Here is a 144,179-nt window from a genome sequence, read left to right on the forward strand (position 1 = left end):
GTGCCGTAACAGCTAATTTTGCTAAATCATTGGATCCAATTGTTTTGAAAACATAGCCTTCAGTTGTGCCAACCCTCTTCAGTTATGCTTTCTGAATATTTAGTAAAGAAAAATGATGTTACTGCCAATCTCCACTCCACACACTTCTTATGTATGCATTCCATTTCTCCCTTGCTGTTTATCATTTCTCTATAATGCTGACTCATGCCAAAGAATGAGCAGGTAATACTTGAAATAAATGCTGTCAGGATAGTCAAGGTGTCTACAGTTCCATACTGAAAGTGTGGTCTTACTTCTGGAGCGTTATTGGTGAAGGCTCACAGGCCAGTGGCAAAGAACATGCTCTATGTGGTGAAGCCCCAGGTTAAGTTTCTCGTGTCTCCAGTTCAAAGAGAGTGAGGCTGCAAAAGGCCTCTGTCTGAGTCTTTGGGGAGTGCTGCCAATCAGAGTAATCAAAACTAGGTTAGCTACACCAGTAGTATACTCTAAAGCAACTTCATGCAATGAAACTGGTACTTCAAGGGTTTGTTCAAGTAATCTCTTTATTATTAATCAAATGCAGTTATTTATAGATCATGGTTTCTTGATACTTTGAAGTATCTTTTTGAGACCTTCCAAAAAGAAAAAGTTTACAATTTTACAGAGAAACTGACGCTGCTACCTCCCTGAGCTATTAACATGAAACAATGTAGAGACAGCTTGGGCCATTTACAACTATGAATGACATGACACTTTAATGCAACATTCGCTTATGTTGCAGAGGAGGATCATAAGTCTTCTTCCAGTTCCAATACTGCCAATACCAGTGGTTCTTAACTTGTGTGGAAGGAATCCACTCTAACTCTCTTTTAGGGTCTCTTCCAATATATTTCTGAAGGTCTGCCAACATTCTGTTACCAACAGCATCCCTTTCTCTTGCTGAACTCCTCCAGGTGCCAGGCCTGTTCTCTCTGCCTGTCCTCGTGTGCTGTCAGCAGTCTGGAATAAGTACATCAGAAGGGAAGGGGAAGACTAAGATTTTTTAAAAAAACAAAAACATGGTCAAGTTCTGGTAAGTCAGTTAACTGGGGAGGAAAAACATGTTATTCAATTTACACACAACAAAAAGGTGGTATTGTGCTAAGAAGCCGCTTATAGCCATTGTAGTGAAATTCATTTATACAATTCATTTCATTTTAAGTTAAAATATCTTGGGTTAGGCTTTTAAGACTTTTCTTTCTTTTAGGAGACTGGGGCTGGTCAGCACTGTCTATTCTGGCCAGATAAGAGGCCTTGAACCACAGGAGCAAACCTGAAACAGCCTTCAAGGACAAAGCTTGATGGAGGCTGGCACCAGCCACCTGGGTTGCTAGCATGTGGCCTTATGAGCAGGGGCGGCGCCAGGGTTTCTGGCGCCCGAGGCTGGGGGCAGCATCAGGTCTGTTGCTGCCCCTACATGCGTCCAGGATGGGTTGCAGCTCACTGATGATACGTTGGATGGGTTTGAGCTGGGAACCATCCTGGAAAATGATACCTCTCTCTCAGAAGCCCTGGGTGGAAGACCTTTCTTTGCCTACAGACAGCCCCCCAATCTTAAACAACTTCTCACTTACAATCATGAATCAGCTAGCAGAGTCACCAGCACAGGTACCAGGCCCTGAAACAGACCCAGATGCCAGCTCTGCCCCTATATCTACCCAGGGAATACAATTACAGGACCCAATGACATCAACTACACTGTCTCTGGCTCTTACAGCTGCTCATCCTCCAATCTGATATATGCCCTCATGTGCCAACAATGTCCATCTGCTCTGTACATTGGACAAACCAGCCAACCTCTACGCAAAAGAATAAATGGACACAAATCTGACATTAGAAATGGCAACGTCCAGAAACCAGTGGGAGAACACTTCAATCTACCAGGACATTCCATCAAAGACTTAAAGGTCACTGTAGTTCAACAGAAACCTTTCAAAAACAAAATCCAACAGGAAGCTGCTGAATTGGAATTCATATGTAAATTTGACTCTGTCAAGCTGGGACTGAATAGGGACTATGAACGGTTATCTCATTATCACAGGTAACTGATTTCCTTTACAGAAGCAAGATCAAGGGGAGTTCAGTGGCACCTGGCGTGGGCTTTCGAGGATCACAGTTCTCTTCGTCAGAAGCATCTGGCGGGGAGAGCTGTGATTCTCGAAGGCTTGTGCTGCAGTGGAATTGGTTGGTCTTGGAGGTGCTACTGGACTCTTTTTGATTTTGCTACTACAGACTAACACAGCTAACTCCTCTGAACCTTTACAGAAGCAAACTGATCTCCATAGGTATCTAGAAAAGATTTCCAAATATCTAAGTATAAGTCCATGCACAGATGCCTTCTATATGCGATATGTTCAGGGCTTTTTTTCAGCGGGAACGCAGTGGAACGGAGTTCCGGCACTTCTTGAAAATGGTCACATGGCTGGTGGCCTCGCCCCCTGATCTCCAGACAGAGGGAAGTTTAGATTGCCCTTCGCGCCGCCACACCGGCCATGTAACCATTTTCGCCGAGGGTCATTTAAACTTTAAAAAAACTCCCCCCTTGTTCCAGCTGACCCAAAGTGACGTCATTGTGTGGTCCTGAGTTCCACCACTGAGTTCCACCACCTCTTTTCCCAGAAAAAAAGCCCTGCCTATTTGCTAATAGTGTTTTTGTAGCCAGCGCTGTTTTTTTTGTTTGCTTTTTTATGTTTTTCACTAATAATTTTTTTAAAGGGGGGGATCACTCTCACTTATTTTGATCTGTAGGGATCATCACAATGCTCTCATTTCTCGTCATCTGGCATCCAAATGTTAATTACTAGCCTAGATCCATGCTAGATTTTAGCAAGTTTGCTGCAGTTACAAGAGCAAAACAGAAAATAATAACTGTGCTTATATACCATTCTTCTGGACAGATTAGTGCCCCATTCAAAGCAATGAACAAAGTCAGTGTTATTATTATTCCCACAATAAAGCTGGGGAGCTGGGGCTGAGAGGAGTGGCTTACCCAAGACCACCTCATGGCAGTAGTGGGATTCGAACCAGCAGAGTGCCAATTCACAACCCAATCACTTTCCCAGCCCTGGGAGGAGTTTGCACCCACCTGGCCATATGCAGCATAGATTCCAGAATGTTATAGCCAGTCATTGCACTGCACTCATAGAAGACAACCTGGTATTCCTGCCAAGGAGAGCAAAAGGTAACCTCAACCAATATTCCCAATTCACTTCACCCAGCCCTCTATGAGAATAACACATCACCTATAAATGTAAAGCATGCAAGGGATTCTTTTCTTAATTAACCTTCATAAATGCTGAAGATGCTTTGCTTTACCAAATGCTAAATGCACTAATTCCCTATGAGGTGCCAATGAGATCACCCAACAGTGAAGGAAAAATGGCTAAGGAAACTTTACTATTAGGATTACTTCACAGATTATTTTAGGTGCATGCCTAAGGAGTTTAAAGTATGCACTTCTTTTTTTTAAGGTATAAAGGCAGTAAGAAATACACACTGCATGTGTCATACAAGTCAGATCTGCCAGGGAGTCAGTGTTGGTTGCAGCCCCCTTTTGAGCAAACATTCAGTGACAACATGGATTTACCACCCAGAGTATAACATTAATAAAATATTTGGAGGTTGGGAGGCTAGTCAGGGATATTTGCCATACAAAGAAACTGAGTATGTTTGAGTACAAGTGTGCACACAGAAAACATAGTTCAGGAGATGGTATCTGACCCCTCCACATTGTGACCCATGTTATTCACTGGATTTTGGCACATCAAATATTGAATTGGCCCCACTGGGAGAGTAGCTTATACTTAATTAGCCCACACTTCAATTATGTGATTCAAGATTCATTCCTATACAATTATTTTCAGTGAGACCATTTGCAAAGACCAAAGCAGCTCTGCAGCTGAATACAGGGGGGAAACCCCAATCTCCAGCACTTACTGGGACACTAAGCCAATCCACACGCTACCACATAGGTGATTTTTCATGCTGTTCCAGTATGCTCATAGGAAGCAATCATGATGGTTTGTGATTATTTCCCACACATTGCCACCCCAGTCCTACCTACATGTTTATTCTAAAGTACCTTTGATTGCAGCAGCACTGGCTTCCATGGTACTCTTAGACCTGCTGTACAAGAATTAAACTTTCCAAAATAAATCTTACGTCACCAGTTTCAGTGCACTTCAGTGGTTGCAGAAGCGCTTGGAAGCACTTCCATAGACAGAAGAGTTCTCTTGCTGTTACTAAACAGTGGTGCTAGCATGAGAGAGGCTATGAACTTCATGGGGGGGCGGTGGGGGGGGGGAAAGATTTGTGCCAGCAGAGCAGGATGCAGGAACCACACCTTCGCTAGCTTTTCCCCCTCAGACCTGAACACATTTGGTGACTTCTTGTCTGCTGCATCCATTTTGTTTCCAAGCAGAAATACCACTGCACCATCTTCAATCCGATCCTATAGAACAAAAGCAGTAACAAAATATTTTTTTCTAAATGCCATGCTTGTGACTGAGAGGATAACTTCCTAGTGCTGCCCCAAACTCTGTTTATGTAAGATACATCACCAGTTCACAGGAGCTCATCTGCCAGTGAAGGCCTCCGCTGGGAAAAAGGCAATTTCTCCACCGGCCTTTCCTTCTACCCTTTCTCTCCCTACAATCATGACAGAAGCTATCAAGGATTCCTCCTGGGTCTCACTCCAGCAAAGCTAATAGGCTCTTTATAGGGTTCTGTGTGCCCCATCCCCTCATCCCATAACCTTATGAAACTTCCGACTTTTACCAGCACAGGTTTGCTGTCTCATTGCTAGGTAGAAAAAAAAATAACTCTCCTTATGCAATGTACAACTGCTGTAAAAGACTACTGTAATGATTCCAAGTAAATATGTGCATGTGTCTTTAAATGCTTGGTCTGAGCTAGGTGAAGAGTGGGGGTGAGAGAGGGAAGAGTGAGTGATGTGATTGGTTGATGACTGAGAGTGTGGGCGGAGTGAATGCAGTTTAGACTGACAGTGCAGGGAGAAAGGTTTCAGTCAGAAGAAAGCAGGCTAGCTGTGTGCTGCCTGAATATGTTGAAGTATTCATGAGAGAAATAGAACCTGTGTGGAACCTGAACTGAGCATGTTTGTGAAAGGACACTCAGTCAGGGAAAGAGAGGCCAGCTGTGTGCTGCCTGAGCAGGTTTCATATTTCTGTGAATGAGAGTCAGGGAAAGAGAGGCTAGCTGTGTGCTGCCTATATTTGAAGTATTTGTGAGAGAACTATTGAGTCTAGTGAAGGAGGCTAACTGTGTGTGAAGCCTTAGAAGAGATCTGTGTGAATGAGTTTATAGGAAGTAACTTTAAGAACTACTTTTATGAAACCAATACGCTTCTTGAAAAATAAATATTTATTTTGTTTTGTTATATCCCAGTGTAGCTGTCATTGCTATATCCCATTCATATCCTCAGGGCCACATAGAACCACGAAGGAGCCTGACGCTTAAACACGTTACCAAAGGGGAAATTTGAATAAAATATTTTGGAATAATATATTCCTGGTGGCAGCAAACTACCTAGAGGGTGTAAGGGGAAGATTAAAAGAAAAATCTACCCCAAAGAAAATACAGGTCATAACAACTACACTTTCTTCCCCTGGATTTCTGGAGGGCAACCTACTCTCCCGCAAACAGACATTATTTAAAAGTTCCACAATATTAAAGGACAAGCAGGGGACTCATAAGGACTTGTGGGGGGGCCTCTCATTTCCCCCTCCCCACAATTTCCATTTTCCCTTCCCTCAAAGCCCCTATAGCCTCCCCCCTTTTCTTGCTTCCTTCTCTCCTTCCCACCCACCCACCCCTTATCTGCTCCCTCATCTTCGGCTGTGTTTATTATTTACCTCACTTATACTCCACCTTTCTCCCCAATGGGGTCACAAAGCACCTGTCTCCCCAATGGGTGGGTTACAGCATTTTCCTTTCCCCTCAACAATCATGTGAAATAGTAAGAGGAGAATGTGATCCGACTCCAGAGTCACCCAAATTTGCTACCATAGCAGAATAAGGATTTGAACTTGGGTCTCTCAGATCCTAGTTTAAAACATTAACCACTACATCACACTGGCTTCCTTTGGGTAGCTGCTGTTGAACAGTTACAAGCAACAAGGACTGGGTAAGTCATGCAAATCAGGTGGTAGGAAGTCTTCTGGTGGTTGCTGCCAGGCCTGGCCCATGAGTCATGGCCAAAACAGCCCTGGAATGGCGCTGCCCCTCCTCCTGCCTTTTAATGACAGAAATCAAGGTTGGAAGGCTGACAATACTGTGTGGTTGCCTAGAAGCTGACATAAATTGCATTTGTTTCATAAATCTGCAGGCTCTGCTTCTATTATTGGGAGGGGCGGGTTAGATTTCAGATTCTTCTGTAAACCTGGGGTTTTTCTCTGGTTTGTAGAAAAGTTGTCTATCTATGTCTCCAGTCTCTGGAATTAAATATCCACATATAGGGCCAGAGTGAGAATTAGACATTTTGACAGGATGCTTTCCCAAAGACTAGCAAATCTATGTCCAATTTGTTCTAACCTGGACGCACATCATCCAGTTTCGGACTGCCATGAAAGAGCACTCTGCAGTAATGTCATACATAACCAGGATGCCATCCACATTTCGGAAATACTGCTTCGTGATACTTCGGAACCTATTGTGAAACCAAATCCAAGAGTGTTGATTGATTCGTGTATTTACAGTCCTCCTTCTCTAGAGCCTTTGTATTGCTAACAACATATATTTCTTGAAACAGACAACCATCTCCACTCACAGATGTGAAAATTGGAGACAGGAGCTCTGGAAGATTAACATAGCATTTCCTTAGGAGGAGTTTAAGAGAATAACAGATCAGTGCAACAAGCAATTACAGGGCATGCAGATAACTGTTTCTCCAGTAAAGCTATCCTGCACTTTTCTTGCTGCTCAATATGGATTACCTGTAACTGTCACAAGGAACAGCACTGTTTCAGCACACACCTCATTGCTGTAATTGGGAGAAAAAAACCTTAAAGAACCTTTAAAACTGGGGAAAGTGGCAGAGGTACACCTAAGAGAAGGGGCCTCATTCATTTTACAGGAAGATTACTCTGTTTTAGAGAAAATTGGGCATGGGAGATATTTTAAAGAGAAGGTACATTTGAAATCATGTTTATGTATTTGACATTTGGTAGTTCTCATTCATAACATTATTATTCTCCTTGGTTAATACACACCTGGTTCAGAGAACACTTGATGACCCATCAGTGAGATCGGTATTTCTGTAGATAGCATCAAAACATACACCTACTGCATATATATTTTCTAGCAGTCAGTCCCATGCCCCATCCCCTGTTGTTCTACACACAAGCTGGGGTTCCCCATTGTGTTTGTGGTTATATATGTACTACCATCCCCTTTAAATGCTCTGAAACTAGCTGGGATTGTGACAATTCAGAAAATAAGTGGAAGTGGGCTTCATGACTAAGTATGGATTTGAACCCAGATCCTAATCTGACACTTAAACTACTACACTGACTTTTGAATGGTCTCCAGAACAAATACTTCAGGAAGAAATGGAGCATGTCAATAGATTGAATCCCGTGATCTGTCAGCAGGTGTTGACCATCAGAACTTCCTGTCTTAATGTGTTAATGACGACCTGACAGAGAAGTTGGAAATAAGGAAAGGAACCAGACAAGGATGTCCACTATCGCCGCTTTTGTTTGTGATGGTCTTAGAAGTATTACTGAGGAGTATTAGAGAAGATGATAGTATAAAAGGAATAAAAATAAAAGGATCCTCCTATAAATTGAGAGTATTTGCAGACGATGTGATGTTTATAGTGGAAGACCCTCTACAAACCTTGCCAAGACTGCTGGACAAAATAAAGGAGTTTGGAGATTTGGCGGGTTTCTACATAAACAAAAAGAAGTCAAAAATAATAACCAAAAATATGACTAAGAAGAAACAACAAGAATTAAGTGAATTAACAAACTGCGAAGTGGTACACAGAACTAAATATTTGAGGATAGAGCTGACAGCTAAGAATATAGACTTGTTTAAGAATAACTATGAAAAGCTCTGGACTCAAATTGAAAGAGACATGATAAAATGGAATAAATTAAATTTGTCGTGGTTAGGTCGAATTGCCACAATTAAAATGAATGTACTGCCCAGAGTGATGTTTTTAATGCAAACAATTCCAATTGTGAAAGATAAGAAACAATTTGAAAAATGGCAGAGGAAGATATCAGAATTTGTCTGGGCAGGAAAGAAACCAAGAGTCAAGATGAAAGTTCTTTGTGATGCTAAGGAAAGAGGAGGAATTCAGTTACCTGATCTAAGACTTTACCATGAAGCGATATGTTTGGTGTGGCTAAAAGAATGGGTGTCTTTGACCAATCATAAGTTATTAACATTGGAAGGACATAATAAATTATTTGGATGGCACGCATATATGTGGTACGGGAAGCATAATATGGATGCAATGTTTCAGCACCACTACCTGAGAAGGAATCTACTGTCAACCTGGCTTAAGTACAAGAAATGTATAGAGCTAAAGAAACCACTTTGGATTGTTCCAGCTGAAGTAATCAACCCAAATATGGAATATCAGGGAAAGGAATGGCTTACCCTCAAAGAATTAACAGTATTAGAAAACGATGGGTTGAAACTTAAGCGAAATGAGGAGTTGCCATTTAAATATGGTTGGTTACAATATAGACAAATTAAAGATTTATTTGATTCAGAACATAGAAAGAATGGTTTTAGAATTAAAAATTCAGAACTAGAGGAACTATTATTGGGGGATAATAGTAAAGCAATATCTAAAACGTATAAGTTGTTATTGAAGTGGTTTACAGAAGATGAAACAGTCAAGGTGCAAATGGTAAAGTGGGCCATAAATTGCAATAAGGAAATAGCGATGAAAGCATTGGAACAACTATGGAAAAATACTTTAAAAATATCAACTTGTACCAGTATTAAAGAGAACGGTTATAAAATGCTGTATAGATGGTACTTAACACCGAAAAAATTAGCCATAGCTAACAAACAGTTATCAAATAAATGATGGAAATGTAAGGAGCATGAAGGTTCTCTATTTCATATGTGGTGGACTTGCCAAAAGGCTAGAGACTTCTGGTCTAGAATATGTGCTGAAATGTCTTTGATATTACAATACAATGTTGCTAAAAATCCAGAAATGTTATTACTATCTTTACATTTAGAAGATGCTAATAGAAATGATAAGATATTGTTGTATTATATGATAGTAGCAGCAAGAATTTTATATGCTCAATACTGGAAAAAAGAAGAAGTACCGAATATTGAAGAATGGACAAGGAAGCTGCTGTACATGGCCGAAATGGACAAATTAACTAGAAATCTGAAAGAGCAAGATCCAGAATTTTTTCTGGAAGAAGTTTAATAAACATTTGGAAAAGAAATGCGATGTTAACGGACAATTGTGGTCTTTGGAGGGATTTTAAATTTTATTTAGTAAGATTTTAACGAAGGGAATATATATAAGATCTCTACCATGGGTAACATAAAATAATTGTATTATAGTGAAAGAATAATCTCTATGAATAAACAGGGGGTTTGAGTGTTGTTGGAAGTCAATAGAGAAAAGGGGGAGGGGAGGGGTGGGGTTATATATTTAGAAAGGTTAAATTTGGATAAGTTGTATGTATTAACCAACTATTTTATATCACCTCATCCAATAAAATCTATTTTAAAAAAAAGAACTTCCTGTCTTTTTCTTCCATGTAGCAGTCCCTTCTGACTTCAGAAAAATTTGTTTTCAGGGCTGCAGGACCTGAATAACGTGATGGTCATGTACATGGGGACGATGCAGTGAGGGAAGAAAAAGATGGCAAAATTACTCCCTCCTGACTCTTGAATGAGAAAACCTGTGGATGGAACAATTTCATCCTTGTCCTGCTGCAGCCTCCTGACCCATTCCTCCATGTGGTACCCATAAGACAAGGAATAAACTTTCCTAGGTTTGAAGAGGATTGATGGAGGGGGAGCTGGGAAGGTGTGCAGTACTTCTGTGGTCCTCATGATGGCTTCAACCCATGAGAAGACTAAATTTGACAGATTTTATTTTTAAAAAAGTAATGCCACTTTAGCAATGGTAGTATTGTACAAAGAAGAGCGAAATGCATGTGTGTGCTCGTTTGCTTTCCTAGTTATTGCTATGCAATTGCAAACCACCTTCATATCTACCTCTCTCCCGCCCCAACAGACTTATAGGATTCTTCTTCCCAACCAGTGTCTGGAACCTCACAGCAGGAAATGCAACTTGTTAAGGACTTGGAGTTAAGAAGCAATAAGTAGAAAAAGACAAGTAGAAGCTGCGAATCTGAGCCAGAATCATCCTCTTACACGTAGCTTTCCCCTCACTTGCAGGATGTGATCTATTTCCTGAAATGCTATTGCTCTCGAAAGATTGTAGTATGTTCTTTTTAGAACATTTTAATTAGCTCAACTAGAGAGCGTTAAGTTGTTAAAGATCCTGTCATTCTGGCAGCATAGAAGGCCTTGAATGGCCAAGGAGAGTCTGTACTGGGAGACTGCTAGACAGCAAACAAGACTATTGTTACTACTACAATGTGGTGGAACAGAGGATGACAGACACAAACACTCTATGAATATGACTGCCGATTTTTTTCCAAGCAAATTTTGTGCTGTTCATTGCAGCACGATAAGCAAATAAATAAATAAATAATCACGAATTATTTGCAGCCAGACACAGTTCTGGAATGAGTATTCCTATAGGACATATAAATTTGCATACACATGCTTTTCACATTCACACTTTATATGTTTAGGTGTATAGTAGAATTATACATTACACAGAAATGAGCATAAAAACACCCCAAAACTTGTATGCACATTTATGAGGCTAAATGCACATCTGCAATCCTGTGTCATTAAAAACAAAACAAAACCTGGGACTAGACTTAGAGCAAAAAAAATAGATGGTAAGGAAAAGCTTTGGTACCCTTCTCTACTGCAAATAGCCATCGTTGGAAGCAGCTTTTCTTTTTAAAAAGTACTGTTTTGTTATATGTATTCCTCTGCAATTTATAGAGCTGATCTTAAAAGCGTACACCTGAAAATGTAATGCGTGAAGTGTCCAATGCTAGTTAAGAATCTTCTGTGTGAAAAAACGACAGGCATTTGCAGGGATACAGTAGTCTCTTTGTAGCCTGAAAGGCTACAAATGGCATCTGATATTTTGGACTACCATTCTCATCTATTTTTTTTTATCTTCAGTACCATTAGACACTTTCAGAACACAGCAATATCCACATGGCAGAACATCTTACCTCTCCTGTCCAGCTGTATCCCACAACTGTAAAACCACCTGTGTGTTATCAACCATCAAACTCTTCACCTGGTAGTCAATGCCTAGAGAAGAAACAATAAACCCAGTGAGCCTAGGCAAGGATCACAATGTCCAAGGGACAGTGAGTTGCCTTTTGATTTGGAAGCCCTAGGCTAACATCTTGCTTGTGCCCGTACAAACGTACATAAAAATGCCAGAAGATGCTGCATCCCCCCCGCCCCCCGTGTTATGGACAGATATATTTATTCGCCTTCAGGAATGAGCACATGAAGAAAACGGTTCCATGGGGTTTGCAGGGCTTGCAGCAAAATCTACCTTTTTCATAATGCTTCCCACTCAACAGCTGCAATCCCTCTACTCTTCTTCCCCAAAAGTTTCAATGTTTTACAAATGGATTGTAAAAATATAAGATACTATTTTTCACATTACAGACAGCAAAGATCAATAGTTAACTATCAGTTCATGAACTCTTCAAGAGCTTAGAGTACAAAAACAAAAAGGAAAATTGTAGGGAGAAGAACATCATTTACTGAAGGGGGTGTATTTGAACAGACACATAGTAGAGTTTTGCCTGTAGGGACACATTTTTACAGGTTGTTTAGCACTATATTGCTCTAACCTTAGAGTTGCCAGGTCCTGTGGGGCCAAAATGGGGGGGGGGGGGGAGGTACTCTCCCTGTGCACGTGCGAAGAACATGCATGTTCCTGTGTCACTGGAAAATGACATTATTTCTCAGCATGACACAAACGCTAGATCACATCAGGGGTTGACTATCTAAAAAACACCCCCAATTTTTTTTTTTTAGAAAATTTGCCCACAGCATGACCTGGCACTTCACATCATGCTGGAAATGATAACATTTTCCAGCACTGTGGAAGCATGTGATTTGCACACATGCTTCAGGCTTACCCCACACACACACCAGCCAGATGAGCAGTGGCAGGGTGAAGAGGCTGGCAGAGGAAAGGGATCCCCCACTACTGCAGAGGATCTGACAAGCTTGCCTATGCTGGATGGCCTACGGCAGCCCAATCTCTACAGATCTTGGAAAGTAAGCAGGGTTGACCCTGGTCAGTACTTGTGTGGGAGACCACCAAGGAAGTCCAGGGTTGCTATGCAGAAGCAGGCAATGGTAAACCACCTCTGAAATCTCTTGCCTTGAAAACCCTTCAGGGTTGTCATAAGTGAAGCCACATGACTTGATAGCCCTTTACACACATCACACGGTATTATAGTTTGGAACCATTGTTTAAGTTTTGTTTGCTGCTAAATATGGAAAAGGAATCCTTCAGCAATACCAAGATTGTAGTGTGGAACCACCCATTGTCTTTTACCAGAGGGCTGACTACTCAACACAATTTGACTTGTCCTCAGTTGTGATGGAATAGGCAACTCAGCATACCTTGGACACTGAGGGGCGCTCTCTCTCGGTGTATGTGTTACTCTCTTGATAAGTAAGCTGTTTCTCGATTCGTTTTCGTTTTCTCGGCCATGTCGGACGCTCCTCTCCGCAGGTCCGGGAGGAAGCGCCCGAGCAGCCTGACCGGGCGGCTGACCTGCAAAGGTTAGCCCCCAAGACTCCCAGTGAGGGTGTCAGGGTTTAGAGCGCGACGGGAAGAACCCCCCGAAGTCGATGCGGGGGGTAATTTGCCCGTTTGCTCCTATGGAGGCCAGCAGACTTGTGCAGCACTTCACGCGCTGCCAGGCCATGGAGAACGGCAAAAAGCAGATCTAAGGTGAAAACCTGTAAGTAGTGAATCCCTTCTGTTACTACAAGCGTATGCGAAGGATTGGTGGGATTTGAAGCTAAGAAGGCTTGGATTTCTTCCCCCTCACTGAGTATCGAAACTTGGCTGGCGGATCCCCCTCCCTAAGATGGCGACGAAAAAGCAGAGCCCCGCTATGGGCAAATCTATCTTGGCTGCTTTGCAGGGGAAAGGAGAGTCTCTGGAGGAGCTAGTAAAGCGGTCGATCATCGAAGCCATAAAGCCCTTTGTTGACAAGTTAAACGAAACTGATCAAAGGGTTGGCTTAATCGATAGTGAAGTGAAAACCATTAAGGAAGTAGCGGGGGGGGAGCGGAAAAGTCTGCTCGGGAAAACGCAGCACTCATGAGGGCAACAAACAAAGACCTAAAGCTGTTGGAGAACTAACTGATCGGGTTGCAAGTGGATTGTGCTCAGACAATATTGCGTCTCCAGAATGTGAAGGAGGAGGAAAATGGGAATTTAAAGGATCTGGTGTCGGAACTTTTGGCGATACCCGCGAAGGCAACTAAAGAAGAGTTAAAAAGCGCCATTTTGAAAGTCCGTCAGGCTTCTTCAAAATATGCAACGAAGCGTCAGCTGCCTCGCGAAATTATTATTGACTTTTCATCTAAGAAGATCCAGGACACCATCCTCTATAATTCATATAATGTGGACTTGGGACTTTTTGGGCAATAAGGTCAAGATATTGAAGGACATTCCATTTTTAGCTCGGAAAAGAAGACTTAAATATAAAAGGTTTGCAGCTCTTCTGAGGAAACGTGAAATAAAGTACAAATGGTTATTTCCAGAAGGTATTTGGTTCAGCTACAAAGATCAAGCTCACAAGATAACATCAGAAGATCAGCTAAGGTACTTACACCAAGATTTTCAGCAAGAAGAAGAGGATTTCAAGCCTGAAGGGGGAGGGGAGGAGGGAATGAGCACAGTGACTGTAGCTGTTCAGAGAGAATTGCGACCGAGACCCAGAGGGGGGAAGAAGACCTAATCCTGATTGGAGTTTGTATTTTATAAGATCTACCAATCTAACAGCATTTTACAAAGTTTTAATGTTAAATAATTGCAGTATGAAGGGAATGCATTACTTGTAGATGTAGTGTTTGTGTTGTTATGTGCTGTTTCTTCCCCTTCTCCCTGTTCCCACTTTTTCCTTTTTGTAGTACTAGTAATTAAAAAATAAATATATATATATATATATTAAAAAAAAGATAAGTAAGCTGCTTCTCTTTGTCTAAGGTGGGAACGCCTCCTGACTCCTCCTCCTCTCTCTCTCTCTCTGTTTCCTTTGGGAGATTCTCCCTTCTTGCTTTGTGTCCTTCCAGAGGGGAAGGATGTATTTTTCAGAACTCCTGCCATGAAGGTTTTATCCACACACCCACATCCAGCCTCAATGCAACACAAGGTGGCCATGGCAATAGTGGAACTGATTCTTTAGGACTCTTTCTTTCTACTCCAAGATACTGCTGTGAATGGAATCTACCACAATAAAATGTAATTTCTATCTTTTCGACAATTTGATCGCCTGCTGATTAATTAATTGGGGAAACCACTTCTGACTGGGTAACTCTTGCTACCAAACAAAACATTAACTATTTCCAGAAATTCCAGTTACCAATGGTTGTGTTGATGTTAGCTAGAAATCTGTTGTAGCAGAAACGATGGATAAAGGAGCTCTTGCCAACTCCAGAGTTACCAAGAAACACAACTTTGAAGACACGTTCAAGAGAAAAGCCGCTGGTTTCATGCACCTGTAATCAGCAGCAGTCATCAGTGGAAGGAGAAGGAAAAAGAATGTATAAAACCAAGATATAGGTTGCATTTTAAAAGCTAGTTAGGTAAAAATCAATGGAAACACTAATGTGAATAAATATACACTGATGCTTAAGTTAGCAGGATCAGTGGCTTGGGCTGAGGCCATGTTCAGATGTTGTTATTCCTCCTCACCTTGGAAAGTACCTGGGGAAAGATCAGAAGTGGGCCATCAGGTCACATCAACCAGCAGCTGGTGAACATTCTGTGTTCAAGCAAAGGTGGGGTCACTTTTTCCAGGCATTCACTTCTCCCTATGGTGAAATGTTGCCTCTCCCTATAGTGAAGTGTTTGCCCCCCCCATCTCTCCCTGGGTATAATTTGAGAAGGGAAAAATTGTCCAAAATAGTCCAAAAAATAGATCCACTAATTTTTAAAAATATTGAGTCACCTACTAGTGATCAGTTAATTCTGCAGATTTTGTGATGATATTTCATGCTCACATGATGTTTTAGCCTGTTGAATTTCTGAAAATGCAAAAATTGCCTGCCCACCCACCATCAGTATGTTGCAAAGTAATGTTCAAAATACACTCGGGCAGGTAGTGTAAGGTGTATGTTTTCAGACATTTTACATCAACTCAAGAAACATTCAACTACTTTACAGCATTAGCAAAATTGGTTCAGGATGGATGTCCAAAAAAACCCCCAACCCTTTCTGCAGAAGAACTTGCTATTTTTATCAAAATTTCAATGAAATACCTCTTCAGGATTTGGAAATGCAAGCTGGAGACCTATGAGAACTCACACAGGATTAGAAATCTCATCCCCCTCCCCAGCCACTTGTGCTTTCCATGGTATCTCGGGCTTCCCTGTCCCTCATAGACCCTGCAAGTTCTCCTCCATCCCTGGCTGCTTCCTTCTTTCCCTCCCCAGTGCAACTTGTGCGAAGTGGGGAAGTGGGGGGAACCTACTGGAGAGGGGTGCACAGTTTTCATCTATGTCTGATGATATCACTTCTGGCATGATCTGGAGAGGATAGCGACTTGCTTGGGCTGACCCTTTAACACTCTGCCAAACACTCTGCTATGTTTTTTGCCTAATGCTAAAGAATCAGTCCCAGTGCAATGCTGTCATTTGTGGGTCATGCCAGAAGCGACATTATCATGCAGCAATGAAGATTGCGCCACCCCCCACATTTCACCAGCCTGCTGCCTCCAGCAGATCAGCCAAGGATCAACAGACAGAGGATTTAACTGCAGTTTTCCCACCATAAGCAGGCTCCTGGCAAGCCTATCTCCCCCTTTACTTCATTTTTCCTCACTCCCTCTGTCCACTCTAGTTTTGCTCCCATTTCCTTCCTTATCTTGCATGCCAACCCATTCTTTCCCTTCCCCCACTCACCTCTACAGCAACCATTTTGGATTATCTAGGCAACCTAAGACTGTTGTCTGCTGCTGTAGGCAATCCAAAACCATGCTGAAACCATGAGTTAATTTTTATTTTATTTAGAAAGTATATATGCTACCTCTCCAGACCTGCCCACAGAAGCTAAAGAAATGTATCTCATGAGATTGAAGCACTGCACTTACTGTGAGGGTTTCTTCTCTTCAGTGGACTGGAAGGTATCCCTTGTATATGTTGTGCCTCTTCTTTGCTCCATCAGCAGAGCATATACAATTTTTTTGTAAAGGCTTCCACTATCCTAAGGAGGCACTTAATGCCCCCCCCCCATTAATGCCTTGCCAAGCTTCTGAAAAAGACGGATCTAACACACATTTTTCCTTGGAGATCTGTAACTGGAGACACTGTGGGCCAAGCTACAAGTGATGAATGACACTTGAACGGCAAGTGAACAGACTCTCATGCATTCCTTCCTGTTCACTTGTGCTCCACTTGCCCTTCACTTGATCACATAGTGATCACATAGTGATCAAGTGGAAGGCAAGTGGAGTGCAAATGAACAGGGAGGAATACATGTGAGTCTGTTCACTTGCCGTTCAAGTGTCATTCATCACTCATAGCTTGGCCCAGAAAGGCTGAACAACAGGATCGAAAGGACTAGTCTCTGGGATGTTTCCTCTTCAATTCCTGCTCCACCAACCAGGGTGAGAAAGGATACCTTCTAATCCACTGATGAGAAGAAACTCTCACAGTGAGTCTAATATTTCATTCCCCATCAGCAGAGGAAGGTATCTTTGTATGTGTGATACTGAAAAGCTCTATTATCTCATGTGGGAAAAGAGGAATTATTGAGGAACAACTTTGGGGAGGATTTTTCTGTCAAATGCCTCTTCACCCAAGGCAAATGTGTCTTTTCTATAGTGCCTCACAAAGGTACTTGGGCCAATGCCCAAGTAGCTGCCTTACACATTTTTGCAATGGATGTACTGGTGGAGAGGGCTGAAGAAATAGAGGCCACTCTTGTAGAATGGGCAATGACCTTTGATGGCAATAGAAGATGCTGAATGTTGTAAGCCAGAGAAATGCATGCTTTGATCTGCCTGGCTATGATTGATGATGATACTTGCTTCCCCTGGTGTTGGGTAACGAGGAAACAAACAAGGCATCTGAAGATTTGAAGGCTGTTGTTCTCTTAAATGTAGATGTGGAGGACCCTCCAAACATCTCATTTATGCTAGCTATATTCCTTAGGATAGCTGGAATGAGGATAAAATGAAAGAAGATGGATGTCCTGGTCCCTGTGGAACAAATAGTTAACATCTGGTATGAAGAAGGGGGTCACTGTGCAAGGTCACCAAATCCTCCTGAAAGGAACACAGCTTATCTCTGGTTGAAAGGGCAGCAAGTTCTGAAATCCTCCTGGCTGAAGTTATGACTATGAGAAAGACTACCTTAAAAGCTTTTGTGAGAAGAAAGTCTCCTAAATGCCAAGATCATCTTAATGACTTTTTAAAGTTGCCATGTGGCTCTAGGGCTCTCCTTTCAATTTCTATGTGGAGAGGCAGAATCAACCCAGATTGGAATGAAATAGAGGGCCCTTTAGAAGAATGTTGCAGGCTGTTGGGATGATCTATGATGGTTGCTGTGACATTGAAAATGTGTGACAGAATGTGTAAGCAAACATCTTGGAGGTCTATGCAGGTTAAAAAGCACCTCTGTCTGGAGACCCTGCCCTATGGATTAGAAGGTCTCAACACAAAATCTCTTTCTCCTCACAAGTCTGTTAAGGTGTTTTAGGTCCAGAATTGCCTTCCAATTGCCATTTTTCTTGGGCATGACAAATAAGTTTTTCTAGGATCTACTCCTTCTCCAGTATGAGTTCCATGGCTTGGATTTTCAGAGGGTGACTGATGGCTTGGAGCATAAGCTGTCACTGTTCCAGGTTCCTTAAGGGGCAGCAGACATCTATGACCTACCCCTGACTGATAGTCTGGCACACCACTTGCCCTGAGTGGAGGAAAACCAAATGGGCAGAAAGGCCTGGAATTAGCATCAGCAATTAAAGGGCTTCTTTCTGGTCTTGTTGGCCAAGGGGCCCTGATATACAGAGGTGGGCTTGGAGGTGAATCAGGATCTGTTCCAGACCAGCTTGTGGGAGCTTGAATCTCTGCAGTCTCTGTTGGAAACATCCTCTGGTAGTATGAAAGGAACTTTGGCCTAACCTATTGTTGTCTTTTTGGAAGAAGACTGCATAGCTTGCTTCTTTTCCCCTTGATCTCCACTAGGACTTCAACCAGCTCTGTGTCTCCCAAGTAGACATGGGCACGAACCGCATTACGAACTTCAAAAACCCATTAAATTGGCGATCGCGATCTGGGAGATCGTGATTGTCCACGGCCAATGAACCAGCGTTAGGAAGAAGCCTGGTTCAGTGCATTTGGCTGCGGTTTGGGAAGCCAGACAGTCAGGCACCATCAGTCAATTCCCCTGGAAACGGAGCCAGGGGAATGCCTGAACTCTGTCTGCGCTCCTTTTGTCACCCTGGAAAACCGAATGGAAGCCCAGCTTACCTTGATCGGCAGGTCTTCCTTCCAACCATGGAGCTGCAAAGCGGTTACAAGTTGGGAGAAGACACCCGAGGGAGGGAGGGGGGAGGTGGTGTTCTGTAGTCACGGGCACTCCGATCTCTTCCCTGCAAACTCTGATAGGCAGTTCTGATGGCCAACCCCTTGTACACTGGGCCAACGTCAACTGGTGGTTCTAACTGTATCTAGTAGGGGTTTCCTGGGGGCCTCGGATTGGAGAGGGTATAACTCCAAGATCCCTATTGCAATCTTGACCAAACTTGTCTGCTGGCTGGAGGAGCGTCTGCTACACACTCCCTGTGAATATGGGCTCTCTAAGTGCAACGGGGGCCGTTCTGGTGCCCACAAACCACAAACTGCTGATTCGTTAAATTTTTTTGGTTCGTGCCCATGTCTACTCCAAAGAGTTTCTTTCCCTAGTAAGGGACAATAGACAGACTCACCTTTCCATGTTTCAGTCGTAGGTTACAGCTAATAACAATGTTGGAGGCAAAGGAGCAAGCAGAGAATTGCATAGCATCTAGACTGGCATCAGCAGAGAATTCAGATGTTCTCTTGATTTTAAGTAAGTTTTGTTTGAGTCTGACTAAACTGAGGATGGATCCCATAAGAGTTCCTCTGCCCAAAGGATGGAGGGTCTAGAGAAGACAGAAGGGGCTTCACTTGTTCTGATGGCAAGGACCAAGGGAGAGCTCATTCTTTCTGACACTAAAGTGTCAGAGGGTGTTCTCCCAATTCTTGGGAAGAATTGCCCCTGAAACAAGACTGGCAATGGGGATATCCACTAGAGATGCCTTCAAAATTTTGGTACTGGAGGTGAGAAAGGTGTACATTCTTTTCGCAGCTGAGGTTAAGCCTCTCCCTTCACCCAGAGGAGCCCTGGTTGGCAAAAAAAAACCCTTTGCATAACCCCTGTTAGAGGTGCTTTGAGGAACCCTGTGGTGGTGGTTGTGGATTTTCTGGGCAGTATAGCCCTGGTCTTTGCATTGTAGTTCCTGCTGTTTTGCCAGCAGCTGTGACTGGCATCTTCAGAGGTGTAGCACCAAAAGACAGAGATCTCTCAGTGTCACAGTGTGGAAAAGATGTTGGCAGGTAATTTATATCTACTCAGGATGGTGGGGTTGGGCTGAGTCATCTTGTAAGAGTTTCCCAGGGTGTGGAATGCTAATGGAGGGAGGGGCTTCACTGTATCCCGAGGAGGTTCTTTTGCATATGGATTGGTGCTTGATATGCTAATCTTCTCTGCAGGGCTATTGTAGGGTATAGGCTAACAAAATACTCTCATGGATCAGGCCTGTTTGGGGATGCTGTGGTGCGCAGGAGCGCTCCTGCACACCGCAGTGCCTCAAAATGGCCCCGTTTTGGCCCAGATTGGGCCCATTTTGAGCTGCTGTGGAGCACGGGAGCATTCCTGCGCACCGCAGCATCCCAAAACAGGCCTGATCCACGGGAGCACGCAGCCCCACAGGGGAGCACACACGGAGGGCATGCCCCTCCCGCTGGCCATGTAAGTGGGGGCAGGGTGTGGGGGGTGAGGGCAGGGGATCCCCCGTCCCCACCGGGATTCTGGCACCCCTATTTCCTCCAGAGTGTGTGGAAAATCCTCCCATTCAAACATCCTGGTAGAGGCTGAGACAGAAGAGGTTGTTTCTTTCCTCGACCACACCCCCTCCAGCTATGGAGTCTGAAGCAGTGGCTCCAAATGGCCAGAGGGGGGCAGACAGTGTAGCCATAGAGACAGAAGGTGGTGAGCTCCAGCCTCACGTTCTGCTGAGCCTAGAAGAGATGTGATGGCTGGCCCTGACGGTAGTTCTGGGATCTGCCGAATAAAAGCCAGGCTCTTCAGAGGAACATCACAGGCATCTGCTGGCTCACTCTTTTCACCTTATTTTAGTAGGGAGGGGGAACAAAGAAGGGAGAGTGGGGGAGGAGCAGAAGAAATCCTCGTCCTTCTGTCTGTAGAGTCTCTTTTTCCACACATTTTCCTTCAGGTCCTGTTTGATGTCCTTCACCACCTTCTTACAAATGCAAGTGAAGCCCTGTTGATGATGATAGGGAAGTGAAAGGAGGGGGACTTCCGGTTTGGTGTTATGGTGAGCTGAAGTGGTCCAAGGAGCTGGACCATCCGAGTTGCTGTTTTTCTGGCTGGCAAGGTGCCTCGACCACCTGCAGCCCCCTGCTTGCAGGCAGAGAGCGGGCAGGAATGCTTTGTGACCCCGAGAGTGAGTGATCTTGGCAGAGGGGGGGTTCTGAATCAAGGACTCTCCCCGTCTTGAGGTCCCCTCGAAGAAGGGCGGCTTCTAACTCTGCAGCAGCTTTGGAGTCAACTAATTGGCATAAGATCGTCGTACCCAAGCCTCAGGAACAAATTTGAACAGGATTGGCAAAAGAAACAGTGATTACAACCCGGAGAAGAAATTAAGAGGTAAAGATTACTATCTCCCCCTACAGACGCGAATTTGGCTTAAGGACTAAAGTTTAAACGTGGAAAAATAGAGCTAGACAAACTAGAAGTTTTATGAAAGCCATCCGGAAATTTTTTTTGAGACTTTAAAAATCGTTAAGGCGTAAAAGAACTGAAGGACACCATTTTGAACAAGGGAAAGGTTAAAGCTTCACCATAGAGTATACCATTGAGAAAAAAACGGCCGACATTTTGATTGGCGCAGCAGAAAAAGCTTGGAACTGTATTGAACTATAAAAGACATCTACAAAACAAAATTAATAAACGGAAAAAACGGAGCTTAGAAAGAGATCAGACTCATGGGCAGGTAGTAAATCAAGCCCAATGATGTCGAAAATTGGCAGACGGCAATTGAAAATTTGGACAAAAGAGTAACAGAGGGCAACAAGGAGCTTAATGAGTCCATACAAAAATCACAACAGACTTTACAAGAAGCACAACAGACTTTGCTAAGTGACATTAAAGAAGCAATAAAGTCTGAAGTGGCAGAGTTGGCAAAAAATATTGATGAGATTAAAAAGGAGCTCCAAGTTACCCAACAGAAAGTTCAGGAGGTAGAGAAAAAAACAGAAAGTTTAGCTACAAGCCTTAAAGTGGAGACCTCAGTGTTAAATGACAGGATGGCTATTGTGGAATGTAAAGGTATGGAAAAACAACTGAGATTTAGGGGCGTTCCTGAAACAAAGACGAAATCAACCCAGGAGCAAATTACTGATATACTAGCAGAATTTTTAAACAGACAACCAGAGGAAATTGCAGCTAACCTAGACATAGCCTACAGAATTAACTCAAGCTATGCACTGCAAAAGGATCTGCCAAGGGACATTATTGTCCAGTTAAACACAAAAAGAATGAAAGAAGAAATTATCAGCAAGCAGTTTCAAAGCCCACTAGCGATGGAGGGGAAGCGAGTGAGAATCATGAAAGAATTACCAAAGAGGATTTTGTTGGAGAGGAAGAAATATAGGGATCTAACTCAGATTCTAAAAACCCTGAATATAAGGTATAGATGGGAAATACCGGAAGGTCTGAGCTTTGAATTTCCAACCTTTAGAAGAGTCATCAAATCACGGCATGATTTGGAGATTTTTATGGCAGAAAATGAAAAAGACTTACCAAAACCAGCCAGATCTTGAATATGGAATGTAAATTAATATCGTGGAATGTAAATGGACTTAATTCACCTTCAAAACGGAAGGCTTTATTTCATTGGCTGGCAAAACAACATTGTAATATAATTTGTTTGCAAGAGACCCATATAAAAAATCAGGATGCTAAATATTTAAAAAACAAGAAATTGGGGAAGGAATTTGTGGCATTAGCAAAGCAAAAGAAGAGGGGAGTTGTAATTTACATAAAAGAAGACTTACAGCCAAAAGAGGTTATTAGTGACTCTGATGGCAGATATTTGGCTGTAGAATTTATTTGGAACTCCAAAAAAACTTTAATTGTGGGGATTTATGCACCGAATGGATCAAAAGAACAATTTTTTAACGAAATAGTGGCACAATTAGACCAAATGACTTATGACCAGGTGATACTAGCTGGAGATTTTAATGGTGTTGTGGATTTACAATGGGATAAAAAAACAAAGGCTACTAAAAATAAAATGGGAAGATTGCCTAAATCCTTTTTTCAATTGGAAAAACAGGAAAACTTGGAAGATATTTGGAGGAAATACAACGTAAAAGTGAAGCAATATACCTACTATTCAGCAAGTCACCAATCTCTATCAAGAATAGATATGATCTGGGTGTCTAAAGAATTAGCTATACAGACAAAAGATGTGGAAATAATGCCAAGAATAAGCTCAGACCATAATCCTATTTTATGGAGGTTTGGAATGAGACCCAAGAAATTAAGATAGAGACTGAATGAAGACCTTCTTCAAAACAGAATTAATCTGGATGTTCTTCAAAAAGAGACCAAATATTTTATTCAGTTTAATGTGGACCAAGGTGCGCCAATCCAGAAGGTACGGGATGCATACAAAGCAGTTATCAGGGGAGTATTGTTTGACTTAAATATTAGAGATAAGAAAAATAAAGAATTGAAATTAAAGGAGATACAAGAAAAGATAAATAAAAAAGAACAACAATTAAGGAAAAGACCAGAGAAAAAGAAACAGCAACAGGAGATAAAAATTTTACAAGAACAAATAAAAGCAATGGAAAACAAAGAGTTGGGATAGGAATTGAAAAGATTAAGACAAAAGACTTTTGAAGGAGCCAACAAACCTGGAAAATATTTAGCGTGGCAATTGAAAAAAAAGAGAGAAAATCAGTAAGTAGAATTGTGGACGATGGTAAGGAACTAATTGATCAACAAGCAATAAGTAGGGCATTTTATAAATTTTATGCTAATTTATACCAGAAGAACCCTATAGACATTAACCAGATTGATCAATATCTGCAAAAGATAAATTTACCAGGTGTACCTAATAAATTGAAGGAAAGACTAAATGCTAAAATTTCAGATGTGGAAATTACCAAAGCAATACAAGCAACAAAACTGGGGAAAGCACCAGGGCCTGCCGGAATATCAGTGAAATTTTACAAGATAATGGCCGAAGACATTGCACCATTTTTGCAAAAGGTAATGAATGGAGTATTGGAAGGAAAAGAACTGCCAGAAACGTGGAATGAAGCGAATATAACACTGATACCAAAGGAGGAGCAAGACTTAGCTAATGTGAAAAACTATCGACCAATATCTTTGATAAATAATGATTATAAAATTTTTGCTAAGATTTTAGCAGAGAGATTAAAAGACTGGTTGATAGAATTTGTTGCAGATGAACAAGCAGGCTTCTTGCCAGATAGACAAATTAAAGACATTGTCGAAGGCTTTCACGGCCGGAGAACGATGGTTGTTGGGGGTTTTCCGGGCTGTCTTGCCGTGGTCTTGGCATTGTAGTTCCTGACGTTTCGCCAGCAGCTGTGGCTGGCATCTTCAGAGGTGTAGCACCAAAAGACAGAGATCTCTCAGTGTCACAGTGTGGAAAAGATGTAGGTCATTTGTATCTACTCAGGAGGGGTGGGGTTGAGCTGAGTCATTCTGTAAGAGTTTCCCAGGGTGTGGAATGCTCATGGCGGGAGGCTTCACTGTATCCTGAGGCGGTTCTTTTGCATATGGATTGGTGCTTGATGTGCTAATCTTCTCTGCAGGGCTATTGTCGGGTGTGGAGTGTTTTGTTGGCCTGGTGTTTTTCAGAACTGGAGCCCATGCTCTGTTCATTCTTAAAGCATGGGCTCCAGTTCTGAAACTGCATGGGCTCCAGTTCTGAAAAACACCAGGCCAACAAAACACTCCACACCCGACAATAGCCCTGCAGAGAAGATTAGCACATCAAGCACCAATCCATATGCAAAAGAACCGCCTCAGGATACAGTGAAGCCTCCCGCCATTAGCATTCCACACCCTGGGAAACTCTTACAGAATGACTCAGCTCAACCCCACCCCTCCTGAGTAGATACAAATGACCTACATCTTTTCCACACTGTGACACTGAGAGATCTCTGTCTTTTGTTGCTACACCTCTGAAGATGCCAGCCACAGCTGCTGGCGAAACGTCAGGAACTACAATGCCAAGACCACGGCAAGACAGCCCGGAAAACCCCCAACAACCAAATTAAAGACAATTTGAGAGTGGTAATTAATGCAGTAGAGTATTATGAAAAACATCCAAAGAAGGAGGCTGGTTTTTTTTTGTGGACGCAGAGAAGGCATTTGATAATTTGAACTGGGACTTTTATGTTTGCAATTATGGAAAAAATGCAGATGGGCAAGGAATTTATTTATGCAGTGAAAGCAATATATAAAGATCAATGTGCAGCAATTGTGGTAAATAATGGATTAACAAAAAAATTGGAGATAAGAAAAGGCACGAGACAAGGATGTCCACTATCACCATTGTTGTTTGTAATGGTATTAGAAATTCTATTAAGGCAAATACGGGATGATGACAATATAAGAGGCATGAAAATTAAAGGTTTCTCATATAAAGTAAGAGCATTTGCTGATGATGTGATGGTCATAATTGAAGATCCAATTCAAAATATGCCAAAGTTGCTAAATAAGATAAAAGAATTTGGAGATCTTGCTGGGTTCTACATTAATAGAAACAAATCTAAGTTGCTATGTAAAAATATGACTAAGCAAAAACGACAAGAATTAATGGAAATTACAAATTGTGAGGTAGTACACAAAGTAAAGTATTTGAGGACTGAGCTCACGGCGAAGAATATTGATTTGTTTAAGAATAACTATGACAAGTTGTGGCAGCAGATAGATCGTGATATGATTAAATGGAACAAATTAAACTTGTCATGGTTAGGTCGAATTGCGGTGATTAAAATGAATGTGCTGCCAAGGATGATGTTTTTGCTGCAAACAATACCAATAGTAAAAGATAAAAAGCAATTTGAAAAATGGCAGAGGAAGATATTAAATTTTGTGTGGGCAGGCAAGAAACCAAGAGTGAAAATGGAGATCTTGTACGATGCCAAGGAAAGAGGTGGATTACAATTGCCTAACTTGAGACTATATCATGAAGCAATTTGTTTAGTTTGGTTGAAGGAGTGGATGACATTAAAGAATCATAAACTACTGGCGTTGGAAGGTTATAAAAAAATATTTGGATGGCATGCGTATTTATGGTATGACAAAGTCAAGGCAGATGCTATGTTTTTACATCACTATGTGAGATGGAATTTATTCATTGTTTGGCAAAAATATAAGAGATACTTAAATGAAGAAACCCCACTGTGGATTGTACTGGCTGAAGTTGTTAACCCGAAAACGGAATATAATGGCGAGGAGTGGTTGACTTATAAAGAAATCTTGAAATTGGAGCAAAAAGCAGTTATAATTAAAGCAAATGAGGAACTAAATGTATAAAATTTTGTTAAAGTGGTTTACTGAGGATGAAACAGTTAAAGTGCAAATGGTAAAGTGGGCTATAAATTGTAATAGAGACATCACAATGGATGCATGGGAGTACTTGTGGAAAAATACATTAAAAATATCAACATGTACTAATATAAAGGAGAATGTATATAAAATGATATATAGATGGTATTTAACACCTAAGAAATTAGCTTATGGGAATTGTCAAATGTCAGACAAATGTTGGAAATGTAAAAAACAAGAAGGTTCATTTTATCATATGTGGTGGACTTGTGAACTGGCTAAACAATTCTGGGGGGATATTGTTGAGGTTATGTCATAAATATTGCAGAAAAAAGTGAACAAAAACCCAGAGTTGTTGTTGCTAAGCATAAGTTTAGAAGAGTTTGCGATCCAAGATAAGAACGCTAATGTTGTATATGATGATGGCGGCAAGGATGGTATATGCACAATTATGGAAGACTCAAGAAATACCGACAATAGAAAATTGGATCCAAAAATTGTTGTATATGGCTGAGATGGACAAGCTGACAAAGAAAATGAGAGAACAAGAGTCTGAAGAATTCTTTATTAACTGGGGGAAATTTAAATTGTATGTGGAAAAGAAGTGGGATGTCAAAGGGAAATTATGTATATTGGAGAATTTTTAAAGGGGGGGGGGTAAAGTGATCTTTACCGAGGGAATATATGTTTGTGAGTTTAAGATAAGAGAATGGTATTAAGAAATAACATTTTATTTTAAATAATATAACAATATATAGTAGATAAGAGGTTGGAAAACTGTTGGAAGCCTACAAAGAAAAAGGGGGAGGAGTGGGTGGGGGAAACTAGGATACGGGGGATAATAGATTATGCATGAAATGACTTATGTATTAACTCACCCAATAAAAATTTATTAAAAAAATAAAATAAAAAAGGAAGTGAAAGGAAAAGCCCCCTCCAAAGGCAAATGACCTCCCATTGCCCCTTCCACAGTCTTGAGGATCCCTTCCAGTAGCCAATGAGGGGTTCACCCTTTCAGTACTTGCCAAATCCTCCTGGCCTTGCATAGTTGACAGAATGAAGGTTCTGGCTGAGATAAGCTTTGGGTGGCTCTCACAACAGGACCGTACACCACAGGAGTGGGAGAGGACCTGCCGCCTGCCCCCCAACCTTGCAGATGCTTTGGCAGGGGAGGGAACAGCAACAACTGAAGAAGAGATACTGGTTTCCACCACTGATGCTTGTCCCAAGGCCTCAGATGGTGAAGCCATCACACTGTCCTTTTGCGACAGCTTGGCAGCAATTGCTAACCTGGGAGGTTCTGCCCAAGACAGTGTCTTCTTCTTCAACCCTGCTGCTAGGGAACAAGAGATGGAGGGAGCTTCTGCTGATTCTTCAGGTGTTTTTCTATTTTCTCCTGTTTTCCTCTAAATGAGGCAAGAGAACTGTGGGAGTTCATCCATTCATAGCGTGGGCAGGGTACAGACTGGGGGTGAAGTCAAACACCTCCTCAGGTTAGTAGAAGCCTTTGCAAAACATCTTTATATGCCCTGCCCACAGAGCAAGGAAGAGGTACAACTCATACAAGGATCTTCCTCCACTGATGGAGAACTTGACATTTTAACAGATTTTTGTTTTATCCCTTTTAATTTAGAGCTTTCGGAGAGCCTGGACTTTCTCTCTGGTTTGCAGAAAGACCTCTCCAGTCTGTACCTAGCTCCACTGTGTGGGTTTTTTCATCTACACCCTGGGCTCAGATACAATACAATAATTGCTATCAATTTTCAAATAGCTTTATATCTTAAATACAAGAAGCTCACAAGTCACAAATGATCTAAGTTTTAATAATAAAAGTCAGTACATGAGGGTAGGATATACTCTCCAACTGCTAGACTTACCCTAGTTTCATTGTTAAGGAGCTGTCCTCTTGGATATAAACAAGTATCCATAGGATTGTGCGTCATTTCTTTCCAGTGTATATTGTCCTTCAGAGAATTTGGTGTCCAACAATATCCTGCAGTTGCTTTCCTAGAGGCTGCATGTTCCACCATGCATGGATTACTTCCTCTTCCTTTCTTCAAATGGGTCATGTTGACCAAGAGGAATTTAAGGTTCTTCTTGTTAGGCTCTTCCAAAGTTGCATCTTCTGGTAGAAGAAGAGGAATACCTCCAGAGACAGGCTGCCTGTGGCCAGGCCTGCCATTAGTGGGAAGAAATGACCAAAAAGATCAATACAAGCAACAAGAATGATATAGAAGTCTCAATCAAACTTCCATGTAATGTGAACATTGAGATGGAGGAAGGAAACCAACAATTTTTCATGTGAGAAGGGAAGAGAATGCAGCATGCAGTGAGCTCCTTCAACTTACCACTGTTAACTAGTTTGTAAGCTAGTTTCTGCTACAGCAACTTCCACCCCCATCTTCCTACTAGCACTGTTGACAATAGCAGAGATGATTAGCGTCCCAGATGAGGTACGAACAAACTTAGTATATGATCTGGGCAAGTCTGGGTAAGACCAGTAATGTTGGGTAAGACCAGCAGAAACTCCCACAATTTTTGGCCAAACTTTTGATCATCTAGATTAGTTCTAGCTAGAATCCCAAATCATTCAGATCACATATTACTTTTTGCCCATACTGGTATTCCTAAGTAGAGCCAGGTCTGCTTGCATGAGTCAAAAATGTATTGTGTGAACTGGCTTCAAGTGTCATTGCATAATTTCTGAAAGCATGCCCTTCCCTCCTAGCAGAATACACGATACTGTGGAAATTATACTGAACATGTGTGTCAAAATTCTTTGTGATGATCTCTCTCACACATAAAATTATTTGATAAGTAATGCCCCATCTACCACAGTTGCCTGTTCATCAGTGAAAAATCCAGTAAAGAATACACATTATCCCAGCCTACTGCAATGTTCAATACTAGTCCATTTGAGAAGGAGAAATGGAGAAGACAGTTTGACCCACAAGTTAACTGACAACATGCAGAGGAGCACAACACAACAGACTCCATTCTAACCGTTTAACTGGTTTCTCTTCCTCCACTAGGTAACTGCCTATCACTGACCCCTTCTTCAATAGGGGTCTTTTGTTCAGAAGTGCCTGAAAATTAGAGACAGCAAGTTAAGATTCATCCTCTAAATAAATAAATAAAGAACAGGTCAACACATTATCAATAGCTAAGCTCTGCTTTTGAGCGTGAACCAACACAGCAACTTCCATGTAGCTGCTAGTAGACAATGTCTTTAAAGATTCTGGAACTAAGAAAGGAAATGATTTCAGTGCCCCATTGTGTGCACGTGTGTGCACGCACATATGTGTTATATGACATGCTTTCACCAAAGGGATTCAAGCTTACAATAAAATTGACTATGTGTGCACTCCAAGTTTATACACCTAATCTTAAGCACATGCTTGATCCTCCCAATGACCTGATAAATCACACCCATATAAAATAAATACATTTTATGCAATGAAATATGACAGGTAACCATTTCCTAGCCATTTCTCTGGTCCAGCTTTTATTGTAATTTTGGCATTTAAACAGATGGTAAAGAAATAACATTGCTCTGTAATACTAACACACACAAAACATGAAGGATTTGATCATGATAACAGTAGATCACATGACATTTTATCATGGAAGAAGACAAAGAGCTTCTACGCCACATGTTCACTTTTCAGTGATAGCATGAATTCTGACATCTTCTAAGGTCATAGCATTAACAAATACACACCAGATACATGTAACAGATCTCACAGATGTAATGTGTCTGCCGAAGACTGAATCCAAGACTTTTGGATCCAAAGTATGACTCTTGGCTACCTTAGCCAAATATGTCAATTTATTAACTAGGCTAGGGTATGTATCTCATCATAGTAAACATGCATACGTTTCCGAAACCTACTCAAGTATACCCTGTGAAAATCCAGCATTAAACTAACTAAGCAAAGTTGATGGGACATGACATTTAATCACAGGCAGGTTCCAATCTCCATCACTGCTAGGACAGCCCCAGAAAGGGATGCTTCAAAAGACACATCAGGCCAGTTCAATGAAGCCCAAAGAGTGTGTGATGCTCTGAATGGGCAGGCCAAGCTGTCTGCATCCACATGTGGGAAGCCTGCTTCCCTGTGCAGATTGGCTTTGCTGGACTGCCTCAAATATTTACCTGGGCAAGTGTCTGCTGTGATTCTGAAATGTTCACTGCAGTCAATACTGAGATATTTTCCAGCCAGAGCAATTTTTGGAAGTGCAGCAGCTTGCAGATGCTCCAAAAGTAAGTTTGAAAGAGCTTCCTACTATTAGCACTGCCTTTGATAAATATGCAGTAACAGATCGTGCAAATTGTAGTAAAAAAATAGCAATCTTCATAAAAAGTGAAAGATAAATAATATATGTCACTGAGAGGCTTCCAGAGAGAAGCTTTTGCAAATCACAAGCATATTACTGAATCAACAAACCCTTTCCTTTCCACTTAAGTGTTAGTTACTGCTGCTGGAAGAAGAAGCTGTCTGAAAACATTGTACTTTTGCTTAAACAGGCTCATGGCAAATAACTTCTGTTGCTGCCAAATATATATGCACATTATATTGTGCACTTGTGTAATGGAAAAGCTCCTCCATATTCACAGTACTTGGTAAAAGAGGATGGCATGAACAGGCAATAGCAGCAGGCTACGGGATATTTTTTCCCACATGAAAAATCAGAACACAACTTCCTCCATTGTAGTTCTTCTGCCAGAGCCACAATTGGTACAATTAACCTATACAATACACCTACATGCAAAACACAGTCTGTCTTTTAGTATTACATCAATTTTCCGATATTTTTGCCAGCAGAATGGCAGAAACTTATTACCAAAATTACCAACCACTTTCAAAAATTCAATTAAAATAAATCCCCTGACTTTAAACTAGTTAGTCTCTTCCCTGCATCCAGCCCTTCAAAAGTCAGCTGACAGGAGGCCAGTCTATTCAGCCCCAATGTAACCTCTGTTCATTAATGTTTGCTTTTCAGAGAGGGGCCTACAACAAAACCTACTGTCTCTTTTCTGAAGCACATATTCCACTTGAGACTAGAAGCAGCAGTAGAGGGGAAAACACTGCAATGTGAAATGGTCAATAGTTCCTATCTAGATGAGCTCTCTATCCACCCACCCCCCGACCCAGTTACCCCTCCTGCCCCACTAACTGTTTTCAAAGCCCCCTTCCCAAGTTTAAAAGTGCTAGTTGTATGGGTCATTCAAAGGTAGCAGAAAGTGCCGTTTTCTCACATTTTCAGAAGCTGTACTTAATGGGAATGCTATCTACTTTCTAAGAAATCTGTCCAAATGCACTAGCTAGCAAACACTCTGAATGCACAAGATCCATTTGCCAAATCGACAGCTAGAGTGAGATGCCATGAATTAATACAAGGAGTGCACGGCACTGCCTTCTGCAAAGGCCCACTTCCATCAGATAAATGAAATGGTCTCTAAAGACTACTTTGTTTTAACCAGGTGAGGAATTTTACCTAGTTGGCTAAAGTCCTATGTTATCTTACATTACTGATACTGTCCCTTCCCAGCCTTTTTCTCATCCAAATAAAATCAAAATCATTAAAATAAAATCAAAGCAAGTAGATAACTAAAAACTTCTCTTTAAAAACTTTTAAAATTTTCTATATATAAAAGTTCTGCAGGAAATTCTCAGGCTTGGTTCCCCGCTTCATTCGGAGCACCAAGACTTTGTTTACCAGTAAACTTCCGCAAAGGGATTCCCTGACACTATACCTCAGAAAGGGCCTTCTATCTTTTCCCCAAGCAGCTATGAACATTTCAATATCTTCTGTCCACAGCAGCATTTCATGCTGAAATCAGATCATTAAAAACCTAGTTCTATAATTGTTTTTACTACATGGATTGGCAACTTTAGGTCATCCTCTGAGGATCAATGCAGTGCAAACTATACCTTCGCCTCAAAAAAACAAAACAAATCACCATCCCTGGGAATTTTACATAAAAGATGTTGTTGTTACTTATCCCCACATGCAAATGGGTTGAGGCATACTAGATGCTGATTTCTTTCCTTTAACTTGCTGCTCTTTCCTTTGTTATCTGGTGAGTATCAACTTAAGATGCCCACAACTCATTATTTTACCATTACATACTACATAGCTACAACTTCTAAATTTCTTAAAATAACTTCAACATGGTATAGCAGAGAACCTAAGTGACTCTACTACAAATAAGCCTGTACCTCCTAAAGATAACACAGCTATAAAAGCCAATAAACATTATCAGAGTTGGGACCTCTAAAGGAAATGTTAAGTACCACATGAATATAGGGTCTGCTTTCATGTACAATTTTAAACACATCTGTATTCTACTTCTCTTAGGTGGCTTCCTACAAGAAAACAAAATAAAGGGAAAAAGAGACAGCAGCAGCATGATAAAAACCAGGCCACAATGCCAACACAACAGCCATATGAGTTTTGCACCCTGTCTTGAAAGGCTATGAACCTCAGATCAGGGGGACATTGTTCCACATAATTAGAAGATCCTGTCCTTTGCCATGGACGCCCTTTCCTCGTATGTTGCGGGCACACAAAACACAGTTTTGGCTCATTCACAGAGAGATGGAGTAAAGAGTGCTGCCAGTTATATTCAAGAACTGGCATTTTTAACGTACTATCTCTGACCCAGTCTAACTCTTTCTAGAGAGAACAGAATTTGATATAATTTTCCATATGTATTTATATTTGGGTGATGTGATTGGGGCTCCTGGTTATGTGATTAATCTCATGTCCTTACATACCCTGGTAATTAGGTCACAAGAGTGAGGTAACAGCTTTGAATGATGATTTGACTAAAGCCCAAGATGACTGCAATTGTATGATGACATTGCAAATGCAATTAAGTTTGCATGAAATAGGTGGAATATGGAGATCACATATACAGTTTTCCTATCTTCAACTTATCTGACAATGCAAGAACATGACAAGAAAGGATAAAGATAGTATACAGTAACAATATATTCAGAAATGCAAATGAGCTCACACACAACACAAGAAAGCCAAGATGTTAAACTGGGCACATCCTTCTACTTTTCTTTTACACCAACATACTTAGCAGCTTCAATAAATCCTCAGTCAAGTTTCATAACAATTCCTGATCTGTGTGCGCACATCATAAAAAGACAATTATTTATCAACAGACTCCCCAGCCCCCGTCTTTATTTCTTTCCTGATCTTCTTTCATAAGTAGACAAATCAGTAGCAAGAGGAATATTTCACAGTAGAACAAGAGATGTCTTCTTTGAGGTGAACTTCATGTTTTGGCTATGACTTGCTAGTTTTTACTGGAATTACTGGAGCAATGTTTTGTGAACATTATCTCCCATTACAGGCTCATTAAAGGACATATGGCCTGATTGCAGGAGTAGTCCAGGGAAGGGAGAGAAAAGGACAAAACACATTCTGTTTGCAGTCTGGGCTTCTCTTTCAGTTAAGGAAGAACACTCAATAAGCTTAGAAGAGTGCAGTCACAAGCTGACACAATGGAAGAACCACCAGGCAGAACCGATGACTTCAGGCTGAGGCAAGTCACAGCACTTGACGAGAGACATTCCAGTCCACCCTCCAGAATGGTGATAGAAAGTAAATACCACAAGGTAATCTAGATGATAGTTTTTCACCTTTGGTTCCTCTGCATCAAGCTCCCAATGCTCAGAAGTGTACAAAATTTCTTTCCACGCCCACTGAGTTAGACCCTTTCCTTGTATGTCATATCGGATGCCTTCTACTAGCCCTTTACAATTACCTAGGTTTAAGTATACAGCTTTCCTTTCCTTAAATTTCGCCCATATGCAGACACTATTAAAAACACAAGGCCTCAGTCAATGTCCCCCATGTAACTGTAATGACCCCATGTGATGGCAGCAACAACAGCAGCAGGCCAAGGGAAGGTGGCTGGGGGTTAAGATTTTCGGTCTCAGACTAACCAGCTTCTTGGTTTCAAAGGCATCTCTCTCATCTCGCAGCTTCTTGTTCATATCCCTGCTCCGAAGGAAAGAGAAACAAAAAAATTGCAGGTATTATTTTACACACACTTGTCCCTTCTTCACAATCCAGCCTATGATGGAGCAAACTAACCACTTGGATAAAAATAATGTTGACTTTGTTCACTGCTCTGAGTGGGCACTAATCTGTTGTTGTTGTTATTATATTTTACCCAACAGTCTCAGTCACCTGTGACCGTTGTTTGCATGAAAGCCTGTAAGCCAGGCCATCTTCAGCCATTCAAGCAGATGGTTTTGCTCGGGTGGTTTTGCTCAGTCTGACTGACTCATGCAGACACTACTGCTCAGGAGCAACTACCATACACGGTGAGTGGCAACTAAGTGGCCTGGGTTCTGGCAGCAAGCATGCCAGAATAATGTAGAAATTGGCTAAAGGGGGATTTCCCCTTCGAGCCCCTCCCTCATAAGCTTGAAGCGCTACATTCAATTACCCATTAAAGTGGGGAACACCTTAAGTGCAATTCAGTCTCCAGGAGATGGGTTGGCATAAGCCTTGAGAGGGAAGGCATTTCATAATTGCAGCAGCGGCGCCAGCAGGGCCGGCGCACCCATGGAGGCCAGGTAGGCGGTGGCCTCGGGCGCAAGAGAACTGGAGGGGCGCTGGAGGGGGTGTCGGGGGCTGAGGCGCGCGCAGCGAAGCTGGCATGACTGGGCTGCTACTGCCGCCGGGCGTAGCCTCTGTGCGCTGCCCCAGCGTGGCTCACAGCTTCTGCGCCCAGCTGGGGTGCGTGGCGGCATGGGGCTGGCTTGCGCGCTCCTCCGCTCCCACACGCCCCGGCCGGACGCAGAAGCCGCTGCCACCACCACCGCACGCCCCAGCCTGGCGCAGCCTCCATGCGCTGCCCCAGCAGCGGCTCGGGGCTTCTGTGCCCGGTTGGGGCGTGTGGCAGCAGCGGCGGCATGGGGCTGGCTTGCGCACTCCTCCGCTCCCACAAGCCCCAGCCGGGCGCAGAAGTCGCTGCCACCACCACCGTACGCCCCAGCCTGGCGCAGCCTCCATGCGCTGCCCCAGCAGCGGCTCGGGGCTTCTGCGCCTGGCTGGGGCACGTGGCTCCGGCAGCGGCATGGGGCTGGCTTGCACGCTCCTCCGCTCCCACACGCCCCGGCCGGGCGCAGAAGCCACGAGCTGCTGCTGGGCGGCGCACGAAGCAGCCTCCGTGCGCTGCCCCAGCAGCGGCTCGGGGCTTCCGCACCCAGCTGGGGCGCGTGGCAGCAGCAGCGGCATGGGGCTGGCTGCAGTAGCTGCAGCCAGCCATGCCAGCTCTGCTGTGCTCTCCTCCGCCCCCATGCGCCCCAGCCAGGCACAGAAGCTGCGAGCAGCTGCTGGGGCGGCATGTGGAGCACGGAGAAGCTTCCACGTGCCGCCCCATCCATCTCGCGCTGTGTGATGACGTGATGTCATCACGCAGTCAGAGGTGTGTGCGCGCACAGCGCGTGCGCTCGTGGCCGCGGGCGCCAGAAACTCTGGCGCTGGCCCTGGGCACCAGGGTTTCCGGTGCCTGCAGCTGGCCGGTGGGCCGGGCGCCCCTGCGCACACGCACGCACTGGCCTGCATGATGACATCATGGATGTGCGCGTGCCGCCAGCCCAATCGCTGCAGCGGGCGACTGGGATGGTGCACAGGTGGCCTCCGAGCTCTCCCGCTTGGTTGCCCTGCGCCACTGCAGACGCCTGCCTGCAGCTGCTACACCCAGCTGGGGGCATGTGCTGGCAGCGGCAGCAGCGCTGGGCAGGAGGGCTGGAAGGCTGCAGCTCCGTGGCACGCGCTCCCGCCCCCCGCACCTCCTCCGGCGCCCCGTGCCCTGAGGCCACCGCCTACCTGGGCTCAATGGGCGCGCCAGCCATGCATAATTGTCTCCTTACCTGAGCAGCTCCAGCTGTCGCAGGAGGCTTTGTTTCTCTTTCTGCATGTTCTTAGAGACCCGAAATACATCCCTGGGTTAAGGCAAGAAAAAGGGATTTAAAAGCATGAAGTGTTACAAGCTTACATAAGCTTTTGTACTTATAGTCCAGGTGAGCCTGATCTCATCAGATCTTAGAAGCTAAGCAGGGTCAGCCTTGGTTGTAATTGGATGGGAGACCTCCAACAAAGACCAGGGTTGCAGAGGCAGGCAATGGCAAACCACCTCTGTTAGTCTCTTGCCATAAAAACCCCACCAGGAGTTGTCAAATGTCAGCTATGACTTGAGGGCACTCTTTATCACTATAAGCTTTTGTAGCCTATTCACACATTCCTTAGCCAGTTCCCAGGCTTTTTTTTGCTGTCACACACTTATCTTATGGAACAGCCTGCCCAGAGAAGTTAGGACAGCATTATCATTAAAAGTTTTGAAAAAATATACAAGGTAATACTGTTTCAGAGGGCATTCAGGGTACAGTGTTGATGACATGGGTAGTAGTCTGATTTTATTTTATTTAAATGATTTCTGCCCCACCTCTCCATTCAAATGTCCACAGCGGCTAACAGTTATATAAATACAGTAAATATCACATTTTGAAAACCTTAACTGAATACTTTAGCAACCACATAAATTCAAAAAATTCAAGAAACAAATAAAAGAAATAAAAACAAATAAAAACAAAACAGTAAGACATAAAAAATCCTCAATAGAACTGCAGCCTTTGCTAAAACACAGCAACATATTGGCAACACCACAATCATAGCAGCTGTAGACAACCACTGGTAGAATCCAGCACAAAAACGTAAACCAAACCTGAATGAAATAAAAATACCTTCTCCTGGCATCAAAATGATAGCGAAAGATTGCATCAGGTGAACCTCCTGAGGAAGGATGTTCATTAGTCACAGAGCAACCTCTGAGAAGGCTCTTTCCTGGGTAACTACCATTCAGCAAGTGGGGACACTTGGAGCAAGGCCTCCAATGAAGATCTCAAAGAATGGGCAGGACTACATGGAACCATGTGGCCTGTAAGATGTATTTGTGGACTGTCTGTTGAATTTTTCACATTGTGTTACATTTGTGACATTTGTAATCTATCTGATGTCATGTAGATAAAGTTTTGCAAGTTACCTCAAGCCCTTCAGGTGGGATAGAAATCTTTTAAATAAATATTCACATACCACCCAAGTGCAACACATGCATCTGCTGAAATAGGTTCTGGTTCTCAAAAGCTTACAGCTCAATACATTTGCTAGCCTTTCAGGCTCTACAATTCTGTTGTTTTGATTACAATACACCAACATGGTTACTCCTCTAGAACTAGTACTAAAATAGCACTCTCTGTGCTCTTGATGATGGATTGTAAGTACCACATCCTAATCAGCACTTGCATAACAAAAAATTCCCACTTCCCCCTTCTCAGTGTAGCACACTGTGTTCCCACAAATTCTGCCCTTGGAGTCAGTGGACCCCCAGAAATAGCGTAGGGGATCTGCAGGGGAAGGGAGACATCAGAGGAATCCAGTAGAAGTGAAAGCAGGATTCAACTCTTAGCAGAGTTACACCCTTTTAAGTCCACTGAAATAAATAGGTGCTTAGGACAGCACTGTCTCCAAACTGAGAACAAGGATATCAGGCTTCTGTTTAGTTCCAAGAAGTCTTAAAGTTATAATAAATAGTTGGAAAATCCTGAATTCAGGGTCAAACTACATGCATCCCTTTTCCCATTTGCCACTTCTCCACTTCAAATTGTCTCTTTTCTCCGGTTAAACAAGTCTATTTGAATATAACATGTTGTTCAACCAGAGAAAACAGACTGCATTCTACACCTTCAACTAAAAACACCGCAGCAGATGCTAATGGCATTAAAAAGAACAGACATTAGGGCTTCATATTAGTGGAGGACAAGCTGTGGAAGTATTCTCCAGTTGGATCATTATCTCTTTGTAGTTATTAGGTCCAGATTCTTAACTGTTATAACTAGGGTTGCCAGGCCCCCTCGATCTCCCAGCGGGCGATTGAGACCTGGCTCTTACCTGGAAGGGGGGGGGTGCGCGCGTGTGCTCCTGCAAGCGTGATGACCTCACTGCTGGGAAGTGACGTCACCAAGCAGCCTGTTTGGCCGCTGATCGGGCCCATTGTGGGCCCCTGTGGAGCACAGGAGTGTTCCTGCGCTCCGCAGGGGCCCACAACGGGCCCGATCCGCACCCAAACGGGCCTGATCCATGCCCATTTTGGCATGGATTGGGTTCCTTTCCGGCACGGATTGGGCCCGTTTTAGGCCCCTGTGGAGCGCGGGAGCGTTCCTGCGCTCCACAGGGGCCCACAATGGGCCCAATCCGCGCCCATTTTGGCATGGATCGGGCCCATTTTGGCACGGATTGGGCCCGTTGTGGGCCCCTGCGGAGCGCAGGAACGCTCCCGTGCTCCACAGGGGCCCCAACCCAGGCCAAAAAAGGCCTGATCCTGGCAGTTGCTGTGCGCGGGGGCGCGCAGCACCGCAGGGGGGCGTGCATGGAAGGTGCGTGCCCCCCCTGCTGGCCAGGTAGGGAGGGGCGGGGGTGGCAGGGTAGGGGCGGGGAATCCCCCGCCCACACCGGGGGTCTGGCAGCCCTAGTTATAACTGATGCTATTTTGGTCCAGTTAAACAGAAAACAGATTTACAGCCTTACAAAGTAAAAGATGTCAGTAATAGAGTTTACTGTCCTATTTGCAGTAGTGACATTCAAACGGCATAATGCAACTGATTACTAAAGAGATCATAGTTAATGTTTACTGATCTGTTCGTCAAAAGCCTGTTATGACCTCTGAGTTTTGACAACAAAAGCTTCCAACTGATCTTTAATTTAAAAACAAACACTTTGTATTCTGCCGTACTTGCTACCTGAGCCAGTTAACCATCACAATCTTCTGCTAATTGTAGATGAGAAGGGATCATTATGACTGTTGTATACACAGGAAACGAAACATGCTATTGTACAATCTCAACAACACATTTGAAGTTCGTGGCAGAGGAAGGCACAGAAAAGTGCATTTTCAAATGCTTTAACTTAGGACTCCTGTGACTTGGAAAGTGTTTGTGCTTACATATGGTATCAATCTGCAGCAGCAACAGAGCATTACTAGTAACCTCTACATTTTAGTACATGCACTCAACTGATTCATTGGAGCATACCAGCTTCACACTGCCAAAGCAATTGGCAGCTTCCATTGCATATTCTAAAACTCCTCCCTGACACACCTGTCCTTCTGCTGCTGTTCTAGCTCGGCTTCCTTCTGCAGTTGCTCCAGGTGTCCCCGGGCAACTTCCAGCTCCCATTTGCTTCTCTCCAGTTGGTCCAGGAGATTTTCATTTAAATGCCGCAGTCTCTCATTTTGTACCCGCATCTCCAGCTGTTCAGAATTGATAGACTGTAACTGATGTTCTAACTAAAAAAAGAAAAGAAATTAAATGAATACATTCTGAAGATTCACACAAAAACACCCCATTGGATGCCACTGTCTGAAAGTTGTCTTGAACTGTGGGAAACGATAAAATTATTTAACATAATGCATAAATAAAAGTTGTGCAGCATAGAACAAAACAGCAAATACACTGATACACCCACTGTGATGCCTTTAGCTACATGAACAACATATTAATGCTTCCAATTGCAATAGCCTCTAGTAGTCCACTATGCATCACAGCCCACCACAAATGCCAAGTCAGTTCAAGAGCTGGAAAGGAAAAGATGCAGCCAGAGTGCCAGTGACCTCCAGTCTCAGACTCTTATGTTTGATTGGGGATTTCACTCTTACACAACAGGGCTGGCATTATAAGCCTTTAGACAGTCAGTCTGCCCTCCCCGGTAAATAGCTCTTTGTAATGGCTTTCATGATTGATGGACTTCCATACCAAATATATTTATTTTAAATCCCATCATGTTTGAGAATGAGTCTGTAGTCTGCTAAGGAAGTGTTGATTTGAAAGCCTGAGCTCTGCTACACGCTCAAATAGTACCTGCCCACTTTCCACAACGAGTACGCAAAAATGGCAGGAGATGGGAAATTTACACATACACACACACACACCACCTCCACAAGCCCAGTGTCTCTCTCTCTCACTCACCCACACATACCAATTAAAAAGTGGCAATTAAAGCCATTTTGTTTTTCTTCTGTTGGCACATACTCACCAACCCAAAGCAGCCTTTTGCAGTCCTCACCCCCAACCTTAACTGTGCACAGAAACATTTCTGATTGGACAAAAAAACCCTCCAGCTTCTGCCTTACTTCTGTCACCTGCAAGAGGCCATGGCTGGGCAAATGCATGAAATCCAGAAGGGCATACACATGTTTCCCACTAGCTAATCCAGGATATACTATTTGTCAGTTTCATCCAATCTCTCAACTAATTTGTACCAACAAGCCATAATCAGATAGTTCAACTGCTGGGGCTCCCCTAATACAGTTTAATTTAACCAGATCTGGGAATTCTAAAAAGTCCATGAAGACAGCCTCAGCAGCCAAACCAAGCCCAACACATCCGTGACATCAGCAGCCAGAGCAGGCCCTTTTTAAGGTTTGTGAGGGGGAATGTTCAGTTGAGGTCCCTCCTTCTTCTCTTTTCCAAAGTTAGAAAGAAAACAGAAATGCACACAGTCTTCCAAAAACCTCCTAAAGTTAACATCAGAGTTTAATACAGTATGTGCACATACCTTTAAGTGAACCCTCAGGAACTTATTTGTGTTTTCCTCTCAAAGCCTTTATAGGAGGGGTGTCACTTCGGTCTTGTTTAGCGTTGATTGTAATCTACTGTTTGCCATTAGTAAATATTCTCTCTCCCAGTTGGAAACAATAAAGTGGCATGTTGTTGAAACTACCAGGAGTCTCCTGTGTGTTGGCTACAGAGCAGGACTGATGAGTGAACTAGAAATAGCCTGTTTTGCTTTGTTCTGCTCCACTTTTTAAAGAGATTGTTGATTTTATTTTTATGGGTTTAACTGTTATTTATTGTGTTTTAAATTGTGGTTTTTATGATGTTGTGGCCCACCCTGAGTCTGCTTCGAACCTCTCAAATACTTAACAACACAGCTCCTTGAAATCTATCCTATTTGTTTAATTTAGAGAACACATTTAACATATATAACCTTACAACAGTTTCCTGAGATATGGGTTGGGGGCATGGCTCAGTGGTAGAGCTGCTTTGCACACAAATGTCCCCCAGCATTTCTAGTTAAAAGGATCCGGTTGATGTGAAAAAGCTCTGCTTAAGATCCTGGGGAGCCACTGCCAGTCAAAGTAAAGACTGACCTCAATAGACCAATTCAGAATACAGCAGCTTCATGTACCCACAAAAGGCAGAATGATAAGGAATGACCCAAGAACATCGACTAAGTCCCTGGCGCAGGCAACATTCGAACTCTGCTGTGATTCCTCAGGAACACAAAAGCCCTCTTTTCCTGCTCCCCAAAAAGGCAGAAAAGGGGCTTAGATTTCCAGAAGAGCCCAGCTACCAGTCATGAAATATTTGCATTACAGAATGCTTAATCCTCTCCTCTGAATTACCCCAACATAATTGCTCTTATAGCAAAGCAGGATTTCAGGATAAGCAAGGTAAACTTCAGTTTGGAACCTCTGCATATGAAAAAAGTAGGGTATTTTTTCCTTTATGCCTATGCTTTTGCGTAATGAAAAATAAAGCATTCAGCGTCCTTTCTGTGAAAAGAAAAATGAAGCATTTCTATTGCTTGTCAAAACTATGAGTCATGAGGCTAGGAGAGAGGAGGAGAAACAGAGTGAGCTAGGAGAGGAAGCAAATGGCAAATCTGGGCTTCCCACTGTCCAATATGCAAGATGGCCATGAAGGACAGCTTGTTGCTCAGGAACGCTAAATATGTTAAACATGAAAAATATAATATAAACCGGTTCAGCATTAACTGAAGTGAAATTTCTGTGACATGCTGGGGAAGGGGGCAAAGTTCTGTGGAGTTATTTTTGCAAGTGGGTCCCAAGAACCAAAGTAAGTCTAGAAGTGGGTCCCACTTCAAGCAGAGAATCACTGGTATAGGGCCTCCTCATGCTATAATCCGTCCCTGCTCTTAAGTTTATAAACAACTCAGAGCAAATACTAACACATGCATTATCTAAGAACAGCCCTGATAAGGCAATGCAGTTTGTGTTATCTCAGCACTACATTCCTAAGAGACTACGTAACTGTATGATAATAACCTGTGTCAACTAAGCAGATGGCCTTGGGTCGGTAGAGAAGGATCCACCTGGCTGAAGTCAAAATGTCATAACAAGGCCATGGCTCTGGAGGTCAAAGAGGGACATGGTGCCCTTTGCAAGCAGGACAGCAGACGAAGCTCGAAAAAGAGCTCACCTGGCTCCAACAGCTGAATGTTTAACCCTAGAAGCCCAGGGCAATGCTGCTGAATCCCATGATAAGAATGTTTGAGGCTGGTTTTGTCGAGGCTGTATAGACTAGTCTCAGATATGATGTAAAGAGGTTCTCGGTGCTGCTTAAGGCAGTCGAGCAGGTCAGAGAGAGAAATAATCAGTGATGGAGCATCTGAAAACTGCAGACAGTGCAAGATGGAGTTTGCCATGCTGGAGCCTACAAGAGGACCCCCTTCCAATTATTCTTCTCTGTAATGTTACTGCTGCTTGGCAAAGCAAGTGAGAAGGACTTCCCTTCATTAACTCTTTTCTAGCTGGCGTACTGTAAGAGAATAAGCTGTGAACAGGAAGGGAGTGGCAGTCTCAGCTCTCCCATCAGCAATATGAGGATAACAATACTAGCCTACCTTTATAACAGAGCTGTTACAAAACCAATGTATGTGATGCTCTTTTGAATGATTAAATATTTATTATGACCAAGAGGATAGTTCACCACACCTCAAGTCTCTGTGACAATTTACCTTGGTGAAATGGCCATCTCATGTCAAGCACCACAGACAAAGCTCTCACTTCATTTGCCATCACCTCAAATGCTTGAGCCTCAAATGAAGTTCTAGCTGTGTGGAACTAGTCACATGCAGCAAGTTGTGGCATTCTCTGTGCATCAAAAGACAGACTCTGCCAATTCAATGGAACTCAGGTGAATACCAGGGAGAGTTAGCGTGGTATAGCAGTTGCAATGGGGTTCAGAGCCCCACTCAGTCTTGGCCTTGGGGTAGTTGCTCTCTCTCTCTCAGCAAAACTCACCTGATGGGAACAGGTGAAAACCATATTTGCTGTATCCAAGGAAGGGATACCAAGGGGTGAGAGAGATCATCCCAATGCTGATGGAGGCTGTGCCTGCCACTGTGGCTTTGCATCTGCACAGACTGTAGATGTGCATATCTGCTGCTCTTTCTTGCTGGAATTGGGGCAGGCAGTTCAAAATAATGCAATTTCCCCTTCACTGAGGATGGACTCCAGCAACTAGAGGAATGACATGTCATGTGGTTTACATAGAGGTCAACCCCAAATCACCTTTTTTTGCCGGTAGAGGATTTTCTCAAATTCTTGCTCTTTGCTCTGCAGCTCTTTCTGCAACAGGTTGCTCCTGTCATGCCTCATCGACTCCTGTAAAGAGCAGAGGAAGAGGTTTCCATTTCTCCCTCTAATGCCCCACATAAAAAATACAATCTGGCACCTGGGGGGAAGGGATTGTAGGAGTAATCAAAGATGTGGCTCATTGATTTAGCAATTGAGCTAAATGCCCAACTCTGGAGTCTTGAGGGTGAAAGAAGAGTTTACCTGGCAAAGCAGCCGTTCCCTTTCTGCTTTAATTTGTTGTTCCATTTCTTCATAAAGACAGCTGACTTCTCTGTCATGGTCTGTCTCCCTCCTGTAAGCAAAAACTAAAAAGGATGAGATGTGGATTGTAGGAGATGAGTAAAAGGAGGGAATCCAGGGTGCGGGAGAAAGCAATTTCCTGTCTTTTCCTAAGACAAAATAAACAAACAGGCAGCTAACATCAGACGTGCATCTGTCACTTTTTAGAAATTGTAGGAAAACATGAAAATCCTCCAGCACTAGGGGGCACCACTGAGTTTATACAGTTTACACAAAGTGTTTTCCAAACGTCTCCTTGCAACTAAGCTGTTATTCAGCTTAAAAACAGAGATTGTTTTGCTACTGCTGTGAATGAATTAGAGGGAAAATCAGTAACAATGATAATGATATGCTTTCTTTCCTACTTAAATTCATAGCAATTTCTTGTACAAGAAAGAAAGACAAAAGGTTACTTTCCCTATACCACAGCCAACTAGTCCAGCATCATAGCTGCTTGAGTGTGAGAGGGAAATTTCCCAGTACAGAAGAGTAAGAGGAAGATGCAAGCTCTCCATTTGGAGGCCAGGAGGCAAGAGAGAGAATCATTCTCAATGGAGACAAGGAGAGAGGAGGAGTCAGGAGGCAGTTCCATCTTAAGCAAAGAGAAGCAACTTGCTAATCAGGAAAGTAACACAGACACAGGCAGCTCCCCCCAATGTACAAGGCATGCCGAGTCGCCTATCACAACAAAAAGCACTATGTAGAATACAATGTCCATAAAGTGATAATTTCAACCTACTATACTTTATAACGAATAGGAAACAATTATACATGGATCCAAGTAAGGCTGTCCAGGGTAGGGCAAACCAGGGTGAATGTCCTGGGGCCTAAGCTCTGGGAAACCTCACTCAGGAGCCACTTTGAAGAGTCAGAGGAAGAAGAGGGAAGGGGAGGCACAGTGTTTCCAAAAAGCAGAATCACCCCCAAAACTTACTCCACCACAGGTGAGCCTTCACTGCTTCCCATAAGGAGTAGAAGAAATGGGGGAGGGGCTCCTGAGATAGGGCTGACAGGTCCCTATACCCTCCCACTGGGAAGGGGGGGATCTGGCACTTACCTTGTGCCGAATAATCAAAGTGGAAACCCACAACTAAGGGATACAGTCTGTCAGGTTCTGAAATTCTAGTGTATTAAAGTGGCGCAGTGCAATGAATAAATAACAATACTATTATAAGCATATCAAATCACATAAACAAACAACGTGCAATAAACAGCTCAAAGTCGGCCAGTACAGAAATATCCAATGGTGCAATCAAGTTCTTATCAGAGTTCAAAGCAGAGATGAAACATAGACAGCAAACCAGAGAAGCTGTGAGGACCCCTCGTTCCTGTTCAAGGTAAGTTCTTAGATAGATGTACTCTTCTCATTTTCTTTCAACAGGTGGAACAAGGAGATGGAACACCCTGCAGGACCGAGACCCGACAAGGAACCGGTCATCAACAACGCTTGTTTCCAGACTGCATCAGGGGCCAACAGACCTCCTCCCCAAACACCTCTGAGAACTGCAAATGTATAAGAATTTCTAATAAAACAACATGATATCAGCTTGCTACATCACAAAGGTATACATTAAAGCTGTTATACACAGAGAAAAACTCACCACTGCTGCCGCTGTTACAAACTTCAGTGGCAGTCTGTCACACCTCTCTTAATTGGCCATGCGCAAAGATTAGCCCAACAAACTGACACTTATGAGACGCTCTTAAAGGGACATTCACACAGGAAAAAACCTTAAAGGGCCATACAAGAGGCAGAAACCCAAACAAAAAATGTGGTCGTATCACCACATGCAGAACAATGCAAACATCTAAAGCAAGATCTCACAAGCCTCTACCAGAACACAGTCCCATTATAGAAAACAAGATAGACTAAACTCATGGTTGAGTTCAGACGGTTGCATACTTTGAAGCTGGTGGATCCACCTCGCCTCCCATTGCAGCAGCAATTGTGAAGATCTGTGTGCAGAGCCCCTAGGGGCTACAGAAAGCACTGTGTACTTAAACTCAGTTTCCTTGTGCTTAAGACCCACAAAGTGTTCCACTAATGGGGCATCAATTACTCTATGTCTAATTCTGGAAATATGTTCCAGAATCCTCACCTTAACTGGACGAATAGTATTGCCCACATAGAGTTTATTACAGGGGCATATTATGAGGTAAACTACTGCCTCTGTCTGGCAGGTAGAGAAAGATTTTAACGTAATGGTCTCTCTATTAACTCTCACTTTTTTTCCTGACAGAGAAAGATTGCAAACACGGCATCTGCCGCAACGAAAATGTCCCGTGGTAGAAAATGATTGTTCTTTTGCCACCCAATGGTCTGAGTGTACTAGTAGGTCTTTAAGGCTCCTAGTTTTTCTAAAGCCTATGGATGGAGATGTTTCACACCCAGGAAGGTCCTGAATGATATACCAATATCTCCTAATAATTCTTTTGATGTTATGGGATAATGGGGTGAAATCTAGCCCCCATCTAATACAAGGAGCAACCACACGGTCTGTAGCTTTAAACAGATCCTCTCTAGTGATGTGGTCGGCTCTCTCCTGAGATTGGAGCACAGTGGTGGCTGGATATCCCCTGTTCAAAAAGGCTTGCCACAATGAGTTGCTCTCCTTCTGATAATCACAGGTGTGTGTGGAATTGCGTTTAAGACGCAAAAACTGTCCATATGGAATACTATCTTTTAACGATTTTGGGTGGAAAGATCCATATTCTAGATAGGTGTTATGGTTGGTAGTTTTTTTATAGGGTTTCACTCCTATCGTGCCTTCAGAGGATCGATACACAGACACGTCCAAAAAATTAATCGATTGTCTGTTAGATTCCCAAGAGAATTGAGTATGTGGATCCAAGGAATTCAACCAATGTCCAAGGTCATTAACATATTCATGACCCTCCAGAATAATGAAAAGGTCGTCAATGTATCGCTGATAAGCAATAATCCTATCATGGAAAGGATTATGATTAGGGTCAAGAATGAAGGATTCTTCCAACTGTGCCATGTAAAGGTTGGCGACGCTAGGAGCTGCTGCACAGCCCATGGCAACCCCCTTTACTTGCAGATAAAATTGGGACATGAACCTGAAATAATTATATTCCAGCATTGAATCAACTAATTGCAGCAGGAAAACAGTAATAGGAGTAAGAATTTCTCTGCGATTCAAATAGGTCTCCAACACCATCCTAGCACCCTACAGGGGGATAGATGTGTAAAGGGAGGACACGTCCAGTGTCACAAAAACCTGCTCAGTCCCAATCAGTTTACCCTCGATCTTCTGGATAAAGGGTGTGAAACATCTCCATCCATAGGCTTTAGAAAAACTAGGAGCCTTAAAGACCTACTAGTACACTCAGACCATTGGGTGGCAAAAGAACAATCATTTTCTACCACGGGACATTTTCGTTGCGGCAGATGCCGTGTTTGCAATCTTTCTCTGTCAGGAAAAAAAGTGAGGGTTAATAGAGAGACCATTACGTTAAAATCTTTCTCTACCTGCCAGACAGAGGCAGTAGTTTACCTCATAATATGCCCCATGTGGGCAATACTATTCGTCCAGTTAAGGTGAGGATTCTGGAACATATTTCCAGAATTAGACATAGAGTAATTGATGCCCCATTAGTGGAACACTTTGTGGGTCTTAAGCACAAGGAAACTGAGTTTAAGTACACAGTGCTTTCTGTAGCCCCTAGGGGCTCTGCACACAGATCTTCACAATTGCTGCTGCAATGGGAGGCGAGGTGGATCCACCAGCTTCAAAGTATGCAACCGTCTGGACTCAACCATGAGTTTAGTCTATCTTGTTTTCTATAATGGGACTGTGTTCTGGTAGAGGCTTGTGAGATCTTGCTTTAGATGTTTGCATTGTTCTGCATGTGGTGATACGACCACATTTTTTGTTTGGGTTTCTGCCTCTTGTATGGCCCTTTAAGGTTTTTTCCTGTGTGAATGTCCCTTTAAGAGCGTCTCATAAGTGTCAGTTTGTTGGGCTAATCTTTGCGCATGGCCAATTAAGAGAGGTGTGACAGACTGCCACTGAAGTTTGTAACAGCGGCAGCAGTGGTGAGTTTTTCTCTGTGTATAACAGCTTTAATGTATAATGTTGTTATATAGCAAGCTGATATAATGTTGTTTTATTAGAAATTCTTATACATTTGCAGTTCTCAGAGATGTTTGGGGAGGAGGTCTGTTGGCCCCTGATGCAGTCTGGAAACAAGCGTTGTTGATGACCGGTTCCTTGTCGGGTCTCGGTCCTGCAGGGTGTTCCATCTCCTTGTTCCACCTGTTGAAAGAAAATGAGAAGAGTACATCTATCTAAGAACTTACCTTGAACAGGAACGAGGGGTCCTCACGGCTTCTCTGGTTTGCTGTCTATGTTTCATCTCTGCTTTGAACTCTGATATGAACTTGATTGCACCATTGGATATTTCTGTATTGGCCGATTGTGAGCTGTTTATTGCACGTTGTTTATTTATGTGATTTGATATGCTTATAATAGTATTGTTATTTATTCATTGCACTGCGCCACTTTAATACACTAGAATTTCAGAACCTGACAGACTGTATCCCTTAGTTGTGGGTTTCCACTTTGATTATTCAGTTTGTTGCTAAGGGAGATTCCTTTTGTTTTATAGTGTACTTACCTTGTGCCAGCAGTGTGGAGGTCTTCATGCACATGCTCTAGTGCCTGCATGATGATGTCACCCCTGGAAGTGATGTTGTCCCACCGACCATGGGAGTGCTCCCACACTCTGTGCGGGGCCGATTTGGCCCATTTGGGGCCCAAATTGGCCCCAAATGAAGCACAGGAATGCTCCCACAAGTGGCGCGATGATGTCACTTCCGAGGGTGACACTGACGCACCCCTTGGAAGCGTGCATGGTGCATGTTCCTGGGGTACCTGCCGGTGGCAGGCAACCTCCAGAAGCTTGCCACCTCCTGCTGACCACTGGTGGGCCGTTGGGCAGGGTGGCAAACCTCTGGGAGTTTGCCCACGACCAGTGGACACCTGGGAATCCTATTCTGAGAGCAGCTGCAAAGGTGCAGTCCAGCCACTTGACTTCCTCTCCTCCCCTCCCTTGTTCCCTTTTGGTCTCAGATAAGGTGCCTCCTTAAATGAGGGTGTGTGTGTTAACATAGACCAAGATGTTTGGGGACATGCCCGGGAAGCTTCTGGAAACAAGCCCTCTATTCCAAAAATGAATAGAGAAGACAACTTTCCCAAAGAAATAATTAACTTTTCCTCTACCTCCTTTCACTTGTAAAGTAACGAAACCAACCAAGTGCTGGGCCCCCTTGTTCTAGCAATCTTTAATTATCACCAGAAAAATGTGTACCGTTTCAGTGCCTGTTCCATGGATTCCTTCTCATGGTGCACTTCTTTGATGTAAGAAGAGATGCGGAACAGGAACTCTTCAAAACTGGTCAGGAGGTCTGGCTGTTCTTTCTGGAGTCGAGCCCAAAGCTCCTGAACATCACTGTGACTGGAACCCAGAGCAGAAGTAAAGCTTCAGTAGTAGCATGACATTGATGAGTGAGTCTAGATTTAATGCTCCAGCACACAATGGTTATCTATCTGTACATTTTTATTCCACCCATCTTCCAAACAGGGTAGCATCCACAGCTCTCTCCCTACATTTTGCCCTCACAACAATCCTGTGAGGTAGAGGTTAGGCTGAGAAACAGTGACTGGTCCAAGGTCTTATGTATTGAGCTTCATGCCCAAATAATAAAGGACATGAACCTGAGTTTCCCATGTTTGACATTCGAACTACTATATCAAACCAGCTATCTGTTCAGGATCCAAAGAACTCAGGTGTTGAGAAGTATTAGTTTACAGAAGACAATACATTAGTTAATCTTCTCCTTGTAATAAGATCTTAAGCTACAAGGAGTCAGATGACTAATCCAAGGACCACTGCAAGCTATTTCTACTTTTAAATGCTTCTGAATGGGTACACTGTGGGAAGAGGCAGCCTGCCCACCCACCCCCCTTCACTTTCCTAACCCACATGTTCCGTTTTCTTCCATCCTTCTACCTGCATGCCAACACTGTCGTTTCACCGCACTAACTGGCCTATATAAACTAAAATACAGGTTTGGATGAAATAACATAAAACAGTTGCTTCCAAAGTTCTAGAAAATGTAGCACATGAATTTTAGCAAAAAAAGACCATGCCATAAAATGTTAAAGCAATGACAGGTGGTAATCAGATCAGATATGGCAAAACAGCACAACTTGAGGAGTTCCAACTTACTCTTCAAAAACCTGGGATGCTTCCAGCTGCTCCATCATGGAACAAAACCGTTTCTCCTCCTCATCTGTCTGGTCCAAGTCATCAGACCAGCCTGACTCAAATGTCTCCTCATGTTTAAGGCTTCTAGAGCTCTGGTACTGCTCAATTCCTATTAACTTCCCTGTGGCGCAAGGAAAGCAAAGTAATAAGAAAGCTTCTGGTGCAAACATAGGATGTGATGTGAATGACCTAGACTGGGCTTCACGCACTGCTCCAGCCCCCTTTTGTGACTAATTTCTAAAAAGAGAGACGCTGGAGCTCAGGAATGTCTGGGAGCCACACTTCAGATCCACAAATAATGCTCTCTAATCCCAGATATGTGTGGTGGACTAAAAGCATTCTGTGAGTAGGAACGTAAACTCTGCTAGTACTGAGAGAGATTCTTCACTACCATTACCTCAAACATTTCATGGATACACCATTTCATGGTATTCAAACGAGATTCTGGGGTTCATCCTGGTTCACATTAAGATTTTTTTCATGCGCACAGCCAGAAATATAGGAGAGCAGTTGTTGGATTTGACCAAAAGGATCATAAAGGATGCCCATGCACATAAGAACAGAGTTAGTTAGCCTGGCCCCACAGCTAGACATGCCATGAAGGAAGTCTAGACACTCAGAATAGAACAGCCTTGGAGAGGGCCATGAAACAAAGCAGTAACACAATCGTATGGTCTTGTGTAGATTAGAAGAGCCACCTAAACCATATCAATAGATGCTGTGTGTTGAGGCCCAGCTGCATGCAGGGAAGCGTCTGAGAATGGCAGGAATGTCCAGATTCACAGAAGTAAAGATATGATTCAAGGATGGGTTATTTGTTGAGGGCCAAATAGATATTCTTATGTATGAGAAACTTGTAATCACCATTTATATAGACTTCATTAAGATAAAAAGTAGCAAGAATGAACTAACAATTTTCATATATTTTAAGAAGTTACTTCAAATACAGATAGCCTTGTATGGTGTTTGAAGTTATAAAATGCTGCCTCGCTCACAGGCAAAATCAAGAGTTACCCATTCACGAGCATTCTCTGTGGTGGCGTCTACCTGAAGAGGTCAGAAAAGCTCCCACTCTCCTGGCTTTCTGCAAAACTGAATTATTCAATAGGACATTTTTTACTCAGATGGAAGGGCAGTACTGTAAGGAAGTGGTCTCAGAAGGATGTATCAGTAGAGGGATAGGGACTACAGACCTTACTACTATGTACTGTCTGTTGCTGTAACTATGATCTTATTGCATAGTTTCTGTCATTTAATATGCTCGTCTTAGAATTGCTTATGCTCTGTTTCAACATTTCAACTCTGTATTGGATTTCTTCTGGTTTTAAATCTTTGCAAACTCGTATTTATATATTCTGTTTATTAAAATGTCTTTGAAATTGACTGTGCTTACACTATGTAATCCACCTTGAGTCTCAGTGAGAAAGGTAGACTTATCAAATGGGACAGTTAGTTATTGTTTAGAGATTATTCTCAAACCCTGTAAATATGAGAAGTGGAATTGATCAGGAGCTTCTTTCTAGAAGCTTATGACCTGCTTATCTTTGGGGTAAGAAACTTTTACGGACTCATGTAATTACTGTCCTTTAATGATCTATGTCACAATGATGTGTGATGTTGATTTAGCCAGTATGAAGAAGACTGAATAGTTACGCATTAATAAAAGCTGGACATGGAAGCAGAGATTCTCTAATAGTATTAACTTGTGCACTATACTCGCTAACAAACCCAAAGTATTACTGAGGTGTACCTCTTGTCAGACGTTAAATTGATCTGATACTGGAAAGCTAATTAGACACATAGGGCCTGTATCTGAATCAGGTCTGACCAGAGTCATCCGGAACACAGTGGGTAAGTAATATAAATTCAATGAAAATGGCAAAAGAAAACTATAAACTTGTCTCCTGTTTCAACACTTACACTCATCTCATTCAGGCAGATGGCAGCACATATACCTCAACATCCCTTTTGTATCTTAAACAGGAGCTTACTGTACTTTATAGACTCCCTTCTCCTCTGTGTCCCACTGAGATCATTCAGTTAAGAATAACCTCTTTAGGTAAGCTCACACACGCGCAGACATTACCAAACGCTTAGCAATGTCAAGCAATCAACACAGGTCAAAAAGTTTTTCATGTCATGTATTAGACATGATGTTCACTATCATGTGCGATACTAATTTTAACAGAGGCCATTCACATGTCCAACTGCAAGTCTTTTGGCTTCTCACACAGTAGTATTATATGGTAGTTTGAAGATGACTCACATAAAGTTCAGCTGCAGCAATAACTATCACTAGCCCTCTTAACCCAGTGTATTATTTCGAGTTCAGAAAAAAGTAGAAAGGTTTTTTAAAATCTCCATTTGCCCTTTTCACTTCCTCTTCTAAATTTTTATCTTATATTGACCAGTAAATCTCTGTGCTAGGATTTAAACACAGTATCTTATCTATCTGTATTATATGAGTTTCACTGCAATTCTTGCTAAAGTTACTCCATTCTAAACTCAATGAAATCAATTCACTTAGAATGGAATGGAATGAGAACTGTTCTCAAGCAGAGAAGCTTCAAAGGAAAATTACAATGCGAGACTGCTGAAATTGAGTTTATTTGCAAATTTGAACCAATGGATCCCCTAGGGTTCAATTGGGACACAGGGTTTTTCTCACATTACAGATGTTAATTTTATGCACTTCACACCTATGTCCTATCAACCTAATTACAACATATATTGTACCTAGCTTCCTGACAATCTAATCTGCAATACTCCTCTCACCCTCTACCTGGATTTTAAGGACTCCTACTTTTTTCCACTCCATGTGTCTGATGAAGGGAACTTTGACTCTCAAAAGCTCGCACCCTGGAAATCTAGTTGGTCTCTAAGGTGCTTGCTCAATAACCACTTAAACTCTTTTGGAGATCTGTGCCAATAGACTGAAAGTCTCAAGACTTCATAGTATGCAGTTATAAATGACTATGCTAGGCAGCTGCCATGTTGGAAATGCTTTAAGTCAATCTATGCTGCATTTAGTAGTAGGCAGTGATGACCTACCACCAGCAGCTATATGCTTTAATGTAAAGCAGTATCACCATAGTAGCTGTAACATGCACAGTGGCCCTGATAAGCAAGAGGGACAGCATTCAGTGTCCTGAACAACCACATACATAGGAGGCTAAGCCCTCTCTAATATAATCCCAGATGCGTCACTGGTTTGATTATGTGACGGCAAGTCATCCTGACAGTTCAACACACAGGCCAAGCATTGTTCAGCTTCGTCACTCCCATACGTGTTGCTTTGGCCGAGCCCCTGTGTTGTATGCCTAGCATTAGAATGCCAAGACGTTTACAGTTTGTACTAGACATACTATAATACCACTGTGTTCCAGTAAAAACAAGAACCTGTCGTTACCTTCTTGCCTAGCTCTCCTCTCCTGACAGCTTTGATCAACCCTCTTCACGTCAGACTCCTGGAACTGTTGACTTTAAACTGTTTTCTTAAGAAAAAGGAACTTGACTGGCTCTAATCAGCAGCAGGCAACAGAAAAGCCAGCAAAGCTTCTGCTCTCCCTCCAGGCAGCTCCCAATCAGCATAATTGCCTGGACTAGACTTTGCAGCAGGTGCACCTCTTCAGAGTAGCTGCTGCTGTGGAATGCTTGAATGGGAGCTGCATAAGGAGGAGTTTTAACACTAAACTAGAAGTATAAAAAGAAGCCTTTTCCACCACTGGAGGCACTGGGGAAGAGCTTCCTTGATTATAGAGACATAACTGGGTACATACAAGACAACTCCACCTCTGCACCACTCACTGGCAGGGAATGAGTACATTCCACAGTCACGTGCTGCAAGCATGAAATTTGGTATTGTGTACAGAATGTACCATCCTGTGCAGATAAGCCTGGGGGAAGGTGGGGAAAGACTACAGAAGGTGGACAAATCCCTTTCATTACAAGGCCTCACATTGTCAGTTCCTGACTACCACCACCCACAACCCCCTTCACGGTCTAAAGTTGGCTGCAAGTGGTCTGAGCAAGAACACGTTTATTTCCTGTGCACTGTCAGCCTCTGCACACATTAAACTGTAGCGATTGTTATTGTGTCAGATATACTCTGTCTCCCTCACTTCTCTTACCTAGTCCCATGCTGAATTCAACTGGCGTGAGATACCCATTATTGTCTTGCTCTAGGCTGTCAAAAACCGCCTCCAGCTGTTCAGTAGTCAGGGGCAGTTCACTTTGCAGCCTCTGTGGAGGGGAAAAAAGAGTCAGGATTTTGAAATATAAATCAACAGAATAGGTAAAAAAAATATTTTTATCCCCTTTTCTTGCTGCTACTGTCACTAAGGCTGTCTACTGACCAGATTCTCTCAAAGGAAGCAGTACTTTTTTTAACCTCAGTTTATCTCAACTGCATGCCAACCAAGCCCAGACAAGACAGCCTGGGAAGAAGAAATCTCTCCTGAATTAGCATCCAAAGAGGGAGGGAGACACCCCTCCTCTTCCTTAAGGAATAGCTGAGGAGAGAAACTGCCTTGTGGCCAAGAATCTGTTCATGTGACAACCCCCCCCCCCCCCTCAGCCTTCACAATGACATACTAAGGTTGGATTCGGTTTCGTTTTCCCGGCCATGTCAGACATTCCTCTCCGCAGGTCCGGGGGGAACTGTCTGAGCAGCCTGACCGGGCGGTTGACCCACGAGGGTTAACCCCCAGGACTCCCAGTGAGGGAGCCTGGATCCGAGGCGCTGCGTGAAGAACCCCCTGGAAGTAATGCAGGGGGTAAATTGCCCGCTTGCTCCAACGGAGGCCGGCAGACTTGCGCAGCACCGCGTGTGCTGCCGGGCCATGGAGAACGGCAATAAGCAGATTTAAGGTGAAGACCTGTAAGTAAGCGAATCCCTTCTGATTTTTAAGCGTATGCGAAGGATCGGTGGGAATTGAAGCTAAAAAGGCGCAGACTTCTTCCCCTGCACCGAGTTTCGGAACTTAGTTGGCATCCCCCCCCCCCCCAAGATGGCGATGAGAAAGCAGAGCCCAGCAATGAGTAAATCGGTGATGGCGACGTTACAGGGGAAGGGGGAAACTTTGGAAGAGTTGGTGAGACGAGCAGTTTTTGATGCTGTGCAGCCCTTTGTAGCAAAACTGAATGAAATGGGGCAAAAGGTTGATTCAGTGGAGAGCGAGGTGAAAGCCATTAAAGAAACAGCGACCGGAGCAGAGCAGTCTGCGCACGAGAACGCAGTACTCATGAAAGCAACAAGTAAGGAAGTGAAGCTTTTGGAGAATCAAATAATAGGATTACAAGTGGACTGTGCCCAAACGGTATTGCGTCTTCAAAATGTAAAAGAAGAGCAAAGTGAAAATTTAACAGATTTGGTGTCTGGACTTTTGGCGCCATTCGCAAAGGCAACTAAAGAAGAGATAAAACACGATATTTTGGAAGTCCGGCGGACATCTTCAAAGTATGCAACGAAGCGGCAGCTGCCTCGCGAGATTATTATTGACTTTTCATCTAAGAAGACTCGGGACACCATCTTAGACAATTCGTATAATGTGGACTTGGATTATTTGGGCAATAAGGTTAAAATATTGAAGGATGTTCCATTTTTGGCTCATAAAAGAAGATTCAAGTATAAAGGACTTGCGGCTTTCTTGAGGAAATGTGATATAAAATATAAATGGCTGTTTCCAGAAGGCGTCTGGTTCAGATATAAAGATCAAACTTACAAGATCACATCGGACGCGCAGCTGACAGACTTTTTGTTCAACCATCAGGAGTTTCAGCAGGAAGAAAGTTCGAAGTCTGAAGGGGAAAGTGGGGGGGAGGAAAGAGCGGGTGCAGCTGCTCCAGCTGCGCAGAGAGAACTGAGACCGAGACGCAAAGGGGGGGGGGAGAAGTCCTGATCCTGAATATAATCTGTATTGTATAAGACCTACCAATCTGATAGCATATTAGAAAGTTAACTTTTAAGAAAAATTGCAGCATGAAGGGAATACAAGACATGTAGTGTAGCGTTTGTTGTTTGTATGTTGATTTTCCCTTTTCCCCAGTCCCCCTTCCCTTTTTTCCCCCTCCCCTTTATACTTTTGTAGTCTTCTGTAGTTATTTATGTTAGATATTAAAAAATAATTTAAAAAACTTTTTTAAAAAAAACAATGACATACTAAGGTTGTACTGCTTCAGAATACCAGAAATTTTTTTAAAAAATTTTTTTTATTGGATTAGATATCAATATAATACTCATTACAATCAATTCCCTTTAAATATTCTAGTTCTAACCCCCTCCCTTCCCCCCTTTTGTTGACTTCCAACAGTTTTCCAACCCCTTGTCCATTTTTTTCCCTTACTCATTTCAGACTTACTTTATTCTATTAAGCATATACTTTCATTCTCTTCTAAGCTTATCTATTATAACACAGTGCTATCTCTATTCCCTTTCCCACTTAACTTATCAAACAAAGTATTACATTCCTGACATATATTCTTTAATAATGTAACATTTTATCTGATTTTTGTACTCTATACTCTGTCTTACTCATTCTAGTCTCGTCAATATGGGACAATTAATTTGTCCCCTATTCTGCATAACTCTAAGTACTTCTATAAACATTGTATACATTCAATATAAGTCAATCAATTTAACTTGTACTCTATATGTTGCTATTTACTTCAGAATACCAGAAATGATGGCAGGGTCACGCATTCCGTCAAGAACTCTTTTTATGTTAGATGTCCACAGGCATGGAGTTTTGAGCAACCTGTGGTGGGGGAACTTTTGCTGAATGCACAGCTTGGCTCACAAATTAACTGCACACTCAGGCAATGCTTTAAGCTCAAGATTGCAAAACTCAAGGCAACGGGTATGCAAAACCCAAAAGAATTAAAATACAACAGATAACAGGCGGTGGCAGCAAAGTAATGAAAGCAGCCATCTCCGCTAGAAAGTAACAGTTCAATCCATCACCTTATGAGGAAGCAGACAGTTCCATGAGACCATCTTGAACCATGGCCCTGGACATAATTGTACTATAAGACAACCTACTTGTGATCATTAATCACTGATTTTGCTAAATATAACAGAAATGTGTATGTGTGTGTATACATGTGCACACATACTTGAACATAAAATCTGGCATAGCATAATTCATTACATAACAGCTCACCAGTTAAGCCAGCTCTTGTTTAACAAATAATCTATTCTTACATTTAGCATTTTGCCAGCTGTGCTGAATACCACAGAAAACCTAAGGGGACCTTTATGGTACATAAACAAATATGCAACATAAGCTGCTCATTGTGCCAGAGTTACTCCAGCTTGCCACCCTGCCCTCTTTTGCCACAAGTAGTTGTGCTTTCTCATTCTGGCTAACAGAAGTTGGAGAAATTATGCAACCGAAAGCATGGAGGCAAGGTTTTTCCCATCAGTTTATATACATGTCTTCTCACGTGTTTAACATTTGCATGTCAGGATGCTGCTAAAAGTTCTAGCCATAATTCTTGACTATGCTAGGATACTCCCTAATCAGCTGCACGTGGCAGCTCAATAGCAAAAAAGACCAAGGAATGCAAATAAAGGCAATATATTTACAAATGAGAGCAGGTGTTAGTAAGCTCTGTTTGCTCTTTCAACTTTGGAATTGTATTTCCAAGGCCTGCCATTGCACATATTGATCAGATCTATTACTATATTAATAATCAAAGTCCCCCAAATGAACAAAAGATTTTGACTCTATGCAAGGAAACCATTTGCAGAATCAATTTTGGTCTATCATCAGGCTATTAAAATGTTAACATTCCCTTGCCCGAGCACTGTGAGGTCCAGGATAGCCTTTGGAAGAGAGAGTATAGAGGGACGAGATGCAAGAGAGAAGAGGGGTGCATGCACTTGACAACAACAACATTAGATTTATATACTGCCCTTCAGGATGACTAAATACCCACTCAGAGTGGTTTACAAAGTATGTCATTATTATCCCCACTACAAAACACCTTGTGAGGTGGGTGGGACTGAGAGAGCTAGAAGCTGTGACTGACCGAAGGTCACCCAGCTGGCTTCAAGTGGAGGAGTGAGGACTCAAACCCAGTTCTCCAGATTAGAGTCCCACGCTATTAACCACTATACCAAACTTAGCACTTAGAGAAAAAGGAATGCTGGCAGATACCGGTTTTCTCTACCCTTCATGACAAGCTGCATTGAGCAAAAGTCCCTCGTCACAACTGGTCAAAGAAATGGAAGCTATGTCCTCTTTCATATTTGGTCTCCTTAAGATGGAGAAGGAATGTGAGTATGGGCAAATGGAGCCAGTTTCAGAGCAACAGCCATTCAACCACCTGAAAAGCCACCGAACTGAAACTCAAAAGGATGTTTCTGTCAGACTCTCTCTCCAGCATTTACCTCTGATTGAACCCAGCTCATTCTTTCATTCACTAGTTTCCAAGCTGCAGACAGATACTTTGAGGAAAACACTATTGTGTCTTAGTAGGCTGAACAGAAATCAGAAGGGCTTCTTACACTTAACCAGCACTACTTGCCTGACAGGCCTCACTCTACATAGCTGGCATTTGTACATGACAAATTGGTTGACCCCTGCACATTTTTCATGTATAGAAAGTCAATTGCCCCCCTCTTCGGTATTCTGATGCAGCTCTACAACATAGTGGTGAAGAATCATAATTCCAAAACATTTATTGAAATAGACTTTCAAGTCACACAGAACTCTATTTCCAACACAGTGGAAATAGTACTTCATGGCATTGCATTTCCTTACATTTCCAGCTCTCCTTCCTCCCTTTCCTGTTTTATGTTTCACATGGGGCTGCAGGGAGTCACCACAGGCCCTAGACAAATTGTTCCTCTGGGACTGAACTAAAGCACCAAATGAAAGCAAATCACATGATTTATCTGGGTTAATATTCCCAAGTTATCAGAGGTCTCCAAGTTTTGTCTGGCTAGTTCCCCTGCTTAGCAGCACTGTTCTCAGAAGAAAATCATGGTCAGCTGTATATTACTAATGCCAAGTTTTGTTTAAATGTTTGCCACTGATATGTCAACAGAATTGTATGGCATACACATGAACTATTAAGTAATGTAGACTTCTGAAATCTAGTATCTCTATTAGAATATTGCTCCAGTAGATCTCTAAAACAATAAACAGCAACTGAACACTGCTTAGGGCAGTGCAGAGTGCATGGAGTTCTCATAACTGTGGACTTGAGGCCAGCAACGTAGCCAGGGCCGGAGCGCCCATTGAGGCCAGGTAGGCGGTGACCTCAGGGTGCGGCGTGCTGGAGGGGGCATTGGAGGAGGCACAGGGGGTGGGAGTGCGTGCCACGGAGCTGCAGCCTCCTATCCCTCCCACGCCACTGCCAGCACACGCCCCTGGCTGGGTGCAGTAGCTGCGGGCAGGTATCTGCAGCGGCACAGGGCAACTGAGCAGGAGAGCTCGGAGGCCACCTGCACGGCGTCCCAGCTGCCCGCTGCAGCGATCGGACCGGTGGCGTGCGCTCCTGTGATGATGTCACACGTGATGTCATCATGCAGGCTGGTGCGTGTGTGCGTGTGCGCAGCGGGGGCACCTGGCCCCCTGGCCGGCTGTGAGCACGGAAAACCCTGGCACCGATGCTGAGTGTAGCATGGGTTTGGAGAGCCTGGGGCAATTCCCAGGCTTCACACGTGCGCAAAGCACGCGTGTGCTCCCAGAATTGCGCGATGACGTCACTGGAAGTGATGTCATTGCACAGGGTGTGGGAGCGCTCCTGTGATTCAGGCTGCTCGTCTCCCTGCCCCCATCAGGCAGCCCTCCACGGGAGCCCCTGAGCTGCCGCTTGCTTGGCGCGCTCCTCAGCTGCAGGACGGCCACCCCATCGGCGTGGCAGGCGGCCAAGGTGCCATGGGTGGCCTCCCGCAGAGCATAGGCTGTCCTCGGTGTGGCACCCTGCAGCACCCCCCCAATTATGCGCCTGGGGCAACCACCCCTCTTGTCCCCCCTCACGCTATGTTACTGCTTGAAGCTTAGGAGAACAAGAACATCCCTTCTGGGAGGCAGTGTCCTCTCCTCTACTTACCTGCATGTCAAACTTGGTTATAAAGCCCTTCTCTTCTTTGTCACAGAGCTGGAAAAGCTCCCTGGCCTTCTCCAGCATGTCTGCCTGCATTTTTTCTACATTGTTCAAGCACAAAGTGGAGGAGATAGTGCAGGCTGCAACAGCCTTTTCGTTGTCTTCCTGTAGGCAAATCTTAGGGAGTTCTCCAACAGGTCTTTCCATTACCCCAGAACTCTTTCTTTGCTGAGATTGGAGTACATTTATCTGTGGAAACAAAATTTATTATTTAAACCAGCATAGGACTGTAGTGAAAATCTTACTTACTTACGTTAGTTTTTATTGCTAGCTACCTTGCACAGAAATAAATTTATTTTGAAACATTTTATACCACTTTCCTTACAAAGAGTAAGTAACTTAAAGATAAGCCATAAATCATCTATAAACATCTACAGTTAGAAAAAAATCCTCTGATTTCAGATTTCTGAAACTTAATACAGAAAAACTGAATTACTTGTTGTCCTTACCACATTAAATTAAATTCTATCATTATATTCCTTAGTAACATGCTTCTTTGATCAAACAAAGTACTGACGATTCTTTTTTCTGTTATTAACAGATAAAAGGAAGGGCTTTCCATTTCTTATAAAAAGGGATGAAATAAGCAAATCCTTTACAGAAGCCTCTATCCCAAAGGTAAAGTGACAGCATTCTTCAAAGATTGGAGATGAGACCACTGACTATAATACACAGAAGTCTTCCACATTTCCCTCCCCTCTTGGTTTGCTCTGTCCTCAGTGGGCAGCTGCTGGTTGCCAAGGAAAGAACAATAATGAAGATGAGATCATGACAACAGGATGATCTTAGGAGAAGATGGGGCATGAAGGAACCAAACCATTGCCAAAAAAGACATGCTGAACTTTTATATAAGACAACATTTTACACTTAAGGCACTGCTTCTTCAGATTCAGGGCGGGCGGGGGGGGGGGGTGGAGTTCCATTCCTAAGACTGAGCCCTACCTGCTAGACCTAGTGGAAGACAGTCATAATTTATTTCCATGAAGCTTCAAATCAAATAATAACTCATATGGATCAATTGGAAGAAATTTTTCACCAATGAGGGGAAAGCCAGAGAACTACCACAACTGTTTTACAGAAATGGGATCTTTAGTTGTTGTTTTTTAAAGCCTACAAAGGAAAAGAAATCCCAGAATGTATCAATATATATTATTTTAGAAAAGTACTTACTTGGAAGGCTTCCTCAGAATTGACCAGAGGAGCTGTGTTTTTTCGTTTTTCAATTAAATGCACTGTTTCTCTTTTAAAGAAAACAGGAAAGACCTGTGTGAAGCCTGCAAGGTGTATACTGCATGGAAGAGGATTAGCACTCAGGTAAGGTAGCTCACGCCACCACAATCAGTCACTAGAATGACCCAGAGGGAGACTCTGGAGGGAGTACAAAAACAGCTAGCTTAGATCCTCCAAATCAAACATAAAACACCCCACCACAAGGACAAAGGGGAGAATCATTAGTATATATTAAGTACCATCAGTGTATATGGAACTTTATTGTATTACATAAACAAAATAATGGTGGAAGGGCAGAAGTAAAATTAATAAGGGAAGAACCTGAGAAAAGGCCGGAAAGCCAACTAAAGCTTCACTTCATTTGGGAAAAAGGATTATGGGGTTAGGCTGAAGAAAGCCTTGGGAAAGATAGCAAACTTTTAGGAGAAGAAAGACTTTGGTGACCTGAGAGGGAGGAATAGGGGGAAGTGCCTGATTTATGTATATACTTCAAGCTCAAACATATCACTCTGGTCACCTGGTAAGGATATTATTTTACCAGCAATCACAGGATTTTGGCAATAGCTTACAAAATAAAGATTTCACTGAGCTGCTGTATCAGAGCTCAGGAGGACACCGACTCCTCCTTAACACTGGCTGTGAATAAGTAGTGCAGGTGACTTATTTGAGCAAACAAGTGAATCTACATCAGCAAAGGAGTGAAGTCAAAAGGGGAAGAAAGTCAGGAAACACCTGCAGCGGTAAAATGATGACAGATTTGGATCCATTTATCATTCAACACTTAGAGAAATATCCTACCTAGTTTGTCTAACTGCTGCATCAGAAAATCTAGAAATCAAATGGAACCAGCACTTGTCAGCCTGAAATAGCACAGGGGGAAATGTCACAAGGGGAAAAAATTGCCAGAAGATTCATCATATCCTTGGGAAAATGTATTCCATCTATGCATCCAGAATGCAGCTTGTCCAGGCCCATTAACACAGCCTGCTTCCTTATGAGAAATGTTATAAAATATATCTATAAATATTTACTTTCTCAAGAAGGAAAGATGCCTGCATCCAAAGCTAGCTGGAAACAGGATGCTTTGATACTCTCCCTGACAGGTAACACATCAGTAATTACCCAACAGTTATAATAATGCACTCTGAAACTATTGGGGGAATTTTCATTTATTCTTATTTCACATGTTCTAATGTTCAGCCTCAGCACTGGAAATTGATGCAAAGGCTGAGGCCTTTTGAGAACTGGCACAAATTTAGCTCCAGTTATAAAAGCACCTTTTCCCAGTTGTCAAAATACATCAAATACATTATCATAGTAATCCTTATAACAAACTTTTAAGGGGGGGCCAACATTCTCATCTTCATATTATAGATAGGAACTAAGACTAGGGGACAGATCCCAAGGCTACTCAATGAGTACATGGCTGAAGTGAGATTTGGATCAGGGGGCTTCCTGGCACACAGCTTATCTACATGCTAGCCCACAACCTATAGTGTCAGATCAAAACTAGCCATTTAAGTCCAGCCATTGCACAGCCTAAGTAAGCATTCTGAATGGAGAGTTTAGCAGAAGAAGAACTAGAACTCTTTCAAGTACTGGTGCACGGTAAGAGAGTACGGCAGCATGCATGGCATGGTTACTGCCTCTACACAGGCCATCCTGCACTGCTCCCTTTGGAGAGGGGGTATATTTTTATACTGGCCATTTTTTATCAGCATAATCAGTCTGTTGGCTTTGCAGTGAACTATCCACAAGATGCCAGAGAAACTGAGGGGGAGGATGAAAATGAAGGACCATTAAGCAAGCGCTCTTTGGTCAACTCAAATCCATATCTCAAAGTCATTTCAGAAAAAGAGAGAGGAATATATTCACTTTACTATTTTCCAGCCTTTGTATGTGTAGCTGGCAGAGAAGGAGAAAGCAGAGATCACAGCCTAAAGAACCTTTCACTTGCTATTCATAACCTTCCAGAAGGATGGATTTAAAAGGTCAACAACAGTTTGTTGAAATTAAAAACAGAAGGGAGGGTTCCCAAACAATACTGTTTCTCATGCTGTGCTTGCTGCAATATCAGCTTCACCCTTTCAGTGGATTATAAAGCTTCTGGAAAGATTAACCTTTTAACACATTCAATAACAAAACACAGAAAAAAGGAGTGTGTAGGTGAGACCTGCTCACTCTCCATCTCCTTCCTGTCTCAGAGAATTAACACTCTTTTCCATTTATGGGAAATGTGATTCCCTAAGCACATATACAGGAACCCTTGTCTGGAACATCCCAGTAACTCCGCTGCTCTCCAGATGCAACTCTACTGTGGCAAAAGTGATTGCAAAACAGAGATTGTTCTTCAACCAAAGGAAAAACTGTGCATGAGACTCAAAGGGTTAACTAGCATTCAAGCCAAAACTGGAACACTCCAGTTTCTAGAGGGATTAATTTTCTTAAGACAAAATTTGTTTTAGTTCCTAAAGCACAGATGTGGTACATTATCCCAACCAACTCTGCATACTAAGTACAACAGAATCCTATGAACTTGCTCTCCCATTGGGCAATCAGAGGGTGAGGATGGCAAACATGACTGTGTTCCTATTTGGTCAGGTGTTATTTGGGAATCTCTTTTATGATCTCTGAAATATCCTCATTTTTTTTGAATAAGTAATCGGAAATCAGGAACAGTATCTTCAGCACTATACACTATATACTATCCAACCAATTATCTCATTGTTCTAAAAAATATGGGTACCTCATTTCAGATGTGGCAATTTAAACCTTTGTAATATTAGATGAAAAGCAGGGTATTGGAACCAACAACGAGAGGAAGGTGATTTTCTGGGACGAGGAACATTTGATAAATTTGTGCATGTTTCAACAGTGTTCATGGAGGTGTCCCCCAATGCCATTTTTTGTGAATACCAGTCTTCAAAATGCTAGCATAGAAACCTAATTTTCCATCTCTCAAGGAGCTGAAATTCATAGCTATATTTGATTTCTAGCAAATACCTTGACCCACCACCACCTCCTCCATCTCACCCTGAGCATATAAAAAGCTTGTGCCCATTTGATGGATAACCAATGATCTGAGGAACAAAGAAATAAGCAGGCATCACTTTCAGAAGCACTGAAGTCAACACCGCAAAAATTCAGTTAATGGAAGAGTCGAAACTAATGTGAATCTATGATATTTTTAAAATGTTAATTTCATTTGCCTGGACGTGGTAAAAATCAAAATCTATCTGGTGAACTTTTCTGTTGCCCTTTTTCTGCTCAGTGTTATTGTAGAATTGTTCACTCTAAACACAGAAATTCTTGAATCAGTCTCTCCAGAATAAAAGTATGAATGTAAAAAAAAAATCCATGAAACATGAAGCTTCTTGATTTCTTAACTTTTGCTCCAGATTACCATTGTTTTCTCCATGTTATTTCTATAATCATTGCAGAGGAGTTTCAAATGTGTTTGGGCCACCTAAAGCAGTTTATGAAATCACAACTAACTAGGGTGATGTACACTAGGCAGAAAGCCACAGGCAACTGCAACCATGTGATGATTATACATGCTTTCACATGTTTCTCACATTGACACTTGGAGTACGCATAATATATCTTAGAAGCAGGCTTTAAAATTGCAATGCATAAAATTGGCCCTTATTCTAAGGTTCTCTCTACCCATTGTCCTTGTCTCCAGTAACTTATTTGCACAGATATATTCAGAGTTACTGATGACCTTTTTCCAGCCTTAAACTTTTCAGTTCCTAAAGTATCAACACACCTGGTATGAAACACAGTGCGTGCATACAACTTCCTACCCACCCCCTTCAAATGTGCACAAATTAGAACTTACATAATATCATGAGCAGGCACCCTCAATACCTCTGCTGGAATCATTAGGGGTTGATTCAGATTCAAGGTCATGTCATGGTTTGGCGCCAAATGAATGAGCCCTGTTCTTATGCACTGTTTCCTCCCCATCATGCATCTTGAGTCAAACTAAACCTCATGCTGAGAGATCCATGAGCAGATTCTGCAAGCACTGTTAAAATACAAAAAAACACCACCACCACCCCCTTTGCAAGGAAATGTGGGAGAAAACAGCAGGTTTAACTCTTTCTCCACTGGTGCCCTTTTGTTGACAAACCATGAGATGTTATTAGCCTCAAAAGAAATTGGATGGATTACCCAACTATTTCATTTTTGAGGGTTAACAACAGCATAAAGGAAGAGGTTAGTTCTGACTGGCAAAACTCATGAGGGTGGGAAATAGTTAAACCCCTCTCCCCTTCACAGCCCCTGTCCTAGTCAGGCCCCATGTGGCTTCTATTTAGCACTATTTTTCTAATAGCATTTTTAAAATGCTGGAGAGATGCAGTTATGGGTCTCCTAGCATTTCACCTGTTTTGACACTCATTTGATTTTAACGCAAACCATAGTTTGCTGAATCTGAAAACTACAATTTGCACTTCCCCTCCAAGTGAGACATGCAAATCAATTTCAATAAGCAGTTAGCAATTCGAGCATGGAGGGCAAGTGCAAATCATACTCTGCCTCGTTGGAAGTAACAACAAATTATGGTTTCTGCTAAAATGAAAGTCTCCAATTGACTCACTGTGCACAAAGGAAGGAATAATAACAACAACATTCAATTTATATACCACCCTTCAGGACAACTTAACACCCAAAATATGTTATATTATCTCCACAACAATCACCCTGTGAGGAGGGTGGGACTCAGAGAGCTCCAAAAAGCTATGACTGACCCAAGGTCACCCAGCTGGCTTCAAGTGGAGGAGTGAGGAATCAAACCCAGTTCTCCGGATTAGAGTCCTACTGCCTTAACCACTACACCAAACAAGGTAGGGCAACAAATTTTGTTCACAAAGTATCAAATCATGGCATGGCATCTTACATATTAATATCCAAGTGGCCCTGATCTGTGGGTACTTAAAACCAGAGACTGGAGACATGAATGCACAAAACAGATCTTCCTACACACCCGAAAAATGCCCCAGATTTGCAGAAAAAATTATTACATACAAAATTCTTCATGGCTTTGGTCCAGCATACCTACGGGATTGCCTCCCTCCCTATGTTCCTCCACGGCAGCTTCGCTCATCTGAACAGGGTCTCTTGCAGGTGCCAGGTTGCACACAGGTGAAGTCAGCGGCAGCCTGTACAAGGGCTTTCTCTGTGGTGGCCCCTATCCTGTGGAATGACCTGCCTGCGAAAGTCAGAAGAGCCCCTACTCTCCTGGCTTTCTGTAAACAATGCAAAACCAAACTATTCAAAAAGGCTTTTTACTCAAATGGGAGGGCTGTATTGTAGGGATGAGGTCTCAGATGCTTCACTAATGAGTTGGTGATCATAGACTTCATCACTATTTTTGCCTTATATATTATCTGCTGCTTTAAATATGTACTCCTATGTACAACCAGAACTCCATGTTGTCTAATGTTAGTCCTAGAATTGTTTTGCTCCAGTATTTTTTCTACTCTGTCTTGGAGCCTTGCTAATGCTATGTCTTTTAAACTTGTATCTGTTTACACCTTATGGTATTGTATTGAAATGTACTTGATACTGATTGTATTAACCTCATACTGTGTAATCCACCTTGAGTCTCAGAGAGAAAGGCGGACTATAAATGATGTAAATAAATAAATAAAATAAATTTTAAAAAAACCAAAAGACAAAAGGAGCACCTGTAGCTCTAATCAGATGCCCTCAGTGATTGTTGCTAGGCAACCATAACAGTTTAATCACTGTTTCAGGATTGGCTTCTATCAGTAAAAGACAGGGGGACAGGGAAGGACCATTTCTAGGGCTACTTTGCTTTTGAGGAAGGACTCATTGGGGCCAGGCCTGCCATCAACCACTTGATACCACATGACTTGCATGACTCACACATAGGGTTGCCAGGTCCCTCTATCCTCCCAGCAGGAGGGTTGGAACCTGGCATTTACCTTTTGACAGCTCTCAGTTTCTCCCCGTGTACATACTCCAAAGCCGGCGTGATGACATCACTCACGGAAGTGACATCACCACGCCGGGCACGTGGCAACGTCACTTCCATGAGTGACGTCATTGCGCCAGAGGCAAGAGTGCTCCCGCGCTCTGCATGGTGACAATCCAGCCCATTTGACCCCAAATCAGCCCCAAAGCACGAGACTGCTCCCGCAGCTGGTGCAACAATGTCACTTACTGAAGTGACGCTGCCACACCAGGTGGGAGTGTAAGCACAGTGCACACTCCTGAACTGCCTGCTAGTGGTGGGCAAGCTCTGGGAGCTTGCCCCCTCCTGTCAATTGCCCAGCCATCGGCGGACAAGGGGGCAAATCTCTGGGAGTTTGCCCGCTACCAGAAGGCAAACCCTACTCACACAGGCCCGGCTACTTGCTACTGTTCAACAGCCCCCCTCAAAAAAGTGAGTGCAGTGTAGTGGTTAGAGTTTGGTTCTGGGAGACCCAGGTATGAATCACTACTCTGCTTTGAAAGCTCACTGGGTGACTTTGATCCAGTCACACACTCTCAGTCTAACCTGCCTCTCAGGTTGTTGTGAGGATGATATGGATTGCAAGGGTGATGATGTAAATTGTTCTGTGGGAAAAGGCAGTATATAAATGAAGTAAATTAAGAAATATAAATGAAGATGAGGGGAAGATAAAAAGGTAAGTTTTTTAGTGGGTTTATAGAAGAGAAAGATATAGGGAAAAGTAAGCATATGAAGGCCGCCAGGAGGCGTGAAAGAGAAAATATTGTGGGGGAAGGGGGATACAGGGAAAAGTGAAATACCCACCATAAGTTCTTGCAGGTTCCCCATCATGCAACTGGGCCATACAGGGCAGAGGCTGCCCAGGGTGGTGGAGATGAAGACAGAAAAGCAGACAAAGGTGAGTGGGAAGGAGAAAATGAAGTAGGAAAAGGGGGAAATACTATGGAGGGGGCAGAGAAGGGAAAGAAGACATAGTGGAGGAGGGGGAAATGATATGGCTCCCTGCAAGTTCTTGTAGGCCGTCACTTGTTCCACCTGAATCCTCAATAGATCTCAACTTTCATTAAAACTGAAAAATTGCCGTAATCACTTGGTGACGATGTAAAAACCAGGATGCAGTACCTGGTAATATCAGAAAGAAGTAGAGAATGAAAAACATACTTTTAAACTAAAACACAATTCTCCGGTAGTGCCAGTACTGAACAACAACAAGCCTTTCAACAAGGCCTTGAAACTGCCTGTTGCCGTGTGCTTTTTCCCCACCAAGAGAGAAAAAGGAGACACAAAAAGTTACCCAGTCCATTTGAAATATCAGCATTGTTTTGAAGGTTCAGGGCCGCAAGCAGAGGCAAAGCTGCTGTTGGCTGTCTCAGCAGCTATCAAGGAGCAACAGGCAGTGAGGAAGACCCCCATATGGAGTACTTTGATAGGCTAACCAAGAGTCTTATGGAGGCACTTACGGCTCTTTATTTTACCAGCTGGTTCCTGATGAGTCTCCAAAGCAGCCCTCAAAGATAATATTTGCCCAGCAAAAACAAATATACTTCGAGGTACAAATACCAGCAGAAGTATATGCTCAGGTAGGAGTGCCTGCACTGTTCAGAGATTCTACTTTTCTTTCTCATTATTTGTTGCTACAAGATTCTAACGGGGATATAAAAAGAATTTTTTTAAAACACCATTTTAGAATCACATAAGTGACAATGTGCCATTTATGGACTGCAAACTATCTCAGATAGCCTTGTCACAGCCTGGGATTATATACACTGAACAAAGTAAAAGGTGGAAATTTCTTGGACAAATAAGAGCTAATGATTTTGTCAAAGGAAATATCCCTTGCTCTAATGTAATGCTCTTCGGGAGAAATATGAAGTTAATTATATGTGGAACTTGTTTAAAAATTCAGGGAACTGGGTTACCAATCATGTGAAAATGAGAGCTAAGAGAAGACATTTGAGTGGAAATCAGGAAAGGTGACAGAAAGAAAGAGCAAGAAATAAGAGAGCAGCTGAAACTGATACAACCAAGTCTTTGGTTGAATTTCACTACAATATAAAATCTACAGTGTTTAATCACTGCAACCTGTGTGCAGGCCATTCATATGAAAACAGTTTTGGGGAAAATTGCTTACACAAAAAAGTCTGTCAGACAACCTGATCTGAATTCATTTCCTGATTCTGCTACTGACCAACTGTATGGCCTAGGCTAGGAACTTCAACCTTGCCAAGCTTTAGTACTACCTTTAAGATTCAGCAACATGGAGCAATTTTAATTTTTTATTCCATATGTTGTGTCCTTTGCCCCCACTCCATCCTCTCCTGGGCCGTTTCCAGATGGCTTACCTTCTGCCGCTCCATGCCGCAACGTCGCGGCTCGTCCTGGGGCGAACGCGAAATATCGCGCGAGTTTTGTGCGATGTTACGCAAAACTCGCGCGAGAAAATGTGATATTTCGCGTTTTCCCTGGCACGAGCCGCGACGTTGCGGCATGGAGCAGCAGAAGGTAAGCCATCTGGAAACGGCCCTAAAAAAAAAAAAAACCATGATGGTGCCATTACTAATATCATTCAGCCAGGGCAGGGTACAACCATGTTGCAGAAAAACTCAGTCAAGGTAAGCTTATTTTTAACTTTTCCTATCACTTGATTATGCAAAATATCTTTACTGTATCAGTGCCTCAGCTGAGTTCCTAATATGCATACTGAGCACAACTGTTTACTAAAACTGCAGATTCCATTTCTGCAATGGAAATAGCTGAAGATGCTCATAATAGGAATGTAAGTGAGCAAAATCAAGATGGCACATCTCTGACTTGCAGGAGGCTCAATAGATGACTGAAGCACTGATTAAGACATGTATGGGCCTCACTTAAGGTTGCCAGCCTCCAGGTGGTAGCTGGAGATCTCCTGGAATCACAATTGATCTCCAGACAACAGAGATCAGTTCTGGAGAAAAGGCTGCTTTGGAGGGTGGACTTCATGGCATTATACCTTGCTGACATCCCTCCTCTCCCCAAACCCACCCTTCCCAGGCTCCACCTGCAAAATCTCCAGGAATTTCCCAACCCAGAACTGGCAACCCTAAATGAGAGACTTCCCCCTAAAAATCCAGAAGAAAATTGAGAGGAACCAACATCCCTCGACTCTATTCCTAATGTACGCAGGCATATGCATCTTGCAGCATAGTCAGATCCATGGGCGTTCAGTGCTCCTATAATGTCTTATAAAGGTAAAAGTAGTCCCCTGTGCAAGCACTGAGTCATTACTGACCCATGGGGGGATGTCGCATCACGACATTTTCTTGGCAGACTTTTTACGGGGTGGTTTGCCATTGGCTTCCCCAGTCATCTACACTTTACCCCCAGGAAACTGGATACTCATTTTACCGACCTTGGAAGGATGAAAGGCTGAGTCAACCTTGAGCTGGCTACCTGAACCTGGCTTCTGCCAGGATAGAACTCAGGTCGTGAGCAGAGCTTGGGCTGCAGTACTGCAGCTTACCACTCTGTGCCACGGGGCTCTTATAATGTCTTATATTTCAGTTTTATATAGTTCCAAATTACTTTTCATTGGGAAAGTATGAAAAACAGGGTGCACATCACGTTAGTCTGACCAAAAGATCTGCATCCACTACTTAACATAAATTGGTGCATCAGATGTTTTAGAAGGAACTCAGACCTTCATAATTCTCTCTCTTTTCTTTCAGACAAGTTTACTGGATTTCTTGCAGCACTCTGCTCAACCACAATGCTTCCCCATAGAAAGAACAGATCCAAGATGCAAGAGAAGGATATATGTGTGGGAGCAAGTCGTATAGAGGTACTTCACAGGACCCTGTACTTTGTTAATCTGAAGGGCTATTCAATTAAAAAAAATAGGACTTTCATTCAAGAGTTACATCACTACCTGCATTCATGTGTGGCTGAATAGGTACAGGTTAATTGAGAAAGACTGAACACAATACAGTGCAGGAAATATGGAGTTTAAAGAGGTACATGCAAATGCACAAATCTCAGTAACTCAAAATAGATCATGCACGCAAATAAGCTCTCTTCCACAAATGGATTTTAGCCAGATCTCATTAACTACAGGAGGAAAGAATGGATGTGCTTTCCCCCCTTCCTTTCTTCAACATCAAACAACCCATTTGCTTCCATTTCATGTTGAAAAGAATATGCCCTTCTCCCCCTTTTGTTAACTGCATTCATATAATATAGCTAGAATCTGCCAGTCACATCAAAGATCCCTGGCCAGAAACTGAGCCATCTGCACTTTAATGCTCACTTTCAACTTCAAATATTAGATCAATGTAGAGGAACAAGATCCTAAGAGATTTATTATTCATTCCAATGGCATTTTTAGATAACTAAGATTTGCCATGGCCCAATCTTGGGCGTTTTCCTGTTGTAGCCACAGTGTTGTCGAAACCGCATCCTAGGGGCTGTCAGGAAGGCACCTTCCTTATTCTTTTTGGAAAAATATGCAAGGCTGAATGTTAAAAGGACCATTTCAGGGTGTTTGAGAATTGTTTTTGAGGCTAGTCTGTTTCAATATTCTGGTTTTGAGTGTTTAAATGTGTAATCAATGTTTGGTTATCGTAACTGGTTTTCATTCTGCTTTTAGCCACTTTAGGTTCTTTCAAAAGGGTCACCAAGGCAACTAGCCAATTACAACATAAATCACATTATAAAACCATTAAAATCAACCAAAACACATCATTAAAACAAAACCACAGTTAAAAACATACAAGGACATAAAACAACAATTAAAATGTTTAAAACAAAACAATCATATGGAGTTTTTGGTAAGCCATAACTGATGATATGTATTAATTTGTAAAATGGATTTGATTATACGAGCTTGTTGTTTGCTATTTAATAAACATAGTGTGTGATTATGTGTGAATATAATCCTTGTAAAGTAGACTTTAATGCGGGTCTTAAAATGTGCATGTGGTCATAGCAGCAGAAACAGTTTCTAAAAAAGAGAAAGAACACACAGAACACAACTAATAGCAAAACATAAAGATTGTGCATCTGTAAGTTGAACTGCACCTCAGACCTATGCATTTTTACTTAAAGTAACATTCCACTGATTTCAGATTGCACTCTTTCTTATTGATATCCTCATACACTGAGAAATTTATGAAATGCTGTTCCAGTGCAATGGGTATGTTATTTATTGCAGATGGCCTGGCAAAACATAGTTCAGGCATGTATTCATTGGTTGCTCAGCCTTTCAGACAATAGTTACATTGGGACAAGACATTTTCTTTCATCTTGCTTTAAAGGCTATAAATGGTATTTCCTTCCATGTATTTGTCTCTGTTGTAACTTGTAAACTCTTGTAAGCTATTGTAAGCAGGGATGGGATCTGGATTGTAGAGCACTTTGGACACTATATCATAAAATGATCCATTATTCATAGAAGTCAACAAAATGCTTATGGCAAGGCAGATTCTCCTTTGATCAGCAAGGTGCGGGGGGAGTCATCTGTTGCACTTGGGTGTGCAGGCCCCTACAAGCTGCCCAAATATGGGAAACTATTTAAATTTTATAACTCATTTCTCTTCCCAATGGGGACTCCCAAGTAGCTTACATTATCATTCTTCTCACCTCCATTTATCCTAAAAACCATCCTGTGAGGTGAGTTAGGTTGAGAGGGTGAAACTGGCCCAAGGTCATCTCATGGGTTTTCATGGCAGAGTGGAGATTCAAACTAAGGTCTCACAGATCCTAGTCCAACACTCACCTAACCACTACACCATGCTGTCTTAGAAACCATAGCTGACATAAAATTAGACTTCCCAGATCTGTGTGAGGAAGGGCCCTGCAATTGTCATATACCTCTAGCATTAAGAAAGGCAACAGGCAATATCAAAGCTATAGTACAGAATTTGAGCAGGGATGTATTTCCATGACTACAGCAATTAGTTCTAGCTTCGAAGTTGTGCTCTATCATTGACTACCCTGCAACTGCTTGTGAAAAACTGCTTATATAGCTCCACAATTTGTTCATACAAAGAAATTTCTCTGTCCATATTAGGGTTGCCAGTATCCAGTTTGTGGCTGGAGATCTCCTGGAATTACAAGTGATCTCCAGATGACAGAGATCAGTTTCCCTGGAGAAAATGGCTGCCTTAAAAGGTGGACTCTATGGTATTATAGCCATCTGAAGGCCCTCCCCTTTCCAAACCCTGCCCTTTCCAGGCCCCACCTCCAAATCTCCAGGAATTTCCCAACCAGGAGCTGGCAACCCTATGCTTATCCACACTTAACTCTCAATACATGGCACCATTTGAAAACATGGCACCACCTCAATACATTACATTGCCTGGATGATGAGGAAGTTAAAACAGAAATGTCAAACACCAGGATCCATATTTTTTACCTCAGCAGGCCCACACCCTTCCCCACAGCAGTGATTAGAGTGCTCTGTCACACAATCTTCCTCCACCCCATGATTCACGATTAGAGTTTATGGTCAAAATCAGACTTTTATTTATCAAACATCACGAACTGCTACTACAGGTGGCAAAAGGGGAACAGCTGCTGGGAGCACCCAGCATCAGGAGAAACAAGAATCATCATTCTAACCATGCTGAAGAATATAGAAAAGTGACAGGGTTTCTGCACATTCATGCCAATAACCCAACCAAAGCAACCCTAGATTACACAAACCCTGCATCTATTTAGATTCTACTTCATTCATATGTACACTGTGTCTTCATGTCCATCACCTCTCATTAACAGCCTTCCTATATGTGAATACAGCAGACTGCAGAACAGAATCAAAGCCAAAAAAGATCAAATGGCCAGCTTGACTAATTCTCTGCATAAAAGAAGGACTACTGGGCCACCATTCTTTCCCTTTCCTTTTTCTCATCACAACTTTGTGAGGCAGGTTAGGCTGACAGACAGTAACTGGCCCAAGTTAAGCTTACATGGCAGAGTGGAGATTTAAATCCCACCATAACCACTACACCATGCTATGCAGCTGGGACAAACATAACAGCAGAGGTCTCAGGCAAGTAAGCCAACCCATACACTTCTACCCACCAACTTAATTAATTTGGTTAATCCAGATATTCCTGAACATTCAGTAACTGTTGATTTTGAAAGGTTCCTGTCCACTGCTTTCAGTGGGTTATATATGCACAGTTCCCAGCTTTAGGAACATTCCTATTGTTTAATGCTGCCTCATTAAAATATTTCTGTATGTAGTGAGCTTCCAAATCAGAAAGACAGCTATAATTAATCTTTTGTCCTGATACACTAATTTAATACATACAGAGAGCTTTTGAGGTGCAGGAAGCATTCAAAAACAGGAGCTCCGGTCTGTAGTGGCACAGTCCAGAATTCTACCACCTCCCTCTGCCTGAAGTATCAAATGACTGTTATGCTGCTAAAAGAAAGCCCCAGGGGTTCAAACAAGCCCATGTTTCACATATTTCTAGCAGAAAAGATCCAGTAAGTATCACAACAGAGGTATTATTGGATAATTACTACAGGCATATTTTCTTAGCAATGCAATCCAAATATATAAGCAAAAAGATAAGAAATGCCTATGCCACTATTACAAGAAGCTTTCAAAAAGGAATGGGCGTAAGAAGGAAAATACAGTAACAAATAGTGGATCTCTTTCTTCCAGTGTAAGAACTGAAATCCCAAATGCACATCAGTTCAAAGGGCCTTACCACATTGTGATTCAATGGGGAACTAGTACTCTACTTCTATAGGTGGTGGTGGTGGTAGAGAGTGCCCTCAAGTCATAGCTGACATATGGCAACCTCTAGTAGGGTTTCCATGGCAAGAGACTAACAGAGGTTGTTTGCCATTGCCTACCTCTACAACCCTGGTCTTCGTTGGAGGTCTCCCATCCAATTACTAACCAAGGCGGACCCTGCTTAACTTTGAGATCTGACGAGATCAGGGTCACCTGGTGCTAAAGACTGACCCGAAATTGTTTGCTCCACCTATACATTTAATCCCACATCAAGGCCACATCCCAATCCAATGTTAAACATACTCAAGCCAACTGAAGTCATTGAGCATCAGCATTCATAGATCCTTATGCTGGATTGTAGCCTAAATGTTACAGTTCAATTAAAAGTGCAATCCTTAACACACTTTCAAGGAAGCAAATGCTATGGAACTAAGTGGGTCTTACTGCTTAGTAAATATGCTTAGACTTGTGTGACTAGAATACTACTACTTGTCCAGAGGAGAAACATCTTTTTTGGATAATTGAAACAGGCATCCTGATTCTTGTGAATGCTGCAGTCCATTAGGATTCAGCTTGTTTAGTCCAACTGTTCTTACCAACCTTGGCTCCAAGATTTTATCAGCCTGCATTGTTTTCTTGCATTATGGTTAAGAATCACCTTGCTATGGCTGAAGAACAGAGTTCTGACTCTCAAAACCTTACACTCTGAAAAACTTGTGGGTCTACTGCAGACCAACATGGCTACCCACGTAATTTTCTATGGCTATATTCAATATCATGATAAACTGTGGTTTGTTTAAAATGTCATTTGTGCATTAAACTCTGGTTAGTCTATCAAATGTAAGAAAGGCAAGTTTGTGTGTGAACTGGGGTGGTACGCTTATCACACCCTTCAGGAGGACTTCCTCCCTATATTGCCATCTCTTTGGCCAGGTTGCCACAAGAGGCAGAGCTATGCAACAAACCATAGTTCACGTATTCAGATGTTACAAGCCATCCCATAATTAGTACAAAATATGGTTAGCAAACCAGCTGAAAACCATAGTGTGAAATCCCCATTTACTGTTAACAAATCAACCACTGGTTTGCCGGACCACCTACATTCAGGTATCTGACAGCGGCTTGATCAAATGTCTAAATGTAGCCTATTGCAGTGTATTGAAAAAATGAACAGCAATGAGCTGAAGAAAAATAAGAAAAGTTGCATTTACCAATAATTGTCACACTGAGCTAGGATCAGACAATTTGTTCAAATATCCAAGGTCAGTGTGTCACGAACCAGAAAATTACAGATATTTTGCATATTTTATTTGCATATAATTAAACAAATTGCATCTGCAATCAAGTTGACCAAGTCTTCTGGTACTGGTTGTTGTAAATGTTCTGTAAGAGGCCCTTAGAATCATGACAACTGGTGGTGTTAGTATAACTAAGGAGATAGCCTTGGGCCATTAAGATAGTTTCTGGTGGGTAGCCATGTTGGTCTGCAGTCTAACAAGGCAGATGTAGGGAAACTTTGTATGCTCCTTGGAACAATAATATAGTAAAATTAAATTTTTTAAAAAATGAGATTTCTTGGAGATCATGAGATCTGAAAACACATCTTTTCATTAGTCACATTTCCAAGCTCATCTTTATTACTATGAAAGACAGAACACTGAAATTCAGAAATCTTCCAAGAGATATACTGAATCAATTTATGGTCAGCACATGGGCTGTCATGCAATTTTATATCACATGTCTTTCAAAGTAGCAAAGACAAGGTGTAAGAAGAATTAACAGCAAGCAGTTGTTGGGAAATGTTAAAACTCATAGAGGAGATTGTTCGTACCTTTCTTGGAAGTTTCATGGATGGCGAACAAACAAAACAACCCAGTGGTTTTAACACACAACTGATTTTTCCACCTACTTCATACAAAGCCATATTTGAAAAGCTTCAAGAGGAGATTCAAAAACTATCATTGAAGGCCACTGAGTGGCTAATGAGCCAAGCTGCTCATATCTTAGATTCAAATCTCTGCTCAAATGTGAATTTGCTAAATGGAGCCCTCATTCTGCAAAATGTGTGAGTCCGGACACTATATAGTGTCCGGACTCACACAAGCAATCTTTGGTTTGGCTTCACCCAAACCATACGACTCCATGTGCTTACCTATCCCAGACCACAGTTGTTCACTCCAGGCAGTAGACCAGATAGTTTTTTTAAAAAAGGAATATTGTACTATCTTAGAGACGAAGATTAAATGTCATATAAACTTCCTTGGGTTATGAAAGGTAATGCTAGTAGTCTTTATAATGCCACAAGACTCTTTTTTTTTCTGCAGTTGACTAACTTTCTACAACTTCCAGTGGGGCAACCAGATGGTAATATAATTTGCCCTTAACAATGACCTCACAGGCTGAAAATAAACAGCTTTACCCAACACAGAGATGCTATGATAGAGGGAAATTGCACCTAATTTTCTGCCTAGCATGTTAAAGAACCTCTCATAGGGGAAACAACTGTGGCAATACCGGTTATACTATTTTTCATGCATACTAATGCCTTTGGGATTGTTGCCTCTATGTCATTACATTGGATCTGCTCCTGTGCCTTTAAAAGAGCTTACACACAACAGGAAAAGCTTTTCTCATCTCTTATCTCAATGCCAGGGAGTTTCAGTGTCCAAATCTGAGTATCCAGACTGCTTTGGAGTAGGTACAATACACAGCAACCTTAGCAAAGAAAAGCAGCTCAAGCAGAATAACTACCTCAGCAAAGAAAGCTTGGGGGGGGGTGGTGTTTAATATCTACACTGAAAGTTTGGACTCTCAAAAGCTCATACTCTGAAAATCTAGTTGATTCTTATGGTGCTACTGGATCCAAATCTTGTTCTTACACTGGAAGTAGAAAGCAGCAGATTTTCACAGAATGGGATTCCTTCACCTTCTGCGTTGCTGCCTGTTGTACAAAACAGATGCCTTGCCAGAAGGAAAACAAAAGGTAAAATTTACTGAAGATTTGATCTTCCTCAGGAAAGAACAGACTTTCAGAGAGAGGTTACCCTTTTGCTATTGCTGCATGTGTAAACCACTATCAAGTGATAAAGCTACTAGATCTCATTCCCAGAGCGTGTGAATTACTTTACTGAGCATCCCCTCCCCTCTTGAGACCGCAAAACGAAGCCTCGAGTTGAGAAATAAGATTCCCTCCCTGTACTACTTAAGCAAGGCATACACACTCCCCCCCCCCTCCCGCCCCGGTTGTATGGTAAATCGCTTGGCGGAGCAGCCGCGAGGAAGGCATTCCGGTGGGGAACCTTGTGAAGAGCCTTGCGGCGAAAGCAACGAAGACTCTTGCGGCACTCTCGAGGCTGACGGCGCTTGCTGAGCGACTTCTGCCCCAAGCCTCTGGGTCGGCTTCTCGACAACGCTGCCGCAGGGCGCGTTACCTGATCCCAGGGGACGGCTGGAAGCGAGAGGGCTTCCCAAGCGGTCTGCCCCGAAGAGACCGGATCGACGCGAGGAGAGTCCTCTCAACCCGGAAACGGCCGGAGACCGACTCTTCAAGGCCGGACGTCTTGGCGCGAACTTTCCCACTCCAGCTCGCCCAGCCTGCCGCCGCCTCTCCCCTGCAGGTGTTTCGAGGCGATGCGGTTCGGCCTCCAGCGGCGAGGAAAGCGCTTACAGCTCGTTGCCGCCTAGAGCCGCTGACAAACGCGCAGCTCCCGTTCTCCCTGTGGCCTGACCGCGTGCCCGCGCAAGCTTGCCCCTCTTTCTGCGCTCATAAGCGGACGGACGTGAAAGTGCCGCGTTCTGTGTGCGAGAGCCAAACGCCTTATGAGAGAGCAGAGGAGGGGCTGCCTGAAGGCACGTGGAAATCGCGCTCGCCAGCCTGGAGTCGGCTTGTCCCGTGTCGGCGGCCTGCTTTCCCTACCACGCAGCCTGCAGGGAAGAGGAGAACGCATCAGCAGCGGCCACGAAACGTAGGGCGAATCGTGGGACTGGAGCAGAGCTTGGCGACCATTTGCGTGTGTGGACGCAGGCCCTTGGTGGCTTCAAAAACCAGTCTATCCAGGTGTTAACAGCGGGCAGAGCGATGCCACGTTTTTCTTTGGCACCTACTTTCCTTGGCATCTGCTTTCTTCATTTTTAGAGCAAGATTCCGGTTCAGTAACACCTTAGAAATGAACTAGATTTCCAGGGTATGAGTCTTCGAGAGTCAGAGCTCATACTTTGGAAATCTAGTTGGTCTGTAAGGTGCTACTGGATCCGAATATTGCTCTTCCACTACAGACCAACACAGCTACCAATCTGAGCCTTTCTTTTTAGTTCCTAAATTTAATTCAGCATGATTATTGTCCAAATTCAGCTGTCTCAAGTAATCATGAAACCTGGCATCTGAGCTCTAATCTAGAGTTGCCAACCTCCAGGTACTCACTAGAGAACTTTCAGAATTAGAATCGATCTCCAGGCTACAGAGATCAGTTTACTTGGAGAAAATGGATGCTTTGGAGGGTAGACTGAATGCCATTATACCAGCTGAGGTCTCTCCTCTGCCCTCTCTAGGTTTTACCTCCAAAATCTCCAGGAATTTCCCAATCGGGAGTTGGCAACCCTAATTTACACATGCAGGAAAATGAGGTGATTGAATGGATGGCGGAAGTAAGTGTCTCTCCACACAAGACACCTGGACACATATCCGTCAAGTGTTGGGAGATGAAATATTAGCCGGGAAACATAGTTTTGAAAGATAGAGCCAGTGGATTCTCTCACAGCTCTCCACAGCCTCTGGCATGCTAGACTGTCTCCCCTTCCGGATTTTTTGCCCTGCCGCCCTCACTGCTGAAATCCTTAAATTAACCAAGCCTTGGCAGGGCAAAGGCTCAGGAAGTGGAGACGTCAGAGGCAGCAGAGGGCTGTGAGAGAATCCATTGCTTCTGGAGTGATTTCCGCCAGCTGGCTCTGTCATTTAAAACTATGCTTCCCAGCTAAATTGCATCTCCTGACAGGTGAAGAACACGTCAAAAGTATTGTGTATTGTGTACGGGACAGATTGATAAAAACAGAGAGGAAAAAAAGTAGATTTTTAAACTGCAACAGACTAGTGAAAAGGAGGGGAAGACTCGGCAGGAATCGAATTTAAAAAGAGACTAAGTTTAAAGAAGTTATTAAAGAAATGGGACTATTGTTTTGAATACCTGTGGCTTTGGAGCTGTGAGAAAAAGACACCATCGCGAGATCTGCTGTGGGAAGACGGGAGACAGGAAGTGCGTAATAACAATAGAGTGGCTGGAGAGAAGCGGCCCTTGCTGGAGGGCAGGAAGTAGGGAATCGCCATTTTTGAAAGGGGAAGGGTCGCGGCTTCAGCGGAAGAGGAAGTAGGCCATCTTGGATTACAAAATCATAGAGAAACCATAGAGAAAAGACGCCCGACATTTTGGACTCTTTAAAACTTAATTTCTATAAGAAGACCGGGACATTTAAAATAGAAAAACGTTAAATTTTACGCCACGGAGTTAAGGAAGAGAGCGGATTCGTGGGAGCGAGCTAAAGCAAGCCCCACGATGTCAAAAAAAGAGTGGCAATCGGCAATAGAAAACCTGGATAAAAACCTGGACAAAAAACTTTTAGATATGATTAAAGAACTTAAGGACACGAAATTGGAGCTGATAAAAGAGGTTAAAGAGGTTACACAGACAGTAAAATCGGAGCTGTCAGAAGTGAAAAAAGGTATGGAAACAATACGAAATGAATTACAAGGAACGCAGCAGAGAGTTAAAACAGTAGAAGACGCGATGGAGAATTTAGCAGACACGCAACAAACAGAGATGAGATTGGTGAAGGGGAGAATGTCAGTTGCAGAAACTAAACATATGGAGAAGCAGCTACGTTTTCGTGGCTTGCCAGAAGTGGAAGGAAAGTCAGCGCAAGAACAGATGACTGAGGTGTTGGCTGAGTACCTGGGGAAGGAGGAGGAGGAAGTTGTGGCTATCCTAGATGTGGCATACCGTGTGAATTCGAGAATAGCAACCCAGAGGAAACTACCAAGAGATGTGATTGTGCAGTTTACAACACGAAATATGAAAGAGAGGATTGTGACAAAACAGTTTCAAGATCCATTGGAGATTGATGGCAAGACGATTATTATAATGAAGGAACTGCCCAGATCAGTGTTACTGGACCGGAAAAAATATAAAGTGCTAATTCAGATTTTGAAGGACATGAAAATCAGGTACAGATGGGAGTTACCGGAAGGAGTGTCCTTTGAGTTTGGAGGGGCCAAAAAACGCATCAGATCTGAGCGAGAGATGGAGCGATTTATTAAGGACAATGAAAAAGACTTACCAACAAGATCATGAGTATGGAGTGTAAAGTATTATCTTGGAATGTAAATGGACTAAACTCACCGAATAAGAGGAAAAATACTTTTCACTGGCTACTAAAACAAAAATGTGACATTGTTTGTTTGCAAGAGACCCATATCAGAAAGCAGGATGTAAAATATTTAAAATCTGGAAAATTGGGCAAAGAATATGTAGCGGCCTCCAACAAGAAAAAAAGAGGAGTGGTGTTGTACATAAAAGAGGAGCTACAGCCAAAATTTGTTATGAGAGATGTGGAAGCTAGATTTGTAGCAGTGGAATGTATTTGGAATTTAAAGAGAGTGTTGGTAGTCGGACTTTATGCACCTAACGGTGCAAAAGAAAGCTTCTTTGAGGATTTAAGGAAGCATTTAGACGATCTTGCATACGACCAGATAATTCTTGCTGGAGACTTCAATGGAGTGACAGACTTGGAACTAGACAAAAAGACTACAACGGCACAAAAGAAAAGAGGACTATTACCAAAGCTTTTTTTTGAGTTGATTCAACAAGAGACTCTTGAAGATGTATGGAGGAGAGAATATCCTAAAAGCAGACAGTTTACCTTTTATTCTGCAAGGCATTCTACATTATCAAGAATTGATATGATCTGGGCCTCAAAAGACTTAGCATTCTGGACTAAGGAGGTAGAAATAATGCCTATGGTAGGCTCAGATCACAACCCAATTATGTGGAAATTTGGAAAAAAGAGAAAAAGGAAAGCATGGAGAATAAATGAGGACTTGTTACAGGAAAGAGAGAATATGGAAATACTGAGAAGAGAGACAAAGTTTTTTATACAATACAACGTGAATAAAGAAGTACCAACCAATAAAGTTTGGGATGCTTACAAGGCGGTTGTAAGGGGCATACTAATGGACTTAAATGGTAGAGCAAGAAAGAAGAAAGAGGAGAAAAGACAAGAGATTGAGGAGAAAATAAAAGCCAAAGAAATACAGCTAAAAAAGAGACCAGGGAAAAAGAAGGTATACCAGGAAATTAAAATACTTCAAGAACAGCTAACAGCAATGAGCAATAAAGAATTGGAGTGGAATCTCAAAAGACTGAATCAAAAAGCGTTTGAGGGTGCTAATAAACCTGGGAAGTACCTGGCATGGCAATTGAAGAAGAAAAGGGAAAAGAAGATAATAAATAAAATTTGCGAAGATAACAAAACGTATTTGGAGCAGGCTACCATTAGTAGAGCCTTTTATAAATTTTACGCTAAGCTGTATAATAAAAAAGAAGTAAACAAAGAATCAATAGCGTCATATTTGGAGAAAACCAAACTTCCAGAAATCTCGGAAGCTTGGAGAAATAAGTTGAATAGTGAAGTAACTGACGAGGAAATAAGTAAGGCAATACAATCTGCAAATCTAGGAAAGGCGCCAGGGCCAGATGGACTTACGGCTAAATTCTATAAGACAATGGCTAAGGAACTGGCACCATTCCTAAAAGAGGTGATGAATGGGGTTTTAAGGGATCAAAGGATTCCAGAAACTTGGAGTGAAGCGAATATATCATTGATCCCAAAAGAGGGCCAAGACCTGACTAATGTGAAAAATTATAGACCTATATCGCTACTCAACAATGACTACAAAATTTTTGCGAAGATATTGGCGGAGAGATTGAAGGGGTGGCTCTCGGAAGTCATAGAGGAGGAACAAGCAGGCTTTTTGCCAGACAGACAAATAAGAGACAACTTAAGGACAGTGATCAATGCTATTGAATATTATGACAAGCGTTGTGACAAAGAGGTTGGTTTCTTCTTTGTTGACGCTGAAAAAGCGTTTGACAATTTAAACTGGGACTTTATGTTTGCCACTATGGAAAAGCTACAATTGGGAGAAAGATTCATCAGAGCAATTAAGGAAATTTATAGAGACCAGACTGCAGCAATTGTGGTGAATGATGAATTGACCAAGAAATTGACGATAAGTAAAGGAACAAGACAAGGTTGCCCGTTATCTCCATTGTTGTTCATTTTAGTATTGGAGATTCTGATGATACAAATACGTCAAGATGATGAAATTCGTGGAATAAAAATAAAGGACTATTCATACAAGGTCAGAGCATTTGCGGATGACATAATGTTAATTGTAGAGGACCCATTGGAGAACATGCCAAGAGTGATAGATAAGATCAAGGAGTTTGGAGACTTGGCAGGTTTCTTCATTAACAAAAAGAAGTCAAAGATATTATGCAAAAATATGACTAAGCAGAAACAACAATTGTTAATGGAAACAACGGATTGTGAAGTAACAAGTAAAGTGAAATATTTGGGAGTCGAATTAACTGCAAAGAACATAGATCTATTCAAAAACAATTATGAAAAACTATGGACTCAGATAGAGAGAGACTTGATTAAATGGAATAGATTGAATTTGTCATGGTTGGGCAGGATTGCAGCAGTTAAGATGAATGTGTTACCAAGAGTAATGTTTTTGCTACAGACAATACCAATCATCAGAGACTCCAAACAATTTGAAAAATGGCAGAGGAAAATATCAGATTTTGTTTGGGCAGGCAAGAAGCCTCGAGTGAAAGTGAAAGTTTTACAAGATGCAAAGGAAAGAGGCGGAATGCAACTGCCCAATCTGAGACTTTATCATGATGCAATCTGCCTAGTTTGGTTGAAAGAATGGATGACATTAAAGAACAAGAAACTATTAGCCCTAGAGGGATATAAAAAAATATTTGGATGGCACGCATATTTATGGCATGACAAAGTAAAGGTCAACTCGATGTTCCTGCATCACTTTGTTCGGAGAAGTCTATACATAATCTGGAAGAAGTACAGAATTTATCTACAAGAAGGAACCCCTTTGTGGGTGGTTCCATATGAGGTGATAGACCCGAGAGCTGTTGATAATGAACAACAATGTTTAACGTATAAAGAAATAACTAAAACTGAAGCATCCAAACTTAGAATAAAGACACAAGAGGAACTATCACCTAACTACGATTGGTTCCAGTATAGACAGATCAGAGACTTATATAATTCGGACTCTGTAAAGGGAGGTATACGAATAGAGAATTCGGAACTAGAGCAGACCCTTCTTAAAGAAGATAAGAAAAGAATATCCAAGGTATACCAAGTACTGTTGAAGTGGTATACCGAGGATGAGATAGTTAAAACACAATTGGTGAAATGGGCTATAAACTTTAATAAAGAAATAACAATGGAGGCATGGGAATACTTGTGGAAAACTACAATGAAGACAACGACATGTATTAATATCAAAGAGAACATTTATAAAATGATCTATCGTTGGTACATGACACCAAAGAAGATTGCGCTAGGGAATTCGAATACTTCTAATAAATGCTGGAAATGTAAGAAGCATGAGGGCTCCCTCTATCATATGTGGTGGTCGTGTGAGGTAGCCAGGCAGTACTGGGGGGAAATAATAAGAGAAATGAGTGAAATTTTACAATTTCAAATTAATAAGAACCCAGAACTCCTGCTACTGAACTTGGGAATGGAGGGAATTCCAGCAGAACACAGGACGTTGATATTTTATATGACAGCAGCAGCTAGACTTTTGTATGCGCAAAAATGGAAAGTACAAGAAGTGCCAACTATTGAAGATTGGACTTACAAATTGCTGTATATGGCTGAAATGGACAAGATGACAAGAAAATTGAGAGATCTGGACTCAGGGCAGTTCAACACAGACTGGGAGAAGCTGAAACAATACCTGGAGAAGAAATGGGAGGTGGGAGGAAAACTGTGGCAGTTTGAGAACTACTGAAGTATTGAAGTAGAGGGGGGAGACTTTACCGGGGGGAGAAGAGATAAATGTGAATTAATAAGCAGTCAGATTAATAGATTGACATATATATAGATATATATAGGTTAACAAACAGAACATAGAGAAAATAATTAATTATAAGGACTAAATATAAGGAGCGATTAACTAACAATATTTTCTTTTTTTTTCTGACAAGTTTTGTACCAAACTGAATGTCTGAAGATATAGATGGGTCAAATTGATTGACTACGTGAGGAGAGATATATAGAACTATTATAAAAAGATAGAATGAGTAATATATATAGAGAATAAGTCAAATTGTTTGATATAAACGAATGTATGATCTATATGGTTTATGATATATAGAAATACCTGAAATTGAAAAATTGGGATAAATTGTTTATCTAAGATGGAAACAAAGGCTTACAGTTTGGGCATATAATGTTAAAAATAGTTAAGGATGTACTGCTTAGAATAATGGAGAATATATATTTGTTTTAGATAGAGGAAGCTAATAAAAGTAAGGGAAAGGGGACAAAGGGTTGGAAAGCTGTTGGAAGTCAACAAAAAGGGGGGGGAAAGGGAGGGGGTTAGAGATGAAAAAATTGGGGAAAATTGAATGTAAATGTGGAAATAATGGATTCTAACCCAATAAAAATTTTTCAAAAAAAAAAAAAAAGTATTGTGTATTGTGTAGAAAGACTCTCAGACGGGAAGGGAAGGATGCTAAAAATTTGCAAAGAAAAAAAAGGGTGTAGAAATTTTCTGCTTGCTGCATTAGTCTATTAGTTAGCCTTTTATGGCTGCTTTTACTCAGGTCATTAATAGAGATGGGCATGAACCACAAAAAAAAACGAACCATGTGGTTCGTGGGTTTTCACAAACCAGGAACCACGAACTGGGGCAAGTTTACGAACCAGTTCGTGGGGTTTAAATGCCCCATTCCAACTGCTTAGCAGCGGCAGGGAAAGAGGCATTTGACAGTTTAAAGGGCCATTTGCTGCCTTGCAAGGGGCAGGTCCCTTTAAACTATCAGCTGGCAGGCGGGGGGGGGAATCCCCCCTGGCTGACTGCCAGCTGATAGTTTAAAGGGACCTGCCGCTTGTAAGCGGCAGGGCCCTTTAAACTGCCAAACCCCAGCCCCACACTTACCTTGCCCAGCTGCCCTGCGGGCCTGCAGCGTCCTTCCCCTCCTCCTGTGAGGGGTGGGAAGGCCGTTTTTGGCCTCTTCTGCTGCTGCGTAGGCCCGCAGGGTGGCGGCCAGCTGATAGATGGGCCCACACAGCAGCAGAAGAGGCCAAAAACGGCCTTCCCGCCCCTTGCGGGAGGAGGGGGACGACAACGCAGGCCTGCAGGGAGGCTGGGCAAGGCAAGTGTGGGGCTGAGCAGTGGGGGCTGGGGTTTAAAGGGCCCTGCCGCCTGCCAGCTGATAGTTTAAAGGGACTTGCTGCTTGCAAGCGGCAGGAAAAGTTTATATGGCCATTTCCCTGGCTTCCACAAACCACTGGTTCGTGAACCACGAACTGGCCTGGTTCGTGCATTTGGGGGGGGCGTAATTCGATTCCTGCCCATCTCTAATAATAACCATGCAGGCATCCTTTTAGACTTGGCAGTACTTTTCCTAACCTGGGAAATGCATTCTATCTGGGCTTCAATTAGTGTGACTTTAAATAGCTTCCAAACATTCTCTAGGGATTCGACTTTGTGTTTCTCTTTTACAGAATCACAGAGTTGGAAGGGGCCATACAGTCCAACCCCGTGCCCAATTCAGGATGAGCCCGTCCTCTCATTTTTGTAAAGTTCTCCCTTCTGAAATTCAATGTAACTATTTTAAACTTTTAAGGGTTATTTTTCACTGACATGAATGCTGAACTTAATAGCATTGTGGTCAATTCAACTTTCTGAAACTCTATACAATATGTAAATCTGCCACTTTGATAGCCAAAATCAGGGCAACTAGTCTACTTTTAAAGAAACTTGTTAAACCCTTCTTACACAGCAGATACAAGGCTGAAACATTACAAACAACCTGTGCTGCGATTAAAGTGTTTGTCTGGTCTCAAAATGGTGTTTTCTTCCATGAGATCTAGGCCAAAAATCATCTTCATCTTTCCTTGATGCCATCTTTGTCTTGGAACAGCTTTCTTTGCCTGTCTACTGTAATTAAGGTGATTCCCAATGATCTATGGCAGAACAGTCTCCCTTTAATTTTATTTACTTTAGTCTGCCTTTCTTCTCTGAGACTCAAGGTTGACTGCAGAGTCTTTTTACATGTTAATAATGATTTTTGTGCCATTGATTTCTCATTTATTCATGTATGCTGTCACTTCAACCAGCCATTTTTAAGAGTTGTCAATTTTGCATAAATGTTGGATTACGGAATACAGATGGCTTGTTCACACCTCCACAAGCTGAAGTCTGAACACAGGTCACCAGGGCGCTTGTGATCTCATGGAGATATGACTAGGGCAGCAGTTTCTGCCACCATAGCTGCATTGTTAAGCTGCCACCTTCATGGGAATTATTGCTGGATTGTTGTAAAGTATAGGCAATTCAATTTGTGAATGTCACTGGGAACATCTTGGAGTCAGGAGGGTCTTTTCCATCTTATGAAAAATGGTAAAGGGGGTCGCCTTTGACTACCAGAAGGACTGTGATGGGAATCATGGGGCCTGCATGGAGAGAAGCTATGCAGGATAGGGCCTATAGTGTGGTAGAGTGCCCTCAAGTCAGAGATGTCTTTTGGTGACCCCTGGTGGGGTTTTCATGGCAAGAGACTAACAGAGGTGTTTTGCCATTGCCTGCCCCTGCAACCCTGGTCTTCATTGGAGGTCTCCCATCCAATCACTAACCAACACTGTCCCTGCTTAGCTTCTGAGATCTGACGAGATCAGGCTCACCTGGGTTATCCAGGTCAGGGTAGGGCTTATAAGTAAGGAGAGGAATTAGGTAAGACAGAATGAAAAGCTGGCTGGATCCAACCCTGAATGTTTTGTGTAGAAGTTCAACTATGTTAATTACCCACTGATGTTTACTGTATTTTCTGGATGTAATAATGCCTGCTACCTCAACATTTTAAGGTTAAGCTTAATGCCCAAATCAATTTTCTTTACCTAAATAACATTTTTCATTCTGTCTGTCATTGGTTAGTTTGGCCTAAACACTGAGTCTGGAAAGAGGCTGTGTTACACATGCCTGTTTCAGTTACCTGGTTAACTCACACATGAGTATCTGCCTAGTTAACACGAACATAGGAGTATTGGGGAGAAAAGATATGTGCTGTCTTGATTTAACAGTCATTCTGAACTCATAGTTGCCCAGAGGGGCCAGTGTGAAAGCTTAGTCCTCTACCTGAGTTTCAGGTCACATTGGAGTTGGATCTGAAAGCAAGAAACATTGTGGTTCATCCAGATCATTCCCTGATTTCTTGGCAAATGATAATGGAAATGGAACCCAGCGACCACGCAAGCAAGAAGCCAGGGCTGCAGGTCCCTGTAAACTGTTACAGGAGCTGGACCAGTGTAGTTGTGAGAATGGCATGTCACTGTAGTCCTAGTGGGGGCTGACAAAGCCTAGGGGCTCTACAAGGCACATTGGCACCACTAGAAGCTAGGAGCTGGGAAGGATGTTTCAGTTCTTCTGTCAAAACATTGACAGGTCAGCCTTCTGCTTTTGTTGTTTGGGCATATTTCTCCTTCCCAAGCAGAGGACCACACATGGCTGTCGGCAGAAGCCATCAGCTGAACTGCAGTTTCCACGTCAAACTTTGGAGTGCAGGTAAACAGACAATAAAAAAACTACCACACCCATTTGATATGTTTGGGAAGTATTTTATTAGAGGTATATTTTTTTCAAAATAAATACTTAACACATTGCCAGTAACACATTAGAGGGACAACACAAGGAACAGAAAACAAAGCATAAAAAATTAAAGAACTTTAAACTGGCTATTAAAAATGCTACCTAACAAAGGTGCCATGTAAATAGATTATTTGTTTCCCAACAAATCTTGTTGCTGCTTTCTCTTTAGAAAAAACCTCACTTGCATAGTAGCAAGTGCACAACACTATCAGAGCACCCACCCCTGACAAAAAAACCAAACAAAACTTGGCAGAATTCCCCTCTCTGAGAAAAGAACTATTTTATTCAGAGAAAGATTCGACTTTGGTATCTCGAATTTTGTGCCATTAGTAGGAAAGGCAGCTGTTTAATCAGCAAAATGCAAAGCAGACCAGTTACTTGTCACAGCAAGACCCACAGATGGATGGTGACTAATCCACCTTTGGCATGGTCTTACCTGTCCAGTAGCTGCACCATTGGACAGGAAAGATTATTAGAAGAGAGAAATTGGTACCCATAATGATAGCAGCAGCAACAAATTATGGAATCACTGGCATTCCACCCCCTCCCCAAGGCACCTTGGAAACTTGAGTACAGTGTTATATAGCCAGATGCACCTAACGGATCAAGCCATGCTGACTTTCCACTGGTTTCTTATGAAACCAGGTGCCATTCTTCAGTTTGAGCAAGTTAAAATTTTTTAAAGTTCTATGCCAAATACAAGGTTTTATACTACTATTCTCTCCCCAAGACACACAGAGAGGAGGATGGTTTCTCCTTGGTCACACTTTGCTTTCCTGCAAAGCTACCATCATTTTTGCTTTATTTTAAAGACAGACAAGGCCATTATTAAACCTTAAATTAATCTAGACCACAACTGAACCAAAATCTAATTTTAGAGGAAAATCATTGCATTTTTTTTTCAAAAGTGCAGTGCATATTGCAGTACGAAGTGTTGGCACCTACATTTGTATTTTAGTACAAATAAATTTTTAAAATCCAGTGCCAATTTTTTTAATTAAAAAGGTTATTTGGGATTAACTTTATAAATATTTTATAAATATGGTAATTTCCCCAAATGGCTCATGGGTAGCTACAGAAATGGCCTCTCTAGATTAAAACATAAGCATATTGGCAGCAAACAAAAACTCAGCAGTATAATCATTGTGCATTAAGCAGTAGCTTACTAGAAAAGTCTAAATTGCTGTGCAAGATGTTTTAAAATAGGATACAATATTGAATAATTTAGTAATTGGCTATACCTACACACAAACACAAGTTCACTGTTGTCTGACACAAAAATGGCATTTACAGTATAGGTAGTTAAAAAGGTGCTTAACTTGTCATGACAGAGGGGTAAACCATGTTTGTTTTTCTGGACATTTAAAATTATACTTAATAAGAGGTTATCTGTAGCAGATTAGTCAGTCAACACTCAAATAGCAGCAAGTCTGTAGAGATTTCAGGTATGAGGCACTTTTAGCATAGAACTTGCGCTCATGTTTGCCAAGCTATACTTAAAAAAAGTCTCTTCTACTTAGAGATTCTCATTATTCTAATGAAAGAGGAATGGTGGAACTTTGTGAAACTTCATGCATATTTCTCCCCTATATGCAACTCAACTTCATGCATATTTCTCCCCTACAACTGAGTCATAAATCTTTGTATGTTTCAGAATAGTTAATACATTTTCCAGTAAGAAACAATATTTCTTCCTCCAAATAGAAATTGTGTCTGGTCAAGCTGTTCATGAAATCACACCTCACATCATGTGATAGGTATCTGTTTTCATGTTCCATCGGGCAAATGGTTGCTGGCTGGGTCTGCCTTATTTAATAACGAAATCAAGCACCCAGCATGGCAAGAATTCCACAAAGCAGGTTCTCATGAATGAGAACTGAGACAAGGAGCTAGATTCTTTGCATGCTGTCTTTCACAATTTGCCTCAAGTGCTCTAGTGCAAATGTTTGCAGAGACAACAGCCTCCCACGATGTTCACATAAAGAATATAAGCGCAACTATTCAATTGGCCACAGTGCCAAACCCTAACCGCTCCTATCCTGCCCACTCAAAAGATTTCACACTCTAAGGGCTTGACTATTACAAATTATGTAAAGTAAGGCTGATGCAAAGATAAACCAGGAACGTGCACTACTTGATTAGTCAATTAATGACTGAAAGATTTTTCAGTATCTTCAACACTGCCTGTTCACAAACACAGAGCTGTCGATCACTGCAAACATTCTGCATATGAAGATCTTGGTAGAAGAGACCTTATTAGCTAAACTTTTAAGGGCCAGAAAGTTTTTGTGCTAATGGGACTTTAACCATTGTTAAGAATACTCCCTTTCAAAAGGAATTTTAAAACTCAGCACCAACTATGGACCTCTGCTAATAGTCACATACAGCTCAGCTTTCAAAATGCCATACAAAACAAATCTATTAGATATTTTTCTCTAGTCTATCACAGATACAATGAGGTATGCTACCAATATAAATCCACATATTTGTTTTCTAATGGCACTGGAAACTTCATCACTGTTAACATTGCTTTGCTCATATTTATTAGCTCCATATCTATCCCCCATCCCCTAGTTGTGTTCTTTGGTGTACAGCAGATTGTTTGTGATATAAGAAGAACAGTGATGGGAGTTTTGTTATAAGCGAGGGGAGAGGCAATTCCCTCGTGTAAATATGCCAAGCCTTTATTTTGTACCTGTATATTATAGTCATGCTTCTACAATGCAAACCGCAATGGGGAAGGGGAGGGAACAGGCCAGATAAATAGTATTGCTTTAAGTAGTATGAAAGAGAAGGCTGCTGCTGTGCTATCACTATACACCTTTGCCATGCTACACAGTAGCATGCACAACGCAACAGCAGCAAAACAGGAGACAAATTTCAGTGCTGGTGACAATTAGCAGTAGTGAGGTCACATTTGATAAGAGGTTATGAGAAAAGATTCTACACAATAACTGACACAACTCACTCTTGCTACCTGGAGTGTTTCATCTCTAATGCAGATGCAATGGGTCACTCCAGCAATTGAGAAATTTAGTAAAGGCATCAACAACAAATACCAGATCTCTGACAGTTTTGGACAAGCAGATAAATGCCCTTCTAGACTATCTGGAAAAAATATTTTTAAAATATGTAGAATATCAGTTTAATCAAGAGGCATGAATTCCTATGTACTGCATGATTATTAGGATCTGCAATTTATTATCCTATCAGGAAGGGAAGCAGATCCAAGAGTCACTGATGTAACATGGCAAGGCACCTCTCTACTTACTATATTCATCCAGTTCTCACAGTACAGTCACAGCCATTTAGGACTTCCAACTCTAGTTTCTTCATATTCTCTAGATCACTCTTTATTCACTAGAACCACTTACAGAGCAACAATACCCACTGTCATGGCAGGGGCTATGAGCACCATCTTTTTCACAAGGTATTAAGCTCTCTCTATTGGTACAAAAGGGTGAAAATCCATATACTTCCAAGTTCAACCCACTGGAACCACTGGTGTCTGGATTATAAATATTTCATGTTCTCTTGCAAATGAGATCAAACCTCTTGCCTCCTCATCTTTAACATGCATTTAATCACAAACCACTTCAAAACGTACATTAAGCCATCTTATTTTTTGCCTTCTTCCATCCTCCTTTTCATCCCTACTGCAGTAGTACAGGAACTAACATGGATTAAAAATTATTTGGGGAAAATACAGAATCAAATTGCACTGATTTGTTTAGAGAAGCAAAAAAATAACCTGATGTCCAGAAACAGTGTGAACAACAAAATATCAGCACTTTTGACATCTCTTGTCCCCACTGTAAGTAGTCCCTTAGAAGGGGCAAGTTTGAGAAGAACCAGAAACTCTAGAGGCATGCAGTCAAGTTTACAGTTCTATAGTCTTCAAATCTGTATTAACAGCAGTGGCACCATGAAAGCTGTACAAGAGGATGTGGGGAAGATTTCACAATGCGCTTCCATTAACAGCTGATAAGAAGGATAGACTCTGATATAAGAACTGTCTTGGTTTGCATCCAAGACTGCCTTGCTTTTAGCATTTCATAGCACTGAGGACCCTAGGGGACTCAAATCTTTAAAAAACACAAAACATAAAACTACATACTTTACAATATCAAAAAGAGTCCAGTAGCACCTTTAAGACTAACCAATTTTATTGTAGCATAAGCTTTCGAGAATCAAGTTCTCTTCGTCAGATGCATGGTACAGAAACTGGTCAAATATAGAAGAGGAGGGGGGAGGAGGGGAGGTTTTGCTGCTACAAACCAACACGGCAAACTCCTTTGAAGCCTCACACAAGTCAATAAATCTCCATACCAAGAGGAGATGTTTACATTTACTAGCAAAGGAATGTTTTGGTTGCATCCCTCTCCCCCCCTAATTGCATCTTCTCTCTCCTCCCCTCCTCCTCTATATTTGACCAGTTTCTGTACCATGCATCTGACGAAGAGAACTTGATTCTCGAAAGCTTATGCTACAATAAAATTGGTTAGTCTTAAAGGTGCTACTGGACTCATTTTGATTTTGCTACCGCAGACTAACACGGCTAACTCCTCTGCATACTTTACAATACTGATCTAGAAACAAAGAAATGCCAGACACTGATTGGGACACAATCTTCTTAATACACAAGTTCAAGATACCTTCTAGAGGTATCCTAAAATGCAATTCTTTATAGTTCAACCAAGAGAGAGAACAGCTAAGTTGCTGTCGCCAAGTATTTCTATACCTCATCTCAAAAAGTGTACATGAAACCCATCAGTGTGCTAGTTGTAACACTGTGCTGGTCACCTGCTTGATGCTGGCACAATCAGGTGATTTGGGTATCAATTCTCTCTCTGCATGGTGGGAAGAAGTCCCCTTAGTAGGTATTACAAATGCTACTGCTGCCGCCCTCCCTCCCCTTCCACCTGCTCGAATTCTAGTGATAGCTTTAAAAGAGCTGGAGGCTCTCTTGTGTGCAGCTTGCTGGTGGGTGTCTCATCTGAAGCCCTTCTGATGGGAAGATAGAAGCCTGCAGGTCCACGTTAATACAGAACAGCCCCAGCATCAGCTGGCGCTGGTATTCTTCCCATTTTGTCATAACGTCTGTTAGGGAGAGGTTATTCCGCAGCCACTTGGGCAGTGCTTCTCCATAGCCAACACTCAAGGGTACAGGCAAACTTTGGGTCTTTCTGAGTTCAAGATGGTAGTAGAGTCTGGAAGAGAAAAAAATCCAAGTTTTTCAGTCTGTCATGCAATGTTTGAATGCAGTCTTTAAGACTCTAGGGCTTACAGCATAGAAAGGAATATAAATCACAAGCAAACATCAAAAGAGAAAGAAAAAGAAGAAAGAAGAAAAAGAGGGTAAAAATAAACATCCCATCACAATTTCTGCTCATCATCATACCAATATCATATACTGCTATGATGGCATAGACAAAGCCAGCAGAACAAACCAGGGCCACGGCAAGATGCAGGCGAGTGCGTTTACGCTCTCGCTGTGTCCCTCAATACTGACCTTCGACACCCTCTGGCTATCCTAGTCCTGCCCTTTGCTGGCCCATGAGCAGAAAGTGCCACTTGAGCTGATTTATGTTCAAAGGAAACTTTGAGCCTCCGGAGTGCCCCAGCTGGCGATCACCACACAGTGGAGTTTCCTTGTGTCTGAGAAAGGGAGGCAGGTGGACAAGTGAGAACTGCACAAGCTTCACAGAGCAAACTGCTCTCCGTGGAAAATAAATTCTTCAATAGTAAATGGAATCCATACTAAATGGAATCACTCATGCATAGTTTTACACCTCCATCAACAAGCACATCTGAAATTGCAATAATTTATTCTCAAGGGGTAAATCCAAAACAATAGCTATAAATCAAAACATATCTAAAACTATATTTTAACTACTTTAAAAAATAGTAGTAAGTGATAGTTTCAAAAGCAAGGGTTGATCCATGCTTTCATAACTTCTGTATCAATAGAAGCTTCCAGACAGTCTTCAGTGGCAGCCCCACATACACCACAACCATAAGCCTTACTGAATGGAGAAGGACTCTTTACATAACAGCTGAGCAAATTAAGATGATAACTCCAAGGCAAGAGAGAGCAGACTCTAGAGGGAGAGTATATGGGAGCATCGAGGCAGATGCTAGGCACACAGGCATCCTACTACATTTAGGGAGAACAATTCTCAGATAAATGTGGTTAGGTTTAAAGCCTCCTTATGTGCCAATCATATGTTGAGCAAGAACTTTGGCATGTTGATCTCAACCTCCAGAGCGGTGATATTTCCTGAAAAAGTAAAGGGAAATAGATGATCCTACCGGGCTGAGAGATGACTTCCAAGCTTCTTCTTGGCTTTTCTCATGAGATAGTGACAGACTTTCCTTGTCTGCTCTTTCATCCACCTAATGTCTTCTGGAACATCTGGCAGCCATTCAAGCAACCTGAAGGGGAGAATGACATACAAGAAAACTGTTATCTGGAGCAGCCATTGCTACATTACAGGCATGAACAGAAATATCTCAAAGTCCCACTGAAGCCTCTCAAAAAGGAGCCAGTCCATAACTATTCCTTGCATCAATGACTGACAGACAATCCACAGATTACAATGATCTGTTTGCCACAGTTTGTGGTTCCCAAGCAATCCAAGAAAAAAAACCTCTTTAAAATAGCTAGAGAGCCAGTTTGGAGTAGTGGTTAAGAGCAGCAGGATTCTAATCTGGAGAGCTGGGTTTGATTCCCCTCTCCTCCACTTGAAGCCAGCTGGGTGATCTTGGATCAGCCACAGCTCTCTTAGCCCCACACACCTCACAGGATGATTGTCATGAAGATAATAATAACAAATTTTGTAAATTACTCTGAGCAGGTGTGGTGTTGTTGTAGATCTACTTTGTCTCGTCAAATTTTAGGAAGTAGATCAAGACTAGTTTTTTTTGTAGACAGAACATAAGGTTTCAATTCTGGATGCCACCATTATCTTTTATAATGTCTATTCGGAGGTCATTTTTTGATAGAGGTGTTGTTAAACACAAAAACAAGTCTTAAGTACCTTGCACTCAGTAGTAAAAAATGAATCTGTTTCACAGTAAACTAAATACTGGAAAAGCTAGATTTTGAATGAATTTATTTGCTTATAATAACTTATTCTCTTTTTGCTAGTCATGGATGGGGTGAGAAGTTTTGCTTGAGCTCTTTAGGAATTATCTATTACATGGCTTCTGTACAACTATAATGGCTAGTATCTTGCTCTTAAGCAAAGAAGTTCAGGTTGCCACATTCTGTACCCAGTGGGACATTCTGGTAAGATTCAACTGTGCTTCAAAGCTGTTTTTCATATTAAATACCATTGGAGAGGCCTTTATTGAATAATAAATCACCTCCTTGGATTCTCTCCCTGCTTGATTTAGAACCACATTCAACTAAACACCAATTCCTTAATCTTCTTGCTGGCACAACAATCTACCACCCATTCCCAGATCCTATCAGCAACATTCGTTCCCAAAATCAAGTTTCAGAAGCACGGACAGAATGGTACCTGACAGTGAAAGAGAGTGCCGATTCTAGAGGGAGAGTGTATGGGAGCATCAAGGCAGATGCTAGGCGCACAGGCAACAGGTTGGCAATGCCAGTGAACAGGCCCCTCCTCTCCGCACAGGCTTCCAAAAGGGCTGAAGAAGGAAAACAAAACTGTCATGCCAGTCACCAATTCATTGAGGAAGCCAGAGACCATCCCTTCCCAATGTTAAGAATAACCAGTCACCAGTATCAAGCTGTCTCGTGGACAGCTGTGACACCACCCTTTAGTCCAAAAGACAATAATACAAGATTGATTGCTTTCATGGGATTAATGTTGCTCCTCTTGCACTACACAGCAAGCCAAACAGTTGTGTCTGTTGCACAGTACTTTTAAAAGGGACCATTCACTGCAAAACCTAATGGCCTTCTCAACTTTTAATTCAGTTAAATTCACATCTGCTTCATGAAGAAGAAAGAGGGTCTTGGGGAGTCTGCCATTTTAGATCCAGTTCAGCCGCTTGGTAGTTCCAGTAACTTCTGACTGCAATTCCCCACCGTACCTCTAGGCATAATCTGAAATAGGGGCGTGCTGATCACACTCATGGCCACATTCACAAGCAACCTCTGGAGCTCATGCACCTACCCTCATGAAAAATTTACACAAGTCTAATTTCAGATGCTACAGGAGAAGTGGGGAATTGGAAGCATGAAGCACTGATGCTTTTGAAAGGCCAGAAGCTACTTGTTGACTAGGCCAGTTTAAAGGCTGGAGGTATTGCCACAAAATACCACGTACTAAAACCAAGCAGCTTACTCCTACTGGGAAGAACTCAGTGCTCTCAAAGCAGATGCTAATTACCTTATTCTTCTTTCTTGACTGGTATCCCTAGCCTAGCTGCAGTAGCAAAGAGCAAGAGTCCAGCAGCACCTATAAGACTAACAAAAATTGTGGTAGATACTGAAGTGAGCTGTGACTGACGAAAGCTCTTATCCTACCACAAATTTTGTTAGATTTTAGGTGCTACTGGACTCTTGCTCTTTTTCTACTGCTATAGACAGACTATCACGGCTACCCATCTTGACCTATCCTATTTGTTACAGGCCTCCCATTTTGCATGAATCTCAAACTCCACCACATTATCTTACAAACCCTGAAAAAAGAAAATGTTCCACAGTCAAAAAACTTCTTGATCTTGTTTTATTTTCAGATACAGCCTATAGTATCTCAAGACTAACGTAGCCTATTTCTCATCCTGCACGGCAGGTTCATCTTTAGGTGCTTTGGAATGGAGGTTAAAAAATACAGACTTGGTGAAGGCCATCCAGCAGTTGCACTGACAAGGTAGGAATGGAACCCCAGCTTTCAAGGGCAGCCCTTTCCTCTCTGATTCTCTTATCACACTGGCTTTAGGATTTGTGAGTGAATAAGCATGCACAATTTGTAGAACCTTGGTTGTTATATCTATATTTTTAACAGAAAACAGAGAGGCATTGATAGGGTTCCTAAAGACATAAGGACACCTGAGGAAGACTAAGGAACTAATCCTAGAAACTCACAAACCACACTGCCCATCATGGACACTGTGTATTCAAGAGGTCCTAAGTTAGCTTTGAATGCACCCAGTGCTGCTTGCACTATAAACCAATTTAATAGCCATGGCTTTCTGTAAGGAATCCTAAGAACTGTAACTTGATCATGCATTAGGATAGCCAGATTCTCTTCCACACAGGTACACGAAGTAAACTAATACAAATATGCATTACATGGGTCTTCCAAATCCAAGATTACTATCATAACCACCAAATATTCTTTGTCCACAGTTCTACTTCTGATATAAAAGAAGAACATATTCCTTACAGAAACACCTGCATCCTGGCCTGTTCAAAGACATAAATTACAAAATGCTAAGAAGCACTATACTGCATGCATTAATAAAATGCAAAATGCATTACACTTATCTAAATATATAACACATATCAAGGGATGCGTCTTGGATTGGCTTAAATCATTCCCCATGGAATAAACTCAAAGGGTTGCTGTCAAAAACCAACGGTCTTCATGGTGGGAATTACCTTGCAGATTCCCCAAGGCACAATCATCTCCCATGTTATTCAAGCCTTTGGGAGAAATGAAATTTACTTATTTATGTATAATCCACCTTTCTCACTGAGATCCAAGGCAGATTACATGGTCCAAGTGAAATACAAAATAGTCAACACCTAGGACATGCACTGAGCAAAGTATAATAATGAACCACAGTTTAGACATTCAGTAATCAGGTACAATAGAGTATCTGTTTGAAAACAAACATAAAGAGCATAGAGATGAAATCTTCCTGAAACAACACATAACCGATTTAAATGGCATGTTTATCAATGTGCTGATGACACCCATCTCTCTATCTGAATCTCCTGGGGATGCAATAATGTCCCTCAATCATTGCCTGACAGCTGTGATCAATTGGCTGCAAGCAAACAAATTGAAACTGAACCCAGACAAGACAGAAGTGATGCTGGATGGGAGGGCAAAAATACTGAAGGACATTATGCTCCCCACTTTCAATGGGGTTCAGTTGACCCTTGCATGGCTTAAGAGCCTACGAGTTATACTAGATCCAGCACTTCTGCTAGAAAAACAAGTGAATGCAGCTGCAAAAAAATGCCTTCTACAAACTCAATCTAGTACAGAAGATGGCCCCTTATCACGACACAGCTGATGTAGCCACCTGGATCCATGGCATGGTAAACATCGGACTGTACTACTGCAATGGGTCTCCCCTCAAAGTCAGCTCTGAGACTCCAGTTGATATAGAACATCACAGCTCAGTTATTATCAAGAGCTAATGGAGCATGCCTATTACTCCCTTTCTGCAGTCACTCTATTGGCTGCCCATCACTTAACGTGGCTCAGTTCAAGGTTTTTAACATAACATACAAAGCCTCTTGGGGCCTTGGTCTCTCATATCTATGGGACTGCTTTTTTCCCTACACTCCACCACAGCAGCATCACTCATCTGAATGGGGTCTTCTACAGATACCACCCCGCAATTGGGAAAAATCAGCAGCTGTCCAGACATGTGCATTCTCTGTAGTGACCCCCACATTATGGAACGGCCTCCCTGAAGAGGTCAGGAAAGCTCTCACTTTCTTGGCTTTCTGCAAACTCTGCAAAACCAAATTATTCAGGAGGGCCTTCTTACACAGGTAATAGGGCTGTGCTCTAAATAAATGGTTCAGAGAGATGTCGTATACCCCTGTGGACTGCCTGTTGCTGAAAGTATGCCCTACTGGATAATTAGCACATATCATATCAATCGATGTCATATCAATATGCTTATGCCTTGTTTCAGCATTTTTTCCAGTTCTATATTGGATTTCTGCTTATTTACAAATTTCTATTATCATTATTACCCTATTGTATTGTTTATTGAATGTCCCAGCTGATTACTGTGTTATCTGCCTTGAGTCTTGGAGAAAGGCAGACTATAAATAACAAATAAATAAATGTAAATATGCTTGTGTAAAAAATCCATATCCCTTGCAGCTTGCATGTCTTGTTTTTGGGACTTTCCTTGAATATGTGTAATATATTTTCAATATTTATTAATATGTACAATGTAGTGCTGATTAGTAATCTGTTATCATACAATGTGTTTCTCTTCGTTCTTTAAATTACTGTTTAAAGAGGAGACACTTGACTGGACAAAGCGATAGTATTGTTTTTCTCTCCAATGAAAGATCATACCCTGGTGCAATTTAGGGGGCAAGTGTTCAAAAATATAGTCTTCAGCTACTGTCACTGCAGTAGTCTCTTCCAGCTGTTCCTCTTCTACAGCTTCTTCCTCTTCAGGGTCCCTCTTCCCTGAACTATTTTCTATGGCTAGCAGAGGCAGCATAGGTCTTGGATGATGGAGGAGACCTGAGCAGAGAAGACAGGTTCTTATGGTTCATTCAAAAGCTTTATGTGTCTGTTAGCTACATTTCTTCAATACCTCACACCATAGGGGAAAGCTTCAGTTACACCCAGAAACTCTGGACTTCAGAGTTCAGTCACTAAAGGTCACACAAGTAGTCTTGTTTATACATCTGAAGTCATTACAAGCCTTTGGTTGCTTCTGAGCCAGTTCTCTTGCTGTAGATGAACAGTGCCACTCATATGACTGTATTTCTAGCAGTACTTAATCTCCTAACAGCTACACCAGTCTCCCAGCGTATGCAAATAACACGAGTCGTCAGGACAAAGACACAGTGGGTACGTCTGTTGCACTGTAGGTAGTCCACCACAAGATGCCACTATAGACATTAGCATTTGGTGCACAGGCTACAACAGAAGCTTACTGCAGAGTAGGAGAAATATGGTAGGAACAGGTGTTCTCACTGGACAAAAAAAGATCTCAGAACAGCTAATACCATTCAACGTCTCTAGACATTAGAAACCGAGATGTGTACTGTCCTGCTTTTGCACAGTTCATATTCATTTCAATGGAGTTTGTGCAGGAGAACATTTGGGTGGATTGTGCCAGTGGCATTATCCCCCACAGCTCTAGGCACAGATACAAAATTAAGCAGAACAGCTTTTCCTGTCATATCTAAAATTCAAAAAGATGGCTCTCTTTTGGCCAAGTTCTATTGTGTGGCTATATATAAAGGTTTTTGAGTTACTCAGAGCTTGTGCAGACAAGGTGGCATGGAAAAGGAGCTCAACCTCATCCTGAGTCCTCACTAGGTCAGCCTGGACAATTGCATAGTATTTGGTCTGCACAGCAGAAAATGAGTAATGCGGTCTCTCTTACTGGGACTAAATATTTGGTTTTAATATGAGACTTTCCAAAATGTACAAAACAGTTTCCACTGGGCAGAACTGAAAGAACTCGGTAAAAACTACATCCAAAAAAGAACTTTTAAAAAAGTGCTTACCAGTCTTCTTCAAGAAGTGCAAAGCATCCCTGTAGCCCTGCTTGCACATGTCCCGCAGAACCTGTATACAGATAAAAAGACAAAGCATGTTGTCTAGACTGCAGGAAGGCTGGGTCTAAATAGCACTTTGTTGACCAGATATCAGTATAGGAGGAAAGGTGATGTGCCTGTTCTTCTGCTACTGCTATCCTCACCCTAACAGCACGATCTGTTACAGTAGTAAAATGAGGACCAATGGAACCAAGAAGCAGCATCTGAGGAGGGACAGCATTCTTTGCCCTCCCCTTAGCTGCAAGAAGCATATAAGCAAACAGATACAATCTTCTGATTTGTAACAGATGAAAGAAGGCAGAATTGGCTAGCTGAACATCACCACTTATCACTGTTCTACTCAGACTTCAGTGTTAACTGGAAGAGATACTGTGGTGTGAGTTTTAAGTGGATTCTTGCTACCTGTTGCTTGGCAGCTAGAGCAGGGTGGAGACACTTTATTTTAGGCAACGGCTCTAGAACATATTCCCTCTTGTGCAGAGTACAGGGGTGCAGTTGAAGTATAACTATTTCAGACTCCAAGAAGGAAAAATGTGGGGCAATATAGGCACCCAAAAATCCTTGGGAAAAGAGTGGAATAAAAATATAGCTTAAAATATAACAATAAGGATCTTCTTCATTGTGTAGCAAGCCTGGTGGCAGTAGCAAATCAACCATGCTGGCAGAAGTCTGTGCAGCCCTACCTAGACTGTGTCCTCAACACCCTCTAGAGAATGAAAGTGAGTATCCAACTTACATAAAGAATGCATTAGTGATCATTCCTGTGACTTTCAGTGACTTTGTTGTTTGTTTCTGAAAGGAAATGTGTGCAGTTGTTGGTGACATGCCATATACCTTACTGTCAAATGGGTGCCCGAAGCTAATGGATGGTAGAAACATGTATTTGGGGGCTCAAGGGAAAAGACACCAACATGTCATAATAGTTTTTGCAAGCATGCATAATTATACTTTTAATTGATCCCAGACGCAAAATGTGAGGTTTGGGCAGAATTTTTGCAAGTAGAAATGTGGTAATATGCAGATAAGCAGAAAGGGGAAGGGAAGAGGCTCAAGGTTATAGAATGACTCATGTTGTGTCACATGCAGCCACCCATCACCCTGATTGTTGAAAGCCACAGGTACCTTTTTGGGGTTACAGAGTTTTGGAGAAAAGAGACTGATCACATGCTTTCAAGTTTATTTCCATTGTCATCAGGAAGCAGGACTGAAAACTATGAATATAATCCCTTGACTCCATTACTGTGCTTTCTTATAATAATTAAGAATCCCATACTAGAGCTGCATTCAGATGTCAAAATAAATTATGCTTTGTTTAAGCGATGCCTACTGCAACAAACTCTAGTTAGAATTCCAACAGGGTAGCCAGATTAGAGCAGACAGGAGTGCAACAACATCATAAAGATTTAACAGATTTCATTTTAGAAATGCAATGTTCTATGAACATAAACTCTTGCTACTGTACCAGACCTTAGTTTGTGCAGACAACCAGGCTGTGTGCTTATTACCTCCTCTTCTGTCTCCCACTATACTCTGTGCTAGAAATCTAGTGTGCCCAGCACACATATTTCTCGGGGCTTTTGATAGCTTACTAACATTTAGAAGCATGGCTGAATTGGACGGGGTGTTTAAAAACAATTAAGAGGAAGTAGCAGGTTTTTAAATGTTAAAAGATCTTCTGAAGTGCCTTCAACTGAAATGAATATATTACAAGTTTCACCAGCTACAAAGTTTTGAATGTGGACATGCACACATGCACAATGCACACAGACCCCTAGTGCTCTCAAATAGTCATAGTGGGCTCACCTGAGGTTCTGGTGGAAACAAGGCTTTTGAGAGGCGGTAGAGGTTTCGTAGATTAAACTGAATGCTGGTGTTGGTGACTCTCAGCTCATGGATGTTCGTGGAACTGTCCCGTGGACAGATATCACTCTCTCCTGAGAAGGGGGACACTGTGATGGTGTTCTTCAGTTCATACTGTGGCAAGTTGTCAGAAATCCCTCCATCAACATACCTCTGAGATGAGAGTGAATAGAATGAAAGGCTTGGTTAGCTTGTTTTTCTCTTCACACAGCATGGTTCTCTTTCCTTCCATCTCTAACTACTACTTACAAGTGATGGCAAAGAGCATTACCAATAATTGTTAGAGCAGAAGTTCAGCCAGTCACTACAGAAGATCAATTCGCAGGCGACAACATTCAAGAACTCAGTAGATTTGGGCTTTACTCCTCCCCCATATAGATATGCTCCCCCTACCCCATACACTGTGCATGCATGTGCAATTGTGTGCGCGCACACACACGCACACACACACACATAATGGCAGGTCTTTGTGTAGATTTCTATGAAGGGTATCCAAAGAGCTAAAAATAAATCCATATGCAATTAATCCTTTGACATCTCTTATAACGCCCAATTACTCTCTATACTGTTCACTTTGTAGAAGTCATGTTTTCCAATCTGAAATGGAAATTAAAACCACTCTAATCTTTTTTGGTAATGCTTGTAACATCTGTAGAAAGGGTTTTTTTAATGTATGCTTGTGGATAGGGGGTGCAAGATTAAGATGCTGGGAGTTTTGCTCTAAAACTAAAATAAGCCTAGGGAGAGGCAATAAGTTGCTATGTCTGCTCTGAAATAACAAAGCACAGCCCCTTCGCAGCTGATATTAACAACCTTACATAACAAGAGCAAAAAAAAATTCCTTCTATCAGTAGCCTTTCACCTAGTTCCTAGTGAGGAACAAATAGTACATGCTGCCCGCTACAAGCTTCCAGACCCCAGGAAAGAAGTTCAACTGCATGCCATACAGCACACATTCACACACTGACTGGCGTGAGCTCATTAAACGGAATAACATTGGGCTCCTTGGAGACTGTTCAGCCAGAGGGTTTTTCCTGCCCTCCCCTAATGTGTTGCTCTCTAGCATGGGTGGGTGGGTGTTGAGCAATTCCAGTAACACTAATAAGAGTTCAAGGAGAAGCTGCAGTTGTACTGATAGGCTGTATGCAGTGCCCTTAACTCAAGGGCTGGCTTGTTTGCTTCTAGAAAGACTTTGCCCAAAATACAGCAGCTGCATGGAAATGAACAAGCACTTAATGGAGCAAGAAGTAACCTCTTTGGGACCTAGGATCCCTGGCACCTATTCCTATTCTATACTCGACCCCTTACTATTTTTAAAGAGCAACATAGTTGTCTCTCTTGCTCAGAATGGATAAACACAGCATCACCACTTTTCACACATGAATCTTGTAGCTGCAGCAAAGAACTGAAAGGTAATGAAGTATGAAAAAAGCTCTAATAAGCCCAGTCACTTTCATTAGAACCGTTGCCCTTACAGTAAGCTATGCCACAAGGCCACCATAACCACAGGTATCAACTGCCACCTGGCTCAACCACTCTGGAGCCTCATCAGCTGCCAGGCAGTTTTGCAGCTTAGCAGAAAGACAAGGAGTTCCTTCCCATCAGCCTGTCTGGCGCAACTTCTACCCTTTGCTCTGTCAGCAGCTAGCCACTGTACAGAGGAAGAATGAGATATGGTAAGGGCTCTTCTATAGACTAATTTGTACACAAAGTTTTTTGTTAACGAACATGGAAAAGGTGGGATTATAAATGCAACATTCATGTCTATCAGAAGCAAGTACCATCTGCTTTCATAATGGAAAGGCTCCAGAGGCACAGATTAGTCCAAGAGCTAACAGGATGCTGCTTGCAATAACTGCTGTGTCCAGACATCAATCTGATAGAAGTGGCTCATGGAACCCTGAGGTCTTTGGAACGTTCCAAGTTAATCTACAAGAGACAAATTACACAAGGAGGAGCATGTGAAGGGAGTCGCAATGTTAGCCAGAAAGCTGAGTTTTAAAAGAGATCGGAAGGCTTTATCAATTTCCCCTCTCTACAGAGCCCGGAGATGGCTGCTCAAAGGGTTTGTTAATTTCCTCTTTGCCTCCCAAGGCTCTGTCAGTTTCACCTTCCCTTCTAAGAGGCAAAGGGGAAATAAACAAACCTTCTAAGCAACTATCTCCCTGGCTCTGTAGAGGGGAAATTAACAAGGCCTTCTGATCACTTCTAAAAATCAACTTCCCAGCTAACATTGTGACTCCCTTCATGTGCTCCTCCTCATGTAATCCATCCCTTGTAGTTTGGCTCTCAGCTGCCCAACCCTCAACTGCATGGTCTCGCTGTGACACCACACAGACATATAAAACTACCTTAGACTGAATCAGACCTTTGGTCCCTCCTGCTCAGTATTTACTCAGACTGGATGCAGCTCTCCACGGTCTCCAGCAGGGAAAGAGCTTTCCCAGCACCTGCTGCTTGAGATCCTTTAATAAGAGATGTGATGGCGGCTGAAACTGGGACCTGATGAGTAGAAAGCCTGTGCCCTGTGACTTGAGGCACAGCCCCTTCTCAAATCAGGGCAACTAAGGCACTGCTAGCTGTGAAGTTCCACTGTGACAATAAGAGCAGACTAACCAGGGGCATCAGGAGGCTAGGCATGCCAAGGTCAACAACAAGGTCTTATGGGAACCAGAATGCAACCTGTAAAGAGAGAGGGGCTTGTTCATAAAGATGATTATGCCCTTCATGATTATGCCCTCTGTTTTCAGAGCTATGGAAACTCATAACATTTACTAACAGGAACACAGGAAGATACTCTTAAAGTGGTGGGAAGGTGGCACACACAAAAGGTATTAGCACTCCCTACAGTCTTGTTAAAAGCCATAGTGCCCCTCTTCACACAGCAGAGCCTAATAATATTGCTTCATCATTGAAGGACCTTAACATAAAGAAGATTCCCACCAGTCACAAGCCACCACTAACCACATTAGCTGCAGAAAGAGAATAAAGTTCACCTTGGAGCAGAAGCTGATGGGCTGGAAGTGGGGGAAGCACACTGTGGTCTATAGCAATAAGTGTCTTCAACAGGCTCCTCACAAAGCCTTCTGCAAACGGTTCAGCACATTTTGCACAAGCTAATTTAAAGTGTCAAGTAAATCCAGCACTAAGGAAATACAGTTCTTCTTCTCTGAATTGCCAAAAAATAGCCTCTCCTTTCCTTTTCTCCCCCCTCTAATAAACTTTTCCCCTGTTGCTTTAAGCAGAAAATAGTGAAGACTTGAAACGACTACTGATGAAGATTAAAGGAGAAAGTGTCAAAGCAGGATTACAGCTGAACATCAAAAAGACAAAAGTAATGGCTACTGAGGAGTTGACAATGAGGAAATTGAAATTGTTCAAGCTTTTCTATTCCTTGCCTCAGTCATCAACCACATGGGAGACTGCAATGAAGAAATCAGAAGAAGATTGAGACTTGGAAGAGCAGCTGTGAGGGAGCTAGATAAGATCCTTAAAGATGTCTCTCTGAGAACCAAGAGCAAGATAATCCAAATGATGGTATTCCCCATTACTATGTATGGATGTGAAAGTTGGACGGTGAAGAAAGCTGACAGGAAGAAAATTGATTCATCTGAAATGTGCTGCTGGAGGAGAGTTCTGTGGATACCATGGACAGCAAAAAAGACAAATAAGTGGGTCCTAGATTAAATCAAGCCTGAATTCTCCCTAGAAACTAAAATAACAAAACTAAGGCTATCGTACTTTAATCGCCTCATGAGAAGACAAAATTATCTGAAAAAAAGTCGATAATGCTAGGAAAAGCAGAAGGCAGTAGGAAAAAAGGAAGACTTAAAACAAGATGGCTTGACTCAATAAAAGAAGCCACGTCCTCCAGTTTGCAAGATCTGAGCAAATCTGTTAATGATAGGATGCTTTGGAGGTCTTTCCTTCATAGGTTCACCATAGGTCGGAGGCGACTTGACGGCACATAACACACCACATGAAACAGGAAAATGAAGAGGAAGTGGACACAGCAATCCACAATCATCTTTACCTTCATAGCCCAGGTCATCATCTCCATATGATGGTGACATGTATCGCCATGTGATCCTTACAATCATAATGACAGAAAGCAACAGCATATGCTGAAAAAGACACTACAACCACAGGTGACCCAGAGATGGTGGATACTGATGAGCCAGGCATCAGCTCCTCTCTCACACATTCCTGACTTGACTGTATGGCAGCTACCGTAAAAGCAAACCAGATTTTTATATTGGCAGTGCAACAGGAGCCACTGCAATTACAGATAGGCAGGAGGCAATGGATACTACCGCCTTCCTAGTTACATCAGCCCTATTGCCTGAATTCTTCTCCACTCTTTATACTAGACTGAGATAATTTCCATTACAAAACCTTTCTTGCTGCCTGGAAAGGAGAAGGCTTCAATCCAGATGCCCTTAGGCACCTATGAACAGGTGTAGCATGTGTGTTCTATGCTGTCAAGTCACTTCTGGCTTATGGCAGCCCTATGAATTAATGACCTCCAAAAACATCCTATCATTGACATCCTTACTAAGGTCTTGCAAACTAAAGGCTGTAGCTTTGTTTATTGAGTCAAGCCATCTCATTTTGAGTTGCCCTCTTTTTCTATTGCCTTCTAACTTTCTTAGCATTACTGTCTTTTCCAGTGTGTCTTATCTTCAGCGATGGGATCAAAGTACGATAGCCTCACAGTTTAATCATTTAAACTTCTAGGGAGAATTCAGGCTTGATCTGATCTAGAACCCACTAACTTGTCTGTCAGGCTGTTCATGGTATCTATAAAATTCTCCTCCAGCACCTCATTTCAAACAAATCAACTTGCTTCCTGTTAGCTTTCTTCATTGCCCAACTTTCACATCCATACATAGTATTGAGAAATAACATAGTAGAAATTACCTTAATCTTGATCTCCAGCTTACACTTGAGCAGGGCTGGATCAACGGGGGAGGGGCAGGGGGATAGTCTGCCCCCAGTGCCGCCAAAGAGGGGCGCTGGGCGCAGCTGCCAGCCCCAGGAGTGCTGCAGGGCGGGCGAAAGGCAGTGCGGATGGCTGGGAAGCCGCCTGCGCCATTCACCTGCCCCGCAGGACAGGGGGCATGCAGCAAGCCAGCCGCTCCCTGCTCTGCGGGGCAGACAAATGGCACAGGCAGCCTCCCAGCCATTTGCACTGCCGCCGCCAGCTCTGCGGCGCGCCGGGACAGCTGGCTTGCTGCAGACAGCACACGCTGCCCTGCGTGATGACGTCACGGAAGTGATGTCATCACGCAGCACCGGGAGTGTGCGTGTGCTGCACGTGCATGCGAGTGGCCAGTCTTCAGTTGCCCTGGGCACCAGCAACCGTAGATCCGGGCCCTGCACTTGAGAATCGTTTCTAGTTCCTTCATGGCTCTTCCAAGTTCCTTCTAGTTCTTCCAAGTCTCAACTTTCTTCTGATTTAACCTTTAACTATTTAAATTATCTTTAATGTCAACCTCCAAACAGTAATTCCTCAGCAGTCATGACTTTTGTCTTTTTGATGTTCAGCAGCAATCCTGTTTTGGCACTTTCTCTTTTAACCTTTCTCAGTAGGCATTTCAAGTCTTCATTATTTTCTGCCAGAAATGTTATCTGCATATCTCAAATTGTTAATCCACTGATTTTCACTCCATCTTTCCTTACAATAGATTCTCCATATAGGTTGGACAGAGAGATAAAATACTTCCTTTTCTGACACCTTTGCCAATTGGTAACCATTTTGTTTCTCCATATTCAGGCCTAACTGTAGCCTTTTGTTCAGAGTACAGGTTGCGCAAGAAAACAATCTTTAGCTTTCATAACCCAAGACATCATAGTGGCACATTCATTTCTTTTAAATCAATCAATCAATCAATACTTTATTGCTTCAGCACAGCCATAGCAAATAACAAGAAAAGTACAATATTATTAATACAAATTTCAACAGGTGAGCATGGAAAAAAGAAATTCAATCTGGTCTGGTAGCAGTACTACATTAGAATTTCAGCACTTGTTTTCAAAAATTTCACTAAGAAGTGCTTTGTTTTAATGAAATGAAATAAAAATTCTAAACCAGATTCTAAGCCATTTATTTATTTCATTTATATTCCATTTCATTTTTTCATGGGATTCTTAGGAGGTCTCCCATGCAGGCACTTGCCAGGCCCATTCCTACTTCTCTTCAGCCACATTTCCTGTATTGTCTCCTCTAACCATACCCCAGAACGTATTACTGTCAGTGGCTCATCATTTTGATGTCTGTTCTTCTCCAGAACAAATATGACATTTCTTTTCAAACCAATGCCTTCTCCTTCCTTCATTATAACTTTGCTACTTCCCTCTCCTTGATGCACTGTATACTTTATGAAGGACCCCAAACATGCTATGCACAATCTGTAAGCCTACCCCCTACTTACCACTCCTTGAAGACTTGGAGGTATCAAGCCACAGTACACAGGGATGAAAGTGCTGCAAACACATGCCTGGGACAAAGATAAGGGGAAAAAACATACTAAGAAAATGTCTACAGAAAACCTGAGCAGTATGAAGTGGAGGACTTGTGTATCAAGAACATCAGGTAAAGAGTATGATAGACAAAGTCACAGTTACAGGACAGTGTTTGTAGTGAAAATACAGCCAGTCAAGCTCCCTAGTTCCTGACTGGTGGGAATATACAGCTCCATGTGCAAAGCCAGTAAGCAGACAATTTGTTAGTACTTGCCTGAATAAGTTCCTCCTTAGAGCTGAACTCCGATAATATGACATTCTCTCCATCTGAGACCCGCGTCAGTGAGATGCCCAGGCGCCCACTGGCCAACTCATGCCCATTTTCTGGCAAGGTTTTGTATAGGCAAGTACGGATGATTTTCACCAGGTTGAAGGATGGGTGTAGAGGGCCAAGAAATCTCTTCCGAGCTTCTTTAGAGACATAAATGATATTCGCACCAGCCTCACCTACAACACAGAAACCAATGCCAGTTAAAGAGATTCTGCTGCATGCCATTCTGTGCTGGTCAGCTTTAACCATCCTTACCCTAATATATACATCAGTATAAAGAAAGCTTATAAACTATAATGAGAGAATTTAAATGCTAGACACTAATTCAATAATCTCTAGAATCAACAAATGGTAGTGATATTTGAAAGGCTTGTGAAGATGAGATGAATAATTGTTGGAAGATTAGTTAAACCCAGGGCTACTTGTTTACTATGTTGTCTACAAACCCTATTGCCGCATTCTACAGTAGCCTTAACCTCACAGTCTGGTAATTACTTTTATACCACAAGATGCGCGTGAGCAAGCAAGGTCACTTCATACACACTATATGAAGAAAATACATGGTTTGCTCAAATGCCTTACACACCACAGGAAGTTGCAATCACTCAGGAATTCCCTGTGGATACATTTGTGACAAGTTTTTAGTATATACAAAACAGTCTAGTGCTAAGGACAATCTATGATGCAGCCCTTTGATTCATTAGGTAAGGCATTCAAAACACAACTCTCATGAAGCCACCTCTTAAATGGTAGCTTTTTAAAGATCATCCTTAACCTTTGAGTCGTTCAAGGTAGACAACATTGATATAGGACTAATACTTCCAAGGCATTGTGAATTCACACACTTTTTATCTCCTGGCTCAATTTAAATATATCAGCCTATGCAAAAATCCTAACCATTAGCATAATTACCTTAACCTAAATTTTCTTCTTACATGACATGAAGGTAAATCCCTCATAGTTGCTTGCTGTGCTTACTGCATTTAGTGATCTATTTTATTTTTAAGTTTATACAAAGATCTCTACCCATTAAAAAGTAGCAAAACAATAATAATACCAACTGTACATTTTGTATTGTCTCTCTTGTATTGTGGGTGAGAGTATATTATCAGCAGTAAATTTTCTCATGAAAGTCTGAAAAACAATTGTAGTACCATCCACAGCCATTATATTTCATTAATTTTTAGCTAAGCATTTTAGTGGGCAAATGGATGCCTCCTAAAACCTACTTAGAACACAGTTGAAAGAAATGCCTACCCATGATAAAACTGTGTGTGTTCCCCTTGACCCCTGGCATAGTAAGGCCTCCATGAAATTTTGTTTCTAAGCCAGCATTGTGCCTCATTATATAAGCCACAGCTTTCCAAGCAGGCAAGTTAGAAACTCAATAAACCACATACGGATTTACTGATTTGGAACAAAGCTGACAAACCCAGTTTTATTAAGAACAGACATACAGGAGTTTACAATAATTTACAAGTCTTTCAGCACACTGAAAGTTCTCCATATTATCTCTTCACGCATGTACCATTTATTACTTCAGAACTGTAGTTGTTACATCAGATGAGTAGTCAATTTACTTTTGTGAAGGAATAGAGGGAATCCTGCCATTGACTCAGTTCAGACACAATGCCCAAGCTATGTTGTAAGCTTGCATGTTTCCTCTGCATTTTTTCCTTCCCAACAATTTGATCCTCTCCCTTATTTCCTTGTTTGTGGTAACTATAGTTTGCTATGACATCCACATTGGGCACACTATAGTTTCTGTAAACTATTATGTGTCACCAAATTAGAATCAGAAGCTACAAGTAGGGAAGCCTTAGGCACAGCCCAGATGACCAAACCATGTCTTAGCCAAGACATTTCAGTATGGCCACTACCTTTTGCCCTTTTCCTTGTGATCAGTCATTGCCATTCTTTATGCAATCCCTCTTGCTAATCACAAAACTTGATTCAAGGTTAAAATATTGTAAATTTAATTTGTTTAATGCTTCTATTATTTTATCAGTGGTTTTAAAAATTGTACATTGAATGTATCTGAGCACAAGATTCAGCTTAATAAAATAGTCATCATAAGGTACTCTTATCTTAATACCATTTTACTTCTTGAAACTTGATCCTATACAGTTTGACATATTCTTTATTGAGCCAAGAACCCGAACATTCGCTATCTATTTTGATTATGGTTTTTTATCCCAGCCTCCAAGGAGTTCACGATTGATTACATAGATTCTCTCCCCCCATTTTAAATTTACAACAACTCTGTGAGGTAGGCTGGCCAAGTGAGGATTCCTGAAGGATTTTAGAGCATCTGAACTGGTTGTGTGTCTCTGGGATCTCACTATGCCAGTTGTAATCAATGATGTTCCATGATCCCTTATCTCTGCATAAGAGTGTCCTGATAAATGTCTGATATAAGTTAGTTTCCTAAACTCACAGTTAAGAGCTCACAAGCCTTCCCTTCTGACAAAACTCATGGTACAGGAGACTTTACCATGTGTATTAGCCCAGGGGAACTCCATTTCCCATCCCTTTTAAGAAACTGATGCTACTATCAATTCCTTAATTAAAAAAATCCTCATGAAAGAAGACCAATTCCCTATTTGTGATAATTCCACTGTTCATTGTCATGCACCTCCAGAAGCAAACATTTGCAGGAAGAAAAACTGAACAGTACAGTACAGTAAACTGGAGTGGGCCAGAAGCTTGTCCTAGTACAAAAACAAGGAGATGCCCATTTTCCCCCACTTCCTTTGGGGCATCTGGCCAGAAAGACTTGCTAAAAGAAAACAGTTGGGCAGGGTAGGGAAGCTGGTAGATTCCAACCACAGGACCTCAACAACAACAAAATTAACCCAATACAACTTGTTAGGGCTTGTGTGCCTAACTGCTACCCAGTACAACTTGTTAGGGGTTGCGTGCTTAACTGCTACCCTCATAAGCTTTAGCTGTCAAAACTGGGAGGGCAGGTGAGAAAGTGACACAAATGATATGATAGTTTCCGGTGAGTAGCCCATGTTGGTCTGTAGCAGAAGTGTGAGATTCAGGCCCAGAAGCACAACTAGATTTCCAGGGTATGAGCTTTCAAAAATCTCATCAGATACTAAGACAGTCACTTAAAAATTCCAAGAATCTATTCAAGGGTTGTGATGGACTAGTCTCGTTCTGACTCCCAGAAGCCAAAAATGGGAGCTAATGAAATGTTGGGACAAGGCTGGCAGTTGAAAACAGATAACAGCCATTAGAGAAGTGGAAGAGTGGAGTTTAGAAGGGAAGGATTTTGGACCTGGTGAAAGTAGCAGCATGAGTGAAAAGCTCACTTCTGGGAACTAATACCAATATTTGTTGACTCCTGGAATGATCTGGGATCATAAGTTCAAATATTAGGAACAATGTAGCTCTGTTTAAGTTATCCAAATGTTGTTTAAGGTTCAAATAAAAGTTAATTCCTTTTCTTTGTTTAAACCCTGTTGACTAGATGTTGAGAGTCACAGAGAAATAACACAGACACACACAAACCTTTCTGGCCACGGCCAATGAAGCTAATTAAGTACATTATGTCACATAAGGGAAATTAAAGAGAACTGGGCGGCTCTGTCCTGACATCTCTGGGGAAGAGGAGACCAAATGTTTTGGAAAGCAGCCAGGGCTCTCTACCTATTAAAGAAAGATGAGACAGGTAGAGAATTGTGATGGCCTTACCTGCCTGTAGCCCTGTACCTGGGATGAGAGATTCATGTAGGGAGGCAGTGTGAAGAGGTCACAACAAGGGTTAAAATAAGGTACTGTTAGTAAAAGTGAGGTAGATTGACAGTCAAAGCCCCTACCCCACTCCTGTTTATTCATCATGCCCAACGTAACTGCTGAGAACTGGGGTCACAGAAAGGCAGTGCATAAAATAATATTGTAACAGAGCTGTATGTTTGTTTGAAAAGACAAACCACCATCAGGCTCATTAAGTAGTACTTTTTTGTTTGCTGGACTACCTTTCCTCCTGATTGCAAAGGGGAAAATGCTGCTCACTGTAAATATTTACAGCAGTTTAAAATCTAATTAATTAAGAGACCTGATTGTATCACAAATATCTTCATTCCAGATTAATTCTCATTAACCAACCCCAACACTCATTAAAATAGCTCACATTATCATTCAGTTATGCTAAATAGAGAATTTATCCCAGGAGCCTATCAGTCTTTACATTCCTAGAGCACAAATATGAAGGTGCCCTTGCTTTTGCTATACTGGACTTACTGACAGAAAAATAAGTCTCTAGGACTGTCTGCAGTCCATTCAATTGGATTCCCCTCCCCTTTTGGTCACAGTCCATATAATCAGAGGACTCTGATGTCATAAATCTAGTAACTTGTGATGGAAAATAGAAGAGTCCAGTAGCACCTTTAAGACTAACCAACTTTACCGTAGCATAAGCTTTCGAGAATCACAGTTCTCTTCTTCAGATGCATGGAGGGTAAGAAGAAACTGGTCAGATATATAGGTGGGAGAGGGGAGGGGGGAGTAGATGCAATCAGTAGCTTCTGATAATGGGATCCGTTTGCTTCTCATAATGAAATCAGTTACTTCTGATAATGAGATAACCATTCATAGTCCCTATTCAATCCAAGCCTGACTGAGTCAAATTTACATATGAATTCCAGTTCAGCAGCTTCCCATTGGATTCTATTTTTGAAAGGTTTATGTTGAACTACAGTGACCTTTAAGTCCTTGATGGAATGTCCTGATAGATTGAAGTGTTCTCCCACTGGTTTCTGGACGTTGCCATTTCTAATGTCAGATTTGTGTCCATTTATTCTTTTGCGGAGGTTGGCTGGTTTGTCCAATGTACAGAGCAGATGGACATTGTTGGCACATAAGGGCATACATCACACTGGAGGATGAGCAGCTGTAAGAGCCAGAGATAGTGTAGTTGACGCCATTGGGTCCTGTTATTGTATTTCCTGGGGGCAGATGTGATGGGATTATTTGGGCACGCAAAAATAGCATGATAGCAAATCACTAGCATATCCTCAATTCCCCAGATACATATATAAGAAAACTTAGCTGTAATAATTGAGTTGTACGGTGTGTATGTGTGTATGAGAGAGAGAGAGAGAGAGAGAGAGAGAAGGGAAAGGAATAACTCCTCCCCTCAACTATTTAACCTTTGAGTCCTGTGGAAAGGAGCTCTTGCCAAACACGTAAAAAGCTACACTTCTGCGTAAAAGACTTCTGTTATTTCATTTACACAAGCCCACTAGCTAGCTTGGCAGTGCCAAAAACTCTCTAGAGAGGGGACTGACAGAGTGAACTTCAAGCTTCTGAGAAAAGAGGCCCTGCTTCAATGCATAGCCAGAAGGGGACTGGGTTCATTCAGATGGGCTCCAAGATAGATGACAGCAACAAAGATTAACAAGTCTGTTTTGTAACCTTACAAGATACTATGTATGCACAGAGAAAGGCTTTGCCAGGAAAAGCCAACAAGTTGAGCTTTGGGAATGCCACAGAGGACTATCAATAGGCATGCTGGAGCACAGAGAGGTGGAGACAGAAGATCCACTCGTATTACATTTCACCTCATCCTTCATCCAAGCAGCCCAAGACAGCATACAAGGTTCTCCTGTCCTTCATTTTACCCTTATAACCCTATTGTGTACATTTGGCTGAGAAGAGAATAACTGGCTCAAAGTCACCTAGTGAATCTAGGTCTCCCCAGTCCTAGCCTCAGACCCCCTCCACTCCCCGCCCCATAACAACTACATCCACAGTCTTCTATTAAGGGTCAGCATTATTTTCACAATATGTCACTACCAAATTCCTAGTAGTAGCCTAGGAACAAATATAAACAAAGAATGGATATTTTCAAATTTTAAAACCCTCCTCTTCATTTCCGAGTTCCAATAGTTAGTCAAGCTGCAAGGTTTTTTTACACATGTTTTGGCTACTGCTTGAAATGTCAAATACTTGTGGAATGACCTGCCTCAGGAGGTCAGGAGAGCCCACGGTCTCCTGGCTTTCCACAAATGATGCAGGACTCAATTATTCAAAAAGGCCTTTTACTCAGATAGGAGGTTAGTATTGTAGACAGGGGATCTCAGATGATCCACTAATGAGTTAGGAAACATCGACCTTACCACTATGTTATACCGGATTCCTGCTAATGTCTTGGTGAACTTGTATCTATTTACCCTATGGCATTGTTTATGGAAATGTTCCTGATATTGACTGTACTAATCTCACACCGTGTAATCCGCCTTGAGTCTCAGAGCCAAGCTACAAGAGACGAATTACACGAGGAGGAGCACATGAAGAGAGTCACAATGTTAGCCGGAAAGCTGAGTTTTAAAAGAGATCGGAAGGCTTTGTCAATTTCCCCTCTCTACAGAGCCAGGGAGATCCCTGCTCAGAGGGTTTGTTAATTTTCTCTTTGCCTCCCAAGGCTCTGCCAGTTTCACCTCCTCTTCTAAGAGGTGAAATAAACAAACCTTCCCTGGCTCTGTAGAGAGGGGAAATTGAGAAAGCCTTCCGATCTCTTTTAAAACTCAGCTTCCTGGCTAACACTGCAACTCCCTTCACATGTTCCTTCATGTGTAATTTGTCTCTTGTAGCTTAGCTCTCAGTGAGAAAGGCGAACTACAAACAAACAAACAAACAAACAAACAAACAAACAAACAAACAAACAAACAAACAAACAAACAAACAAACGTGCAGCCATAGTATGTAAGCCTCTTCCCTCCTTGTATTGTCGAAGGCTTTCATGGCCGGAGAACGATGGTTGTTGTGGGTTTTCCGGGCTGTATTGCCGTGGTCTTGGCATTGTAGTTCCTGACGTTTCGCCAGCAGCTGTGGCTAGCATCTTCAGAGGTGTAGCACCAAAAGACAGAGATCTCTCAGTATCACACTGAGAGACTGTGACACTGAGAGATCTCTGTCTTTTGGTGCTACACCTCTGAAGATGCCAGCCACAGCTGCTGGCGAAACGTCAGGAACTACAATGCCAAGACCACGGCTATACAGCCCAGAAAAACCCACAACCACCATCACTCTTCCCTCCTTTCCCACATACATCCTCTCTGAGAGCCAAGCTACAAGTGACGCCTGACACATGTTGGACACTTGTCAGCTTCCCTCAAGTTTTGATGGGAAATGTAGGCATCCTGGTCTTGCAGCTGTAATGGAGAGCCAAGCTGTAAAACTAGATGCCTACATTTCCCATCAAAACATGAGGGAAGCTGACAAGTGTCCAACCTGTGTAAGGCATTACTTGTAGCTTGGCTAAGTCTAGAAGCTCTGTTTTGGGGAAATCCTTCAACTTCTTATAGTCTCCCAAGACTTAAGGCAAAAGAACCATACTAATAAATCACCAGAGCCACTTTCCTTCCAGCCAAGGTCAATTTGGTCTATAAAAATATTTGAGTATTTGACTAACAGAAAAGAAATAGTAGCAACAGACAAGATTTGCCTGAAAGCAAAAGGCTGGACAGACTCAGATGCTGCTCGTTTTTTGGAACATGTAGCTCACTTGGAGTGGCTCCATCTTTGAGCAAAGGGCAGGGACATTCCAGCTTTGTTTGCTATTCTAGGCCAATATACATGGTAGTCTTAAATCAACACAACAGGAGTGTAAAAAGTCTACTGGCCAAAATGCACATTCAACTGATTAATGGTTTCCCTCTCACTTTCTACCCTGAGTTCACACCTGAAAGAAAAGGCTCCTACTTCCCCCCTGCCCCCAGTCTGCCAAATTCTAAGTCTGCATTCTCACACATGAAACTTAAATCAACTTTTGTACCCCCTCTGTTTAATTAGAATGTAATTAGTTACAGCTGTCATTTTAATCAAAAAGTAGTTCTCTTCTGCTTTCTCTTGCGGATTAACAAATACAGAATTTTCACAAACATCAATGTTCTTTAGTCTGGAATGAATTTATTATGAATGTTAATGCAAGCTTGAAAATTGAGGACAAGTAAATTATAATTCAAAATTTCTGAAAGCACAAAAACTACACTGAGGAATTGCTTGTCAGTATGGCCCTATAAGTACATATAAGTAGTATGAGAGATAGAGACCTTTAGTGGAACATGAAAGAGAAGGAAACCCTGAAATTGGGACCCTGTCAGAAATGCCACCTTCAATAAAATCAGTGCTGTCCCTGCTACAGAGTATGAGGTAAAAAAAGGAACAGCGATGAGTTAAATCACCAATGTATTCCCAGGGGATGGGAATTAAGAAGAAAAGGAGTTTCCTTGAAAAAGATCCCAAATTCTGACACACATGACAGCAAAGATTTCACAGAGCTCAGAGGCTGCATAGAATAGCACACAATTCACTTTTTGCCTCTATGAGTTTGACCATATTTCCAGTTGGACAATTCCAAAGAGCCAAACAAGGTATGGAGGCAACAAGGAACTGTGTGGCTGCCCTGGCTTCAGACACCAAAACTCAGCACATGAAATCTGAGGAGCTTTGTGAACAGAAGTCTCATGAAGTTCCATGAAGGAAAGCAGATGACAGGCACCAACCTGTTCCACAGAAGAACTATAGCCAAAGTTTTCACTAATTTCTCCCATAGTCTGACCATCCTTCTACCCCTTCAAGGTTTTGTTTATCTTGTTCCAGTCATAATTTCAGCAGTCTTCCTATAAGCTTATCATGACTCATAGGCTGCCCTCTCTGCATCGTTTGGCAACCTGTTTTAGGTTATAGCCTTCCTGTTTTCACAAGTTCCACATTTGTTCTAATTTCCTGCAGCTTTGCTTTTGCTAAACTTATTTTCACCCCTGCAGCAAAGTTGCCTTTCCACCACTACTTTATAGAGAAATGCACCACTGATCGGAAGATTTGGCCAGGTTACCTGTTGCAGAGTCCAGCAGTGCTTCTAAGGAGAGAAATCTTAGCAAGATATAAATGAAAAAGTACAAAAGAGCACACATTTTGGGGATGAGGTTCAAATATGCAACAAGCTGACTGCTGGTCATTGCCACTCATCACCCACAGACAACCCCTCAAGTACCTTTTAATAACAACAACCACCGATTTATATACCACCCTTCAGGATGACTTAACACCCACTCAGAGCAGTTTACAAAGTATGCTATTATTATCCCTACAACAAAACACCCTGTGAAGGGGGTGGGGCTGAGAGAGCTAGAAGCTGTAACTGACCCCAAGTCACCCAGCTGGCTTCAAGTGGGGGAGTGAGGAATCAAACCCGGTTCTCCAGATTAGAGTCCCATGCTCTCAACCACTACACCAAACTGGCTCTCCAGTTTGAAAATACTGTGTACACTTGTTCAAAAGTTTAAGAACCCTGTATCACAGCTGCTGCTCCCTGAGAGCAGCTCCTTTCTCCTCCCTCCAGCAGACACATTTCAAATACTTCCCAGGTTGGTGAATAGGGGCTTATTTCTTTCCTGCTTGCCCAGTTCAGTAGCTGTAAAGTCACCCAGATCTGTTCTTTCACTGGCACTGTTCTGATACCTATGCCTACCTAATTCTTTACAAATTTGGAACTGGACAATTACCAGAGTGTGTTGAAAGAATTTGTCTTGAGGAAGGGAGATGGAGAACACTGAAGTTGCTAGAAGGGAAAAAGAAAGTATTAAAATAACAGAAGCCCCATATAGAGGTCAGTTTGGGAAGTGAACAGGGACACACATGCCTCCAAACCAGTTACAAAAAGGTAGTACTGAAGGAGTGGTTATCAGTGTATGAGAGACCAAAACAGTCTCATCTTATATAACATACATGTGTGTCCTACAACAGGAGTCCCACAAAGTATTATGAACAATGACTCAATTCAGACATCACACCAAACCACAGTTATGGTAGATAAACTATGTTTTGGCAAGGTGTTTGAAGGGACAAGCCATGCTTTGCAGTTCCCCAGAAAACCACAATAAGAAACCATTGTTTAAAATGAGCTGCAGACCATGATTTGACTAACTACAGTTAGTCAAATTTATGACTTGAGCTAATAAAGGAGGGAAGCATTACTACAAACACCAATATGGAAAAGTATCATTCCAATCCACTATAGGGTTTTTCAGCATTTCTTCAATTCTGTATTGGATTTCTGCTGGTTTTAAATCTTTTCAAATTTGCACATATATACCCTATTACATGTATACTGAAATGTTTTTGAAATTGATTGTACTGACCCACATTGTGTAATCCACCTTGAGTATCAATGAAAAAGGTGGACAATAAATAAATGAAAATAAAATCCCACAGTATGAAGCACCAATAGCAATTACTAATTTAAGCACTTCTGATGAACTGCTTGCAGTTTTAACACTCTTGGGGGGAAACCAACAGAGTTCCCTCTAAAAGCAGTTGGAGAAGGGTTTGGAGGAGAGAACCTATATTTTTAAAAGTCAATGTATGACAGCCTTTGACATGGAGGGGTACAACATAGCAAAGGTCTGACGAATTCCTTGCTAGTACTCTCAGAATGGCTGGCCATGCTTCTGTGCGAATACAGAAGTAGCAGTAATAAGGACAAGTTTAAATTTGCAGAGACAGTCATGAATTTCAGCTAGTTAAAACTTGCAATGGCTAAAATCCACTGCAGTCTCTTTCATATTCATAACACGGGGCTTGTGTTTATTTATTCAAAATGTTTAACCACAGAACAATGTGAGGTTTCTCTGCATCCGGAAACCTGTTTAAAAAGTACTGCCTTATCAATACCCATCATCTACAGATAGGGCTTAGATTTCTAGCCTTATAAAATACACTAGTTGAGTAATGTTAAGGAGTTGATGCCTCCCCTGCCAACTGCTTTAGAAGGTTGGAAGCACAATGATGGGATTCAGCTGCTGTACCTTCTGCTCAATCTCTTCACTTCAGGTTAAACTATAGCAGGAAGGAAGGAAGATCAGGAAAGAGGTCCAAGGAGAAAGACCTGCATCTTCTTTCTGCTTCATTCCTTTTTTTTTAAAAAAGGGGGACCAGCATAATAGCCTTACTGTTCAGTGTACTCCTCCCTAAAAAGCCTCCTCAAACCAAAGAAAACCATTATAGTTAGAAGGCTGGTAAGCAGAAGCTTTCCTATTATCATATATATGGAGAAACAAAGCTCCCTTACAGACATTAGATACTCACATGGCCATCTCATTAAATTGTTTAAAAGGGATGTTCCCTAAGGGCATTGAGACAGAGTGTGTATTGGAACTATTTGTTCTTCTGATTTATCCACCCATGTAGAGGTTTCTGCACTTCCAAGCTCTGTAGACACTCCATGGGAGATGGGAGTTAGCCGTGGGTCTTCATGCTGCTCTTGAATTGTTGGTGTAGCATGAATAGAAAAGGACCTTCCTGTGCTATGCACTGCCCGCCCACCCACCCCCTTTGACCAGAAAGGGCTCTGTATAAACACTTGAGATAGGGCAATGCACAAACAAATAATTCTGTGGAGAAGGATTCTTGGAAAGCCTGGCCTTGGTCCAAGTTTCCTTCATTTTTGACTCAGCCAGATGTCTTAGGATTCTGGCACAAGACAAATTTAACAGGGCAAGGTCCTCAAGTACAAGACTGCCTACTTGCATGGCTTACAATGAATTAAAGGTTCCTCTTTGACAAACCATAGCATGCTCAGTTTTTTGCAGTACAGCTGCCTTGATGGTCAAGTATCTCTCCGCCTCAGAGTTAACATGGGAGGGGGAGTTACTTGCTATTGAACTTTTTGCCCAGATTGCCATACTTCTCTATACTACAGCGGTTTTTAATGAAAACAACCTGTATTTGCAAGTTCAGCCCAATCGAAGTACATTTTTTAAAAGCACAAATTGTACAACTCAAACTAGTTAATATAAATACTCAGCATTCCAGTTTGGAGAGAATACTCAACATTTGAAAACAATTAATCACTAATTGCTTATTTTAATACATTGTAAGAATATCATGAAGAGAAAAAAATATAATATCTAAAAGCCTTTTTCATTGTAATGCAAACTGAAAATCCATAAATTGATTTTAGTGTTCTATTTCATTAGAAAAATCACTATTCTTCCTAAATACAGTCTTCTACAAGGTTAACTTCTCCATTTCATCCACAGACTTTTTTTTTTTAAGTATAAGATTGTCTTCCAGTTTCCTTACTAGTCCACATAATTTACAAGGTATTAACCAACAGTTCCAGCGTTCTACTTTCAATCCTTTAACTTTCATTCCAATGTCGTCAGCAACATAATTAAATTTAAAACACAGCACAGTATCTGAAAGGGCCAAAAGACCATAGAATGTATGTTTTGAATTGAAGCACTCGGAGGGGATCAGTCAGGCACAGTTACTAAAGAGGAATCCTATCTGAAAACCTTTGACCAAAAGGCTTGGTTGATGTTGTGCAACCGCAGCCCAACCCATAAGGCTGAGAATTTACTAATGCTTTGCAGTAGACAGCAATCAAGTCAGCTCCATGCAAAAAGGTGAAAGTATGCACACTGCCTCCTCCAGCTCCTGCAAAGCCCCTGCCAGATGCATTGATACCACTGCCATTGTACAGGCGTAGAGTGAAAGTGAGTGTAGCCTGTCTACACACACACACACACACAAACTGCCACAATGGTGATGCCTCAGGAAAGCAGGAGGTGGGACTTTGCATTCCAGTGTGGTACAACAAGGGCCTTCCTCTGCCATGTGCCTCTACATGTCATTTTTGCTTGACCATTATTGTTCTCCGCAGGTCAGGCATTTCTGTCTTGCACAGAAATAATTTACTGATATTATGACACAAGTACGGCCACATAAACTGAACTTAGCACAGGCTGGCATCTGAATCCTTCTGCTTTGTGACTTATTGGTATTATCATAATTATAGCCAGCCTGATTCATCAGTCTCTTTCATCATAAAGATAATGATTTTGCAAAGCTGAATACATTCACTTGCAATGAGAGTTACCTATGTATGAACTGCAAATACAGCACCCGCTTAATACAGAAACAGTCCAGAAGGATAGCAGTTAGACCTAAAATAGTTTTAAAAACTTGTCTGTCTGGATCTTTTCCCTAACTTTGGTAATCTTAAATACACAGACTGTGGGGAGGGGGAGGCTGTAGCAGACCTAGTGAGAAGTAAAGGGGCTTATGAAATACTGAGTCAGGCTTACACTCCAGTCTGCTATCTAGTATGGGTGCTGAGTGAGGTTGTATATGTGTTACAGTGTATACTGGTCAGAAAAGTTGGCCACCACTGCTCTGCTCTACAGTGGAGAAGAGTGTGACAGTTTTGAGTGGTAGGAGCGAGCACTAAAATATTTTTGGCAGGAAATCCCACAAACAGCCCATTGTCACTGTCTTCGTGTTGGTAATACATACTGATTCTGGGATTAATTGAGAATAGACATGGGCATGAACCAAAAAACCCCAAACCATGAGGTTCATGGTTTGTTGGTTTTGATGAACCAAAAACCATGAACTGGCACGGAACTGGGGCCAGTTACGAATCAGTTCGTGGTTCATGGGGTTTAAATACCCCTTTCTGGCTGCTTAGCAGTGGCAGGGAAAGGGGCTTTTAACAGTTTAAAGGGCCCTTTCCTGCCTTGCAAGCAGCAGATCCTTTTAAACTACTCAAACCCCAGCCCCCACCACTCCCACCCCCAACCCCCACCCCTGCCCCAGCTCCAGCCCCACACTTACCTTCCCCTGCAGGGCGGCATCCTCCCTCTCCTCCAGTGAGGGGCAGGAAGGCCGTTTCTGGCCTCCTCCGCCCCTGCACAGGCCTACAGAGGGATGGAGGAGGCCGAAAATGGCCTGGCCATTCAGTGGCCATTTGAGGGGCGGCAAGACCATTTTTGGCCTCCTCCGTCTCTCTGCGGGCCTGCGCAGGGGTGGAGGAGGCCGAAAACAGCCTTGATGCCCCTCACAGGAGGGGGAGGATGCCATGGGCCGCAGGAGTCCTCAAGGTAAGTGTGCGGCTGGGGCTGGGGGGTGGGGGCTGGGGTTTGTGGGCTGTTTAAAGGGCCCTGCCACTTGCAAGCTGCAGGAAAAGTTTAAAGTTGGTAAAGGGACATTTAAACTGTCCCTTTCCCAATACAACCCAAATGAACCCAAATCATTAACCAGTTTGTGGAAGTTCGTAGAAAGGAGCTTCCACAATCCATGGTTCGCGAACCATGAACTGGCCTGGTTCGTGCGTTTTTTGGGGGGTTGTAATTGGATTCGTGCTCACCTCTAATTGAGAACGATCTGCCCACATCACACTTCTCCATTACAATACAAGCACACCTCTGAAACAAGCCAAAGCAATGCTTATGTACTGGCTTGCCAGTCTGTTACTGCTTGGCACTATTTCCTGTAGCCACCCTGGATGTAAATTGTGGTGCTCCTTTCCCCTGCCTTGGTAAACCCAATTATAACCTTAAAACTAAGGAGGAGAACAGAGATTGAATTCAACAAGAAAGTTTATTTACAGTGTGTGTTTGGTGTGTGCATTGCGGGGGGGGAGGCAAAATGAGGATGCAAAGGACTAACTTTATACCATTGAATGTGTATATGTATGAGGAGGGGTCACACCCAGCCTGGATTGTGCGCTCCACCTCTTTCATGACTTTTGCAATTGATTTGCATCTACTGTCCCCTCCCCTCACCACCTATACATCTCTGGCCAGTTTCTTCATACCCTCCATGCATCTGACAAAGAGAACTGTGGTTCTCGAAAGCTTATGCTACAATAAAGTTGGTTAGTCTTAAAGGTGCTACTGGACTCTTTACTATTTTATAAACTAAAAAAGATTGAAACATGGAGAGTGCAGAATTAGCCAAGAATTGTCAAGTTCCCCTAAGGTTTCTTAACCTTTCAGTTGACCACTAGAGCCCTTTTAAATGCAAACATCTCAGCCTGACCCAAGACCTTTCCAGTCACCCAGAAAGACTACATATGAGATCCATTCTATATACTAGCGCACACCCACACCAGGCCATCACACTAAACAGTCCACATTCACCTCAAATGACTGCAAGATCCCTCCCCTGCGTAAGGAACCTCTAAATCCTCTCTGGCTCAAACCTCTGTTAATGGCTCTTTCCCCTCTGCTCCTCCCCTTCCCTCATCATGTTCCGAGGGCTCTGATTGGTCATTTCTGTGTTTCTCTCCAGATCACCAGAGTGTACAAGAGATTGGAAAATATTGAAAAAGAGGAAGGGTGCTTTGTCCAGCACAAAAAGCTTCAGGCTCTTAGCCTAATTCAGCTGCTTTAAAATAATCAACTCTTGTTTAACACAAGGCAGAAAGAGTGTGAGAGAGTCCTCAAAGCAGAAGTACAGAGGATTGATTCTCTGTAATTTTTTTAAAATGTGTAGCACTAAGGGAGAAACTATAGGAAAATCTGCAGAACTGTTTCCCAAGATAAAGAACACTGCAGATGAAAACAATTTATCAAATGGGTGGAGGTGATTCTGAGCTGACAAATATAGCTTGGTTATCCACACCCAACCCCCTTGAGAGCCCAATGCTGCAAGGACAAAGTATTTTCTCTTTAGTCAGCTGACAAGATCGAGTCTTTATCACTGAACTCATCCAGTCAAACCAGGAAAATCCCAACTGTTTCTGCTGAAATGTACAATTAATGTCTCAGGCATATTCATTTTTACAGCTAAGTAACCAATAGAAAAGAGGTGTATAGTACCTTGCTTTCACTTTGCTGAAGCCCTTCAACCTACAGACCCACCCCTCTTCAAAGATAACTCTTGAGCATTATCAAGGGCCAAAGTAGACATGAGGGGGAGGGTGCAGACACATCAGCATTTAAAGTAGAGCAGGGTGAGAGCTAATTTTTTTTTACAACAAAGATGCCCATGAATATGAAGAGCTGAACATTCTCCTGCCTTTTCTCACGCTGCTCCATGGCTTTAAAGACTTTTTTAACCCAGCCTAGCTGGGTTGTGGGAAGGGTTCAGCTTCCCTCCTAATCAGGGCTTTTTTTCTGGGAAAAGAGGTGGTGGAACTCATTGGTGGAACTCAGGACTGTACAATGACATCACTTCGGGTCAGCTGTTACAAGGGGGAGTTTTTTAAAGTTTAAATTGTCCTTGGTGAAAATGGTCACATGGCCGGTGGCCCCGCCCCCTGATCTCCAGACAGAGGGGAGTTTAGATTGCCCTCTGTCTGGAGTTCAGGGGGCGGGGCCACCAGCCATGTGACCATTTTCACCAAGGACCATTTTCAAGAGGTGCCAGAACTCCATTCCACCGTGTTCCCACTGAAAAAAAGCCCTGCTCTTAATAACTAAACGGAAAGGCTGACTTGTGGCAAGCAGAAATATGCAAAATAAAGGGGTGTGTCCCTTTATGTGTATTAATTAATCCAGAATAAACTTCCATATTCTAGATCTGCATATTACAACTCAATATGGCTTAGAATTTACGCAAAGACATAGTGAATGTAAGACTATTACTATTATTTATGAACAACACTGGATTGTACAAGGGAGCACAGAATCACTGGGCAGCAGCAGTTATCATTAGATGAGTGAAACAGAAGTACAAACTCAAGCTCTCTAGGAAGATCTGAGTGGCCTTGGGCAACTCTGACTATTTAACCTCGAAGGGATGTTATCAGGATAGAATCCTGTAGGGCAGATGCACAGATACATTTGTTAACAAACTATTACTATTAAGAGGTAGTTGATTTGCATGTCAGTGTGACCTATGCAAAACAGGCCTACAATAGGTTCTTTTAATCCTTGATGTCTGCCCAATATGTTTATATTTTAGCAGAAAGAATTTTTCCCTAAATACACAATACATGGTATGCATAGCATAAAGCAATGAGGGCCTTTCTTTATTTCATTCAGAAAATGTTATGCCACCAGATCTGCTCAACATGGCTTATCATTAAAATAAAAACAAGCCAACCAACACAATAAAAAGGAGTTGGATTCGTTTTCGTTTTCCCAGCCATGTCGGACGCTCCTCTCCGCAGGTCCGGGAGGAAGCGCCCGAGCAGCCTGACCGGGTGGTTGACCTGCGAGGGTTAACCCCCAGGATTCCCAGTGAGGGGGTCAGGGTCCGGAGCGCTGCGGGAAGAGCCCCCTGAAGTTGATGCAGGGGGTAAATTGCCCGTTTGCTCCTATGGAGGCCGGCAGACTTGCACAGCACATCGCGTGCTGCCAGGCCATGGAGAACGGCAACAAGCAGATTTAAGGTGAAAACCTGTAAGTAGCTAATCCCTTCTGTCATTCCAAGCGTATGCGAAGGATTGGTGGGAGTTGAAGCTAAGAAGGTTCGGGTATCTTCTCCTTCATTGAGTTTTGGAACTTAGTTGGCGGACTCCCCCCCCCCCTAAGATGGCGACGAAAAAGCAGAGCCCTGCTGTGGGCAAATCTGTTTCGGCTGCTTTGCAGGGGAGAGTCTCTTGAAGAGGTGGTTAAACGGTCGGTTGTCAAAGCTATGAAGCCCTTTATTGATAAGCTAAATGAAATTGGTCAAAGGGTTGGCTCAGTTGAGAACGAAGTGAAAACCATTAAAGACGCAGCATCTGGGGCAGAGCAGTCTGCTCGGGAAAACGCAGTACTCATGAAAGCAACAAACAAAGAAGTAAAGCTTTTGGAGAATCAATTGATAGGGTTACAAGTGGATCGTGCTCAGACGGTATTGCGTCTTCAGAATGTGAAGGAGGAGGAGAGTGAAAACTTAAAGGATTTGGTGTTGGAACTTTTGGTGTCATCCGCAAAGGCAACTAAAGAAGAGTTAAAAAGTGATATTCTGGAAGTCCGCCGGACATCTTCAAAATATGCAACGAAGCGTCAGCTGCCTCGCGAGATTATTATCGATTTTTCATCTAAGAAGACTTGGGACACCATCTTATATAATTCGTACAATGTGGACTTGGACTTTCTGGGTAACAAGGTTAAGATATTGAAGGACGTTCCATTTTTAGCTCGGAAAAGAAGATTTAAATATAAAAGGTTTGCAGCTCTTCTGAGGAAGCGTGAAATAAAATACAAATGGTTATTTCCGGAAGGTATCTGGTTCAGTTATAAAGACCAAGCCTACAAGATAACATCGGAAGTACAGCTGAGGGACTTTGTGTTTAATCATCAAGAGTTCCAGCAAGGAGAGGATTTAGAATCTGAAGGGGGGAATGGGGAGGAGGGAGTGAGCGCAGCTACTGTAGCTGTTCAGAGAGAGCTGCGACCGAGACGCGGGGGTGGGGGGAAGAAGACCTGATCCTGACTGTAGTTCGTATTTTATAAGATCTACCAATCTAATAGCATATTAGAAAGTTTAACTTTAAATAATTGCAGTATGAAGGGAATGCAATACTTGTAGATGTAGTGTGTGTGTTTTTATATGTTGTTTCTTCCCTTTCCCCGTTTCCTTTTTTCCTTTTTTGTAGTGTTAGTAATTAAAAATAAAAAAAATTATAAAAAAACAATAAAAAGGAGTTAACAAGAAAATAAAAATAATCAAATAATTCCATTAAAGATATCATAGCTCATCATGACTTGTAGTCCAACTCTAATCAAACATGAAGCTTCCCAATAAAAAAGTTTCTAACAGGTTTTTATAAGCTCACATTAGGAATTAACAAGTAAGTGCCGTCATGTTACCTAGAGCAGGTTCCAAATAGACAACATAGATCCCCACATTTTAAAAGACTGAACAAGCTAGTCTATGAGACGAGCTTCCTGATGCTGGCAGACTAGATGTGACCAAGTGTCATACTACTACAGTTGCCAACCTCCAGGCAACCTCCACCAAAAATAATGATTAAGCTGTTATAATGGTTGGGGGGGGGGAAACGAGAGGCAGAGGAAAGAAACTTCTGCTTGAGCAAAATGATCATGCTGTACCTTGGCAATTCTCAAAGCACAGGCCAGGGCCTACCCGATCCACAGAACCATAACACAATTTCCAAAGCTGTCGGTAAAGCGTACTGACAGCAACAATGTCTAAGAACTGTGAGGGATGAATTATTCTGGGGGCAGATTAACATGGGGATCCTAAATTTTCACCTACCAGTCCACATAGTAGAATTATTTGATTCTTCCACTGAAACACTGACAAAAATCAAATGTCTGAAACAATCTTCTGTATTACGTAAGAAGGGGGGGATCCTGAAGCATATGCCTTTTCTCCCTTATTGTTCCAAAAGCATCCTTTTATTGATAAGATTTATATCTTGCCTTCTCCCCTCATCAGGGCCACCAAGGCAGCTAACAGATTAAAAACATTCATAATAAAATCACAGCTTAAATGGCCAGGAGCCAGTGTAGGGCCAAAACTGGAATTATATGGTTCCCACGACCTACTCTGTTAACATCCTGGCTGTAGTATTCACACCAATTTAAGCCTAGCACTGAGATCTAGAAGATCTAGCACCAAGAAGGTCCTTCCCAAACTTTCAAAATCTACTTCCAATGAAGCACCCTTCTAAGTTACCAACTGCATTCCTTAGCATAAAGAGCAGCTCTGTTAGTTTGCTTTGCATATCAGCTTTTTCTTCTCCCCTACCCTCTGTTGCTCTGTCCTCTTTGCCCTTATATATCGTGTGCATGAGTGTGTGTGTGTACGACTTATGGTTTACAATTTAACTTTGCCCCACTAGTGTTGTGTTGCTCAAGGCAAGTTGCCAGCAATGAAGTCAGAGAGGAATTAGTTCAGTAACATCTCCCCAAAGTAATATAATTGACAAGCAGCATTGCGCTGTTCAAAGATTTGGCTTGTCCAATTATATATACTTGTGGCTAAGCTGTTGGCATGATACATCCTATTGGGCAATACCTGGCGGCAATTGGAGAACGTTCCCATCAGCAGGTTCCCAACAGATTCTTTAGCTTTCCACAAATCAAGCTCTGTGGGAGAAGTTGTGCAACCTGAGTTTGCTTTGTATGATCACTAGCAGAATTTCATTTGCATTCTGCTGCTTTAGCCAGCAGACCCACAGAATGATACCAAGGGATATCTTGTTACACAAACAAAACAACACTAGTGGTCACATACAGTTCTCAGTCCAAACCAGCTCAATGCATCGTTAATAGCTTACAATCTATGCTGGACAACAATACAAAAGTTTGGAAGGAAAACCTTTTCTTGTCCAGACAGCCCCCCCCTCCCCATCTTAGTTTCTCATTCATAGTAATGTACTTCCTAACATCTCAGGTTCATTCACGTGTTGATCTTTCAATGTTATATATTCTATGAAGTGTCAGCAATGCCCGTCCATTCTCTACATTGGACAAACAGGACAATCCCTATGCAATGCAATGCAAAAGAAAAATGGACATAAATCTGAATTAAGAATAACAACACTCAAAAAACAGTGGGAGAACATTTTGATGCTCGGAACATTCCATTGCAAAGAAAAGACACAGGCCATTTCCACATACGTTGAGTAATGAACTTTCAATGCACTTTCGCAATCCTTTTGAAATGGATTTTTTGTTCCACACGTGGAAAACCAGTTTCAAATGTTCACTAAAGAGTATTGAAAGTGGATTATCCAACATGTGTGGAAGCAGCCACACACATGATAGATACAAGCCACTTCAGTTTGATCAGAGGAAAAGTATAGCTCAGAGGCTTGAGCATGATTAAACTCATCTGAGTCATCCCCCCAAAAAAATTAATTAGGGAAGCCCTTATGACCTGTGATAGCCACATATTTGGGTTCTATGTAGTTCTACCTACCTTTTGCATCAAGGCCTGTGGAGCATTACACAGCAACTTGTGCAGGCCCAGGGCTTTGGCCAAGACTTCCTCTTTCTTCCTTTTCAACAATTTCACCAGACTAATTGCAAGGTGCCTTTCCAAGGGCCAAGTCCGAATGACAATTCCTGTAGCACTTAGTCATACCACACTCCTTAGAGATGTCTAAAAAAGCAGGAATCTAGCAGTACCTTAAAGACTAAAAATTTGGTCTAGTCAGAGCTTGAGTCACAGACAGCTCACATTGTGAAAGCTTATATATTAGTATAAATATTGTTAGCCTTTAAAGGTCTATTGCACTTCTGTTTTGTTTTGCTACTACAGACTAACCTGGCTACCTCTCTGGAATTCTTAGAATATTCTGATATTTTGACTGTTACAAAAAATACTGGGAAGGCTCCTCCTGTATACATTAGAAAAGGTAGCTAGTGAGATCTCAAAAAAAGCAATGGTGCATCTGAACTCCTCAAGATAGCCTTCATTTATTTACTTTATTTATACCCCACCTTTCTCCCTGATGGGGTCTCAAAGCAACTTGCCTCATTCTCTTCTATTTTATCCTTACAACAAACTTATGAAGTAGGTTAGGCTCAGACAGGCCCAAAAGCAAACAGAAAGCTCCCATGGGAGAGTTGGGGGAGGGGGTACAAATCTGGATTTCCCAGAAGCTAGTCCAGCAACAGCCACTATACCTCACTAGTGTTCTTTTCTTCTACATTCATAGATAGAGCTCTGATTTCTTGTATTAGATTTATTTTCTTGTTGAAAAGAAATACGAATCACTTATAAAACCTCAAATGCAACAGCAACAGGCTTTGCTTCTCATACCCTCCATCAGTGTCCACAGGATCTGAAAAGAGATTAGCAGATCACTAGCACCTATTGCCCTCTTCTGGGATCATGTGACCATCTCCTTTGTTTGATTATTATACTTTCCAGGAAGGTTAGGAACAACCTTTCATTACATGATGTACTGTAAACACTGCTCCTAGACACAAGTACCAAGAAAACCCGTGACAGCAGACAATGCCTAAGAATGAAAAAAAAGGTAAAAATCTACTTGGCTGACATACAAATCCTACATGTGGTTAACACTGTATTTTTAAAAGTGTTGTAAACTGCTCTGAGGTCTTTGCAGTTGAAAAAAATGTAATGAAATATACACACTCCAGTAACTCAAAATTTTGTATTGTGAAGCAGCTAAGTTTTGCACCAGCAGTTGTATCCTTGTGCCATCAATGCATTCTTTCTGCACATCCCTTCCGCAAATCCAGCAATTTCAGTTTCTCTGGAAGTATTTAATACTCCAGCAAATGCATAGAAAATGTATTGTAGTCGTAAATGTACCGTATTCATAAACTATTTAAAAAGATAAGATAAAACATTAATGCTATAGGCCCCCTCATTAGTATTCCCTAAGAAAGGAGGTTTTAGATTGCTTCTGGGAAATGATCAGATTCCAGTTACTGTGCACCTCCAAGGAAGTGCAGCCACAGAAGATAGGGACTAAACAACTCAGCATAAATCCATAGGACTGCTCTTATCATTTGTGCGGATTCCCCCCTCCCCAACCTTACTGGACACTCAAGTAAACAGCGGAGTTCTCTATTAGTTCACTGCTTTTCCTTGCATTTTTATGGGAGGTATATTTTCCGGGATTTTCATGAAAAACTGGATCTGGCCCAACCCATGTGCAAGATGATATACTGGATATTGTGGAGTTGATACAAGGTATCGGCGCTATTGTTGCACTTTTATCATGGGTGGATCACCTCCTGGTTAAGGATGGAGCTATATTTTCCTGAACCTTTGCAAGAGTTAGAAGACCAGTTAGGATGTGCATCCCTAAAGACTTACGGATCTAGAAGGTTCTAGGATATATTTGGCATTTTTTGCCATCCACTATATTGAAATAAGGGGGGGGGAAGAACCCTGCAAACACACACTAACTTAACCCCAATCCTACAGAATTGCAGCTCTAGGTGTCAGCATTGGGGCCACAAAAGTCATCCTCTGTTAGGGACAGAGCACTTTCAGGGGTGACTGGAACATTATAGCATTCACTCTCTAGAGACTGCTTAGATGCCCTGTATCACTATTTTAGACAATCTGCAAAAAAAAGCTTCTCTCTTCTACCAGGTTTTTCAAGAATTTTTCTAATTAATGACTTAAGGAAGCCATTGCCATAAACCATAAGAAAAAAATCAAAACGCGACTCACTAGAACACTTTGTTCCAGCCACAAACACAATACTGTTTTACTTGCTTTACAAAAACATGAGACTTGATATTGTATTTTACTACCAGTTCCCCTCTCCAGAACCTCATATCAGCATCAACGTGTCAGCATTTCCAAAGTCAAGAAGAACAGAAATACCATTACATATTTTATACGAGACTGAATTGTGTTCCAGTCACATATAACCTCTAAAGTAGCTATGTAACACGCCCCCCACTACATCTGTCTAAAACCAAGTGTCACAAATAAAGATATTTTAGAAGTCAAATGACTAAACATACATTGTTGCAATGAGAGAGATCTCTAAATAACAAATTTTCAATAAACTAGTAAGAGGAAGTTCAATCTAAGGACATAGCAATACTGAGCCATCATTCAATTAAGTGAAACAGCTTGTTTACCTGCTTGTTCATTCTTACACTATTTGCTTTGCATTATGAGGAATTCTTGGTAGATAGCACCTTTTATAGCACCTTCCCAACTCACTGAAGAAGCATTTTGTTGGTAGGGGTGTGGCAAAAGGATGGGTGCTCATATTCAGAGTAGTGCTGTATTACATTTTTAAAATGCTGTTTATCTTTTGTATTTATTTTAAAAGCTGGTTTTAAATTGTTTTAATGTTTATGTGTTTGTTGTAATGGGTTTTAAGATGATATTTTAATTTGTATGTTGTTAATTTGTTAGCTGCCTTGGTGGCCCTGCAAGGGCAGAAAAGCAGGATTCAAAAAATTGTAAATAAATAATGTGCTGGATTTTGTAATGTCATATTTTAAGGGTAGTTGAATCAATCCTACAGTCATTCCCATTAGTTTCAACAGAAAACCATTTCTTCCTCCCTATCCATCATCATCATTATCATTAATAGTCCACCTTTTTCACTGAGAGTGCAGATTTCACAGTGTAAATCAACATGATCAATAACTGGGACATTCAATAATTAATACAATAGGTTATAGGTTGCAGAAATGTGAAAATATGCAAAAATCCAATGCAGAGCTGATACAATGCTGAAACAAAACGTAAGTATTTTGACATGACCTATTAAATGATGAGGAAACCAGACTGAAAAGCACTATACAATGGATATAAGATTTTGAGGAATTGCACACCTCATCCCCATGTTTCAGGCAGAAGAAAAAGTGTCTCTGTTCTAGAGACAATTAAAATTCTCACTTGCAGCATGAGCACAGATATTCATATAGGAGCATTTTCTGCCTTTCCTAGGATTCACAAATGGCAACATTTCCATCTGTCCCCTGTAGCGGTGCCTGCCACTGCATCTTAGCCCTGTCCTGTCTCTGTGACAGTACAAAAAAAAATGTTTTCTCCTGACTGTCTGGTATGAAGATATTGAAGATCACACACCAAGACACATGGTTAAACAGGGTAAGAAAGCCATCTCCAAGTCAATGAGACAGTGCAATATTTAACCGGAACTGCAAATGTTGAGCACAAAAACACCAAAAGGGTTGATCCTGTTCTCAACTGTTATTCTTTTATCTTGCTATTCCCAATCCTTCCTGTTGCCTGGAAAATCAAAACCAGCCTGTGAGGCTTCCACCAGTCCTGAATGCCACAGATAGTTTTGTTCCGATTTGGAGCATTTCCAATATTTACAAAGTGGGCATTGTTAATGTTGGATTGCTATTAGTAAAATTTCAACTGCACATTTCTATTTGTTGGTATGTGTTGAATGAAGGCCTGTGATCTAGCCACAGATCCATATACAGATTTTCAGATGAACATGTATGAACAACACCCCCCCCAAAAGCAATCAGAAACAGACCTTTTAAAAAAACCAACTTTAAGGGTTCCATTAGCAATACCAAGCATGTTCCTTTAATAGCAAGGCCTGATAGTAGAGCATTCGCCTCAGGTAACTGGAGCAAAAAGCACTGCTGACATCACCCTTAGGGGAAGATCTCCTGTTGAACAGTGCCCTTTCTTGCAATCACATGGAATCTTGCTGCCTTATCACCTGATGACATAGCCCTGATCATCAAGTAGCCAGCACCGAGTCCTGGATCAAGGCTGGAACAAAAGGTCTTAAGGAAGACACCAATAAAACCATAGTATATCCTCTTAAGCAAATGCCTGTGGAATGTTAAACATCTTTATCACACCAAACAAACTTGCAACCTTCAACACAGAGTGTACGGAGTATATGTGCTTGAGTTCTCACTACTGAGAATGTCCTTACATGCTTGAATGATTTTGTTGACTGCATCAAAGATTAGGATCCTTCAGAAGACTAGAGTGATTCCCCCAAATAATGTCTTGTTGATGACCATTTTTACTCTAGCACAATCATTTGCCCTTCCTTTAATGAGGCCTTCAAGCTGGTATCACAAGATGGATCTTATTTTATACACTAAAAACACTTTTTGAAAATGTTCTTCAGATCCAGTAGTATACCATGGGGACTTTGCAAATGGGTTGTCAGGCTGCCAGTAAGTATACACATGTATGCATATGTGCATTTCCCAATGCATAGGCCAGATGTTGAAATCACTGGGGAGGTCCATGAACAAACTGAACCTACTCTTTGTATAAATTCCCTTTGTAAAATGTGTGTGATATATTCTTACACTGTATATTTCCAAATGTACTGTTACAACATTAATTTAAGAACAAACACTGGCCTATCTTATAGGTTGTTGAAAAGATTAATTTATATTTTACTTCATTTATATCCCACCTTTTCTCCCAATGAGCACCCAAAATACCTTCCATCATTATCTTCTCCACTTTTCTCCTCACAACAATAAACTGTGGGGTATATTAGGATAAGGATATGTGACTAGCCCAAGTTTCCATGGCACAGTGAGGAACCAAACTGGGTCTTCCAGATTCTAGTCCATCACTCTAGCTATCACACCACATTGAAGTAATGTATGTGTAATTTGAAATCTCTAGTGTTCTAAAAATAAAGCATCATTAATAATAGTAATAGCTACCTACATATCCAAAAAATGCTCAGAATATACAGTATTTATAGGGTAACACATTTGGCAGATGACAAACAGCCATGAATTATCACATAATGTCTCAGTTTTATGAGACATAATATATATTGGGGGGCAGTGGGGTTTCTTAAGTAAAAGGAACAGTCCCATCTACTGAGCTGAGATTGGGAAAGCATAGCTAGGAAGACTGTTAGCCCCCACTGCTATGGTGAGAAAAGCCAGATCTTTACGCTCACGTGTAAAGCAAACTGTCCTTTATTTATCTCTGTTTATTTGGGCAGTTCAACACTGCTCTAGATCTGGGTCAATAAAGGGCATGTTTTTAAAAACAGTATTGAAGAGGGATAAATTAAACTAAAGATTATGGGCCATTCCTTAAATTTTATCCGGGGATAGGTGACATAGCTGGATCTTACACATAGATAGAAGAGAATCACCTGTTGGTAACACATATCACCATTCTCTCCAGAGTTAGGTGAGTTAAATACAACCTTTCAGAAGCAGACAGAATATTTTCTGGGTGTTGCTTCATACATGAGACTCTTGGCAGCTTGAGAAAATGTAGTTATTTGACTTCACAGCATGCTGGTTTTAGCTCTGTCTAGAGTCTTTACATTTTGATATTTCACCTGGGCATATCAAAAAAGTAATTAATGGAGTCAAATGACCTGGTCAATTACAGACCACCTTCAAGCTCATCTTTTTAAAATAGGGTGCTTGGGGAGAGTGGAAGGCCAATTCCAAAAGTTTTGGTTGACAATTTATTTTGACTGGGTCTGAGACTTAATTTTGGAACTGAAACTACTTTGGTTGCTCTGCCTGATAACCTTCAGAGAGAGGGGGGGGAAGGCAAATGTGACTCTTAATTTTCTTGAATCTCTCAATAGCTTTTGGTACCACAGTACACTTTTGTGTTGTCTTGAAGAGCTATATCTCAGAGTCACTGTAGTGGTTCTGGTCCATTCTGGTCCTTTCTAAAGCATATAAAATAATATTGGGGACTACTGGTATTTTCCATGGGATTATCCTATGAGTTCCTTATGATATCTTTCTGCCTCCTACAATCTAGCATTTACCGGGGCGTTTGATGTTATCAGGGTTAGACTCCCTCTGAAAGAGCAACCTTTGCAGCTTAGTTTCTTTCTTGACCAAGGGTTGTTTTTTAACCTCTGCTAGTGGTTGTTATTAGAAGAGCCTTTTACCAGTTCAAGCAGCTCCACCAGTGAAAGCCAGTATTAGAAACAAGGCCACTGCCACCATGATTCATAATCTGAGGACCCCTAGATTAGGCTACCATAATGCCCTCTACAAAGGGAGGTCCTTGAAGACTGTACAGAAAATCCAGCTAGCTTACAATAATGCTGCTTGTTTATCATCCTGCACTGACAGGAGGGAGCATATTATATCAGTGCTCCTCTAATTTCACCAGCCACCCATTTATTTCTGGGCACAATCCAAAGGGTTACACTGATCTTTAAACCAGGTGATTTGAGTCCAAAATACCAGTTCTCATGTGAATCTTCCCACTCCCTAAAATCTGCTCAAAATCAACACTTACCAGGATTAGGCCTTACTAGTGATCACCCAATCTTATATAATGTTCTCTCCCATGATGCTCACCAGTCCCCTTTACTTGTTTTATTTAGAAAGCAAATGAAAACTATTCTCTTGTCAAGTATTTAGGTAAGTTTATGCAATTCAGGATTGGTTTTAATGCTACTGTGTTTTTAATTGTTTAATCACTGGATTAGTAATATGTTTTTATTAAAATCTCTTTATGATTACTGTTTTTATCTTTAGGCAGTGAACCACTTTGGAAACTGTTGTGAGTCATGACCATTTTTCAAAGACACATTTTGTGACAAAAATGTTATTTTCTTCCTTTCAGAAAGATATACGAGATGAGAGTACAACAGATGAAAAATGTACATTAAAATGCAGTTTATTGCTAGTTAAAGAAGCGACAAATTCCTTAACCTTTACTAGTCTTTCTCTGCCTTTATCAGATGGTTACAGAAGAAGCAGCATGAACTATATTCTTAAGCATGAAAGTGAGGAAATACCCTTCACATAGGCCTTAGCATAAATGCCTGTCAGAGGAACTCTCTTTTCAAACCGCTATGAGAACAAAAATCAGTACCACAAACACAACACGATTCATTGCTATTTTCCTGAGGTAGATGCTATAAAAAGATCTGCGTTTTAAGAATTTAAGGACAGAAACTGATTTTTTAAAAAATCTATAAACTGAGCAGGCCATGCCTCTAAACCAGTGAAATAGCAGTCTAAGGATTAATTTTAGTATCACATTCAACATTCAACAGTAACAACAACTGCATTTATAAAGGCATATCTATAGAAAATGATCACACATAGAGGGCAGGCAATGAGGATGTTACAACATACAGATTTTGGATTGAACTGTTAAGAAGCCCATAACATTGGCACACAAAATCAAGAGGTTTTTCCATGTCAGTTTGTTTACATATAGCATACAGGAAAAAAAAGGTTTTGCTATACAAGTTTTTCCCCAAGAGTAATCAAAATTTTAATCCAGAAATACTAAGAGAACAGAGAGTTTACAAGCTGTCCATCTTAGTTTCAACAGAAATCTGTGTTCACCTTTGTGAATTTTCTTCCACGTGACCTGAACAGAGCTTTTTTTCACCATAACTATGGTTCAGGTGCACATAGCTTCATCTTTAAAGCATTTCATGAGTGTATCTCATAACCAGTAAGTCTGGTTATTCCTTGGAGAACTACGCTTCTCACACATATAGTTTTACAAACCTAGGATTCACACAGTAAGCCTATGTTGATCATTAGCATCTCTCACTTTATATGTTTCTATAAGTTTTAATTAAAGTAAACTTGAGTGCTTACACTCATCTTTTCCTAATCACATTTTACATCCATTCATAATTTCTGTTTCATGGGGTCCTTATGTCTATGCCTTCATTTGCTTGTACAAAAGGTGGCTAGCAGTAAGTCCAGGTATGTTTGCTCTCTCATTCACTCTCGCACATGTGCATGCACACACACTTCCTAATTTAAACATTTTGCCCCTGTTGAGGAGCAAAATGGAGACAACTACCAATGTATTTCAGATACAGGCTACTGGCCATATATAAACTCCTCCTCTTAACATAAGATTTGTGAAATTAACACAAACCTTTCAAATGACTTTATCAGGGAATGAAGAACAAGAAAATATTCTTTATTCCTGAGTTCACACAACAGAGAGGGGCCATGGCTCACTGGCAGAAGCACACTTTATAAACAGACAATCCCAGGTGTAATTTTTAGCACTACCATTTAAAATCTTAGTAGCAGGTGCTGAGAAACACCTCTCTCTGCTCAAGACCCAGAGAGCTGCTACAAGTCAGAGCTGATGGTACTAAGCTAGACAGAACAGTAGCAACTTGGTATAAGGCAGCTTCATTTGTAACACAATTTAATGGATTGCCAAGCATAGAATCAAGGTACAATCTATATGACAGACTAATTTGCTTAATGATAAGATTAATACAGATGGAGTAATAAATACAACTCTTCTTGCTGATAACAAGCTCAACTGACACAGTTCCAAGCATCGACATGCACACCAGCAACTGAGCACTTGACAACACACTATTAAGAGGGCAGTGGAAGCAGAGAAGCTGTCAGTAACCAAATCTTCACTTATACCTTCAAGGGCCTGCACTTGCTACTCAACTTATACAACACTTCTGCGAGAACATGAGGTACATGTGAATGACCCACAAATCCATGTTACATATTGTACATAAGTGTACTTCTAAAGCCTGAAGATGGCCTGGATTAGCTGCAACTCACTATCCCAGGATCATAGGCTTTCCAGGGAAGTGCTGGCAGATAGATTATGCCAGCAACATACCTCTTGGTTTTTAAGGCGCAGTATCTTGCAATCCTTCCGCTTCGTATTCCTTTATAGCAGCGATAGACAATGCTGTAACCACATTCAGCATCTTGGGTTGAACGTTCCTCAGGCATGGGACTATAAGATTTAGTTTGGTGCTTTAAAAATATAAGAAGTGGCAAATAGCTTAGGTGACTTATTCAAGGGTATAAAGAGCTAGGAACAGCTAGGCAGACTGTACCTCTTCCCCTGCAAAGGAGGGCATTAGTCCTTATGTAATTCTTAAAGGCCATTGCAGCCCAGCGCTAAGCGGCAGCGCAGGGGAAAGGGGGAAAGGCGACAAAGATCACAACACAGTTGTATGGCGAAATGAAGGCCACAACTTTATTAAAAGACAGCTAAAAGGAACACTGGTGAGGCTTGGGAGTCGGATGCTGAACATCGGCTGTCCCACGTGGCAGCCGATGAACCACCACACCTCCTCAGCCATGCTGAGGGAGGGGAAACCAAGGAGTGGCAGACAGTGGAAACCACGTGGGCGTAAACACCCTTATGTGGATCCCCTGCCACCTAAGACTGAGTATGCCCAACAGCCCCAGTTGACATGCATCCACACACTCACTCCCAAGATTCCTTAAGGGAATCCCCTTACAGGGAGATAGGGCACGCAAGCCCCATCTCCCCCTAAAAGAATCCGATCCCCATGACCAACTGCCCACAGTAAAAGAAAAATACAAGATATAAAACAACTCCCCCCCCCAACTGGAGGGAGGAAGGTGACCTACAACAAGAAAGAAATACGGAGCGGTGGGTGGGTTCGCAGCAATATGTGGAATGAGGAAGCAGAGCCAGCAGCCCCTTATTTAAGCTTTGCAGGTGGACCTGAGAAGTGCCCTCATCTCCCAGGTCCAACCCACACCCCGCCCCCTCCCTGGCCATCTGAGATTGGCCAAGCCCAGGATTTGAAAAATTCCTGGGTGTGGGAGGGGGAGGGCGCGAGGAGAAGAGGTTGCTGGTGAGGAACATGGCGGCTGCCATGCCCCTGTACCCCTCTGCCGCCCCGCAGGCTGCAACTCGGCCCCTAGGTAAGTCTGGGGGGTCAGTCATATTTACATAACTTATGAAATGTATTTCTGTGTTTTGCCACTTTTATCAAGCATATTTCTATTAATTTGGAACCTTAAAACATGAGGGAGTTAATTCTCAGTTTTGACACCTTGAACTACCATTCCACTACTCTCAGTGTTAACTGTTCTACCTATCAATAAATCTATATCCTGGTAATATATTGGTATCAATGTTATTTCCACAATAGATAGGGAAAAAATTAAAGTTACTAGGCAGGCAGTTCCAAGATGTTTATTAGAAAATTCTGAAAATGTTTTGCATCTGTCACATGAAACATAGACACAACTAGAATATTTAGAAAATTGAATGTTTTTGCACCTGCCACAGGAAACACAGACACATCATTCTCATAGTAGCAGGCAGCACTACAGCAAGCCAGGCCACACCTACAGGAGAATGCAGGGGTATGAAAGTTGAAAATATGAAGAAGCTGTGTCATATTGCCAGATCTCTGATCCATCTAGCTCAGTATGTCCATTCTGACTGTCAACAAGACCTATGACCAAAGCACTGAATGTGCCCCTTCCGTTTCACCCAGACAGTTTAACTATCTGCAGATTGAGGGAAGAAACAATCTCATAGTCTCAAGAATACTAGAGAAGCCCACTGTAGCTGACAACAGGTAGAGGATATGGGGAAACTAATGTTGTTCCTGTATGCTTTCAAGGGAAACATTGGCAATTACTCAATAGTTTGGAAGCCAACTGCATCAGCGAGACAGAGAAACTGTAGCATATGAAGTGATCTCAATTATTATGGGAGTCACAGCAAAGAATCAAAATATAGATTTCTCCCAACTTCACCCAAAAAACTATTCAGCATTGGATATTGCTTCTATAGAATACTCCTATAAAAGGCAACTATTGATTCCATGCGAATAAACCCCAACATATCTACAAGCAGGTACCAAATCACTGACAAAGATGTCTGTTAAAACAACCACTGTCTGAAATGAGAAGGATAAGAATTGGTTGTGCCTTTTGCATCTTTTTTCTGCAAAAGTAATTTGAATTTACTGATATTCACTGTATGTGTACAGACTAGTAAGAGGACTTCAGCTACAGAAAAGAGAACCACAGCAGATGCCTCTACAGTGATCTCACTCCCATGAGCAACTTCTGAAGTACAATCACAATGAAGCTAAAATTTATTTATTTAAAGGCATATCTCCAGAATGATAGGAATTAAATACTTGCTTTTGTTTAAATAAAAAAACTGCAGGTTTTAAACAAGGAAAATATCCTAGTGGTGAGCAGAATTGGGGCAGGGAAACCTGCCATGCGGAAGCCCTAGTGCTCCTGTACTTTATCAGAAGCTTAAGCAGCAAAACTACACAAGCCTGTCTCCATGTGGGAAACACCCACAGCAAAGCAGAATTCAGAGTTGATTGTGTCAGTGGAGAATAGCACTGAGCAGAGCCCAATAAAGTCTATAAAAGAAAAAAAAGAGCTCAGTCCTATGCATACGACTTGAAAGCAAGTTTAATAGGACTTGCTCCTAGGTAAGACTACACAGGATCACAACATAAGAGGCTCAGGAACAACTTAAGAAGGAAAAGACAGTAAGAGAAAGCAGAAAAACTAAAACAATCAATATAATCAGGGGAGGCTAACAGCACCTTTATTCCTTTTGGCATAGCTCCTATACTTTTCTGACTGTACTTCTGCACATCACGCATTTTTGAAAGTTTAGGATACATGCCATGGAGGAAGAGCAATTCCCCATCCTAAGCTTGTATTCACATTCAAGAAAGATTCTCTCAGCATCATGTTTTCTTCTTTAGTCAGAATTAAGTCCCAGTAAGGTAAAAGGGGATTACTGAGAAGTAAAGCATTTCAAAAGCTATAGCTCTACGCATATTTTAAAAACATCAAACAGAAACTTTTGGAGGACATTTAAAAGACATGCAAGAAATACATTTCAACTTGAAAACCTATACCTATTAATGTTCTAAAGAGCAGTTGGGACTTCACATCGCAGAGTCTTCTTCCTTTTAGGGGATGCAGATGTGTGTGTGTAAAGTACCATAAAGTTGCTGCAGACTTATGGCAACCCCATAGAGTTTTCAAGGCAAGAGGTGGTTTGCCATTGCCTGCCTCTGCATAATAAACCCTGGTATTCCTTGGTGGAATTCCATCCAAGTAATGACCAGGGACAACCCTGCTTAGCTTCTGAGATCTGACAAGATCAATCTAGCCTGGGCCATCCAGGTCATGGGGTGTTGCATGTAAGTATAGAAACAAAACAAAAAAATCAAGAGAATAATTTATAAGTTACAGTATCTTATTTGTATTCCAGGTCCCAGAAGCAAGGCCAAACAAACCAACAATGGTACAAGTAGCAGTCCAGGATTCATGAATCCTGAATACTATATGCATGGATATTTTAAGATTTTGTGTTTCATAAAAAGCATAGTAGCAAAATGCAGAGCATTTGTTAGATGCCTGTTTGTTACCAAGGGCACCTTTTTACCACTGAGCTTTTACCTTCACAAAAATATTCGTGAGGAGTTCTCCTGCATAGGCAACCAATCACACATTAAGGACACACACAAGAAGGGGCCATAGCGCATTATTACCCGAAGCCCTGCTTCACTGCAAAGATGCCAACGGATTTCACAAGGCTATAAAGCGCTTCTCTAACAAAGGGCTGATTAACTTCCCAACCCCCCGCAGAAGGATAAGGAGAAAGATCTCCGCGCCTGCGTCCCTGCGAAACATCTGAGGAAGGGAGCTCCGATTCTCAGCCGCTTCTACGCCGCCGCGCGTTTGATCAAAGCCTCAGGTGCCCCGGTCCGTCTCTTACCTAAACAGGCTCCAGTGACAAGAGCGGTCGCTGTCAGAGCTCCAGCGGAGGCGCCGTAGATGGTTTTAGCATTCGCGACCAAGAAA

At 42.0% G+C, this 144,179-nt stretch overlaps 2 protein-coding genes across 3 annotated transcripts in view; both read right to left on the minus strand.

Moving 5' to 3' along the window:
- Positions 1 to 595: 595 nt before the first annotated feature.
- On the minus strand, positions 596 to 78,845 carry CRACR2B (calcium release activated channel regulator 2B). Its single transcript, XM_054970187.1, is given in 18 exon segments — positions 596 to 978; positions 3,104 to 3,180; positions 4,361 to 4,468; positions 6,571 to 6,685; positions 11,352 to 11,433; positions 14,751 to 14,886; positions 28,128 to 28,413; positions 29,254 to 29,336; positions 31,279 to 31,281; positions 34,218 to 34,272; positions 36,159 to 36,230; positions 39,438 to 39,625; positions 43,655 to 44,012; positions 49,334 to 49,480; positions 50,255 to 50,414; positions 54,424 to 54,535; positions 60,356 to 60,598; positions 78,777 to 78,845. Coding segments are annotated over 17 exon segments (2,268 nt in total). The 5' UTR covers positions 60,557 to 60,598; positions 78,777 to 78,845; the 3' UTR covers positions 596 to 893.
- Positions 78,846 to 89,259: 10,414 nt separating this feature from the next.
- The window catches only part of PNPLA2 (patatin like phospholipase domain containing 2), a 55,192-nt gene continuing 272 nt past the window's right edge, over positions 89,260 to 144,179 (minus strand). The window contains exons 1-10 of one of the 2 annotated variants that reach the window (XM_054970838.1): positions 144,094 to 144,179; positions 110,380 to 110,612; positions 110,075 to 110,140; positions 103,584 to 103,793; positions 101,730 to 101,790; positions 100,558 to 100,731; positions 96,832 to 96,964; positions 95,618 to 95,740; positions 94,818 to 94,963; positions 94,433 to 94,515 (exon numbers count right to left, since the gene is read on the minus strand). The exon at positions 144,094 to 144,179 is cut by the window's right edge and continues 195 nt beyond it. In XM_054970838.1, the coding sequence (XP_054826813.1) occupies positions 94,834 to 94,963; positions 95,618 to 95,740; positions 96,832 to 96,964; positions 100,558 to 100,731; positions 101,730 to 101,790; positions 103,584 to 103,793; positions 110,075 to 110,140; positions 110,380 to 110,612; positions 144,094 to 144,179 (1,216 nt within the window). In that variant the 3' untranslated portion in view covers positions 94,433 to 94,515; positions 94,818 to 94,833. Of the gene's footprint in view, positions 94,516 to 94,817; positions 94,964 to 95,617; positions 95,741 to 96,831; positions 96,965 to 100,557; positions 100,732 to 101,729; positions 101,791 to 103,583; positions 103,794 to 110,074; positions 110,141 to 110,379; positions 110,613 to 144,093 lie in introns of both variants that reach the window. The other variant, XM_054970839.1, reaches the window with a different exon arrangement.

Source organism: Eublepharis macularius, chromosome 2 (assembly GCF_028583425.1).
Source record: "Eublepharis macularius isolate TG4126 chromosome 2, MPM_Emac_v1.0, whole genome shotgun sequence".
NCBI classification, from domain to species: Eukaryota; Metazoa; Chordata; class Lepidosauria; order Squamata; family Eublepharidae; genus Eublepharis; species Eublepharis macularius.